The following is a 144,179-nucleotide window of genomic DNA, read 5'->3' on the forward strand; positions in this document are numbered from 1 at the left end:
AACAAGCAACTCTGAGTCCCAAATATTAGCCAGCTGTACAAAAATCCTGAGACTTTCAGATTTCCAAAATGTTTCTGTCCTTATTATTTCATAGTTCACATACGATCCCCAAAAGCTACCCCAACGGCGTTGACTCGCATTTGCACACTATCCCTCATTCACCCCATCCCAGCCCAGTCCCACCTGCCCTGGGGGCTGCTTCTTGTTCACCCCCCAGCTTCCCCCCCTCCACCCCGCATCTCCAGGGGTTCCCCCCCTCCAGCCCTCCTTTCCCCTCTCCCAATACCTTTGGGGTGCCACGAGGAAGGCAGCAGCCTCCTCATCCTCTCCTGGGGTGCACGGCACGGCTGATCTACCGCCGTAGGAGTGGTGGCTTCCCTGGAGGCGGCAGCTGCCCGCGGGGTCTGTGGGGCAGGGGCAGAGCCAGAGCCGCTGTGGCCATGGCAGGAGGGGACTTGAGGACCAGAAGGACTGCAGGGAGGTTTCTTCCAGGGAGGCAGAAGAGGAGGGAAGGACCGAGCGCCTGGAGGCAAGAAGACTTTCCCGATCATCCAGCTTGTAATGGTGACAAGGGTAGGTAGCAAAGGTAGCGAGGCAGCATAAAAGGGATGGGGAGGGGGGAGAGAGTGGGAAAGCGAAAGCTTAGATTCATTTTAGCTTCGTGTAGAGGTGAGTATGTGACAACACGCACCGCGTGCTGTCTCACACCTTTGCCTTGAAAGTGGTGGCTCACGCAGGTGCAGAAAGCTTTCTGCTGCTACCGCCCGGTCCTTTTGGTCACCGTTGTTTGCTACCGCGTGTGCCTTCTGGCTACCTGCCTTTCTCCCAAGCTTTTACCACGCTCGCTCTCCATTTGCCTTGGTCTCCCCACCCATCTGTTTTGTCAGTGGCCCTCATCTTCTTCTTCATCTTTGTAAAGGCACCGGGGGCTCTGCCCCTGCCTTCCCGTCTCCTCCTGTCCCCTGGCACCCACCCTGCCTGGGAAACAGAAACCCACCCGCCAGGTCCTGCCAGCTCTCGGCCACTCTCTCCCCAACGCTTGCTGCTGTCAACCCCATAGGGAAGTAGCTCCTGCTCTGCTTTCCACCCCATAAACTCAGCGCCATGAGACCTGCCAGTGTGCTCCGGTGGATGGCGATGAAGCACAGCTGACACAGCTGGAGGGGACGCCGGGAAGCCCGAGCCCCTGGCCCGCCGGCCGGCATTCGCCTCGGGCTTTGAATGCGGCGCAAGGTCCCACTGGCTCGCAGGCCCTGGTGCAGTCCTTGCAGCCCTCGAATTTCCCAGCGAGTGACTCCTGTGGACACACATGGGGTTGGATGAACTAATTACAGCCTCTGCAGTTCAAAAAAGGAACGGGCAGAAACGTCAGCCAGATTTCGCCTTTGTCGGGAGGGCAGAGCAAAGGTTGTTGGTGCAGAGCAGGTGGATGTATCAAACACAAACGCTTTTCTATTACTGCTGACTGAAGGTAAGTGCAAACAATCAAATGTCCTTTCCTATTTTCTGTGTCTCCCTCTGCGACACTGATAGAGGAAATCCAAATGTTTCCAAGCAGGCAGTGTCTATCTGCAGCAGGCAGACAATTTCTAAATGTATTAGCAGCACAGAGTCAATAGAGGAATAGCAGTCCAGCATATCATCCAATTTTCAAATGTAAATAACTAGACCACTTTTAATTTGAAGGACTACAGTAGGGAATAAAATGAACCCTGGAAAATACACACAGCAATGACCGCTGGTCGTAATGCATTACCTTCAGGCGTGCCTGTTATTTTTCCCCGCTGGCGGCTGTGCCACAGTGCAGAGACAAACCGGTGGTCTCGCGGGTGAAGGGAGGGCTGAGCCCCCAGACAGCCCCGCCATGCGAAGGAGGGGGCAGCGACGCCTCTGCCCGCTCGCAGGCACCTCCCGGGGCTGCAAGCGAGGCTGCACCGCAGACACGCAGCGCTCAGCACCCTGGGCAGGATGCAACCCTGCCTCGCCTCGCCTCTCCCGCTCCGGAGGGGAGAGGACATTAAAGAGAGGTGCTGGCGGTGCAGCAGGTCGCCAGCAGCGATGCTTTGCTTCTCTCCTTTGTGCTCCCCACCTTTGGCCTCACGAGCAGCAACGCCTCAGTGTCCCAGCCCAGTGACAAGGCAGTGAGGGGCTGAGCAAGACACAGGATGAAGCATCCGCCTCCCTCCACAGCGACCGCAAGGAGGAGGGAAACAGCGAGAAGCCCTGAGGGGATCCTGGAGAGGAAGGAGAGGAGAGGGAGGAACAATGCTTTTAGGAAAAACCCTCTTGGGGTTTGCCAGTGTAACCGAGAGCAAAATTGTCCCCTTGTCTACACCGCCGTTGTACGACTGCTGAAGGGAGGCCTCTTACAATCTTATCTCTGGCGGCACACGCCAGCTTGCAGCGAAGTCCCGAGAGGAGGGGATGTGCTGCTGCTGCAGCTGCAGCCGAGCCGCGGCTGAGGGCCAGGCTGCGAAGCTGTCCTCGCCCTTGCTGGGTGCTGGGGCTGCCCCCATCAGCCACACGTCCTGAGGGAATGCCGGGGGCTCTCCCGCCGAGTCAGGAAAATGGGTCTGACACCAAGACAGGCAGTGGCAAAATCGTTCTGTTCAAAGGAGGAGAGCAACCAGGCAGATTACATCTTGTGTAAATCCGCCGGTCTCCACTGAACACAGTGGGTACGGGCAGGTTTAGCCCAGCCGAGCGAGTTCATCCTGGGGCTCCTCGTCCTACTCTGCGCCTTCCTCACTCCCTTTCTGAACGACGGGTGGATGTTGCACAGCGCACGCGGTGGGGACATGCTCAGGTGCTAAGCCTCAGTCTGCCAGGTTGGAAAGGTCACCTTCTCCACACTCAGCAGCCCATTGAAAGAAAAATCTTCTGAAAATGAAAGATGAACATGTGCTTTAAAGCCCACCACTTCCCGAGGTGAATCTGGCCCAGTGGTGGAGGCGGGATATTGCTGGGGAGGAGATGCTGCTTTGGGAAGCCACCGGCAATGCTGGGAGGGCTGGCTGAGACCCTCCGAACCATGAACCTCTGCAGCTGGGCTGTGGGAAAAGGCTGGGTTTTTCTTTTCTGCAAGAGCTGTGTCACAGCAGGTTGCACGGAGCAAGAGAGGGCGCAGGGCTGGCAGGGAGCTGCTAAAGCCTGCAGTGGTGATGCTACCTGTGGTGTAACAAGAGTCATGTTGTAGCCAAGATGATTCAAGCATGTGAACAGGGCAATATTTGCAATATCTTTTATTACAGCAGCTGATCTAGTTGGAAATATAGACAAGTTTTCAGGCGCACATGGCTGAAGATGGGCTGCTTTGCCTAAAAGCTAGTCTGCGCTTGTTGGATTTTTCCTCAGACTCATGAAAAGTACACTGGAGAGAAAAAGTGAAACCTCAGACAGAGATGATGGATGTCCTAAGATTTCTCATATGCCCGGTGTTGGCGGCAAAGAGAGGGCCCCCGTGCTTATGGGGGGCCTGATGCTGAGCCCTCGGACGCTGCTTCAGCAGTGCCGGGGCCCCTCGGCAGCTGCAGCAGCTGCAGCGGTGCAAAACCAGCGCGAAGCTGCATCCCCGGCTCGGAAAGGCAGGAAAGCCGGGAGGCCGGTCCCCAGGCTGATGCTCACTTGTAGAACAGGTTTTTCTTAGGGAAGAAAAAAAAAAAACGGCAACAAAAAGTAGAAAAGAGCAACGCCCAGAACTGGAAACTGTTAAAACGTCTGCTCTTTTTCAGATTTTTATCTCCCATTGAGATCAGCTCGTGTTTGGCCCTGCGTGGTTTGACATGAGTCATGATGTTATATGCTGAGGTCCAGCCAAGATTAGCTGTTTTGTATAATGTTGCGCTACCTTGCATCTACTGATTCACTGCAGTAGAAATGACAGATTGTTTTACAGGAGGAAGAGAAGGGGAAAAAATTATGAAGCCCACCGGTACTTAAAACAGTGGATGTGCTCCACCTACTGGCTAGTGACAACAAAGTGAGCCGCGATGAAAGGCAGCACCCTCCCAGAGAGCCAAACCAGCGCTTGATGTTGCCCTCCCCTTGGCTTTTCACATTTGGAGGGGAGCCACGGGCAAGAAGAAAGGAAGAAGGGTGTGAAGAAGGAAGGAGAATGAGAGAAGATGAGGGCTGCATGGCAGGAGAATAAAAAATTAAATGAAAGAAGACACAGCTCTTTTGATTTAAAAGAGAGATGCTTCAAACATATGTAAGCTTGCAGCAACCTTGGCCATGTAAAGCCATTTTGATTTGGCTCAAAATTCCCAAAGGAGCGTTCTCTGAATGTTATGTCTCTTTTTTGATTGATGCCAACAGGGTTGATACCTAAGCCAGCCAAGGACTCATCCCAGGCTGCTGACTGCTTCCTTTGGCTGTCGCCTTCCTCTCCAAGCTTTGGGGCCGAGGCAGGGCAAGGGGACAAACCTCCCAGGGCTCCTGCCTGCCCTGCGTCCTCTGCACCCGCTCTCCTGGGAGCGTAGCTGCTCCTACTGCCGTTACGACGTGGAGTGGCCACACGTTTGTCTCCCGGTCCTTGATAACAAACCAAACCTGGCTTTTGTTTTCCTCCTTCCCCAGTCCAGGGCTCTTTTTCCATTCGGGTCGATGGAGCCTGTGAGCAGTCGCTGTCTACATAGGATGTGTCCCATCTCATATGATCTTCAATCCCCACAATGTCTCCTGTGAAAGACAGAACTATTTTTTCTCCGCTTGCCAGGGAGGAAGTAGGGACACAAAGCAGACTGAAGGTAACGTGTTCAAAAGTACACAGCATCTTAGACGCTCTGTGATAACTTAGAAGTACATATGACAGACATTTAAGTGCCACTAGGCTGTTGAAAATTGAATTCTCAGTATGATCTCCTGGGACTTTCTTGGACTAACCAATGTGAGGACCAGGTCTGATGGTTTTTCAAGCTCTGGGCAGACCTGATGCTCAAACCTAGAGGGGGAGATGAGCCACCACTAGTCCCTCCATCAGCCAAAAGGTCTGTGCACAGGACACAGTCATGGGGGGAGTGAAAAGGTGAACTGCAATCGTCACTCCAAATCCAAAAGAAAAAAAAAGCATTTGCAAAATAGCACTTCTGCAGTGCTCTGAGGTGTGAAAGGGATATCTTACTCACTGCTTGGTTTTTCTTAAGGGAAAAAAAAAACAACAGAAAAAAAACCCGAACCCAACATTTAGAAGGTCTGTCCTGAAGCAGAACTAGATTTTTTGGGAGGATGTTTAAATTTATATAATATTTTTACATACTTTATATATATATATTTATAAATGTATACATGTCTTGTACTTATATACATGCATACATACATACACACACGGCACAGGAAGCTCATTTCTGCCAAGGTCTGCTTTAAAATGTTTAAGCGCATGGCTGCACACATATGGTCAGGTATTCCTGCACTTGGACTGTCCAGTTGCATATTGCCTCTGCTATAGCATCATACTAACGAGGATATATGGCCCTGGGCTTGCTATTGCTCTGCCCAAACAACTTTGAGCATGGCCAGAGCAAGCACAAGTCCATCTATATCCAGCCATATAGACCTGTCTGAAGTTATTCAGATCTCTACTGTCCTTGAAAGCCTCGTGCAAAGCAATTGCCCAAGACGGTGCAGTGTGTTTGTGACAGAGCAGTAACTAACCAAAGGTTAATGCAATAACAGTATCATTTAATATCTCAGGGGACAGCATCTGAGTGTATTTCAGACCTGTCCTGAATACAGATATTACCAGAGGGTTGTAATTTGTCTATGTCTTTGCCGGCAGCTGCTCCTTTCTATTATTCTAGCAAATATTGCAGAAATGCATAAAAGCTACGGAAGAGTGGTAGGCTTGTGAAGTGCACTCGGGCTACCATTTCTTTGTCCTTGTTATTAATCTACTCTACTTTTTCAACATTCTGTATCAAGTCTGTCTCCTACTAAAAAAAAAGACCCTTCCTTTTTCACTTTGCATTGATATGAGCCTTTAATTCAACCCTGTCTGCTGGCTTTGACAGAGCCACAGTAATTTGTAATCAGATTGAGGCTATGACACTGTTCAAGTGCACACAAAATATGAAGGATAAAGGCGAAAGAAGGAGGAGGGGAGAGAGAGAAAGGGAAAGAATATATGAGCAAGGTTGCTGTTTCTGATGTTACATTCAACTTCATGCACCAGTGCACAAAGGGACACAAAGGGGCACAGGGAAAGAGATTTGCTTGGGGAGACACCGCTTCCAGCCAAACCACTGCTCTGCTATACCTCAGCGTATTGCCACAACAGGACAGGTAGAGAGGAGAGAGAGAGGACAAGGTCAGCCAGGGAACGAAAGGAGAGCTAGCGGGGACCAAGGGCACGGCTGAGGGTAGAGGGATGATGGAGTTGCAAGTGATGAAGCAAGGAAGGGAAGTAAAACAATAATGTGGGAAAAAGAACAAAAATATCAAGAGAAAGGAAAAATAAGGGAAGAAAAGAGCAAAAAGAGCACAGAGAGAGGAAGAGAAGAGGAGGTGTCCTGACAACTTGCGGCACACCTCTGACTGCTGCTGGCTGCAGCTGCTGCTCAGGCAGGCAGGAGCGAGCAGCCGGGGAGGCTTGCCATCCCTGACCGAGTGTGCGTGGGGCCAGGAGCTACCGAAAATGAAGCTGAAGCACCCTGAATTCCTTCTTTTCCCTGTAATCTGGCAGGGCCTGAGTAAAAATAGATAAGGTTTTTGCTTTTGCTCTGGCACTATTCTGTTAAAGCCTCCCCATCCCTCTTCATGGAGGCTCGGGATACCCCAGTCCCCCTTCTCCCCCCTCCTTCTAGGTAGGAAGCCTTATAGGTGTCTATCCCAACAGTTTTCAACATGCCCTTTACTACAGAGGAATTATTCTAAGTGCATTTAGTTTTATTTTCTCCTCGCTTTATTAAAGGTGCAAACTACAGTGGCCTTTTTGCATGGCAAATCTCCAAGGCTGCCATGCAATGCCTATTTTCTTTCAACTCCCTCGAGGGGAAATACCTCCCTGTACCACTGTGCAGCCAAAATGGCTGACTACACACGAGTTAGTACACCCAGCACCCAGGCATACTGTGCTAAAATTGTAATCCAAGGGCACAGAGATTAAGTGTTACGAACTATTGATGACTTTTTCTCATGGTTTCGGTCCAAAAATGTGATCTTAGTTGTTTGTTACTTAAAAGGGACATAGGCAGAAATAGAATTCAAATCTATTGATTGCAAACACTTTTTTCTACAAAGAAAGCCAATATGCAACACTGAGCAATAGCGGGCTGACTTATGCTATGGCTTCTTCTCTTTTTTTTCCCTCGCGAAGAGGTTTCAACAAGGATTACAGCTTTACAGTGCAGAACTGTGTTTTCCAGGTGAGCTGAAGCAGGATTCATTTGAGGTTTGACAGTCTGTATCAAAGTCTTCCTCCAGTTTAGACAGCCCGTGCAGAGCTTTGAAAGCTCTCAGCATCAGCCCAGCTCTGCTCCCATCACACCGGCAGAAGGAGTCACAGCGGTGCTCAGCCTCTGCACAGCCCCTACCTGCAAGAGGCTGCTGCATGCCCCTGGATCCAGCAGAGAGGGTGCTGCTGGTAGGCACGTGCACACACACACAAACGGGTCTCGGGTGGCCTCCAGACCCTACAGTCACCCCAGTCGTTGGCTTGGACCTCCTGGTCCCTCCAGTAGCCAACTGGCAGACCCTCTGGTCTCTCGCTAGCTCCCAGATGACTCAACCTCCTCTTTGGCCAGTGCAGGCTGGTGCTCCCTGGTGACGCATGCTGACATGTGCACCTTCACAGGCTCCAGCGGTGGCCCACAGGCGCACGGGCACTAAGACCTGTGGGTCCCACTCCAGCTGCTGCCACTCAGACACCCCCACACCCACGTGCACACAGGACAATGGTCAGAAATGGGGTTTAATGAGAAAACAGGGACAGACTGTGCTGACCAGGTGCAGGGCAGGGCCAGACAAGTGCGGTGACCGGCAACTTATGTACACAACCACCCCCTTTTATCCCGTTTCCCCTCTGTTTTCCCACACTTGTTCCTCCCCAAACTGCCTTGATCTCTTCTCTTCCCCACCTTGGGTTCCCTCCCCACCCCGAAAGAGCCCATAAGTCACGTGCAGTCCCAAGATGCTCTGTCCTGCATCCCACAACAAGTCCTATCCCCCACGCAGGCAGTGATAGGGGCGGGGGGGTCAAAGGTACTTGAGAGCCTTTCCCTGGCCCCAGGGAGATGGAGGTCCCCCCCGGCCATGGGGCTGGGATAACCTCCGGAGGGGCAGGGTTCCCCCCCTGCCAAGTGCCTCTGTCCTCCCTTGTGTGGGGACACCAGTCCTTCATCCAACACTACCGAGTTGTTGTCCTTCATTCAACACAACCCAACACTACCCACTTGCTATGAAGTCCATGCAAGATCTTGAAAACGTCATAAGCAATAAGCAAAATGGTGCTTGAACAGAAAGGGAGGTGGTATGTTGAGATGAGATGCCACCACCTTCAGCAGTTGCCATCACATGCCACCAGTGTGTCGTGCAGGCAGGCACACACACACCTGGGTTGAGGGCAAGTAAAGGTTTCTAAAGCAAAAGAGGAAGGATGAAAGAGGTGTGAGGAGGGAGAATATAAGCAGAAGACAGAGATGAGTTGAAAGGCTGGCCTCGACCTGCTGCTCGCAGAAAGGAGGCAGATGATGAGGAAGGGGCAGAGAAAGGACGGGGAAGCAAACAGAAGCAGAATAAATCTTCTGACAAGGAGAACAATGTGGTCTGCAGGGCTAGTTTTTCATCTGCAAATACATGGAAACATGTGGTGAAGGAGAATGTGAAAAATAAATAAGAAAGTGGAAAAGGAAATACATATTAAATGAGGTAGTGCATTCAAATGTGGAAATACAACAGCGCAGAACTGAGAGGACCCCTGTCAAATAATCTGATTACCCTGAAGTAAATTTTCCAGGAATTCAGAGACAAATAGAACTGTACCTAAAAAGGGATAACTTATAAAAAACTCCGTGTGACTCTAGTTTGCTGAGTGTGAAGTGAAAAGTAACCTTTTTTTGGTAAGTCACGTAGTTGGAAAATTTTCCGCAAGAGGTACAGTATTATAACCACACTACAGGGTTTGGTAGAAATACCTGTAGAAATACCCACGCTAGTGCAGCCAGGAGCTCTGCCACTGGCGAGCAGGGAAAACTACCCTCCCCGGGCTCTGCCCCATTTCAAACCAGTGCAGGGGGTGACGGGTATGGAAAGGGAGGCGGGCGGCCGGGAGGATCAGGCGGGCAAGCCTGCGTGCTGCCTGCCTGCTTTGCCACAGCACCATCAGTGAGGCACCTTCAGCTCTCATGAAGGTCATTTTAAATACTAGCATGAAATACCTTCACGAGAATCCTGTAATCATGGAGTCACAGGATGGTTTGGGTCAGAAGGGACCTTCAAAGTCCAGCTAGCCCAACACCGCTGCCATGGGCAGGGACATCTCCCACTAGATCAGGTTGCTCAAACCTGACCTTGAACACTTCCAGGGATGAGGCATTGCTCCTTCTGCTCTGAAACTTCATTTTGTCATCCACTTTAATCTTTGGCAGCTATTAAAATGAAGAGCTGGTAAATAACCTTTCCTTTCACTTCTTAGCCTGGATTCCAGCATTTAAATTTTTGAATAAAGAACATGAATTTTTTAGCTCTTAGCTTTTATTTTCATTCTTCCGGCTCCACTTTTGAAAATAATTCTCTCTCATCTTCTCCTTCACATCTCACTAGAAAAAGGAGAAAAGCTCAACTTACGACTGAATAATTTTCACAACAAACAGATTTCAAGAGGGAAAAAGAAAAGCGTGATAGACTAGAAGATGATACTACTGCTGAGAGAGAATCTAAAAGACCTATTAGAGAAATAATAACGGTTGCATTAGAAGAATACTACACTTTTAGGATAGACATTAAGAAGAGAACTAGATGCTAAAGGATCCACATGAGAAATTTAGAGAAGTAACTGCAAAACAGTTTAAATTCATAGAGGGATGCAATTAATTATGAAACTGATTTGTGTTAATTTCACCCCTAGAAGTGCAGAAAAATATAAACCCTAAATACTAGGATTTATAGGCTGCACACTTTTTTCCTACAAAAGGCCCCTGTGACAAGGCAAATCTGTCTGAAACCACTGAGATTACACTGAAGGTTAATGGAAGAATAATAATTATTTTGAAAGTAAGCAAAGAACCGCATTGCAATTCATCCTTTAAAAACACTTTAGGAAATGTTATCTTAATGGTTTCAATTCCCACACTTCATTTTTTACAGCTAGCTACCTGCAGCCACAGTCCCGCTTGGTACGATCTAAAGCCTCTGCCTATACTGTACGTACGCAGCTCCGTCTCTGCCTCAGTCTTTGCACCGCGACTCCTCCACCCGTCCGTCCCCACCCCGAGTCGCACTCGCGGCTTCTCTAATCCACGCATTTTCCTGCTTTCTCTGGCACCTTTGGACATTTTCCAGTGGCTGTAGCTCTTTTTCTTTGGCTGGCTTTGTCGTAAAACCTGTTGATAGTGCCTGCCCTGGTATTAGCCCATCAGTTCATCTGCAACAAAACCGCCTGAAACAAGCACTGTCTTTTTGCCTTTGGCGAGTGCCACCTCAATGACCTTACACGACTGACTCCTTCGAGTGCTGCCAGGGAGCTTTTGAAATCACCTATGTATTTGGTCTTAGTCATATCCCAGAAGTAAGTCCAGAGCTCCTGAAAATTAGCGAAGGAGGATCGTGGTAACTATATTCATGCATACACACACAGAGAAACGCACACATATATATAGAAATGCCCCTGATACTAGAGTAAAAATAAGAGAGGCAAATGGGGGGAGTCTGGAAAGATGTTAAGAGGTCAGGAGGGATAAAGCAGTTTAGGGAAGTAGTGGGGTTTGGAATTAAAATGGAGAGGCTTTTGAAAGGAAAATGATAGTTGAGGAGAGGTTAGGGCTTACTGGAGAAGATTTCTGAGGTGAGAATATAGCAGAATAATTAGGATCAAGTGAAGGGGAACATAATGAGATTGGATGGTGAGAAATGCCATTTCATTGCTGTGACTGAAGGAGTTAGTGTCATGGGGTGTTTCTGGCTATGGACAAGCCAGTCTCATAAATTATTCCCCCCCCAGCACAGAGATGTGTTAATACAATTTTGTGGTTCAACAGCAGTTTTGTACGGGCTGTAAAGCAATGGGTTCATAAATTAAGAAAATGCACAAATTAAGAAAAAGCAATTGACAAACACCTTTCCGCATCCCCTGGAGACAGGCAGAACTGTGGCTTGATTTTGCTGCCTATGCTGTTCTGGACTGTATGTCCTCGAGCTTCTCTAGCAGCCACCACCCCCGCTGTCCCAACAGTGCCTTTTTTTCCAGCCAGAAACTTTATCCCAGCATTAAAAGGCTGCTTGGGGCAGTTGTCCAGGATTTCAGGCCATCTGAGGGCTCGCTTGGGGCAGTGGTTGTGGCCCGAGACCTGACAGACCCCGAGCCAGAGCACGCGTGCTGTGCAGTGAAGGTGCATCGACTCCTGTGTGCCTAGTGCCAGGCTGGACTCTGTGTGCTGCGTAGCATTTCAGGAAGCTCAGCAAAGCCCTGGGTGTCCAGAACACACTGGATTTTACTGTGTATGCACTGCATAAGCATGCACACATAAGTCTCCCAGGATTTCCCTGTGGAAAATATGGAAATCCTCCTGCTGAAGGTCATTTTTCTTGCACAAGCTGTTATTCTGTATATTAATTACATTTTAAGTGCATTTGCTGAAGCCTTGTTTTGTTGGGCTTACTAAGTTATTGCCAGGAAGATGCTCGTTACAGGCAATGGAATGTGAAAATTATTGAAGTCCAGAATATGGTTTTGTTCATTTTTAGCATATGTATTGGCTAGATAATACAAAACCCCAGGGTTTAAGCAATTGCAGAGCTAATGTTTCACAGGAAGAGCACAATCTCTTTGTGAAACTACCGCAGATATGGAACAGTGCCTTTTGCCTTTACCACTTATTCATCACCTTCAAAATGCAGACACCATTTTCCAATTTCCCTTGTGTGCTTATTTGATCCCCACCTGGGATGGTGCTCACCCGGTGACTGGGAGCAGATCCTAACCCCTACTGTCATCGCCAGAGCTGCAATGACACCAGCGCTGCGGTCCAGGCCACCGCCTGCCGCCTGCCCTGCGCTCTCTGGTTAACACCCAGCCATGAGAAAATGGCACTGCGGAGAAGGTTGAAGGTATGGGGCTCCTTCTGAGACCTTGCCCACATCAGCTTATGAAACACATACAGAAATAAGTGGAGCCTTCTTACTGGGACATGTCATGGTAAGGACTAACAACAGCTAATTGCATTTTCTAATACTTTACTGATGTGTGTCAGATGTAGAGACAGAGGTTGCTATCATGCATTTGCTTGGAGAAAAATATGACATGACATAAGAGCAACGTCAGAATTGGTGCATTTGCATTTCCCAGTTCCCACTACTCAAGCTAACGATGTTTCCTTCTACCATCAGACCATAAGAGACACGTGCTGCCTGCAGCACTGGTTTGCTACACACCCCTTCCAGAGGGCACAGGGCACACCAGGTATTTCCAGGTTCCCAAGCATGCCAGTTTGAGATCCAGTAAGCCCCTGCTAATAGAAGCTGAACCCAGAAAGGAAAAACATTGTTCACCCTGCCACACATTTTCACATGTCTTTGTAACATGTTACCCACGTACGTATAGATTTTGGCGATGCCTGATAGCCCTCAGTGTTTCCTAAGCGAGAACAGACAGTGCCATTTTGTTACTGGCAAATAATACTGCAATTAATACTAATATTAATACTGATATGTTGACTAATACTGGAGCAGGGCCTTACTGCAGACAGCTCGCTGGAAACTCTCGCTCAATTGAGGAAAAAATTAACACAGGTTCAGACACACCAGAGGCAGAAACGCTGGATGTTGAGAAACATTTATCCTGTTATGACACCGGTTTGCCTCTTGTATCTCCTTGAGCCTTTGCTTTCTGCTGGCATCTCCGATTGGGGCCAAATATCACTTACCCAAACTCGCAGAGTGCTGCTGGGCTGACCTGTTATATACGTTGTAATGTCACCACCTGTCAGTTTGCATTGCCCTTGTTAGACTTCTAAAATGGTAATTTAATAAAGGAAGGTGATATGAATCATCAAGGATCAATTTGAATTATCATCTGTAGATAATTCATTATGCACACATTTCTTGTGAGATCCTTAAATCAGCAGAGCTTCTTAATCAGAGACTTAGAAATTTTGTCTGTAACAGCTAGAGACTTGACCCATAAATCAGCAGCCAGGCCAGCAGGTCCATTCATGCTCCACATTTTTTCCCTGTGAGAACGAGACACTTAATTACCACCAAGGTCACAGAAAACGGGAGAAACCCTGTAACACAGAGCTGGTTTTGACAGGGTCAATTGTGGCAGCACTTTCTGAAAGCAGAGCGACTTGCAAGCAGGAGACAAAACCATGGCTGGCAACCCTGCTGCAATATTGCCGTCCTAACGGGATGATCTAAACGAGTGCTGGAAGCATTAGAGTTAGCACAATTTTTCTTCTTCTGTCAACGGTAGATAGTATTTGCCCAAGAGAGACGGTCATAACCTTTGTCAGATTTTATTAGTAAAAACAATTAGTTATTCAGATACAGCCTCCTTTTCTGTTCTTCAGTGAAGAAAACACAGGGTCTGCATTCTTTCCTTTGGGGGAGAGGAAGCCTTTTATGCAATTTACGGGAGGAATCGGGCCGTGACGTGACCTGTGCACCGTGCTGCCGGCTGCCGCAGCACCCAGCTGGGGTGCTGGGTGCCCCGGGGCTGGGCTGGTGGCCAGGCGCCCGCCTCCCGCCCTGCAGGGTGGTCCGCAGGGGCGTGCTGCAGCAGCCGGCATTGCGAGGGAGGGAGGGAGGGAGGGAGGGAGGGAGAGGACCCACAGCCCTCCCTAAAATGCATTCACCGAGGGGCGAGGGAAAGGGGAGCAGGCACCAGCAGGTCCAGCCACCTTCGTCGGTGCAGACGTCTTCTTCTGCCCCGTTTTGACAGATGGGCCTCGAAGAGGGGGCCGCCGGGCACCAGGACTAGCACAACCAGGAGAAAAATGTGTTGAGCACAGCTTTCTAAAGTGCATTAGCCTACCTTACGATTTCAATCTCTTATTTTCATGAAATGGCATGGATTTAGCAAGCATATAAACCCCTGCAATTTGAAAAGGAAGTATAGGTTTATAAATCCACACTTACCCAGCTAAGTAAATGGCCTGAATCTCAGAAGTGGTAAGCCGCTGCCGGATTCCCCCGAGGTGAACAGCACTGAATATCTGGTGCCTCTGAAAGCCAGGTGATAAATTTCAGAGTTTTGCAAACTCTGGGCCTAGGGTTTTGCTAATCAATAGTCGTCGCTCAGATATAATGAGCTGTCTAATAGCACCTAGTTTGGATGATGGATGCTTGTCTGAGCTTGGAACAAGATATTAACCAACTGGCCACATTTATGGGCTTGAATTCAGCAAATCAGAAACAACTAATTAGTTCTGTTAATACTCATTTGAAATAGAGTTAAGGGTTTGGGCAGGGCTGGTTTGCCCTTGTTTTTCTTTTTTCTCTTTCTGGTGGTGCCGGCGATACAGATCATTAGGGTTGGGAAGTGCCTGAATTCTGGTCAAGCTTTTGTAACGGGTGGCTGAGCAAAGCAGACTCCCAAGGAGAGAGGGGGGAATCAGCTCTGCCCTCCAGGAAAAGGAGATTTCTGTGAAGAGTGACCCCACTGAGACATCTTGGCGACTGCTGGATGCAGTAGGAATCTCTGTGTCCAAAATTTTCAAGGGTTCAGCAGATTTGAGTCCTCTTGAACTTTGCACTGGAGGAGATTGTGTCTCCTTTTACGTTTTATACAACAAAGAACATACCTTTCTTTGTCCACAAGTAATAACAAAAATTATTGTTTATATTAATAAGAATCACAAACTAAACTCATCATGAAAATACGGCTGGCTTTCAAGCATGCCTAGTTAAATACATTTTCACTGGTGGCAAAGCCATCCCCAAAAAACATTTGGGCTGTAGCGTATATGTAAGGTCAGGCTTTCCATGTAACTAACTCCACATCTACAGCTTGGGAATCTGTTACAGGTGGTTTTCCAGGGTACCCTTGGATAACAGATTTTTACTGGCAGTGAGGGTGCACCAGAGAAAAGGAGACTGTAATCTGGCTGTGCTGTAGCTCCAGAATGAGACAGGACTGTGTTGCTGTTTTAGTTTCTTCCTGGTTGCTATATGGTAATTTGATTGTGTTATTTTACTTCAGCATGAGATTCTGTCTATTTTTCCCAAACTCCAGCACGGGCGGTGTAAAGAGACGAGAGATTTATTCAGGACTCAGTCGGTTTTGAACATGATGTGCTCAGTAAATGAGTGTGTTCTTGGCCGGAAAGCAGCAATCACGTCAGCAGGTAGGATTCATCTCGCTGTCAGATAATGGAGGGAAGATGTTTGATGTTTTGCAAGGTAGGGGCAAGTGGCTCCAGCATTCAGAGAGTGACTGAAGAAGGCATAAAGTTGTCAAGTGTCTTCCTTACCTCTACGGTTGTGGTCAGCTTGAAGCCACCTGTCCGAAAGTGAGGGCTTGAAAGATTACTATAAACTACACGCAGCACTGTAAACTGATGATGCCTGAATCTGAGCTGTTCCAGCTTAAGCAGCTACTTTTTACTAGCAAAGATGCATTTCTTAAAAAGACACTGCTGTATTTACTTTCATTAGCTGCTGGAAGACCATGTCAAACATCCTACGAAGTGTCTCGCATTAGGTAGAACAGAAAAACATTTTTCCTTCTGAAGTACTAAGTTGATTAATGTAATTATTTCTAGGTATGTTTGAATGGAAAACCAGGTTGGCTTTGTTTGTTTGTGTTATTACTACTGAGAGGTGTTTCTTTTCGAGCAAGACGCTGGAAAGAGCTCCCTTACCTGGAAGCTGTGCTGTGCCACACAGCAGCACTTGAAGCCCACAGAGCCCCAGCGCGAGACTTGGGGTTTGCCCTCAGCAGTGCCGCGTCTCTCGCTGGCAGTCCCTCGGGAGCGGGGATGCTCATCGGCTGCTTGTCTGCTGCAGGGAACGTTTTCCAGGCTCCTTCTTCTCTGGCCCTTTCCAGTAAATCTGGAAATTTTCCAGTCCTGGCGTCTCCGAACACTTCCCCTAAATGCCCCAGGGGCATCCGCAAGCCCTGGGTACTGGGACAGAGGGAGACAAAGCTCGCTGGCTTTGTTCATTTTAACCTGTTTCAGGCTGTCGTCAGTTCCAGAGAGGTGTAACGGTAAGCCAAAGCAGACTGCAAAATCAGCTATTTTTTTGATGAGGCTTTTCAAAGAAATGTTTGAAGAAAAAGCAACACGAAATGCAATTTTAAGGGTAGAAATCAGATACTTTTCTGATTCCTTAACTTATCTCAACCAGAGGGCTGTGAAATGAACAGCCCCAGGCGGGTCTGACCGAGAGGGCTCCGGAGCTGGCGTGGGGCTGTGTGACTGATTCCAGGAGAGAGGGACTCCCTCTCCCCCGCTGCCTTGAGTAAACCTGAAATTATTCCTTTTCCTCTCCAAAAAGCTCCCTTTCTGGAGTAAATAGCATTTGTCATTACCAGGAGGGGATGCTGACACTCCTTTTTTATTACGGCTGGCATCATTCATGTATGTGCGGTCGGACTATCAGACCGAGCAGACGGACTAGCTTACAGAAGTAGTATCAGCACATTTGGCTCGATAACACATTTTTTATCATTAAATAAATAAGCCTCCTAAAAATTCCCGCTTCAGCCATCAGCAAAATATTTTACCTACTAACGAACCACATCTTGCTGTTGTGCAGCATTCAGAAAGCATTAAGTCAGGCCATTAGAATTCATTAAATTTTCTTAAAAATCACAATGGGCATATTACCACATAGGCACACGCGCTCACACACACGCATTGTTCTCTGCCCAGGGAACACTCCCTGTCACCTTTCTCAGCAATCACTCACAACAGGAGCACCTTTGATTTTAATGAACTCAAGATTTTCCCATAACTACCCCTCTCCAGGGCTCTGAGAAAACAAACACTCAAGAACAGGGCTCATTTGGCTGCATTGTCACAGTCTGTGTCAGCTATTACAATCTCAATGTTCCTACAATATGCACTTAATAGCATTGGAGAGCCTCGCCCTTGCGTCATGCATAGATCAAAAGAGGTTCAAAAGCCTTCCACAAGTTTTAAGGCTTAGTCCTGCTGGTAATAACATCAATGATGAAATTGCAATCGTATTTGATAGGAGCAACAGCAGGCACCTTGGGTCTCATCCTGGGAAGCACTGAGCTGCTGCAGCCCCCAGTAAGTCCAAAGAGTGCCATGCAAAAGCACATCCTTATTTATTAACAATATATTTACCAGGTCGTCCAATTAAAATTGACAGCCTGTTTATAGAGGCTTTCTGCCTGGTAGCAGCTATACAGGTATCAGCCAACAAACTGTAACACAGCAGCAAACTGAGCAAAAGGTCCTGGTGCTGGTCTCTTCATTATCTGAGCTGTACATCGTTCACAAACATTGATACAAGTCCAATAAAGGTCATAGCGCATCCACATCTAGCTTTAGGTGAAAGAACACCAAAGCCTTTTTATGCTGACAATGCTTTCCAAAATTTATTGTGACCTTCAAGAACCTGAAAATATTCTGCACCATCATCATCTCAGGGTCAGTATACATTCAATATTCATTAAAAAAAGAAACTGCAGGGGTGACAGAAATCTGATGGTATAGATTAGCTGCTGAGATTTCCAAATCCCCGAATCATCTGACAGGGAAGCAGGCAGGGGAAAGGAGAGGGGGGAGGAGAGAGCTTCTGCAATTATCTTGTCCAAGTTTGTTATGCCTCCAGTTACAGTACACATGCGGCCATAACCGGTTAGCTCTCATTTTATCTATTGCCTCCTCCCCAGCACCACGTCTTTGAGACCATGACCAGACCAGACAAGCTTCCCCGTCCCATGTCCATGGACCATTCGTTGCTTCACTGAAGCTTAACTCCTGTCACCTCTTTGATACCTGAAAGCCCCCTGATGGGGTTTGGCCGGGCGAGGTGCTGAGTGGCTCCGGCACGGTGCTCAGCAGAGCGGGAGCCGAGGTTTCCCCACGTGGAGAGGACTCCCCACCTCCAGAGATGTGACCCAAAGCCCGGCCGCTTCAAACGCTGTTCCTTTCTAATCCTTTTTGTGCCTTCACCCAGCAAAGGGTTCTCTGTTCTGGTTTCCATCACTTTCCCTCCTGTCACTTCTCCAGTGCATTTCACATCTAGCCATTTGATTTTTAAGTTCAATAACTCGCCAGTTACAGTGTCTGCTTGGTGTGATTTAGATCTTGCCTACTTCGTTATTTCACCAAAGCTGGGGCTCCTGGCAGTGAGTGTTAATTATATCAAAGGCAGTTGTTCATGTTAATGTATAACGTTCTTAGTTGTTCGATTGGGAGGGGAGGTTGTTTTTACTGTACATTTAGAAAACATGCTTATGCTAAATCTATTTAAATCAAGCAAATCCTGATGTGAGACAAATCTAGAGGTTTCTGGGCTATGTCAGAACGATCAAGGATTGTGCTGTTTCTGGAACGGCCCAAAATGGCACAGCTGAATTTTCCTGGTCTGTATATTTTTTGTGCAATTTTTATTCTCCTATTACTCTGAGTTCTTCTTCTTAGTTTGCACCTTTGTATTTGAGAATCCCGATCACTTTGTTAGATCCATTTCTCACTAGAACTTTTTACTTTAAAACACATTAAAGTCTATCCGCTTATTTATTTATACAAATCTGACATTATGGGTAACAAACAAAACCACAAAATATCAGCTAAGGGTATACAGAGGGTATAAATGGTTAAATCACACTGCTGAAAGGTAAACAGAGACAAGTACAGAAAACAGAGTAGTAACAATAGTGTAGTAGCATATTTTACGAGTGGTAACATGAAGCTAATAAATGAGTGAACTCTAATTATCATCCACTTTCTTTAGTTTCTTGCTGTATATTTTCTTGCTTAGCACATTGCATGGTTCATTCTGCAGTGTCGTTTTTCAATGAGTTGAGTGCCTTTTCAAAAAGCCTTAATTCTGAGAAGGAAGCACTTCTTTTTAGTAGATTTGCATATTGCTTTCTGGATTAAATACTTATCTGTCTGTTATTGTCCACGAATTCTGATGTTACTTTGTCTCGGAATCAGTTAGATAAAAATAAGAATTTACGCTGTTGGAATAAGCAGTCTGAGGAGAAGAATTTAAACTTTTGCTATATTTTACTATAACTTAGAGATGGGTTCTTAAATATAAACTTAAATTCAGCTCTCAAAAACTATAAAATGAAGTCTTATTATAATTGAGTTCGCCGTAAGTGTAGTTTTAAGCATGTTCTCCTTTTCCAGACAGAATTTCAAGAAGTCTCTGGATGTGGCTTATACACCTCAGCCCTGTTATCTTTCAGTAGAAACTAGGGACTGCCTAGTTTTCTCAGGAGAAAGCCTTAAGATGTTGCACAGGGCCTAATTCAAGCGCCCTGGAGGTAAATAGTGAAGAACGGACCTCACCAGGATCTCAGACGCGCAATGTCCTCTCCTGCCTTCCCGCGGGAAAGCCTGCATCCCTACTGCTGTCGCTGGCCTGATCCTCATGCAGGTGCCTGGCCGCCGGCAGCAGCCGACAGGCACTGTCACGGCTCCCCGTGCCGGGAGCCTGGTCCTGCTGGGGGCAAATGGACCCTGGTAAAAACTGAATTGAGTAGTCCTGTGCAACACCATATGTTTGCAGCTGGGTTTTCAAAATGCTCAGGAAAGGCTGGTAAGCAAAGGTAAATATGCAGTAACTGAATGATGTCTAACAAATAAATGAGCAGCTCGCACATGTTCTAACAGGTAAGGGACTAAAGAATAGGATATCTGTAGTCCATGAGAGGACTAACAAACATCTACACAGGAGTACTCTGGTACTATACGGCGCAGATGCGCAGACCAGGGCATTTCCAAATACAGAACTCGAAGGTTCACCACGTACCCCCAGCCACCAGCACAGCTCTGTGCAGGGTTAACGTATGGAGAAAGCCTTAGCTTGTCAAACAGGGCGTTAGGCTGCTGCATCCCACATGTGCTGTTTGACCACTACCTCTTATACCCCCCTTATGAAGACATGTCTCCAGCAGAAAGCCAAGCTCTGTGCCCAAGGCTAGGCAAAATGAACTTGGTCTCTGAAGAGCTGGGATTACAGACAGACCGGAGCGGTCACGTGAAGTCAGCAGTAATCAACCTCATCCTGCAGTGCCAATACTGGGTCAGGGTCCCTGGACTACCCAGGATGGCTACTGTTGGCAGTGCTATGCCAGTACCGGTCGATGTGAGAGCAGCCGCTGGCAGAGGCAGGCCCTGGAAGAAGCCACCAAGATGACCTGCCTTTGGCAAGACTCAATTTGATGGGATCTTTGCTCGGAAGCGCAACTCAAACTGACCTGGGCCAATGACTGGCCTTTGCTAATGGTGTCTTTGAAGATTTATGTATTCAAAACAACAAGCGAAGCAGCTGATGAACATTCTGGACACTGCTTTGACTTTATCCGCACTATTTTCTATCCTGGCATATTTCTAACTCATATTACATTAAGGATGTTTAGCGTTATGTTCATTATAGTGTCTTCCGTCGGAATTTTTCTCTTGGGTAGAAAGAGATAATCCACATGAACATTTTTTTCCATTATGGGCCACATTATTAAGTCCATTATTGTATTTTAATTGATGTTATTATAGCACATTAAGTACTTTGCAATGGGTTAGAGATAGTTTGTTAATAACACTATTACTAAAATACTAAAAGCTGCCTTTCTATTCTGCTTGATGTTGAAGCTTTCAAAATTGTACTCATTCTGTCACGTAGCTTGGGATCACAAATCCGGCATTATCCCACTGTCTTTTATAGTGCTTCTAGCTTCTCTAATAATCTGCTGTTTCAACAATGCCCCTATATATCACTGAACCAGAGGTGACGCAGAACAATATATCACGTCTGGTTACAGTCATTGGCTCTGTCAAACAAAATTTTATCCTACCCAAAAAGTCTGAATGACTTCAGCTTTGCTATTTAAATGAGTATCGACAGAATAACTCTCAAGATATTTATAGAATTTACTCTTAGCAAATTGTGGGGCTTATTTACAGTCTGTTGGGGTGTTTTTTCCCAGTATTTGTTTCATATGCCTTTGTGGCTCCTACATCCTTAGCAGAACTGTAAACACCTTTATCATCACCAAATCCTTTCCTGTAACACCCTGCTTGAATTAACAGATTGAATTTGTCAGCCACAGTATTTCTATTTCTATTCGTCATGGACAAATCTGCAGTTTTCTGTCCTGTGTCATGTTCCAGGTTAAACAGAACTAAAGAATGGCAAAAAGCACAGGCACCTTCCTTTTTTTAAAAATTAAGCAAGCTGGTTTACAGTGAAATACAGTAAATGGGGACCCTCTGATTAACATGTGGGCTGAGCTTGCTTTCAGGATAAGGTTTTACTTCAAAAAGGCTAAGCTGAAACATCTAGTAAGAATTTCCATCAGCATAAAGTAAAAAAGGTAATCATTTAAGCTTGTATTCAATACTTATGCTTGAGTCTCAACTTAAGCAGACAGAGGTTGTATTGATACTATTTAACACCCTAAGATGTTCCTGGGCATTGCAACTTAATCAGGTATGCTTTTAAATTATTACAACCGCCTTTTGGCCTAGGGTAACTCGTACTCTCCGTACTCCCTATCCTCAGGCTACGAGTTAGCACAGGTCAGGGACCATCCCCACGACACAGTTTGTATACGACTACCCTGCTTGGGAGGCTCAGAAAGACCAGCAGTGTGGAGCAGACTCTTCTGCGCTAACTGACTTTATTGCCAGAGTGTGGTCCTCGGCACATTTAAGTTGCTAACAGAGACGTGGCCAGCTAGTCCCATTGAAATAATGGCCGCGTTAGCAGGTCACTTATTTATAATCTTCTAATGTTTTCTACAGAAGCCCAAGTCACAGAAATGAATGAGACAGCCTATTTTCCAGCCAGAACGTGGGAAGACCATTCCCATCAGCTTCAGTGAGAGATGAATCAGGTCTTGTAGGCAGAAAGCTACAGACAAGTAAAGCAACAAGGAAAACCAATCCTTTTTCTCTATAAGACTGCCAATCCAAGCCTGTTATTCATGAAACTCAAACAGCTCACATAAACTTCTGAAAGTTTGGGAGGGGGCTACCTGGATTGGACTATTTGACACTTACACCCCTCACCCAAAATACTACAAACCAGATCGGTGCAGCCCATTCCCGGCTCTTGAGTCACGGTCAGGTCAAACGCAGCCCCTATACCCAGGGACTATGTTTTGTGACTGGTGGTGAGGTAGTGGGGACACCGGGACTGCTCTTGCCTTGGGAGAAAGCAAGCCAGTGGTGAAAGTTCATTTCACCACCTTTTTCCGGGATCCAGCTGAAAGCTCAACCCTTTCCCAGCCATGAGGGGAGTCTAAGTCACACGGTGCTGGGGTTTTTCCTTCTTTCACTTCTTCAAGGCACGTGGTATATTTTCATAGCTCTCTGTCACGTGGCAATTTTGATGTGCAATGAGTCAGGCAGGTGGACCTTGCCTAGACTCTGTCATTAACAGGTGTGAAGAGCTTAAATATGCCTAAAACCTACCCTGTTGTTTGTGCACAGAATAGTTAAAGAGGTGATGTGATCAACTGGGTGGATATCTCTGACCGCATTGCTCTTCTTGACTTTAATTTCTATCTTCTTACCCCACTTCACACTGTCCCCACAAAAAATACAATAAGCTTTTATACCGGTGAAAGAAGTTGAGGCTACAGGACTGCTCATCACAGTCAAATGAGATTCGAGGGGCACTGCTCAGAGGGGCTTTCTTATAGATTTCTATCAAACTGACAATGACCAGAGCAACTTGTGCCAGCAGCGCAACTGTGTATGGACGATGGGTTTTCTTTCAAGGGGAGAAATGCTACTCTACTACATATTCCCACCTAACACCTAGAAATGTAGGGCAGAGAATAGCCATAAATTGCTATTTGTCCTAGCATTTATATGTAGATTACAGTGTGTGTAATCTACATATAAGCCCTTAACTATGTGAAATAGATTAATTAAACTTGATATTTGCAGATAAAGCAAGTCAACAGCTACTTGATTGCACATTTTTATGGACTCTCTGTCACATACTTTTCTAGGCATGGGTATTTCATCTAACTCTGTAAGGTAAGTCTTACTCTCTCGGGCTCTTATTTTTTCAGAGGCGTGTTTCTCCTGTTCTCCCATGTGAGAAATTTTACTCCTCCTCAGATAATTTACTCCTTCCAGGGAAGACTGAGGGGTGTCAGGGTGGCCGCCACGGCGACTGTGATGGCAGTGCTGGAGCAGGGCCACAGTCCATGAACTCCCAGATGAATTACTGGCTTCTCTGAGCTTCTTTCTGGGTTGGTTTGTTCGGTTGGTTGTTTTTTTAACACAAAACTGACTGAAAACAGCTCTCAAAAATCTTTTCTCAGCAAGATGATGTACAGTAGTCTACAGACTACAACTGCATTGATGAGACCCGTAGGCATTTATCAAGAGCAAGAAGCAGTCCTTCCTTCTTTATCCAGGTCTCATTCTCTTTTGTGTGAAGGACAACTCATTTTGACTTCTGGCTAAACTCAGCGTTGGGAATGAAGGTATTTTGCTAATCCAGCTGCTTTCACTTCCCTGCAGAGGACTTTGTTTTGGATCTTCCTGATGACCTTCCCATAACCTTCTGAGCTTTTTTTTCCCACATTGTAGCAGCGGACTCCAAGAGCTTCTCAGTTTTAATCCTCGTTCTGCTGAAGGGGTCCTCTTTACTATCAGGAGGTCAGTTAATACTCCAATGCTCCATTTCCCCACAAACATCAAAGGATATTGTGGTAATAATTGGAAGTTTTTCACAGAGCTCTCATTAGCAGCAGCTTTATTAAAATTTTATTTAAAAAAAAAAAGAAAAAAAGGAAGGACCCACCAGCTGATATTAGAAAAGAGTATTTTATACAGAGGAGACAACGATTCTGAGAGAAAAAACTCCGAACGTGTTCAGCGTGACTTCTGTTCTCCTCTAGACATAAAAGGCTCCTCTCTGTTTCAGTGCTGTGCTGACTTCCAAGTCCTTTTGCATGACCCGAGGAAGAATCTGCTAGGTTGGTGCAGCAAAGTCACTGGGTTCTCGGCTTTTTTTGTGAAAGATATATATATAATCATCTCCAGTCACTGCTGTAATATGCATCCCTTCTCTGCTCCCCTCCTTTATCCACAGAGGGTGAGAAACTCTTGCACCCCCCCTCCAGCCCCTGTGGGATGGCCGCTGTGCTGGGAGAGGCACAGGTGAAACACAGGGGTCTCTGCTTCTTGAGCGGCAGCCCAACACCAAAGGCTCGACGGATCAAACACGGGACACAGGAGCTGGAGGGGCAGATCATCAACGCCCCATCTCCCGCGGCATGTGCTGACCATAAACCAGATAAAGTGGTTGCAAAAGGCTGAAAGGAAGGAATTGAAATCAGGAGAACTGCGTTCGTTCCAGTCTTTTCCATCTACTTGCGTAGTGCTGTGTGTAGCAATGGTACATAGCAAGTCCCTGGGCAGAAATTAAAAAGGCTGGCGGAATCCCTGTCATGTCTATGATGTTCTTTAATATCCAAATTAACAGCTGGGAAGCATATCTTTATAGACAGATGTTTAAAACTGTCTTTCCCCAAAGAGGCATCCCGCCTCTTATATGCGCTAGTCCGTTCCTGCTAATGGATTTGGCAAATGGGCCTTTATCTGGGCCCCAAAAGGGCACTTTCATGTCCTTCTAAAGACCCTGAAACTTGGTGTAGCTTGCACACATTCACTTGCATTCAGAGTTTTTGGGGCTAGGGCCCCTCAGACACGTAGCGTGACAAGAGGCTGGCTTGAGGGAAGATGGGCCAAGGAAGATGTTATAACCAAACTGCTGCTTGCGTTGCTTAAGTTCGTGTGTTTCCTAAGGTCAACAGATGTTATTTTTTTGTTTGTTAATTACCACCCCTGATTGCGGTACGCTGCTGCATTGATATACCGAGCTTCCTTCCTTGAACAGTGGGATTTTGGGGGTTGCCATGCTCTCGGTGTGCTTGAAGCTGCGATGCAAGATCCTTTCTCTTTCACCATTTAACGACCGCAATATTGTTTTATGTTCTTATCGGCTTCGGGTTCACCATGTCTTTGCAAAAAGCAAAGGGCAATTCTAGCACAAAGAAACGCTGTAAGAAACAAGAGGCCACCATGCAGAGTAGCGTAACGGCTGGGGCTGCCTTCATCCCGAGAAGTGCGACAAGGGTTTTTAGAAGATGGCTGGGGACCTGTCTCCGTGCTGGCTCTGTAGAGCACGCTGGGTGACCTTGCTGCCGCCTGCTCCAGGAGCCATGGCAGACAGGCTTTTCTTCACGCCGTGAGCCGCAGCTCCGTGCATCCCCGGTGTTGGTGCTGCTGGTTTCCAGTCGCACGGCAGAGGTGGGCTGCCCAGAACAACGTCGCGACCACTATTTTATTTTGGTGGGTTGTAAAAGAGCTGTAAATATGCCACGCTTCCAAAAACAATTCCCAGTGCAACAAGAAGGCTTTTCTTTTCTCTGCCCCATCCACTTACTTATTATTTTTTCCCCTTGCTGTGGCCGTGGGTGAGATAGCCCTCCCGAGCGGAGGCAAGCTGCCCTGGAGCGTGGCTGAGAGCGGAGGGGGAACACGGAGCAGCAGCAGCTGCAGCCCAGGCAGCCCCGCCACTGCCAGCTCTTCTCGCTCGCAGTACGGCGCTCTTCTAATTGAAAAAGGAGGCCTGAACGGGCCCAGGGAACTGCTCAGAGCCTGCTTCTAAAAGGTACCGAGCACCAATTCAAGGCCACCAAGTATTTTCTCATTCCCGGGTCTCGGCTTGAGGCAGCTCTGCACTTCTCAGGGGCTCAGACCTTCAGGTACCACGTCCCGATAGAAGTCAGCGTGGCAGCCGAGTACTAAGAGGCACAAACAATGTTGTTCTGCTTTGCAATCAGCTACTAGATTTTGCTCCTGACGGTCAGTCGGCAGGGGTCTTGTTTTGAGCGTTTTAAAGTGTTACCTGCACCCCTTGCTGACCAGCATGCTCTTCTTCAACACTGTACAGATTGGGGCATCTACAAAGAAAATCTGTGATTTTTCGGTACAGCAGGTGAATATACTGGAGTGTTGGATGGTAGAATCAGATGAATGCAAAAAGAGGAAAGTGCCTTAAATATTATATTTTAATGTGTTTAAAAGTATTCTTAATCTGACAACTCGCAGTGTCCAAGAAGCAGCAGGAATGAACTCTAATACTTCTGATTTCAGTGCCGGTCAGTTCTGCTATGCACCAACAGATGAGCTTCCCTGGCATCTGATCAGGGTGGGTCTTTATTCTCCCTCCTGTTTCTAAAGGGCTCCTCCTTTCTCCTCCTCCTTCCCCTGCTCTCTCCCCACGTGGAAATTCATTTAAAAGGCAAAATGGCCAGAACGCCCTTTTACTGTAACTGTATGTGGACTTCTTTCAAAACTCCCTTTAGAGCTCAGGGTTAATTAAAATCCTCTCATTCTGAGAAACCAGTTTCTGAGGTCATGTTACTCTGACTTGTTTTGCTGTCCTGCATACACCCAACTAAAGAGAGGATAAAGTAAATTCCAGTGCATCTGTGGTACCTGTAGCAAATCCCTCAGAAGGACAAAAAAATTGCTGAGCAATATGTATGCCATTCTACCTTCTTGCTATGTTCAAATACTTAATGAGAGCTGAAAAATATCCTCTGACTGCAACTGCTGAGGAATATTGCAATATATCATGCTTATCTGCATTGTTGTGTTTTCTGCAGTATTGTTTTCTATAGTGAAAAAGTAACTTTTCCTAAAAGCAATATTGCACAATTCATAATTAAAGGAACAGAAGGCGTTATTGTGCAGGTATGCCATGTTTGTGCTTTTACCCAGTCAGTTCTGGCCTGACGCAGATTTGTGAGCGGCAAGTGCTATAAATGGCCCACGGGGGATATCCATCTTTCCTGGGTCTGACGGGTGAGACACGCCGTCACGTGCCCAGACTCTCCTCGCCGCCCAGCCTCGCCCCCTGCCCTCTCCGTGTGCTCCGCTCTGGGCACATCACGTGCTGCTGGCGAGGCCCGGCAAGGCTTCCCGCCAGCGCCGGACTCTGCGATCGCTCTTTGCAGTGTTTGCATCCGTCAGCCTCCGTCAGGGCTCTGCGGTGCCTCCTGGCAGCTAGGGGCGGGGAGCATCGGTAAGGGTTCAGTACCCCATCACATGCATCAGGACAGATTCAGTATCTGATCACACGTATCACTTTAACGGAGCATTAAAAATGCAGAAGGTCTAATCAGCTGGATCGGTATGTCTAGGCAGTCTTTTTAGGGATGCCAGAGGCTGATGGTGAGATCAGATATCACCAATACCTGCACAGCTGCATGCAATTTCTGACAATACAGACTGTGAGGCTTTGGGATATCAGCATGGATGAACCTTGCCAGTAAGCAGGGAAATACATCAAGATGTTTAAGATCCTCTTTTCCTGGATATATGCAGCAGTCTGCCTTACAGTAATCACTTCTCAAAATCAACTTGTAATAGCAATTATTACATTTAGCTTTTGCTTTGTTTGAACCTCGTCCTGGGAAACAGTAAGAGGATTTGGATAAAAGCCTAAACCCAATTAATCTCTTAGGTTTTGATGTTTCCTTAATATGAATTTATTTTTTTAGTGTATTTTACATATAAAATTCTTTTATCTAGGGAAGCTAAGTTTACATTGTTTTGCTATCCCAGCTGCATTTATTGCTAAAGCAGGATGAGGCAGACCATAGATCTGTAATGCCATTCAGTGGTCGCAGGTAATACAGCATTCACCCTGAAGCACACGTTACTGATGGCATTTTATTTCTCTAAAGTATCACACTTGGAATTTCCCAACAGAGAGCACTTTTGGCTTAAAAAAAGGGCTGTATAATTATTCTCCCTGCCTTGGCTGTTTGCTGAATGGGTTCTTCGCTTACACACCTGGTGAAGACAACGTCCAGAGGTTGGAGTCAGGAACTCACTCTGCACCACGTTTGGGTGTATGCTCACTAAATCCTGAGGTGAACAAATCCCCAGGTAAGGAATCGAGTGTTTCTTAAACACTTAGATACACAAGGGTACCAGTACTTTTGCAAGACACAAAAACAAGCCAGGATATGATAGGAAGGCAGCAAAACCACGGCAAAGTAATTACGCAGCAGCAAGAGAGCGGCTCTGCCGACATCCCGGCCTGCGCTGGCGGCTGGTAACGCCAATTAGCATGCCGCTGCCTCACCTGCGGCGCGTTCATTAGCGTATGCACATTCACACGTCTCGTAAATTTTTATCACATTTAGTAAAAATTGTCCTTCTGTTCCCTTTTACCCTTCTGTGAAGAGAGGCGAGAGGCAGTTTCAGTGGCTGCGCCGGCCATTTCTGGGCTGCTGGCGGCTGCCGCCCGGGCGAGGCGGGGCGGCTGTCGAGGATGTCGCACGCTGTAGTGGGAAGTCAAACAAGCCAGGGCCTTTGGGGAATGGGCAGAAAAATTGTAATATACTGAATGAAAGGATAACCATTGGTACATGCTCGACCAAATTTTTTAGGAGCAAGCTACCATTTGTTTTTAAGTTCCCATTCTAGCTGCTTACAGCAAACCCAGCATCACATGCGCCATTTTATCCCCTGCTGCCCCTGCTGCTCTTTGCTCAGCAGCACCTCGCACTCGCCTTGATTAAGAACCTGCTCTCTCCTTAGAGGGCCTGCCACTAGCTCTCTCAGTGACATATCACAAACTCATTGTCCCAGACTTATCTTATTTTATTTTATTTTATTTTATTTTATTTTAATTTAATTTAATATAATTTAATTTAATTTAATTTTTATACTATTTTATTTTATTTTATTTTATTCTCTCCTGTGATTCTTGAATTAAAAGATAGCTTTTCTGCTTCCTGAGGTGGTGAATACTTTCAAAACTACTGCTTAGGAAAAAAACCACACCACTTTCAAATGGTTTCATTGTGTTTGCTGAAAATCATAGAGAAAAGTTTTGGTCCTGCTAAACTGGGCTGCCAGGCCTGCTACTGAGCCAGTTCTGCAGACATGACGTATCTGTGCATACACTGACAGCCTACAGGCCTGTCACATGAATACCTGCAACCAGCTAACACTGTCGTCATTAAGGAGTTTGAAAAGCTGCAATTTCTTCTCCCGGCATCAAAGGGAACTCAGATGAGCAGAAGCCAAGCAGTAAATCTCAAGGGAGGGCTTTGTCTAAAATATCACAGTACCCCCTGTGCTAACAGCGCGTACCTAATGGAGGTGGTTAACTCCCAGTAAGCCCGGATCAATAAGCCCAGGATGAAGCTTGCGAGAGCCGGCAGGCGAGTCTCCCTCCTCCCGCAGCACGGGACGGGGCAGGAGGTGGGGGCTGAGCGGGGCTGGGCTGGGATGCGCTTCCTAACTCCCGTCCTTACCGACGTCTCCCACGGCAGCAGCGACGCTCATAGCACCGGCCAGCTAACGCAGCAAGCCCGGGGAAACCCGGTCCTCCCCAAAGCCGCGCCCCTGCATCCTCCCTCCCCGCCGCAGGGTACCCCCCCAGCCCAACTTGCTGATCCCAGCCTCCAGGTTCAGGCGCTGTCGTGGTGGGGTTTAGTACAAAACCCTGGCTGGCAGGCAACAGGTTGAGGAATCAACAGCAAAAAACTTGTTTTTTAAAACCAAACAGCCACATGCCTCTCCGGGAGGCGAGGCGAGGCGAGGCGAGGGGAGGGGAGGGGAGGGCAGGCGAGGGGAGGGCAGGCGAGGGGAGGGGAGGAGAGGGGAGGGGAGGGGAGGGGAGGAGAGGAGGGGGGAGGAGGGGGGAGGAGGGGAGAGGGGAGGAGAGGGGAGGAGAGGGGAGGAGAGGGGAGGAGAGGAGAGGAGAGGAGAGGAGAGGAGAGGAGAGGAGAGGAGAGGAGAGGAGAGGAGAGGAGAGGAGAGGAGAGGAGAGGAGAGACCACTTTGCAAGGAGAAAGGAGATCACATGCAGAAAGTCCGCACTCAGTTTATCAGGCTGTGGCTGTGGAGATTGTGGGGACTCTGTCAATTTTTTTCAGAAACATTTTTCTACAGAGCCAGCATTGAAAAAAATGTGTATGATATTCAGTTTTCCACAAAACCTCCATTGATTTCTGTGGCCCAGATTCCACAAAATGCCTACGTATGCTCCTAATTTTGGCCTACTGTCCCCTAGTAAAACAAATGGGCAGGGAATATTTCTGCCCCTCTGAAATCAAACCCTTCCTTACAGTCACAGCAGAGACCAGCCCCAACCTCGCTCTGCAGAAGACTGTTTGTGGGCAGTTTGATTGCCCAGGGATTGAATGCGAGGAAAGCACAGAGCACTCTCTGCTGGAAGAGCGAAATGGAGCCAACAGCTGAGCAACACAGGGGTAGATGATGGAGTGCTGAAAAATGTACGCTGAAAGAAGAATGAAAGTACAGTATTAAGTGCTCAGAATTTATTTAAACTAAAAAAAAAAATCTTTTAAAAAAGCAGGCAAAGAACGTGGAAAAGATCTAGAGAAAAAAGGAGACCACGCTTTTATGTCCACATCGCTAGCAACATTTCTTAGGCTATGTATAATGATGTTTAAGACTAAAAATCTTTGACATTATTTCAAACAAGCAGGCAGGCTAATCAAGCTGACAACAGAAGCTATAGCAGCAGCTCGGTAGGAAAAAAACAATCATGGGTCTTTGTACGAACACAATCCAGTTATATTAACTTAATATGAGGAGGAAATCTTTATTCAGAAAGAAACCATTTTAACCTGAAAAGCAATCATGTGTCAAGCAAGTCCCACTTCCAAATGACTGTAAGTGCTCTTCTGTGCAAGATTTATCATTTTCAAAGATTTTTAGTACCGTTTGATTTGTTCTGTATCCAGCTGAGTGATCCCCTTCATGAGAGGGCACCGGCAGAAATCAGCCAAAGATCTTGCTGCTTGAAAATGACAGCAGTCTTGATAAGGTTCAGTACAATTTCACTTGACACTGGTTTTCTGATAGGGGCCCTGTATGTGACCACAGCGAGCAGAACTAGTGGCTCAGCATTGGGCATTTAAATGTGGCCATCCACCTAACGCTCATACGCATCAATCCGAACATTACTTCGCTGACTCCCTTTTTGCAGGTATGTGATGACACGCTAATCGGGGGAGGTATAACATAAAAATATGTGAACTGCATACCAAATCTCGATGCTTAAAGCAGCAAAATAATGGTTTCTTTTTCAAGCGGAGACACCAAAGATGTCCTGCTGAACAGCTGCAGTACTGGAGGAGGTAAAAGCGTGGCCACCTTTTTCCCCACGGCAGCTCCGCAGTTGATCTACTCAGAGAAGCAGTGTTTTGAAATTAAGAAGGAACTTGTGGAAGGAGAGTTGAGGAAGGACTACAGTCACTTAGATTTCATCTGATTCTTAGTATGCAACAGTAAAATATCAAGACAAAAGATTTTGCATTAATGTTTTTCTAAAATCCTTGGTTACCCAAGCCAAATTGGTTCTCCAGCCAGACCCTTCACTGTGAGGTAGGAAGTTGACTTGACTCTTCTTTGTGAATCAAAATGCTGAAATGTCTCGTTCTATGTATGTACGTATCTTGCCAGCCGCGAAACCGAGTGAACCCCATCGCAGCTGCCCGTAGCCCCAGAGGGCACTGCAGGACTGACAGCATCAGTCTCTCATCACTACAAGGAGGTGCAGCACTGAACTCCCAGGTGACTCCATTGTGACAGACACAGCTTTCCAAGCAGCAGAACTATTGACATTGGTGGGGTAACCTGTGAATAAAATTACTTGGCAACTACGAATTTTGCAGATTTGGGCCCTGTTTACTTGACTTGTCCTTGGTTGCTGTGACCAATCAAATCTAAATCAAATTTCAGATCAGAAAGACGTGCCAAATGCTGTTACTTTTGTCATTTAATACATAGTGACATTACAACATTGAAAAATCCCCAAGGCATATGTTGTGCCAATTAGCTCGCTTTCAATAGTTGAATACATCTGAATAATAAATTCAATTACAACTTCTGTGTACGTTACGGAAATGGGATGACATGAGGCCATACTGATGTTTATTCAGCTGTCTGAGGATGATACGCTTAACACAAGAAAAAAATTCAGGAAAGATTATCGTCTTCATTGCTGAAACAAGAGTGAAGCTAAGTCCTGCCCTTAAGAGGTCCGACTGTGGCGGTGGTGCCGCAGAGCCACGAGGGCCGGGTGAGAAGCCGGTGCGGCTGGCCAGGAGCTTCCCATGAGCTTCCGCAGGCAATGGCTCAGGTCCTGGGCTCATGCCCAGGTAATGATAATACCGTTGTGAGTGCAGAGGAAATATGGCCAGCAAGACAATTTTTTGCAAGGCAGCAGAATATATCCCCTGAAAGAGCAATCTGCTGGTTGGTTCTAGAGAGAGGAGCAAAACCTCCAAACCCTCCTTTTACACTAACGTAAAGGTTTCACGCTGAGAGTTTCCCCCAGTGAGGTCCAGCAACACCCATTTCTTGCACAGGCCTGAAGGAATTAGAAATCTCTTAGAGAGCTCGACTGGTTTGTGATAAACCCGTGTTCAAAACTCTGAGGTAGCAACAACCCCAGACATGTGTTGTGAGTTATAATGTGTCCTCTTTCTAATTTGAATTAACCTATTAACCTTCCTTTATTTTTTTAGTTTCTACTTTTCTTCTTTTAACTGAAAAGCCCAAGGAAAATCCAAGAACCAGTCTTAAATAAAACTTGTGATAATTTGCCATTTACATAACATAAGTACATTTATATTTGTTGAAATCACTTTCTCTGGAGATAAACGCGTACGACAACTGTGTTCTCAGCTCAGGAGAGAACATCAAATTGATTACACATGTATACACTGTGAACACAAGAGAATTTGCCTACTTTGTTTCACCAACATTTGACTGCTCTGAAGAAATGAAAATACGACTTTGGGCATTGGCCTCGAGGACTCAATAAACGGAGCATAAGGAAAAATCTTGCATCCCTTACAATTTTTATGTTATAACCCCTCCTGACTGACCTGATCACTCTTTACCATAACCTTGTATTTAATTATGAGCCAAATAATTATTTTGCACTAAATGTAGCATAAACTTCATGTTAATCAATTTAGGTCACTAGAAGCAATTCCTATTGAAGCCCTATTTATCAAAGTTACCATAAATAAAAAGGAGGACAATTTAAAGCACTGGCTGAAATTAAGGAAGCCTGAAGGCAATGCTTTGTCTAAGCAGTGCTGCGTTCCAGCTGCCCGCGCAGCCCGGCTGCCTCGTGCCAGCTCTGAGGTGTCGCCGGGAGCTGGGACGCTGGCAGGAGCAGACACTCGCCCGCCAAAGCTTCCCTGAGGGTTAGAGCACATGCCCCAAAACGCAGACCATCCATCAGGTTAGATGCAGGCAGAATAGAAGAGATTTTAATACAAAAAATTATCTGAAAAAGCTTTTACATGATAAGGTTTTTTTCTTTCTTTGTAGCATGGGGAGTTGCCCACCTCTGTGGGTTTCCAGTGTCGTCTAACCCATCCCTTGCTATGGCAGGGACCTGGTGTGATACCCTGCTCTTTTTCTGAGCCACATTACACCTGCTTTGCTTATATTTTGCTTCTAACTCTGTCAGAAGTGCTGGCAAATATTTCCTGCCCTGCAATGTCTAGGTGTTTGCAGTATAACGCAAACCCCGTTTGCATTCCTCAATTAGCAGCCTGTGGAACAGTTTGCAGGGGTGATGGTAGTCCCTTCTGAATCTGCATTCCCAAAAATATTTCCTTGCGGAAGCTAAACTGTATGACCTTGCCTTTTGACACATCCCATGCAAAGCTATGCTTATTCAAACATACGCTTTTTACTACATTATTGCTGCTCAAAACAGTAAGAACAAACCTAATATAACCCATAGTGCAGCAGAGGAATTGCAGGTCAGAGATGTGAAGCCCAGTCTCACTGATACTTATTACTGAGAAAATCTCTGTAGGGTAAACATTGTCCAGGCTAAAAGCAGAGAAGGAATATGGACAGAAGAAGAGAATAAATCAGCATCTTAGGAATACTTAACAATGTGACCCTTGCTCCTTCTATACTACTGACACTTAGTTCCTCACCTTTAACTGAAAATATGTGTCCGAGGCTTGAAGGGGTAGCAGGGTATAAAGATTTTATTGGAGCTCACATGATATGGCACACCAAGAGAAGTACAGCATGCAGGTCATCTGAAATTAGTGCCGATAAAACTTTTATATACTCTTTCCGCGTACTTACATGATGCTCTCATCTCAGTGCTAGCCAAGCACCATGTAGCATTAAAGTGCCTTGGTACATCACACTGCCACAATTCTGTATCTGTGTCAGATGTTTTGGATACTACCGCCCTGGAAGACATAAAAAGGTCGTACCGAATCAAAATGCATGGAGCGAAGAATGTTTTAAAATTATTATTGAAGCAATCTTTTATCTTTCTGCCTAGAAAGCAAATTATTTTATTTGTCCCGGGCCGTGCTGTCCCAACCACGCAAAATGCCAAAGAGGGTCCCCAACAAAGGAAATCTCCGTGGTGGAAAGCAAAATATCCACTGGTGCTTTACTACACTTTTGTGAGTGGCGCTGGGCCAGACTGACCCTGAGCAACAATCTCACCTGAGCCCACTTGCAAACCCACGGTGCCAGCTCTGCCCTGCTGTTCGTGGGTGCCCGACCAGGAGCAAGGAGTTTGGGGAGGCCCGTGCACAGGCAGCAGCATCCCTCTGTCACTGGATATTCAGGGCATAATCCTAACCACTTTCCAAATCTAGCCTTAAGGGGCTACTGGGAACTAAAAGGAAACAGAAACAGTTTTTTCACGCATGAGAATGTGCTGACTTTAAGATCTACACTGACATTTTTAGAGCTAGAAATAAATGTTATGTATTGCAGAGAGAAACTGAGAATATCCCTGTTTTGGTGGTGTTGAATTATACTTCAAACCCTGTACATTGCAAAGCACTGAATTTAAACATTTGAATGGTGACAAACTGAATATTGCCTTTTTAAATGTGGGGGAAGAGGTTGGTATGAAAGAAAGAGAAAAAAAAATTAACATTAGCAATGAAGAGAGGCTGTTTCAATGTGCGGAGTCCTTGGAAATTAGAGTTAATCCCAGAGAAAAGGACTTACAGGTAAAGGGCAGGTGCATAAATCATTAGCGCATTAATCTAGGCATAAATTCATATTTACTGTAGCTGCCTGAGGAAGCTTAATTTATTTTCCTTGTGCTCAGATAATAACAACGGTTTTGGCCAGAGGTCTTTCTAATCAGTTATCTGCATGTGGTTTAACTTGCATATCCAGGAACACACTCCCTGATACAAAATGGCCAACCCCATTTCTCCTCCATTTTAATACATTTTTTCAAAGGAAACTCTTCTCTGTGAAGAGATCACCGAGCGGGGATCAAAAACTGAGAAATAGTACTGAGCTGTCAGGCTTAACATCCTTCCTTGGACTTGCCCGTTTCATTCTGCCCCAGCTGTTTTCCCAAGTGCTGTAATGAATAGGCCGATTGATTTTTTTTTTTAGTACAAGTTCATTGCAGTTTTCATTTTTAAGTATGAATTGGGCACCGAAACCCAATGTCATCGTTGTGCCTGGTAGTCCTTCCTGTAGCTAATGCCGCCAGGCTTAAATGTCTTGTTTTCAGATGCTTATGATTTAGTAAGCTTTAACATTTGCACCAAAATTTTCCAGGCTGGAGGCTTGCTTTGAGTTGTCTCTGTTGTGGATTTTAATTTTAAGTCACAGAGATCCAGCTGTTTCAGGGAATTAAGGGAAAGTGTTGGTAGTGAAAAAATGAAGGATGACAGAGAGGGTCGTGCTGCTGTCAGCAGCGTGTCCTGATCACTGCCAGGAACATCTATCCACTCAAGTGTCGTAAGCGACGAGCATTAAAAAAGCAGAGTTAGTTTGCAGTCAGTAAAGACTCATTAGGGGTTAACAGGGAATTTTCCAAACACTATAAATGAACTTCAGCACCTCGCAGCTTCCCTGCTTACATACTTCCCGTCCTCAGGGAAGAACTGACCTCAGGGAGAATGACAGAAAGAAGAAAGAGAAAATTTAAAAAAAGGGTAGCAAGGATCAATGGCACAAAATTCAGGGTCACTTCCTGAATATGAGCATTATGGCAATCCCTTGTCTGTGTTCAATGGCACCAAGAGGCTTGGCACCTAATACGAGGTTGAATAATGGAAGCATGGCTCTTATTGTTGTACAAAATACTTCTCAAACAGATTTCATAAAACATCTGGAAAGATACGCCAGCGTAAAAAATCAGTTCAATTTTCCCTTTCCCACCGAGCGGCAGGGACTAAGCCAGTTTATGGCTCAGTTGCTTCCTCTGGCTACCCCAGGTCAGAGAGGCTCCGACGCTCGTCCTCCCTCCAGCTGCCGAGCGGTGCCCTTGGTGCCTCTGCTGCCACGCGGGGACGAAGGAGAAAGCAAAGGTCACTCATCAGAAACACAAGTGATGAGGACCCAGACCTGCAGAAGGCCAGGGAAAAGACAGGGGCAAAGTGCCCAACAGAGAGGGGGCACTTGAAAGAAGGGTGCTTGAAACTGTTGAGCAATTTTACTTATTGCCATCATCTCTGCCTCTGAAATCGTGCTGATCTCTGTCGATAGGGTATTTGTCCCCGCTTAGGCAAGGTGCCCTCTTGAGTCAGTTCTGGACAAGCGCCTTTTTAAATCAGACCGGCTGGCAAATGGGGCAACCTGGATTCTCTGCAGATGAGTGGGAGCTGAAAAGTGTTACGTGCGCTTTTGAAGCTGGTATTCTGCAAGCACTTGTTGGGGATGCTGGAAACCAGTGTCATGATTCCCATTCTAGCTGAACAGACGGGCACTGGGAGATGAAGTGTTAATTGTTGGTGGAGGTGCTCTTAGGAAGGCAAAAGCCACCATTATTCTGATAGGGTGATTATTACAGGGAAAAGATGAAGGATTTTCACTTCTCCCTAAACACGAGGATTCCTGTGCTAATAAAGACTGAGGTTCGCTTATGCAGAATTAAATCTCTGTGTAGCAGAAGCGACAACCTGTCTCAGCAGAACCCCTAATCTGCCTCGTAATTAACTATGAGCTCCGAAGAGCCTGGATCAGCCATTCAGGTTGCCAGCTGCAAATTAGGACACAATGAGGCTTAAGACCTTGGTATGCCAAGGTAAAATGATTTCTTGCTTAAATTAGTAATGTCTCGTCCTTTTATAGCATTTAACATTGTCAGATCGAAGTACTTCGTAACTAAGGTCAGTATCATCGTCCCCTTTTTCCACAAAAGGAGAAGTGGCAGCACAGGGAGGTGAAGTAGCATGTCCAGAATCGTCCAGCATGCCCACTGCCCACTTGCAGAAACATAACTGAGGACTCCTGAGTCTCAGTCTGGTGCTGCAACTACCAGATTTTCTTTTATTGGAGAGAAACTATTTTTCACACGGAGCTGGAAGCACCACTTAAACCTGACAGGAAAATTAACACAGAAGAGAGGTTGAGGAATACATAGACTGTATGAATGCCTGCAGAGGGATTAGGCCTTGCCTTGTATGCTGGTTTAGTTGGTGGGAAACTGTGCAACAGCACAGACCTGCAAACTGAGCCCCAAGGTGTCAGGGAAAATACAATGAACTCTGCAACTTCTTGTATGGTTCCTGATTAAAGGAAAAATTCTTGCTCCAGAAGCCGATCCAGCATACTGATGTGGTCCAGCAGGATGAAGCAGCTGGACAGCACTGGCTTACATAGCTTTTCAGAGTCCGGCACTCTGGCTTCTGTCAAGAGACTGCTTAAATTACAGATGAGCAGACGTGAAGCTTTTCAGAGGCGCACATCAGACCCTGCATGGCGCAAAAGGCATTGCCAGCACCTTTTCATAGAAAAACATAGACAACGCATTAGGACTGGAGAGTGATTCTCTCGTTTGGCTGGGGAAACCCAGACCGTACCCTCACTGGCCTGTCGCTGCCCTAGCTGGTTTCTCATCTACGAAACTGTGGCAATGCTACCTTTTGGCAAAGTACTTTCCACGTGAAACTGCTGCGAGAGAGCAAATTATTATTATTTCTTGCTACTCACGGTTGGTATTCCTTAACGGGGGAACCCGAGAAACAAACACATGGATGCATGGACAGGGAGAAAATTAGAGTGCACCCCGTCTGGACCTCCACCCATGATATGGGGTTCAGCAGACATGGCCAAACACACTTACCTACAGCTCAGTCTGTGTAGCAACCTGCCTCTGCCTTAATCCCTGTTAATTTAGTGAGAACTAAATTTCAGAACTGAATTTCCACAAACGAGATCACAAACTGGTCCAAAAATACTACTCCGCCTCCAAATGCTCAGATTTGCATACATGTTAGAAAGGTAAGTTGTGTTTACTTTCAACTGTTAACACACATCAGAACCTTGCAGAAAAAATGCTGTCCCGTGTTAGGGTTTTTTTCTTAATCTTGTTCTGAAAGAAAACATACACGAAGAGTTTTACACATCTTTATTGAAAGTGTCTGAAAAATGTCATTGCATGCCACCAGTTTTGAACATGTTCTGTCAGAAGCACTTACGTGGCAGAAGGAAGAATGATGATGTATGTGATGCTGCATTGTATTGACACATATTGCAAAATAAGTAGCACAAACATCAGTCTAACAAAGGAAGGCAAAACTGCCTTCTAATACAGCTTTCAGGTGAGACGTGCAAGACAGCCAAATAGAAAAAAGAACCAAAACCAAAAGGTAAAATGAAGACAGTATTAGGTAACACAGGCCAAATTCTTTTTTGTTTAATTTCTTTCCATTTAGTGATTCAAGATCCATATGCTTTTTAAAACATAGTATAAAAGCTATAAAAGGAGCTAAAGCAGCCATCTGAACTGTTTTCATGTCTGCAGCACATAGCTAGCGCTGAGGGTCCCTGCAGGCTTACGGCCACTGCAGCTAAGGGGAGGATTTGGTCAATGAGACCTCAGACAACTGAACTATCTGTCGGTTCTAATGCCTTTCAGTTCATGACTCCTTTCACTAAAATGAACTTTCTAAAGACAGGGTGCGGACGTTCTTTCCCAAGTTCTGACATTTACTTTTCTCCTTTTTCCAATACACTGAAGTAATCTCAGCCGAGATCACAACGATACACAGCTGCATAACCCAGCGCTTCCTGCCTTGTTCTTCATTTTCTAGTTTGTTTTTGCACACATCTGAACTCAGAAAAGGTCAGCTCATGAACACTGCTCATCGATTCTGCTCGTTGGAGCTACGTAGGTTTTGAGTGCTGAGCACAGGCTAAAAATGGGGAAATGCACAGGGAGTTACCAACACAGCCTCCACTGTGTTATTGAGGTTGCAGCTGTGTGTCTTCTTCTCCGCCCCGACCGCTGCTACAAGGCTGGAGCACCCTCAGAGTTGTCTTTTTTAACACAGGACCACATATGAGGGACTGCTCCCGTTTCACTTCTTCATTTTCATCCACGATTCCTTGCTTTCACCCAGTGACATCCATGTAAGCCAGACAAACACCATGTCGTTATTTTGTCTTTACTTTGTGTGATATTGAGAGCAACCTGCACACTAACTCCGTATCAGGTCAAGCCCCAAATAGCTGTAAACAACATACTTTCTGCTAACTTCTCATTAACTGGATACATACATAGCAACTACCACGGTGGACACTAGAGAACAACCAAGCCTTTACTTTGATATTTCCAAGGCCCAAACTTAGCCCTGATGCAGAGAGTCTCTCCTGTCCTTGAAACAAACCTCCACCGTGTCTACCACCATCAAAGAGATGCTCTGCTTTCCTGCTTCCACCTGTTTGAATCAGGAGCATGCTCACCTGCCTTACCGAAAGAAAATTACTACATCTGCAAAAATCAAAACTGTGATGCATTAGTGGTGACATTCTTAGGGTTGCATATGACCTACACTTTATACTATATTGGTTTTGATACTGTCAGACTGAGCAACAGAGCGGAAGATTATTTTTCTTAGCCATTCTACTTTCTATCCTACAATCTACTAAACAAAACTTTTTCAACTGTGAATCTCAGCTAGCAGTAATGTAATTCACAGCCGTTTACTTAACTTGGTTCAGTCCACATTGAAATATATATGGTATACTGACCTTCTATTGCATCAAATTTGCTGTTTGTTAAGAAATAAATAAAAATATAATTATGTGCTAAACTCACACTTTTAAACAAAATGTCCTGATTATCACAGCCTAAATGATTGTCTCTGATGTGCCAATATACTGATATATCTGTGCAAATTCAGGCTTTGAGTCTGACTGCAATACAAAATGTAAAAGATGTCCAATCCCTGAAAACTTCATGTTAAAACTGAGATAAGAGACAGAAACAGTCACTAGGGGGAGACAATGTAATTTCATAGAACACCTCCAGAAAACTTTTCAGTTAGAGAATTTATAAAAAGCTGCATAATCCGTACCTGTGAGTCTCGTGGGTTAACTTGCTGGTATTACCTTGCCTATTGAACTCAGAACTACAGGATCAACGGCAATATTTGCCTATGTTGGAAGCAGAGAATAGATACTACAGAAAAAAAAGAACTAACCTGCCCACTTTTCTGTCATGAGCAGTATTCACTTTTAAAATGCTTTTTCTGAGAGCCTGAGACAAAAGACTGTCATAGTCTTTGTACCTCTGCATCTACTGCATGACTAAAAACCTTTCCATCTGAAGTGACGACTCCTTATATTTTGCACTTTTAGCCTCTGAATGATCTGAAGTGTCCTGACATTACTGTTCATTTAACCATGAAGAAATTAAAGGCCCTGGTACATATTGACAAGGTACATTGACAAGGCAGTGATAGGAATACATTTCTTACATATTGGATTCAGAATATATTCAATTTTAAGTTTTAAGGACTAGACAGGAAAGTTAACAAATTCACAAGCTCTGATGTATGATACGGGTGTATTGCTTTTGGTAAAAATACTCACCTTAATTCACCAAAATGAACTCACCTCAGCAGCCGTTCCTCTTCTTCATTCTCACTTCTTTCCTTTAGTTCTCTATTTCATCCCTTTCCACATTCTTTGCCTTATGCTGCCTGTGTCAGTGTCATTGATGACTTAAGGTTTAGCCTTCTGCGTGTGTCCAGCTACGGACCCATCAGATGATTTTGATGAAAGATGCTAAGAGAGGGGCAGCACAAATGTTTACCATTTCACAACCAGCTTTATTATGACTAAGACCCGGATAAAGCAAATTGCATATTGGATTCTTTGCCAGGAGAACTTGGGTCAGTGAAGCCAACAGGTTTCATGGTAAGTTGAGGAAATTCAGGCAAAACACTGCGTGAGGATTGGCAGTAAAATAGTGGCCCCTGATAGGGACTGTAAAAGGATTGAAGATACTGCTGCCTCAGGGACCTCCTTGAACTTTCTCAAAGTTTTTTTTTTCATACAGGAAATTCATATTAGTTTAGCTGTGCTGAATTAGCAATACTCTTCCATGAGAGAATTGTTTATGCTAATCTAATCACCATTATTCATTTATAACAGTATTCACACTGGATGCTACATAATATAGCTGTTTCAGTTTTAATAATAATAATAGCTAAAATGATACAAAACTTGTTTTAGATGGACCTAGAAGTATGCAAAATCAGCATCTGATGCAAAAGGTGCTAGTCCAATGTAAAACATTTGTAAAACAGGTGCTTTACCCATATCTACCATTTGAGTTCTCGTCATCTGTAATTATGGAGCAAATGCTTCCTCCCAAAGCCTGCTTCCTATTTATCTTTCAGATCCCTCTTGAGAAAAAAATAAAGCATAATCAGCTTCAAACTAATTTGTGTTCTCTGCCTTCAGGGGAAAAAATAATTCTACATTCTCTTATTTCTGCCACTTGTGACAAAACTGAAGACGTCCTGCTTGCAAGCATCCAGTGACAAGTACTGTAGCAGCTGCTCTCAAGTGTGACAAAGAACGTTGGTTGTTTTCTTTTACCAAAATCACAGTTTTACTTTTGTTGTTAAAACTTTAAGAAAAAAAATCCCTCTCCTCTAGTCAATCCTTTTATCTGCTTAAATCTTATGCAAATGACAAAGGTAATTATGTAAATTACAGAGAGTGAAAACTGCTGTATTCATTTACTCAGGGCTGAAAATGAAGGGAATGAATATTCAAAGCAGTGTGATGAACCACTGTGTGAGACGAAAAGACTTCAGCCAAAGTGAATTAACTGTTTATTGGCAGCATCTTTGAAATGGATCTTGCTTTTGTGAGTAACAAGGTCACTTGTCAACTGGTTCTCACTGAACTCAGCAACCAGAAGAAACACTGAACTACCAGCTCCTGCCTTTTACCAGAAGCAAAATCCTGCACACAGCAATCCTCCTCCTTCTAAATTCAGAGGATCTGGACAGCTTCTGTAGAAATGATTAGCATTTCTTGTAGAAACTAAGTTTCTGCTAAATTGGGTTTAGATGCACTTCACTTCTGCCTCCACCCCAGGCATTACACATTTTCAATATATATTAAAAAAAAAAAAAATCCAAAGGAAAAGCACAATCCAGAAACCCTGGGATGCCTTAGTGTTTTTTCACCTAATCCTTGCCCCTTGTCACAGTACTTAGCATTTTTCTTAGTTTGGGCACTGCCTTTGATGGAAGGATGAATTCACCTGCCTGATCCTACACAAAGAGCATTCGGGATTTAGGGTGACGGATGTGGTATTCAAAAGAGGCCAGGTCAGCTAAGCCACGAGTGAGCTGTATACTCCTGAAACAGTATGGATTGGAAACCCTCTGCAAACAGATCTTTTTCATCTCAGAGGAAGGGTCTGTTGCCTTTTTCTCCTTGTGCTCTCATTTGCTCTGATTTTGCTCGAGGGAACAAGTGAAGAGTAGGCTGCTTGAATGATTTCAACTGACTGGTTTCCATGTCTTTAGAGCTGCTTGAACAGGCTCTGCGTCATTACCAGAACTCTGCCTGTATGTATTATAAACCATAAACTCTTCAGATAGCAAAGTAGATGAGATTTGGGTGAGAATTTGCATGAATTTCCTACAATGGGATAAAGTAGCTGTTCAAACCACTGTGCAGGTCCACAGAGGTACAGCAGGTGGACTCTATTCATGTTTCCATCCCTTTAAAATCCCTCTCTGCAAGGGTTCTTCTTTGGCATGGTAACAAAATTTTATTCACAAAAATACTTTTAGTGTTTATTTCAGAGCAAGCTTAATGGATTTATTTACATTCTGACAATTATATCAGGCACTTCAAAATACTCTTAATGACTCTGATAAGCAGGAAAAATGCATGATTTATTTATACTCATTTGCTACTCCTAACTTAATTCAAAGTGTTATCTACAGATAAAAACTGTTGCCACTGATTTCAATCCTTCTATATGACACAGTACACATTTACAGAGATTGTTATGCTGACAGTCTTCTGTGTATCCCAAGTCAATTCTAGCTTTTTATTGTGTCTGAATGCCATTCACTTATTACTGTGGATACGACCCCTGAAAATATTAGTGTTGGAAATCCCTATATTGCTGTTAGGGAATAATCGTTTTATTTTCCATGAGGTGTTATTTGAATAAAAAGTCACTACAAACCTCTATACCCCTGTTGCAAACTGCAACATATTTTTCTCGTTATTTGAAAACATTCATCCAAAATTCCATGCTACCAAACATTAATTTCCTAAACAGTTTGTTTTTCTTCCTACCACAATATTTTGTTCAGTCATCACAATGAATATTCATATTCTTGCCATAATTATCATTATATTAACATAGCCTCATATCCTCACTGCTAATGCTCTGAATACTGTATTCAGAATAGCTGTTCTCACTAACAGGTAATCTGTGTTACACTGCTTTGTTGAAAAACGTTGTGCTCAGAGTTGCGTTAGATTCAAGATTATTAAAATTAGGCACTAATCTGGCTTTTACCTGTTCTGTTTAGAAGTGTTTGTAAAGTCCAGGCCGCTTCTTTTCTTTTGTAGGTTTTCCTTAGTATAAAGTTGAAAGAAACAAACCAATGTCGGCAAGCCTGTTCTGCAGTTTCTCCTGCCCTCTGCTGGATGCGGTGTTACAACAGCTCCCGGAATTTGTTGTCTTTATTATTTTGTGCTTGGTCAACGTGAAGAATTTAACCTCTCCTTTCTGCTCCCCAAGCGAATACTGCTATTTATGCCTTCTCTCTCTCAGGTGCTCATTTGTGTATGTGCAAAGGAAAGAAAAAAAATTATAGCTAGTCTTTTCATTAAGAGAAAAAATAAAATAGATAAGGGTTTTTAGGTTTCAGCTTTGGCACACTTCTTGCTCATACTTCAGCTTAAGTAAGTGTGTGGTCTCTCTGAAATCAGTTTAAACATAGGGGTACCATGAGGTTAAACACTGTGTGCTTGCTCTCCATTTAATCACAGAATAACTTATACTGGACTGGCTCTCTGGAGGTCATCCTCGTCCAAGCCCCTGCTTGAAGCAGGTCCAAAACCGTTGCTGTGTCCAGTGGAGTCTTGAGTACCTACTTGATGGAGATCCCACTACCCTTCTGGTCGCCTGTTCCAGTATTTGACCACCCTCACAGTAAAAATGTCCTCTAATCATCATCTGCAAGCCCTCAGTTGGCTCATCACCCAGCCACCCGTTTGTACAGAGCACAAGCCTTCCTCACGGCCTTCGTGGCTTGTCTTTCCTGCAGAGCCTGTACCCACCTAGCAGTACTCCAGTCATATAAGCTATCTCACCGCTTATGTCCCAACGAAGGCACAGCTCTGCAACTGTGCACAGACTTCTAATTTCTCCCCTTTGTTTCCCCTGCAGCATGTGTTTGTGTACAGGCACTTGAAATGGACCCCGTCACACTGTGTTCAGAGAGAAGTACAAGACCCTCCCCATCATGCTGTCACGTCCCCACTGCTCCCCATGCCTTTACTCCTCTATAGGTTATGACAGACTTTCCCCAGCTTACCCAGTTTCAAGCTGTCCTCACTAGGTTTGAAGCTTTCCCACACTTCATCAGATGGATCTTGCTCCTGCTTTGAAGTCCTTGCTCCTCCAAAATGATCGCATGCGTGCAGCAGCCAAACTGCCGTCTGTGACACCAGCCATGCAACAAGTGTTGATCCACTGAAGGTACCCACTCCTGCCCAAACCTTTCCCTCTCACTGGAAGGACTGAGAACACAGCTCATGCCCCATCCCATGCCATACTGCTAACTACTGCTGGTAAAAACCCACAGGTTTTCAAAAGCCCATTATGCTGTACCCTTGACCAAGTCATGTATGTGTACTCCCTCATGAAGAGGCTGAGCTCTAAAAAACAAAAAAAAAAGCTGTTAACACTAGTGGCAAATTTCATAAGCATCAGCAAAGACAACAGTACGTTAAACATGATCTTAATTTGTGACATGCCTTTGAAGCTATGCTACATGCTGAGAATGCTGACACCATGTAAGTGGCATGTTCTATGCCCTTATCTGAACTGCAATGCATACAAAATAAACTGGCACTCTCTCTCAGATAGAGAATCCAAATCAAAACCAAGTAAAAGTATATCTGGACATACCACTGACGTAAATTATCAAGGTAAAATAGTTTTAAATGGCAAGAGGGAAAAACTCCCATGCTTTATTTTTAATGTGTTTTCAATTTTCTTGCAAGACTCCTAACTAGAATTTCCAGTGAAATCTCCTGTTTACTCCCGTGTCACGCATACACTTGACAATACGAAGTCAAAATTTCTTTCTGTGACTCATTATTGTAGTCAAGCCTAACCAAAAGCATCAGTTCTAATTATGACAGGTATAGTCTTTGCTGCTGATACGTCTTTTTGCTTACTTGCATTTCTGTTGAAGCCACTGGTGAGGATGCTATATATTTAATTAACTTTCTACAGTTCATTTTCATCCATGCAAATGTAATTACTTCAATCTGGACTAAGTATATACCTACAGAATGTACCGAAACATTATTTGTCTGATGACTTTTCCTCATCGCAATCAACTTTAGCCTGTAATCTGTATATCGTTCATTACTGTGCTGTTACTTCTCTTTAATTTTGCTTATGCTTGGAGGTGTTCAAGGTTACAAAATAAAATGGTCCTGCCACTAAGGAACTTCTTTCTAACCTGACAGGTATATACAGAGAAGACAGGATACAATGAGGACCAGACACAAGTATGATTCCAATCTCAGTGGATTAGCAAAAGTTTTTACTGCTTTCCTAGGAATTATTTTGGATTTCCACACATGAAAATAGAATCTGATCAAGAATATTTGTGTAGCCCAAGCAATCCCGTATGCTGCCCACACTTCAGTGACAAAAGATCCACTATATTCACAAAAGTGAAAAAAAAAAAGAAGGCTTTGATCTAAGATTAGAAACCTTACGCTATCAGGAGATAAATGAAAAAATGAAGTGAGCTACTTTCTGTATAGGAAGAAGATGAGATGACACCAGACATGGAAAAATTCTAGCAGCAAGGAGTCCAGATGTACAGTGTAACACACTAGGGCAAACCAGAAGAACTAAAACAAAGCAGCATTTTCAGGATTTCTAGAAAACTTTAGAATTCAAAACCATCCAAACTAGGTGAAAGATTCTTCATAGCCTTCTGAAAAGGAGACAGCTACTCAAGGATCACAGTTACACAAACATAACCCTCTTTAAAAAGGCCCGGGGTGGAGCTAGGAAATTATAGACCAGTTTGACCTTGGTGGTAGTCAAGATCCTAAAGATATTAATAAGAGATGAGATCACAAGGAACACAGACTGGGCAAAGTGATTAAAGGACATAATCTACTTGGATTTCAAAAAGGTATTTGACATAAAACTGCAAAGTAGATTAATGCACAATGGTAGCAAGCATAACGTAGAAGACGTCATCCTTGAATGAATAATAAGAAGCACAGATACACCGCACTCTGCAACTGCACTCTCATAGGTAGTATGTTAAAAAGTCAGATTCATTTCACATATAGGCTGCAGATGTACTATTAACACACATTAAGGCTAATTTGCTGTCCTAAGGCTGCTGGTCTCTTAAAGATATAATGGACACATTTTGCTCTCAGTTACACTAGTGAAGTCAGTAGAATTGCTCAAAGTGTACGATCGGAGGATAGACTGGAATCTACCCTAGGTCACTTGCCTTTGCTTAGCAGGCATGTTTCCCATACTATTTTGTTAGAACTATGTTTTTTTTGGCTGTTCCCCCTCAGTATACTGCATCAATTTTTTATTTTAGTGTCTCATCAATATGGGTGGACTGTTTGCTAGCACAGATTTACCATTGTGGGTGCTGAAGGCTATATACATTCCATAGTAGGTATCACATTTTCCTGTCAAACTATTTTGATTTGTCAGTATTACTTTGGATTTACAACAGTGTAGATGAGAGAAGTATTTAGCCCTTCTTCTGCAGCACTAAGTACTTCAATGGTCACCTTCAGAAACCTGATTCTGTATCCTTTGTATTTATCAATATAAATCCAGGGCAAACCAGGGAAAGCTGTTTCACTAATATAAATTTAAAAAACCTAGCACTGAAAGGATTAAATGCATACTTTGGGCCAGATCATCTGAAAAGTCAACTGCATCAATTACAGCAAGAGAGAATTTGGCTTATGTAGCTTCTTTACTGCTGATCCCTCGTAATGCCAAAAGGAAGTTCCAACCATTTACAAACTCATGTATATAAAATGTGAATCCACTGGGATGTTGTAAGTCCCTTTTGGAAACCTTGTCAACATCAACAGCTCAGGCTAATATCATATGCTGTGACAGTCGTTCAGAACAGTCATTCCTTTTCCCAAGTGTAAAGTTGAAATAGCAAGATAAAGTTGCTGCTTACACTCGTGTTGTTACTTCAGTTGGTTATATTTATCTCATTACTACTGGCGAGCTTGGCAGTTCGCTGAAGCATCGTGATGAACCGAAGTTAATGACAGCAGCGAAGCCAGCTCTGTTCCAGATTTGTCATGTGGATGTGATGCCATGCACAGTGGGCTGTAATATCAATGAAAGAATCAGAAAGGAGTCAGCTGATCACTGCAGATTCAGTCACTGAAAACTACCACATATCCACAACCCAAAGTCTCCCTACAGCAAGAGGCAATCATACTGCATACTTCGGTACTAGGAGAGTACCTGGCAGGAAAAGGCCCAGAAGTGTGTATACCAAAGTGGCGATGAATCTCCAAGTTCAGCTGGGTAACTGAGAAGGAAATTTGACTCAAATCTGTTGACAGCCACGCGTGTGCAAGTCACAATGTCATTCAGATGTGTTGTGTTGGGAGTTTGGTTTATTTTGGTGGGGGTGATGTTGCACCAAAACATGTTCTGAATTTGTTTTTGGACTGTACAGAAGTATTAGCACCACTTGACAGTAAAAAAGTTCCATTAAATTCTCTCTACATCATAGACCTCATACAAACCCAGTCCTCTAATTTAGCAAAGCCACACAACCCGGATTGGGAAAATGCATGTTTCAGCTATTTACATTTATCTTTCTGCTAATGCTGCTCCTTTTTTGTGGGATCTCTATCAGCTGAGAATTTCACACATCCCTTCCTAAAGGAAGGGAAAGCCAAAGTATTAATCCTGCTTCTAGTCCACGCCACAAATTTCTTGTAAAACTCATTATAGGGAGCCTTTGGGCTTACAGTCCATGACCTTTCTTGTGGACGAAACGCACTATAAAAAAGAACATTATCTTTTATTTTTAGATATGTCTCCAGTCTTTCTCTTTGTCAAAATAGTCATAAGCTGTTAGAAATCAAAAGAAGGGAATCTAGTTGCCAAGAGACTTTTGGACATGACAAATGAACAGAAAACAATCTTTCCTCCCTGCAAGCATTTAAAATCTCCAGGGGAGATATCTCTCTCTCTCACAATATATTGGAGGTTGGTATTTCAGCCTCTTCCTTTTCACTGGAAGCCTGGCTAATTTCTTGGCTACTGTTCCTCTCAATCCTCCTCAACACCTCCTTGACTGATATTTCAAGATTTTGGTCATTCAGATGTGGTGGATTAGAAAGAACATGGAAAGAAACATGTGTGTGTAGGAACTAATGTGACAGAAGAACTTAGAAAAGATGTAATTATGATATTTAAGAAGGCACAATCTAACGGAAGAGAAAACCAAATTCACTGATTTCCTAAAGCAGAGAGAAAATGACCACTGGACAAAGAAATGGCATAACATTTATCTACTACGATCTATCCCAAGACAGAAAAATTGAGTAAAGCCAGGAAGAATAAGAAGGTTTACTGAAATGATCCGTGAGTACCAAAGGCACGGGGAATCATCTCACATGCCAGGAGCTAGCACAGAGTATAAGATATTTTTGGAGAGTCATGGATGAAGCAATTTTGTTTTCCCATGCATGAATGGCCTTTTCTTCTCTTCTGGGCAACACAGTTCACCTCAATGAGTTATCAAAAATATAACCAAAAGTGATTTTTGACCCCATCACAGAAGCATTTTACATTAGTGCCAAGCTCTGCTGAGTTTTATTTCTTCTTACACGGACTCTGAATTTTATACAGTTATGACTTTAAACCCTTGAGCTTTGTGGCCTGGAGCAAGCAGACCCAATCAAGCCCAGAATTCAGACAGCACAGAGACAGCATGAAATTACTTTTGCCCACCTTATTCCCTGCTGGAGCCTCATGCCAGGCTAAATACAGAATACGGCCCATCGTTCTACATGACTTGAATTGGAATCGCTAACCAAGCTGATCTTCACTTAGGAAATATGTTCTTACTAAGAATATTAGTTAATATTAGTTAAAACATTAAGACAGCAACAATGTAAGTATGTTAACATATGAACTACTTTTTGTCTGTATTCATCTTACAGTTTTATCAGAAAATAGGTGCTAATCTCTAAATAGCTTACTTATAAAACTTTTTTTTTAATAAAAATTATCAACTTGCATTTTTTTTCATGTAACACATTAGAAGACAGTGGCTGCTCATTACTTAGAAGTCAATTCTGCTGAGCTGAACCTGCACTCTGTTTTAGATTCGTGCAGCACCCTGGCAATAAAAATACCACGGCTTACTAGGGGTAGTGAGAGGCAGGGTTTTTTCAGAGAACGTAGAGAAGCCCATGATGGGGAGAACCGAAGTGTCAATAATCTGTGCTTTCTGTAAAGCTATGGAAAAAGATACACATGGCTAACAGATCCCTCCGTCTTCACGGACGCTTGCTTCCTTTTGCTAGGAAGTAACGACCTTGGAATTGTTCACTTTTGGTGTGCTATCTATAAATTGAGGGCTGTATTGCTGTGCTGGAGGTTTAGTCCTAAGGATAGTGTGTTTTCTAAGTCCTATAAAGGATTTCAGTGAGCAAAGGGTACTCAAATAAAGCTATGAATCTGCCTGAATCTGTCTGTTTAGCCTTGTAAGGCTAATTGAGCATCTCACAAAATGAAGGCAACTGAGGGAAGGCAGTACCAACTAGGCATGCAAATTAAATTGTTACAAAGATGTGTGTTGAACAACTTTAGATAAAATGAATCACATTACTACGAAAAATTATAGGCTGTACAATTACACAGACTAAAGATGCTTCTAATTACCCAGTGTTAATTATCTGCTTAAAATACTTTGGGGAGAATGAATGAATAGGAGATCTGTTAGGAACTACGTTTCTGCTGTTTATTTTTCAGGAAGCAATCGCAGTATATGAACTAAACTGTCAGTTTTAAATGAACACTTGGAGAGGAAAACAAAGGTGTTTTGTATCTTGGAGAGCAAATGTCTCACTATAACTATATTTTAACTGTACTGGCAAATCGCATGTAAGAAAAAATTTAAACCGCCTCACAATTTCTAGGCCTAATTCAGGACTTGGTGACACGTATCATGAATGCTCTGGTGTCACCGAAGATGCAGAGATGTAACTGAGGCAGGTACTTTTCACACTATTTAAAGAAAAAACATCCTGTGTAGTTATTTTTGGTAGTGTTAAATGGCTATGAAGTGCTACTATTCCAGCCCAGAGTGTCCCCTACACACACCCTGCTCTTCACCGTTACAGATTATGAGACGTGGTGCAAGGTAGTAAGTGCTTACATGCAATCACATGCCAGTGTAAGGATACTTCCATAGCTGGTAGACATCAACGTTAATAAACCATTATATTTGTCTTAGAAACAGTTGCAGAACAAACAGAACTGAGGTCTAACAAAACTTAGCACGACACTAAGGCCTCACAGAAACCAGCAAGAACTGTGCAGGAATAACAGTTTGCACAGGAGCAGGGATTTCTATACCATAGCAGTAGTGTAACATAGAAAATATAAATGGTCAAAGATGAGACAGATGAAGACAAAATTCAGGCAAAAACCAAGAGTCTGGAGAAAGTTTTGTATATAAAAAGAAGATATTAGACTAGAACTACCATTTCAATTTTAATTACAAAGCTCATCCTGTAAACACTTATCAAAATTGAGCTGACAAAGCCTTCATTTCAGTTAGGACTCCAGGTGATCACACTGCATGCATGATGGCAAAAGGACAGTGATCTAAACAGACCTAATTATAGACTTTTCCTGTTCCTAGGCTACATGCAATCAAACTTCAAACAGTTTAGCCTCTAGTAACCTTGACCTGGAAAGCAACCACTGTTTTGGTCTATTAACAATCTTTAATGAGTGTATTGCTCTTGTAAGAGATTCTGGGTGGTCACTTGGTCTCAGGGGAATTAGCCTGCTATAGTAAAATCTAGATAAGACTCTCAGCTTATACTGACAACTGAGAGGACTGAAACGAAAATATAAATTGGCAGTTCAGATTTCTCTGATGTCTGGGGATCCTGTCATTAACAACTAAAAACCACACAGCCATGAAAATTTGCACATTGTCATAACTCATGGAAGAAAAAGCCCAGAAAAAAAATAATTTACTATAGGAAGAAAGATATGCATGTTTAATACTCTTTCAACTAAATATGTCTTCCTCTTGATTCTCTTCTCAGATATTAAGGGTCTGAGCCTATGTACACCAACTCGGGGAAATCTTCCAGCTACATTAGGTTTAAGTGTGCACCTTAAAAATCTAAAAATAAAGCCAGCTGTGATGGGTTTAAGAGTTAATTTCTATACACTACATATTTTTTCTATAGTTACTCGAAAAATAAATAAAAAAAAAAAATCAATGCTGGTCCCATTTGATTATTGTCCTAAAATTTGCCTTATCCTTAAACAAAACCAAACGAAACAACAAATCACACAGCTTTTGCAAGTCCTTGCAAGCTTATTGACTTCAGTAACATTTTTGTCTGAGTGAAGCTGCAGGGCTGACAGAATTCAACAGCATAAACTCGCTCCTGGAACTATACCAGCTCCCTCTATGTACACCTTGGCAGACACATCCTCTGGCTGAAAGACTGCAATGAGATAGGAAATAGAAGAGGCAAAAATCAGCCTCAGCCTCCCCTATGCTGATGAGTCCCAGAAGATTTATGGCGTTGCTAAGAAAGGCACAGGGCCAGGAGTCCTGCAAACCCTCCGCTCCGGGGATACTAGTGGAGTTTTGTCTACGCTTTGAAGCTGGCTGCCTTCCCATGCAAACGATGCATAAGGATTAGCTTCTGTGCCAAAGTAAGCGCAAATAATTTTGCCTTGACTTGAATGTTAACAAGTAGCAGACCCTCTGTAAGTGAGGTTTGAAAGGTAATTTTAAAAAGCAGCTATTTCTTTAAACTTCCCTGTACTTTCTAATTACTGTAAAACTGAATGGCTTTCACTTGAAACCAGACAGAATATAGCCTGTAACTTTGGGTGACAGCTTTGAAGTGGGGTCCCTGTTTCCAAAGATGAATAACATAATTCCAGCTATATTATTGCTGAAGGTACATTTTCAAAGGCATATGTAGACTCTGAAACAAAATGTTTTCTTGGGGAAAAGTTAGACAAAAAAGTAACTTTCCATACCTGCAGACCATTTAAAGCACAGTCTTCAATAGTAGTGCCATCAGCCACTGTGTGAAGAATGTAACCCATGTCAAGAACATGCTTTTGTGTTTTATTGCAATAAAGGATCGTGTGGCTCCCTTGTGGCAACCTAAGTTAAAAATACACAGCTATCTGTGTTTGGAAATGAGTAGCTACCTCACTTGATATATAATTGAAAGTGTGTGTTAAGAAAAACAATTCTAGGGAGAGGTTGAAAAATATGATTGTTTATAGTGACACTATCATTAATGACAAGTGAAATATCTACCCTAATTTGTTTACTGCTTCACCTAGTTCCCTGATATTATTTCTCTGAAATATGGACTTTCTCTTTCACTTTCTCTTCTCCATTAATTTCAATGTAATAATGAACATTTTCATTCTTTTTAACTTGCATTCACCAAGTTTACTATTGTGTTGGCACAGACTTTGACACGAAAGAAAATACATTGCTTGGAAAGGACATTCCATTTCTCCAGTGGAAAGCTGCATGTCAGATTAAAGGGTTACTTAAAAGGTATTAGTTCCCTGAGTTATGTCTCTCTGATACACAGCATTCATCTTTTTTTTTTTTCCTTCCCTTCCCCCGAGAACTTTGCCTAGCTTTTCAAACTACTGGCCTGAAGGAAACCACCTACCTAACCCTGCTTGGTCATACAACTCAGGAGAACTGCTACAATTCTCTTTCCTTTCTTTTGCTTTCTCTTATTCCTGCAGTACCTGACAGAAGGTGTATCAGAACTTGTTTCCGTGCTCTGCTAACCTGTGTAGTGAAAAACACACAAGGCTGGACTGTGACAGCCTTGAATAGTACAGAACAAATGTATCTAAGCTATGCATTTTAGAAGGGTTGCCCAATTCTAAAAAATTTAAGTCTTCCATACAAAACCAGCAGCAATAAGTTCTTCCTTGTCTTCGGAGAATCTACTTCTTTTCATTAAGGAGGAAAATGGTGGACTAAGTTGAGGAGTCTTTACAGAGAGTGGAAGGGGTTGAATCTTTATTATGAGCGTCTCGGTGAAAAGATTTTTCCATAGACCATGTGGAATTTCCTAAAAGCGGTCTTATTCAACACTTATCTAATTCCACCTGGGGACAGCAGTGTTTGTTTCCAGTCTTCATATGCTTTATATTAGGTCCTGTAACTAGCTTTTCCTAAACAACCAGTAGTCTGTGGATCAAAACAGAATCAGAGATACTTGATGCTGTGTGGCTTGATTCATTAGTTGCTTTGAAGTTATTACCAAGGAATATGTAACAGCTAGCAAAAGGAACTCAGCAGAGAGACAGATGTAAGGAGAAGTGAAGATGGTTTTTTGCATCAGCTGTCTTCACATTTCACTCCAACTGGGGTAAAACACACTGGAAGTATTGGAAGCACCTGCTACTATTGACCACAGCATCAGGTAGAAAGAAGGGACAATGCTTTTCAGCTCGCTGAAGGTGAAAGAAGTCCCACTTGGAAACTAATGCAACTCAGCAAGCAAGTTTACTAACAACTCAAACACCATGTATGACCTGATATGACTTTGACAAATAGAAGCTATGTGCCCCCAGGTCTACATGACACACATTTGTAAGTGACTTTGCAAAATCTCATTGTTGCATGTAGCGCCAAGGCTGCAGAAGGACACGGTATTACAAGCAGAGAGATCATACTGTGTGCAGTCCTTGAGAACCACCAATACTGTCTCATGCTCTGCTCTGACCTTAGATTATCATTAGACCTTTACAATATTCACAGATGTCACAGGCTGCTGGGAGTTTAGTACTTCACCGATTATTGTCCTGAGGTGGGAGATTAAAACAGGGAACGCAGTCACAGATGTCTTCAGAGTTAAGTGTTAGCTTCTCAAGAATTGAGGGAACTATTTCAATAAAGTGTTGCAGCAGAAGCTGGGATTTAAAAAAACTCTTTTTTAAAGTGTCTCAGCATTTTAAACATCTTTTTAAAACACTGAACTACCAGTGTTCTTCAAGAACCCCACCCTTCCTCTACAAGTGGTGCTGCTGACTTACAGAACTACTTTGGCTGTAAGGTGTTATGCAGTACTAGCAAGATAATCATAAATTGGAAATCAATGACCAAGACCTTTTTAACTGCTTAATTATGGGGGTCTACCTTAAAGCTTCCTTTTCAAGGTCCAAGAAGTTACATGCTTTGTCCAGTGACTTGAGACAAAATCCTCCGTTATTACCTAGCAACACATGCAGGTCATAAATTACGTTAATCTTTGGATACTAACCCAGCCTATGTACTATGACACCACTGCAGCCTCTGTGCAGATGTCTCCAGAACAAGAGTTGGTTGTAGTGTAGTGGGGCATGCTCACGTTAACTTTTATCTAGCTAGAACCAGCAACAGAAGTAATACAGACTCAGCAGCACACACTTCATCACTGACTGTACAAACCTGCAGAAAATCCTGCATATATATATATAGATAGATAGATAGATGAAGTTTGTGAACCCTCACTAAAACCTACAGTGCTATGTTTTTATGACTGTTACATTGCATGCTAGCTAGATAAAACTTGGTTTGGTTATGCCCCATCATTTACTGCATAAAGATACTGTAAGTGCTAGCTCAATAGATTGGATGCTAATAGTGTTTTCTGCACATCTTATGCCCTACCAAAGCAGTCCTACTGCTGCCTCAAAATATTTTAGTAGGGCTGGAACTAAACATTCCATATCAGGCTGTAAAATACAATCAAAACAATCACAGAATGAGAGATACTGTATTTTAGTTAATGAGTAGGAAACCCCCCAAACCTCATGTAAATATTTGATTTTTATTCATACCCTGCAACCCAGTTGCAACTTGCTGTAGTATTACAGAGCACGGTTTGAAAATAATTTTCTATTATACTTGTGTATCTTTCCAAGAATGTAACAACAGATATCAAAAGGAAGTATTTACATCACAGTCAAAACACACTGTTCCTCCCCTCTGGAACAAACCACACAGCTCTAACACCCTTTATGTCTCTCTTGCCCAACAAATACAAGTAGGAAAGCAAGAAAGAATGTAAGAAATATTTGATCCTCAGGCAGTAGCACTTTCTACATGTTGCACAGAACTCTTATGCATTCCCATAAGGACGGGTATTTCGTTTCTACAGATTGGTTCTTCTAACCCAATCATTCTGACTGCTCTTACTAGCAACCTTATCTGATGTGATGTAGTAATCTGCTATCTGCCCATACTCCTGTTCACAGGATAAGCTGGCACTGAGCAATGACTGGGCCACTGACAGTATGTGATAATGAGTTTAGACAAGCAGTCAGTACAATTCAAAAGCACTACCTCCCTTTCAAATGTCACACCTCAGTGAAAAATCTGGGAACTGGAAATACCACCCTGATACTACTAAATGCCAGGAATCGTGGCAAAATTGTTACTCTCATCTTGAATGGACTGCAAACCACCAAATCATCCTAAGTTAAAAAAAGCACACATGATCTTCTATCACGATAATTTACAAATGTATCTCTTTTATCCCTAAAAATTTCAAAATCCTTTACCAGCAATTTTACAAATCACATACTCACCAATCTAGGTATATCTATATAACACATGTAGGTTATAAATGGTAAAACAGACTTACAGCACAGTCATTGTGTCCACTGCGGAAGTACAGCCACACCTAAGATAAAAAAGGACAGCTAACTTTATAAAACACAGTAGTCCCACACAATAGCACTGGCACAGAAGGAGCAAATGAGATCATTCATTTAAATTCCTGCTACCACAGAGAAACTCTAGGTATTTAGAAACTGGAATTGAGCAGAGGACCAAAGTTAATTGTAATGAAAGAGAAATCAATTCTATATATCATCCAAAAGATAAATACAGTCTTCACACTGCTTTAGGGGAAAAAAAAAAAAAAGAAAAAAAAAATCACAAATCCTCTTTGAATTGTCTTATTAAAGCCTTTGAACCCTAACAACAAAAATGCATGCTCATGAAGGCTCATGAAGGCATACATCACTTCCCTTACACTACATATCCCATTCAAACATTCATAAAACTCTTTTGCCACACTTACTTTATATGTTATTACTGATTTGACTCATCAGCCTTTCAGCACCAAATAGCTCTAGTGACAGTGACTATGCCAGGATTGCAGCAGTTAAGAAGACTCTGCAAAGGAACACTTGAAACTTTTCAGAAGTTTTTAAGTGTGCTTATGGAGAACCTGTATTTCTGTAGAATCTAGTTCTTCCAAATCACAGGCCAGAAATTTGTAAAGCAGCAAACTTAATTATGGAAATGGCATAGAGAAAAATGGGGACTGCTCCATAGCTTTTCTTCAAGGAAAGGGAAAGCCAACAAAAACGTGCATGCTGGCACTAGCTCTACTGCTCTTCCCAGTGTCCGAGTTGTACTCTGTGTCAAAAGACCATTCCCCAAACAGCAGCAGAGTTCTGACCCCACTTGCTAGACTCACTCACAGAACTTCAGAATAGAAAGGCACGCCTTGAAAACATTCTGGTGCGTATGCACTACGATGTGATCATAGTGTTGTATGTCTAAAGTGGAGAACACTAGACACAGAAAAGATAATAGTGAGGGATAATGCCTTCTCATTTACCGGACATATATATGCACATTTATACATACACCAACAGGTTCCCCAAACTGTGTTAGGAAGCCCTTCAGAGGGTTGTGACAGTTGCTTAGATCTGCACTTCGTAAGGTAGAAAAGATTGCACCTTAAGACAAAGTCATAACATTTTTTGAGTGCTCTTATGAATCTTTTCCAATTTGTCAGAGGTTTTTTTTGACTCGTCAACTTCAGTATCGCTGTGTTTACTCTTAAGTTCCAAGATATCTTCATCTTGAACTCAACTTCTTGATCCATGATCTCTGTTAAAACAATAAACATTTTATACTGTTCTCTCAGAGTCACATGGCTGACACAAATTTGAAACGGAAAAATAACCAGGATACCTAGTAGAGTCAAAACAGCTTTACTGCAAAAGGAAAAGTACAAAGGGTGATGCAAAGGTCCAAAAAGTTTTGACTAAATTTGGAATCTAGTAGATAAGTCATGCTCTACAAATTGTTTTTAGGGCATAGAATTCACCTTAAGATGAGGAAAAGCCAAGGATACATTCCTAAAAATGTAATGAAAGAGAGAGAAGTGAGGTGGTCTTATAAACCGATGACAGAGGATTTATTAAAGAATAGCTAGACAGTTTGAGAAGTTTAAACAACTGACATATCAGGACTAAAATTTCCTATTTAATTCTGTAGATGGAATTTGAATTGTTATAGAAAGGATATCCTTCGCTGTGAGCTCTGGTTCTATAGGCTTTCACCTACATAATTCTTCTTAGACCCTTAAGTCTGCAACTTCTTGTACACAGGTAAACTATCACAAGAGTCAGCAGGATCTGACACTAACACAAGGTATTACCACAGGCCTATAGATTACTCTGCTAAGACTTCATCCCAAGATAATTTCCTTCCATACAGAAAATGGTATGAAAAAATGGTACCTCCTTACTCTAGACATACATTCCTGGCTTTTTTATAATGATGTTAATTACTTCAAGTACACAAAGACCAAAAATATTACTTCTTTTTGTAACTAAAACTACGACAAATGGGTTCATACTGTATTCTACTTTATGCATCATCAAATAAAACTGTTAGGCATATTTCAGTGACAAAATACACATTACTGACCACAGTGTAGAAGGGAGAAAGAACTCAGTTTGACTTTTTAGATTCAAGACTCAGTTTACAGTGCTTACATTGAAAAGCTACTCTTTTGATTTGTAAATGGAACTCAGTATGGGAACTATTCAGACAGAAAACATATGGAATACTAGAGGGCCATTTTATCAAGATACATTTCTGGCTGCAATTCTTAGGCACAAACATGCAGAAAATTGCTTTCTTCCAAAATAGGAAGATGGGTCTCTTACATTGCTGTTCATAAAGAGAAAAGGGGAGCAGAAATAACGAAATTTTTGTTCTGCTTAAAAATGAATGTAGCATGGAATTTAAATCCCAACCTGAGGCTTTTCAAAGATGAGTAGTAATAAATGCCATAAGCATTAAATTTAAAAAAAAAAAAAAAAAAATCACACAAAACCCAGGGGCATTTTCATCTAGAAGTTATTACAGAACTGGATTTAACAACGAATTCCATTCTGCTTTGAGTTAACTGTCTTAGCTGCAAGTATTGAGGTTTAGTTTTCAAATTTTTCATTGCATATATTACATTTTTTAAAATACAGAAAAAAGTGGTGATGTATTTCAGAGCCCTGTCTGATACACTGGTTCTCACACAGCTGTCTAAGAACTGCCCTGATTACTCAGTGCCAGCTCTCCTTGTTTCCAGCTGCTAAATCCCATTAGAAGCAGCTAAAAATACATTAAATACTTTCCTAATATTACTTTTCCGTATAATCAATTGTTATAGTTGTCATATGGATAAGAGGAGACAGAAGAACTGGATCAGCAATAAAATGAACTCCTTTCAGAGATGTGTTCAGCAGAGTTAAAACATATACAATCTTTGATTTCTGGGGCAATCAGGCACCTAATACCCATAAGGATTTTTTCCTAAATTCTTGAGCAAGAGCACTGGCTCAGATATGATTAACTGTGAAGTTTCGACTGATTAATTTGCCAGTAACACAATCCTGCTCTCAAATCTATGACCAAGGGCAGATGAAAAATACGAAGTCTCTGCAATTTCTGTTGGAACACTCCTGCTTTGAAAGTGGGATGGGTGCAGATAAATCAAGCAATTGCTAGATGATAGTCTTCCATTACAGTCCATTGCAGAGGATAAGCACCATTTCTGAACAAAAATAAAGGATCGGTTGCTGCTGAACTGAAATGGAGCCATGGAGCTTACTTATATGATGCTAGCCAAGACACCCTGGAGCTGTAGTACAGGGAGTTTACAGACAGACAGTGAGAAACAGTAGAGGAAAGGTTTCACTCGGATGTTGATTTGAAAGATCTGGAAGCAACAATGACAGGATGAATTAACACAGCAGCTGGACCACACAAAAATGCTGAACAAGACAGGGCCAGTGCATGTAATCCAGGGCACAAACTCTCTCATGTGCATAAGGATCAACAGCTATACAACAGGCTGTTCCTCACATTTTAAGAAAGCAAGAGACTAGATAGAGCTACCAGAACTACTCGTTGGGTCCAAAAGCACGCATTTATGTTTGGAAATTATGGATTTTTGCTGAGGAATGTGCACTTCAGCATCTTGATATTAATTCCAATCACAGGATAAGAATCAGTCTCTGTTAGATAACAGTATTGTTGCACTGAGATCCTGTTTACTTCTGGTTTTGCATCTTGCCTCTCCAGAAATGCTGGTCAGGCTTGGCTTGTTTCCGATGCGGGGATTAGAATACAGGGATTCCTTAATTAACTTCACACAATCTCTGACACAGGAGCCAAGGCCTCCGCATACGGAAGATGACATGGAGAGTCAGTAATGGCATACCAGATACAGGCCCCCACCTTTCACCCCTTCACCCTGCACTTCCCAGATCTCTACCAGAGAGACGAAAGGTTACAGGAACTCTGCATCTGCTTTAATTTCTTTGCAATGGTGTTTCTGTGGCTCTGATCAACAGCGCTAAGAAGAAGAAAAAAAGATCTACGCAAGACAGATGCTAGCTAAACAAAGAAAAATATTTGAACACAAAAAGAAATGAGAAACACAAATCATGGTCTTTTTCATTTGGGAGGAGATGCTTCAGAGTAGCTTGCATAGGCACATAGGCAGAAGAACCCAACCTCAAACTAAGGCCCAGTCTGCGAATGAAAACACCCACTAAACCACCTGCAAGGCTCTGACTCAACAGGAAGATTTCAGCCTTTGTAGAGGTCAATGAAAAGTCCACGTTGGATCAATCTGTATCATCACAACTGCCTGAAGACTGTCCTGCAAGCAGAGGGACACAAAAGCCTTACTCAGAATGGCACGGGATGACAAGAGCTTAGGGTAGGAGCACAGCAGACAGGCATTTTTAAGCTGGTAACGACCCCCTGCAACACGAGTAAGAACTGTGCTGTAAACTTTGCATCCACGCACCGTATTGTCGCTGTCCATATTCTGAAAATTACGCCCAAAAGTTTCGATAACCGCCTAACCATGCTCAGAAAGAGGTTTCTGTCAAGGGGGAAGCCCTTACGCGAGGACGCCAGCTCCCACCCGCCGACTCCGGCTCCCAGACCCCGGATGCGCCCTTGGCAGTCCAACGCTCTCCCTCCGCCCGCCAGGCCGCCCACGCTGCGGGCCGCCGCACGCCCTGCCGGGCCGCGCACCACCATGGCGGCCCAGCCGCGGTCACTACCCGCGTGGGCGCTGCCACGCACACCTCCCCTCCCCTCCCCTCCCCTCCGCTGTTCCTGTGGGGTACGCGGCTGCCTGCGCCCTCACCAGCGCCCGGGGGCCGGGCCGGGCGACCTCCAGCGACCCGAAACCGGCTCCAGGACACCTTTATCCAAGCGAGCTGAGGAAAAACTCGCGATGTGAACGCGGGGGGGGGGAGGAATATAAGGGGATCCCACGGCCAAGCGCCTCCTCCACGCCGACCCGACCTACCACCCTGCCGCCGTCCCCCGCCGCCGTTTGCTACCCTGCGCGTTCAAACCCCCGCCCCGCGCCGCCAAGTCTCGCGAGGGCGGGGGCAGCCGGCGCGCGGGCCGCGCCATGTCGGAGCCTGGTCGGCGCAGGCCGGGCCCCTCCCCCCGCCGCGCGCCCGGCGGCCTCAGCGCCCCGCACTGAGCGTGCGGCGCAGCCCGCCGATCCCGGAAGCGGTTCCCGGCCGCGCGCCGCGCTCCAGGTCCCCCCCTCCCCCTCTCCCCCCCCTCTCGCGGAGACCCGGTGCCGCCCGGAGAACGCCCCCCCCCCCCCCCAGCCCCGCGCGCCCTCACCGGGGGGGGCACGCGCTTCTCCCTCCCTCCCTTCCTCTCCCCCCCTCCCCCCGCCCCCCCCGCCTGCCCCCGGCCGGCTCGCGCCCAGGAGGAGCGGCGGGGCCCGCGCGGGGCGCCTCGCGTGCCGCCCCCCTCCAACGGTCGCCGTCCCGGAGGCCCGGGGCAGAGCCGCGGGGCCGGGCGGGCGGGCGGGCATGCAGCCGCCGGAGCCGAGCCCCCAGCGCAGCACGGTGAGGGGGGGCAGGCCCCGGGGCCGGGGGAGGTGGGGGGGGGGGGGCTGCATTTGGGGGCGGGCAGGGGTGCCCGCTGCCGGGGTGCTCCGTCAGGGAAGGAGGCTGAGGACGGGGCGGGGGGTGATACCTCCGTGCTGCACCCCGTTCCGCTGGGCGGTTGGGTGACCCCTACCCCCCCAGGCAAGGGAGGGGCGGGGTGGGAGCGGGCTGGAGCCGGCGGGTCCCCGTCGGCGGCCCGGAGGGAGACAGACTGCCCCGGGAGAGAGGACCTCAGCGGGGGGGTCCGCTGGGGCGCGGGGTGTGCGGGGGCCGGGGTGTGGTGTTGGGAGGGTGCTGGTGTTGATCCTGGCTCTTGTTTTGCTGCCGCACTCCCACGCACCGAGCAGAGAAAACTTTGGTCTTTGTTTTTGGAGCCCTTTGGAGAGGGTGGCTGGTTGACTGCCCCGAGATCCCGTGCGGGTGTCCTTTTAGCAGAGGCTGTGGTGTCTGCTGGGCCACAGATGTTGTTCTTGCTGTGTAAAAAAATAATAAAAAAAAACTGTATAAATTCACAGGTAAAAGAGCTGCCTCTGCCTCTTCGACATGTTGACTGCAGTATGATGATGCTGCTGTTGTGGTTTGGCTCTGGAGATAGAAGGCCCCCAGAGGTAGCAAGGCCTTAGTTATGCTCGGTCCAGAGTCTTGTCTTCAGGTCAGATCTGAGATCTTATCGGTTGTTTATATTGGCTGTTGAAAAGAATAGCTTGGGTTTTCTTTGGGTTTGTTTTTTAATATAGGTGGATATGGTGGAAGGATGCTATTTTTATTTATGTCTTGATACTGTTCCGGTGTTAGTGTTTGACTATGCAGTTGGTGTGTTTTCCCCTCGTTCAAACATGACTTGTAATGTAACATTGGCTGTTCTTTCCCTTGCTTTAGCAAGGAGAAAACAAGGAGAGGAAAGGCAGTTGCTTAGATGGTTTGAGAGTAACTATGCTTTGGAGTTTGGTAGAGAACCCCTGTCAGCAAAAAAATGGAATGGCCCAGGTGTGCCACATTGGAAGGTAATGGAGAAACTTAAAGCAAGACACTGTGTTCAGATAAATATGCATAAAACTGTCTTTGAAGGTTTCGGTGGTAACTAATTTGAAGATGCTAGTAGTAGTCTATTAATATCTTTATAGCTAACGAATACAGTAAACATTGGCTAAATAAGTTAGCTAAAAAGATAGCTATTTGTGATGCTTTTATAATTGCTATTATAATAACTACATTTCAAGATGTTTCAGCTTGATGTTGTACAGTAGCTTTCCTTTTCCCCTCTTCTTCCATTCTAAATAAATGCTGAGAGTGGATAGGCCAACCCATCCTGCTGATGTATTGATAGGTGTCTGTTATTTTTAGTGCTGGTGTTCACTGTTACAAAATTGAGTAGTAATTGTTTGTTTAGAGGCTTATGTTCTGTGACGGCTCTACTTGACCAGTTCTGTTTTTAGGGGGCTGTTAAAAGAACTCTTAAAACTTACAGGTAAAGCCTGCATGGTCAAAGGTCAGTGTCTGTTCTGATAGCTTTAATTTTGTTTTCCAGATCTGTGAGAAGAGCACTACTTTCTTCTGCCCCTTGTCAAGTATATTTTCAGTTAACATATTTCATGTAAAAAGAAGAAATGTTGAATTCATTTCCTGTCAGAAGTGAGAGAGGAACAGGATTCTTAAAAATAAAGTATTTCACAACATTTGTTAAAGCCTGCCCTTTGTCCTGTCTTGTGAATGGTGTCAGTTGATAGCAGCAATCTGAAGAATGCCGTAACAGCCTGTATTAATGTATATATAGACTGTCTCAATTTGTCCATAAAATTACTAACGTATCAAATTTTAAACACATTGGTAAAGGATAATAAAGTCAGCATTTAAGTCTGCCTTTAATGTTAAATCTCTTGGTTTAGGTACAGTGAGTTGGATAAGCGTGATGGATGCATATTATGAAATTATACTTCTATGATGTATTTTTATCTGGCTTGGGTCATAACCTTTACTATAAGTGATTGCAGATAAATGTAAAGAAGGTATTGTGAGGTCTGTGTCCATTCTTTCTTGTTCTTTCCTGGATCTCATCGAGGCTCCTTTTTCCTTCCATTAGTTGTCATCTTGAGGAAGACAAGATAAGTTGAATAGCTGTTGTGAAAACGTGTCTTCTCTTCCACCCAACTTTGGTGATATCTGTCTGTGCTGATATCTGTCCATTGAGTTGCAGAGGAATAATGGTAAATGGTAATCCTAATGGTGAAGGATGCTGTTGAAGTCGTCCAAGAGAATACGTTAATATGATTCTTAAGGTTATTCGGTAATAGCTTGTCTCTTTCTGCCCACTCTTAAAAATTATGTAATGCTTAAATGAAGTTAAGTTTTTGGTTGTGCTGGTCTGTAGATGCTTTCTCCTGACTTTAATCCTGTGATGATTCATTTTGCGTGTTTTTTTAAATAGCATAAGTAGCCTCAAAGTATGACCTGCAAAAGTATTCTTGGCTACGGTCAGAGTTACAGGTTTCTTTATGCACTGCAGTACATAATAAATATGAAACTTAAGAAGATGTTTTATTGAGCTTTTTTCTAAGAGCTGTATTTTCAAGTGGGATGATAGTTCAAATCTTTACTTCTACAGCTGCAATGTTTTAGCAAAATCACTAACAATACAAGCAAAAGCCTTTGATTTACTTCTTTGACACCAAAGATATTTTAGTGATGATCCAAACATTGAGTAAATGAGCAAATCTAGTAAATTTTGGATAATGTCAAGTCTATCATGTGTGCTTAGTCATCCCACTCAACTATGGTATGACACATTTTGCTCTAGGAGTGTGTGTATGATGCTTGCTCTTCTTTCCACTGCTATGAGCTGAAGTAGGTGTGGTGCCTGGTCTGTATGTACCTATGTGTGCAGATACAAATATAAGTAAAGGTATTTGCAGTGAAAGAGTTATTTTTGTTATATAGTACATTTAAAAGGCAGGTGATGGAGAGTGAAACTAAAAGAGAGTTTATACAAAGCCTCAAACTTTTTCATAAGCACCTTTTGGACTACTTTTGAATGCAAGTGTTTCAAGTTACAAGGTAGAAATATCTGTAACTTGTGGTTTTGCAGTATTTTTTCCTGTCCCTGTTACTGTCTTTACTCAAACAGAAAAATAAAGCTAAACTGGAAATTGGTGGTGCTGCCTAGTGCAGTAAACTGATATTAGGGTATTATTTTCAAATCCCTGCCAAATGTTTCTGGTATTATTTGTCTTTTTTTGCAAGTTGGAGCTATCCTTCAGTTATCTATATAACGTACATTTTCTGTAGACAGTTACTTCTGTATGGGCATAATAGACTAAAATATTGTCTGAAGGGCGATATTAGCTGTCTTGTTCTTGTGAAAGACCAGGAATCGTTTTGTTGATGTTGCATGTGTGGTGATGTGATGACGAAATACTTATTTAGGCTCATGTATGCAAATGTTGAAGGTGTTGGTTGAAAGCGTTTCCAGAATAGGTTCTTGTACTCTGCCAAACATTAAGGTATCAAAGTTGTCCATTGAAAGGCTTTCAAGTTGTGAATATGCTAGTAATACTATGCAAATTTGTCTCTTCAGCTTCAGACAAACGATGTAAGTCCGACTTGGTAGTGTAGATGGTTCTGTGGTACGGAGTATCCATTTTGAGTATCTCTTATTCTGTATAAGGTGGATAGTTGGTCAGTGACTTCTGTTCTCAGTCAGTCAGTGCTTAAAAGATGGCACTGTGGTCTTAGTATCCAGGAGACTCATGTGCACAACTACCAGAAAAAAACATCACGGAAGCCTTTTTATTGACATGAGAAACTGAAATACATCTAGCAGAATTCAATATGTAATGAGAAGGTAAGACAAAGTTACAATGTTGCTAATAAACCATACAGATCAAGATGGGCAGTGAGTTCTTAATATTTGGGGATTTTCATGTTCTTTTTCTCTTTTTGAAGATTAGTTATACTGGCTAGATCACACTGTGTGTGTGTCAGTTTAATGTCAGAGCAAAACTAACATTTCAATATTTGTACACCCCATTGATTACTATGTTGAATGTTTGTCCGTCTTCAAGTACTGTTTCATAATAGCCAGCATAGCACTATAGTATAAAAATGAAAAAGGTCATCTCTGTTAAGCTTTGTCTTCTTGAGAAGCATTAGTTCTTGAACTCCAGGTGGGCTTTATTTTATTGAGGGCCTGAATTTAAAGTAGTGGTATTTTAAAAGCATTTTTAATGTATTACCAGGTTTCGTCCTAACCTAGCTCTATTGTAAGGAAAATTACTTCTCCTTTTGCTCTTTTCAGAGGGTTGTATAAAAGAGGGTGGCTTCGTAAGCAAACAGTAAAGCTACAGAATAGAGATAAAGGTCGTTCTGCTATAGTAATGTTCAGTAACCTGACTGTCACAGCTTAAGTATAGATGTTTTCCTACCTGCATGTGAGCTTGCTGGTGGATAATTAAAAATGTTTTCTTAAGAACACCTTTCAGCAGATTATGTTGAATCAATCACGTTCCACACTCAATACGCTTGAATGAAATACTTGCTTTCAAATGAAATTGCATATCCACTAAAGTGTATATTAATTTGAAAGGTGGATCAATTTCTGTGAAATCATGGTTGATCTAGGGATACTTTTAGAAAAAGATTCTAATACTATCAGTATTTGTCTTCGATGTTGTGGCAGAAAAAAATTGGATACTTTTCTAAAATGTATTCAGTGTTTCATGTTGTCAGGTTTGGTAACAAGATCCACAGCAGTACTAGTATTTTAATCTCATTGCAGCTTTAAGCTTTCATTTTTCCCTTCCTTGGTTATGTGCTAATGTAATTTGTCCTGAAGTCTCATCTGCTTGAACAATTCGTACTGGTTTACAATGTCAAAACTTACCGAAAATAGCTGGCGAAAGGCTTGTTTTGTTCTATGTATGTCATAGCGTTTGTCACATCGGTATAAGTCCTCAAGTGTAGTTCTTTTTGTTCTGTGGGGAGTTTGTATGCTTTGGCTTAACTCAAGCTGTGGACACTGAAGGAGTTAGGCATTTTTTTTCTTCTTTGTTTTTTTGGCATTGGGCATGGGATCAATAATAGTTCAGAGCAAGTAGAGGGGGTTGGTTTTTGTTGGTGGTTTTTTTTTTCATCTGGATGTTGTGAAAGTTCTGAAAGGAATGTAAAATTTGCCTTTCATGTTGATGTTCTTGAAGATCAACTTGCAGAAGTAGTAAGCCAGGCACTAGGTCTTTTATGGAGCATTGCTGTTGAAATGTATCTGCCTTTCTTTCCTGAAATTCTTAGGATTATCTTGATGGAATAGTAATTCTTACTGTAATGCTGCTAATGTCAGATCAAAAATTACATGTCCAGGTAAGACAAAGTGTTAATTTGGTACAATTTCACTTTGTTGCTTCATATTTTCTCAAAAGATGTTGATAGGATAAATTTCTACTAGCAAGCATTTCTACATCAAATATCATCTTTCTTCCCACTGCTGACTTTAAGGTGATAAAAACTTTTTATTATTTTCTCCATAATTCTACTGAAATGCCACTATATGTCCTTTCATTGTACAAATCGAGTTTTTGCTGCTGAGTGATCTGGTAGTGTACAAATGTGACTTCAGTAATCCTGGAATTTCCGAGTTAGGTGTTGTAACTGAACTCAGAACACTTATATGGAATTATATTTAAAAAGAGACATTTTTGTCAGTGCTTTTGTAGATTAGCATGGGTTTTGCAACTCGTTAGTAAGTTTCAAATGGACAGCATGGGGTAATAGTTATTTTAGTCTAGGTCTCTGCTTAGTTTCCTGCTGTTAGGACAGCATTGTTAAAATGTGGTTATAGAAGTTTGCTGTTCCTTCTTCATGAGCATCAGTGTTTTATGCAGGTATTTCAAAACATATCTCACTGTTGGTCTGCAAATGCATTACGTGTTGTGAGCTTATGAGCTTTTTGAATAACTGTTCAGGATGATGTATGGAGTTTCGTACTTTCTCTTGCTTCTATACTGAAGACGTTAGCCTTCGATGTGTACCGCTTTCAGTAGCAGGTAGCGACAGTGCGATAAGTCCCTGTTCGCATCCAGCTTCCTTCTCTGTTGGTTTGAGCTTATTAGCATTATTTGTAACAAACATATTCTTTTATTATTGTTTTCTTGAATATCCAGTTTAAAGGAATAGGGAACAGAAGGAGAAAGCAGTTTCTACTGTATCTGTTGCAGCAGAAGTTTGTAAGGGGCAGAATGTAGACCCTCTTAAATGAAATCTGCCTCTTTGCTTTTGAAGCCCTTTCTCTAAATATAGTAAATGCTTCTTTTGCTTTAAAGAATGTTCCAAGTCAAGTAAATGTTCTACTGGCCAATCCTTTCCCAGATTTGGGAGTCGAAGTAAATGAGGCTGAAGGTAGCCTTAGGCCTAAGAGATACCTAAGTAAGATCAGCCTTTTGGATTTGTCTTTAGAAATGATCTTCTACTGTATTTTAAAAAAAAAAGGAGAGAGAGAGAGAGGAAAAAAAAAAGTCAAAAAGTCACCAAAGTGTTGAAATAGAGTTCCTTCATTGAGGAGTAAGGGGTCTGTGGGAGGGAGATGAATTAGTGTCTTCTGTAGAGCACAACTTTAAGTTTTCCAAAGAAAGGAAAGAAACTTGTGCTCAGCAACTCTGTATAGCAGGTCTTGATGTTTTTAGTACCATTAACTGGATGACATCTTTCTATAGTAATGCGGACATTGAGGGATCTTCACTGATCTTTCCTGTTGTTACTCAGCGAGGCACTAGTACCAGCAACACAGACATTGCTGGTACTGTGACAAACAGTACTTCTATTTTTGGAGGAACAGCCAGTCACTTGAGAGCTGCTTTTCCCTAACTGAGACCACTTTCAGTAAAAGTTGTAACAAAAATGCATGACAGGTCTCCTAAGAGCATATGTTACCCAGGATGTGATCAGGGCATAGAGGCAGCAGCTTGTGTTGTCTGGTTCTTAGCTATACAGTTCAGATCTGGGCTTTTCATTTTCAGAAGTCCTAGTGTGGTTTGTTCTCCTGTACATCTGTTAGTGAGAGGTCAAAACACAGCATTAGTGGACAGTATCTTCAGTCTGATGCAGGATTCCCCTCCTAGAAACAATAGAAAAGATAAGGGAAGAGCTCCTACTTCTCTCATCTTTTAAGGAATCCGTATCTTCTCAAAGAGAAAATTCTGCTTACTCTTCTGGTGGTTGGGGGAGGTGGAGAAAACTTTTTATTGCCAATCTTGGACTCACTGAATCCCCTGTGGGGATTGCTGTTTGCGGATTTGATATCGCTAAGAACTGGATAAAGGGGAAGTGGTGTTGGGGAACTGGCAGGAAAGGATCAAAAGAAGTTTGACTCTATTCTTCTGTGAATTCAGTTTAAAAAAAACCCACAAAACAAAACAACAGAAAAACAGTCCTACAGTCCTTTTCTGTTTGTGTTTTTTTTTTTCCCCATTGATTCCTATTAAAATCTACATCATAGATCATTGTTTAGTCCATCTTTCTGTAAAGAAGTCTAAAGAATTCTCTTAATGTCTCTTGTTTTTTGAAAGGTCTGAAAGGTAAGGGTTTCATAAGTATTTAGAGCACTAGAAGAAGAGGAAAAAAAAAAAGGAAAATGTTTAAGTATTTTTCTTTGATTTATAGTCTGATTCAGGAGGGAAAAAAGTAGTTATGACATGAACATTTTGGTATCTCCTGTTCTTATGTTTTTATTATGTGATAGAACACAGATTTCAGAAAGTACAGACGTGTCTTACGGCAAAAGTTGTGCTCTCACGATAGTGGCAAATTTCTGCTTCGAGGCTACTCTGAATAAATTTGCCTGAGCATAATCATTGGTCTACTTTATCCACTTGACCATTCACGGAATACTTAAGCTTAAGCTTTGTCAGTAGTAGTTTATAGTAAAGGCTACTGATATTTTGAGTTAGTTCCTAAATGCTACTTTCTGAACTGAGCATGTTTGTATAATTTTTTGCCACTGTTGGTTGTATTGCTATCATTAAAAATGGTTATGATGACTGCCACATGCTTATGTAAGCTGCACTCATTTTTAAATGAAACTAATTATGGCACAGGCTATTTAGTCTGTTCAGAAAATGAAAACTCTACATGCTTAGGGGGAATGCATTTAGACTTGCTTAGACCTTTCTTTTATCTGCTTTCCCCGAATCTTTTTTTTTCTTTTTTTTTTTTTTCTGCAGCTGATTTCTTGGGGGGGTTTTGTTTGTCTGTTTTCCCAGCAAGTGTATGGTATACTTAAACTTGTATGGCATGTAGAATTTGTGAATTATATAAACATATTACATAATCATAAATAATCTGAAGTTTTATTAAACTATAAGAAATGTCAAGCAACCAGAAAAACTTGATGTTCATGAGTAGTGATGATCCCATGTTATGTAGTATGTAGTTGCTTGTTTACCTGATAGTATGTATATAGCATGACAGAATGCTACTAGAAGACTATCCAGTAGACAGGTATTCTACAAAAAATTTGCTGGATTTTTTGCAATATTCGGAGAGAATTGGGATGGTTATTTCAGGAATGCATTCTGAAAAAGCAGTGAAATAGTTGTATTGCAATTGTATTAAACAGTATTTAACTAGGGTTCCTTTCTTGGTTAATTACATTGCTAGCTATGAAAAAAAGAATGCTTAAACATTAAATGAGTTTACTAAGGTATGAACCTTAAGATTGAATTATAATAGGTTGTTATTATGCATATATTTGAGTACATATAATTTGTGTTCTTTCTATGAAATAAGTTACAGATAGTCAAGGATGAGTAACTTCTGAATACATTAATGTAATTGTAAAACTTTCTGCTGAATAACTTTTCAGGAGGGATCTGTGAGGATTGCAGACTTCTTTTTAGGTGTTTGATTTAATTCTTTCATGACACTAGAATAAACTCATATCGTTTCTATGCATCTCATATTAAAATACTAACATTTTTCAAGCACAATATAGGTATTTTGCATAGTTTACCCTGCTGTTTGGGTTATTTTCTCTGTTCAGTGATTCTTCTTGTTTGCTAATCCTTGAAATTCATTCACAACTAATCTGGACTGATAGCTTTGGTTTTTTTGTGGTCAAGGGTAAGAACACTTCATGATTCTTCAAAATAAAAAACAAAATGAAGACTCAGAAAGGCAGGTTTTCAGGGAAGATGGGAACAATCAACCCCTCTCCAAGGTTTAGGTTCCTGGCTTGCTTGAATGTAGATCGTTTGGATTTCACAGGGATACTGATTGTTCTATCATTTAACCTTGAAAATAAGACTGCTAGAAATGTTACCTGTTTTTCTTCAATGCCTAAAACACTAAGTATGACTAACCAGATAAATTGGTTGCAACCAGAACTATTGGTTGCATAGTTGGTTGCAACTATGAGGTGCCTGTGTGTCCCAAAAGGAAATCTGTTAAATGGAAACAAAGATTTATGACTTGGACTGCTTTCATAAGGGGATAGTCTAATTTGTAAGAGTGTTTTCTGGCTTACCTAAAGGGAGGATCTGTTTTTGAGATCTTCCTGGTGAGATCTCATCGTGACCATTTTGATCTAACACTTCTCTCTCTCGCCCCTGGCTGCCTGCTTCTAGCTCAATGTTTTGTATCTGATTATGGCACAAGTTTTCATGGGGTTTTGAGGTGAATCAGGGAATTGATCCAGATTGAGCTAGTATTTAGGGTTTGTAAATCAAAGTTCAGCTTTAATAATGTTCAGTTTGCTATTTGGACCCTAAACAGTTGTGCTAGTGCATTGGGAGGAGCAAGCATTCAAAGGAAAGGAGAAGCAAATTCTTTTTTCAGAATTATTGTATTTTTGCTGGTTTAAAGTGATTATGAAACAGTCAGACGAGACTTCCTATGTGATAGTTTTCTCTTGTGGAAACACCCAGAGTTTGTGATATAGCTAAGCATTTTATGCCGATAAATACGTCCCCGGACAACGAGATTTTTTCCTCCAAAACTTATTTCCTGAATTTAAAGGGGTTTTGTGCCTAATGCTCACTTGTTTCAATGTTTTTCAGAGTTCAACAACAATAGCAAACCCTCCTCTCTTTTTCTGGGGTTGCTGCTGTTTGTTTGGTGTTCTCAGTTGTGACACCGTATGCTGGAGAAAAAATGGATGGATTTGGATGTTCAGTATATCTCTTCCCCAGTTATAGCTTATTTCTGTCTCTCTGCATAGAAAGGAAGTAGACTGCAGCCCTATGCTCCCTGTAAAAAAAGTTTGTAAGAAGCTTGGTATTTGGGTGTAGTTATGTTTGTAATTTTTGGTGTGGTGTGGTTTTTTTTTCCTTCTGTTAATTATTTAGCATTTCTGATGTTTAAGAGTTAATTTTCTTCTCACTTGTTTCTGGAAATAGCATTCAATAGCACCTTAATCAGAAGTTCTAATATTACAGAATTTACTAGTAATTTAAGTCCTTACTGACTCCCAGACTAGCCTAGGTTACGTCTATTCTGTTATATACTGTTCTCTAAAGAGACATATTTGTTAATTTAAATCAAATAATTTAAAAATTGACTTAAAATGTGAAATACATTTGAAAGTTCAATTTTATTTAGGTAAAAGCAGTTGTGTGAACAATTCTGTAAGTTGGGAACATGTCATTTTGAATTCTAATAATGAGATTTCCTTTAATTCTTTAGCTCTTATTTGAAAGTAATAATTTGAATTTTAAAAGGGGTTTTTTTGTAATCAATTATTAAAAATTCTCACCCTGCATACAATTTAAGCATGTTTTTTATGATTCTTTCATGATGGTATTCAATTATTGACAAGTTTGGTGTACATAATGAATACTTTGATGTAAATAAATAGATAGTCGATACTACAGTGTTTGAACTTGTAGCTTAAATGTATGCCTGTTTTTCTTTATGTGCAGTTTCTGTTTATTCTGGAATCAGTTCAGTTGATTTGAGCGTGTATAACGACCTAAAGAATGTCTTTACTCTTACGCATACTTGGAAATTTGTTTATTATAAAGGCAAGGTCTCATTAAAAAAGTATTTTGTCTGTGTCCAGTTAATTTACTTTTCAAATATGTAAAAAGTTGCTCTTTTGATCAAAGTGAATGGTTGGGTGTGGAAACCTGAGAAATTATCAAAGCAATAGGGATCCTGTATTTGAGCAAGTATGTACAGAGTTGAATGTACATTTTATTTTACAGGTGTTCAGATTTCTGTGAAATTTATTTTTAATTAACTTGACAATTAGACAAAATATGTAATAAGATAGTAGAATTAAGAGTAACTCCAGAGGTTAAACTGTTTACACAATCATGGAGAATTGGTGGGCCTTGAATATTGAAGGTCTTGTGTATACCCTGGATGGAGCCTAGTAATCCTTGGCAGGAAAGTTTGCTAGAATGCTATACTGTTATGTAAATCTGGTAACTGGGGATTCTTTTGATTGTGGTTCTCGGATAAATATTGTTTTGAAAAAGATTCCACTCTTTTTTTCACCAAGAAAAACCCCAAACTTTAAACAGTACTGAATTTGGCTTACTATAATGGAAAACTGGTGATGTGAAATAGTTGTTAAGGTAAGAATCAATGACTTTTGTATTATAAGGGTTTTTAGAAAGGTAAATTATCTTTGGTTTTTAAATCTGATGCTGAATCAAAGGAACAGGCATCTTACCGAGGTATCTAAATACTTAATTTGCATATTTCTCAAGCAATGCGAAAGAACAAGAGAATCACATAGCGACCATGAAATGGTAGAATTTTCGATACTTGGTGAAGTAAAGAGGGGGGCCAGCAAAACCGTTACCATGGACTTCCGGCGGGCGGACTTTGGCCTGCTCAGGACACTGGTCGAGAGGGTCCCTTGGGAGACGGTCCTGAAGGGCAAAGGGGTCCAGGAAGGCTGGACGTTCTTCAAGAAGGAAGTCTCAAAGGCGCAGGAGCGGGCTGTCCCCATGTGCCGCAAGAAGAACGGGCGGGGAAGGCGACCGGCCTGGCTGAACGGGGAGCTCTGGCTGGGACTCAGGGAAAAAAGGAGAGTTTATCACTTGTGGAGGAAGGGTCAGGCAACTCAGGAAGAGTACAGGGATCGCGTTAGGTCGTGCAGAGAGGATATTAGAAAGGCAAAAGCCCAGCTAGAACTCAACCTGGCCACTGTCGTGAGAGGCAACAAAAAATGCTTTTATAAGTATGTTAATGACAAAAGGAGAGCCAAGGAGAATCTCCATCCTCTATTGGATGCGGGGGGGAACGTTGCCACCAAGGATGAGGAAAAGGCTGAGGTACTCAACGCCTTCTTTGCCTCAGTCTTTAGTAGTCAGAATGGTTATCCTCAGGGTACTCAGCCCCCTGAGCTGGAAGACAGGGACGACGAGCAGGATAAACCCCCCATAATCCACGAGGATGAAGTTAATGACCTGCTATGCCACCTGGACGTTCACAAGTCTATGGGGCCGGATGGGATCCACCCGAGGGTTCTGAGGGAGCTGGCGGAGGAGCTTGCCGAGCCGCTCTCCATCATTTACCAGCAGTCCTGGTTAACTGGGGAGGTCCCGGACGACTGGAGGCTCGCCAATGTGACTCCCATCTACAAGAAGGGCCGGAGGGAGGATCCGGGGAACTACAGACCGGTCAGCCTGACCTCGGTGCCGGGGAAGATCATGGAGCGGTTGGTTTTGAGGGTGCTCACGAGCCATGTCCGGGACAACCAGGGGATCAGGCCCAGCCAGCACGGGTTCATGGAAGGCAGGTCCTGCTTGACCAACCTGATCTCCTTCTATGACCAGGTGACCCGCCTAGTGGATGAGGGAAAGGCAGTGGATGTGGTCTACTTGGACTTCAGTAAGGCCTTTGACACTGTCTCCCACAGCATTCTCCTAGAGAAGCTGGCGGCTCACGGCCTAGACAGGTACACTCTTCGCTGGGTAAAAAACTGGCTGGACAGCCGAGCCCAGAGAGTTGTGGTGAACGGAGTTAAATCCAGTTGGCGGCCGGTCACGAGTGGTGTTCCCCAGGGCTCAGTTTTGGGGCCGGTCCTGTTCAATATCTTCATCAATGATCTGGACGAGGGGATCGAGTGCTCCCTCAGTAAGTTTGCAGACGACACCAAGTTGGGCGGGAGTGTTGATCTGCTGGAGGGTAGGAAGGCTCTGCAGAGGGACCTGGACAGGCTGGATCGATGGGCCGAGGCCAACTGTATGAGATTCAACAAGGCCAAGTGCCGGGTCCTGCACTTCGGCCACAACAACCCCAGGCAACGCTACAGGCTTGGGGAAGAGTGGCTGGAAAGCTGCCCAGAGGAAAAGGACCTGGGGGTACTGGTTGACAGCCGGCTGAACATGAGCCGGCAGTGTGCTCAGGTGGCCAAGAAGGCCAACGGCATCCTGGCCTGTATCAGAAATAGTGTGGCCAGCAGGAGCAGGGAGGTGATCGTGCCCCTGTACTCGGCACTGGTGAGGCCGCACCTCGAATACTGTGTTCAGTTTTGGGCCCCTCACTACAAGAAGGACATGGAGGTGCTGGAGCGCGTCCAGAGGAGGGCAACGAAGCTGGTGAAGGGCCTGGAGCACAAGTCTTATGAGGAGCGGCTGAGGGAGCTGGGGTTGTTTAGCCTGGAGAAGAGGAGGCTGAGGGGAGACCTCATCGCACTCTACAACTACCTGAAAGGAGGGTGTAGCGAGGTGGGTGTTGGTCTCTTCTCCCAAGTAACTAGCGATAGGACAAGAGGAAATGGCCTCAAGTTGTGCCAAGGGAGGTTTAGATTGAACATTAGGAAAAATTTCTTTACTGAAAGAGTGGTCAGGCCTTGGAACAGGCTGCCCAGGGAAGTGGTTGAGTCACCATCCCTGGAGGTATTTAAAAGACGTGTAGATGAGGCCCTTAGGGACATGGTGTAGTGGGCATGGTGGTGTTGGGTTGACGGTTGGACACGATGATCTTAGAGGTCTTTTCCAACCTGTATGATTCTATGATTCTATGATTCTATGATTCTATAATCTGCGTATGATCTATAGTCTAACTTAACAGGTCTTTACAGTATTGCGCAGCTCATCTGGCCACTCAGGTATTGAAACCCAAATTTTAAATACACAGTCCTATTTAGCAGGATTATTCTTAAAATGTGCTTATTCATAGCATTTTAGAAGTATGTTTATATCCAATTTTCAGATAGGTTTGAATTCTGTTTCAAAATAAAGTAATAGTGTTTTATTGTCCAGAAGTATAGCATTGCTTTCCATCTTGTAGGGAAAGAATGACACGGAGAACAAAATAGATACTCTTCTGAATAAGGCTTGTGCTTCAGCAGCACTATAAATGTCAAAGATTTTCACCTCCTTCCCACTCCTCCCTCTCTTCTAAAAGCAGAGAAAGCCCAAAGCATACACTTGAGTCCAGGTCACGCAAATGCTTAGAGCTGTGATTTATTTGTGTTTAATGCTTATGAGAATTCTGAAGAAGTCACTGGGCTGTTTGGTTAAGCAGAGGATATGACTACTCACGCTATGATTTCAGAATCAAGGCATCAGATTACAATGTTATTTGAACGTATTTTTGCTTTTAACTGCTTTTTTGGTTCTGAAATGTACAAATCTGTCACTTTGTGCTGCTTGTGTCTAGACAGACACTATCTGTCAGTTATTGGCTTCAGGGGAATACTCTGATGGCAGTGTGTTTGGCTGGCGGGGGGATGACTGCAAATTATTTTAAACTTTAGATTTTTCTTCTGTCTAACCTCCTGTTGTATACAAGACTGCATTTGATTTGCGGGGAGGTACATGACCTTGATTTTTTTCCTCTGTATTGTCAGCAAATCTCTCTTCTAAGACTCCGGGGAGTTAGACCAAAAGACCGGTGTTTCAGATTGAAATTCTTAGTGTCTAAATGAAGAGCTGGGCATGCTCCATATTATTGCTCTCTACAAAACATATGACACTGTCACTTCTTAACAGTAAGGAAATTGGGAGATTGGTTAAAGAACTAACTTAATACCACAGCTCCTCCTTTGCTGCAGCATCTAAGCAAAGAAACCACTGTACCATATCAGGTGAAAGAAAGACTTTTAAGTTCTTGTAGCTTGCATCTGCAACCACTCAAACTATTGGGTGGATATCTGTTGCACTCTTCCATTCTTGTGAAGGTGAATAGCACTGAGCACAGCACAAATACTAGGGCAATTTTAGTGTAGTGTAAAGAATGTTTCAAGCAGTTCTCTTGCTACCGCTTTACCAAGTTATCCACAAGACCCCATATATCTGATAAGAATGGAGAGGTCTGTTAAAACAAAAAGGGACAGGGCTTTTGGAGGATGCACCTACCTTGAGCTGCTGGACAGTATCTTCTTGTTTTAGAGAAGTGAAATAATCCAAACCTCTTTAGGAGTCGAATGAGTTAGTAACTATTTTAAGTTGAAGCTGTCTTTGAGCCCTTTTTTTTTTTTTCTTCTAAAGCAGGATTATGGGGATAGCTTCCTAAAAGGGAAATGAAATCAGAGCAGTTTATCCTACCAACCTTAATGGAGAGGTAGGATAAACTGATTTTCCTACTGACCTGTAGGGCAGATCAGTGTGGAAATGATCTGGCTTTAGAGAGATGCTAATTGCTTCAAGTGTTTAACATGCATGTTTAACTTACATTTGGAAGAATATTTGTCATATGGAATAGACATAAGGTATTTTAAAAACTGAAATTGTGAATACAGACTTTTGGGTGAAATGGTTTGAAAAGCCAAATACTGCTTATTCCTGAAAGTTTCAGAAAGTGTACATCATTCATTTTGGCTCATATTCAGATTTATACCTATTCTGTACCTGATGAAAGTTAAATTTGCTTGTCACTTCACCATCAGACAGCCATGCAGTGTCAACTGCGGAAAGGCTGGCTAGTAGTAAAGGACCTCTTTCCCTTTAATTTTTATACTGTAAGCTTGATTTTATAAAGCCGCAGAGTTGTTTAACATGTTTCTGCTGTGGCTTGTGATCACAGGCTCTGTGAAAGAGGGCTCTAGCTCCATCATCACAAAATTGGTCTTTTTATACTGAGCTGCGTGTAACAAGTCATGCATGTTCCAGCCAGGAATTGCGTTAATCTCATCGCTTGGATCTGTAGTTTTCTGACCTGGTACCAGACCAACAAAAATAGACAAATGTTATGACTGGTCACCTGAATACTGACAACCTGGCTTTGCGGACGATGTCATTGAGTAACCAAGGTGTCAGGACTGCAAACACAGTTTTCCTTAACCTACCAAAGTCATGACTGAAAGCCTCTGAGAGAGAGGTAAAGCATGGTCTTTAGAATCCGTTCGTGCTGTTATATAGCTGTGAGTGACCTATGAGAGACTGTAATTCATAAAGCTTCTAATTTAATGTTAAATTGTTAGAAAAATCGGTTTCCAATCCTGTCCTCTGCCCAGCACACACAGGAGAGCACGAAAATTATTTGGCAGTGTGAAGCGGAAATTAATATCATTTGTGGAAAAGTTCACTGTTGGTGGCTGCCCTTTTACTGCTGCTATCTGTAGTTTCTCAGCCTGCCCTCTCTGGTGTTAAAACACCTGATTTGGTGCCAGGCTTTCTGTAAGGAAGAGGACACTCTAAAGCTTTTATCTAGTAAAGCTATTGGATACTGTTCAAGTACTTTGAAGCTGTACAAGAATTTTGGCAGGAATGCATCAGTGCATTTTAGGATGAACAATTGTATTCATACTCTGGTCTTTCCATTATCTGTTTTGGCTTGTCCTATTTCTGGCCTAAGATTATGGAACAAGTGGGTCTGAAATATCTAGACTTCCTCATGGAGATTTGCCATTGAAGCAGTTCCACAGACAGGGCAGCTACAGCTTTATCTGAGTGTTAGTTGTTTAAACATTACCTTATACTACCAAAGTTTCTCTCTGCAACAGTTATAACATAGACCTTACTTATGGAAAGAGGGAAACTCATAGCTTTCCTTCCATCAGACTTTTTTTGTATCCTATTAGTATTTTTTGTAGAGAAGGCTGAAGCCAGTGCAGAATGAAAACATTTTAAAATGTCTGTATTTGTATAGTGTCTAAGGCACATCTCCCCAGAAAGTCAGTCTGGGGCTAAGCTGAGATAAAATTTTTCATCTTAAAATAATGTTAATAGAGGACTAATGTGGCCTTAAAAGAAAACAAATTATGTTGCAGAAACGAAAATCTAATTTCAAAGTACTCTTCCCTCTCTGCCCCCAAAAGCAAGAGGGGAAAAAAAGAAAAAAAAAAGGAAAAAAAGAAGAGAGGAAAAGCTCAATCTAGGGTTTATATGACATCAGTATATATACATATATATAGCTACGTATACATATGTGTGTGTGTATATATATGTTTTTGGCACATGTTTTTATTTTAAGGTATCTTTTCTATTTTGCTAGGAGATTGGATACAGCAATTCCTCAACTATGGCACACTCAAGCATCTATAGAGGTACACATATGGTTATAGATAACCTCAGTGTATTAATATGTTATAATTATATTGGAATAAACATATATAGATAAAATAAATACAATTAGTATAATGTTATGTATAGCCTCTTAATATGATCTCTTTTTGTGACACCCTAATGGGTGGGTATTTGTGCAAAGACTTGTCAGAAGATATGACAAAATAGGCAAGGTTCATGTTACGGTTCCTTATCTTAACAAATTCTCCTGGAATGATAGAAAAGACAGGCATGCTGCATCCATCATATTTTATAGCAATTAGTCACGTCACAGAAATTTACGCAGTCAGGCCACCAAAGCTTAACTCAAAACTTCAAAAGTGGAAGTTGATGTTTCTGGTGTGTAGGGAGTATGTAGTTCATATTTCTCTATACTGTGATAATCTTTTGCATTGCTCTGTATTGACTCCTCTCTGTTCCTTGTTTTTTCTGTGTCTACTCTCTCCTTATTTCTGTCTTATTTTTTGTTCCGTTTATATGCGCCTGTCCACTTCCCTCCTCTGTTTCCACTCCATTAGTATGTGTTTGCTGGGGATCCTGAAATGAGGTTTTCTCATCCCCTTACTCAACTCCGTTTCTTTCTAATCCAGGGTTTTTCTTCTAGTTCAAGGTGGCCAAAGTGAGAAGAGGCTGGTAGTAGTCAGGCCAGAAACAGTGTTGCATAGATGTTCGTGCTTCCCAGTACCATTTTCTTTTCTTTCTCAACTGGTCATTTTGGGTGCAAGAGTTGTAGTGAATGTAGTATGCAGGCAGTCTTTGCAATAGATGTTGCTTTTTGCACTGTTGTCAGTTATATGGGCTGCTAATAAACTTACACAGGTCATTTAAATTGAAACTAGTGCTAGTTAGTATGTCCTTTTATCTCTGCAGGAAAAGGAATACTTCTTTACAGGTATAAATACGCTTTGCAATCATTTTCTTATGCAGAAAAGCGTGTTACAGAAATTGTCTATGTCCTATCCTGTAATGCTTTTCCATATATGCAGTTATCAACAAAACAGAAATCTTTGATTCAGTCAGTGTATTCAATACAGAGTATTTTCAAGGTTTGTCATATAAAAACTCACCAGAGACTTAACAGAGAAATCATACAATTCTGGTTATTTTTAACTTTTGTTTACAACACTATTACTGTTAGCCATCACAAAAGTCTGTCAGGAATATTTCAGAAGCAGGAAACCTGATGTTTAAAAGTTGTTTTAGAGCTTTTTTCTCCTCTTTCTACCTTAAGAATGGCTTAATTCTTTGGTAGCATAAACAATTAGTTTGGTTTTTTTTAAGTTTCTGTTGTCATAAATCACTCATTCTATAGCTAATTCATAGCATGGTTGACTAAAAGGAGTGAAATTTTGTAGTTCTTGCACAGCTTCAGCTATCTCTGAGAGGATGGCCAAGCTTTTACTTCACTGTGAAATGGTTTGCTGAGCAGCCACCCAAGTAAATCAAATAACTGCTTAAAAATTCAAATGCTATAGCCCTGAATGGATGAAGTGCAACAGTGTGCCTTTTATGGAAATATCAATAGGCTCAGACGACTAATGTGATTATGTTGTTTTTACTCTGCAAATGGACAGTAGTTTCTTTCAGATTTATTGATAGCAATTCAGTTTTTTAGAGCAAACATTTTTAATAGGGAGAAGCCCAAATCAAAGTGAGAAGGTGAAGAAAAGTAAGGGAGACATTCAGGCTAATTATGTGAATAGCCATTTGCATGCGTAACAGTTGATTTATGAGTGTAGTTAACTCTGAAATTTTACAAGTTCTATGTGGTAAACCGAATGACAGTTTGGTTCATATTTTTTTAAATCATGACTGTGGTCTTCAGTCTTTTTGAAACTTCTGACTTTAGTGAATACTTACTGCTCTGGACTCCTGCAAAAGTAAGTACGGTGTTTCCACTTCAGTGGAAGTCTCTTGTGGAAGGACTCATTGTATTTTGACTGGTGTAAATAAATATATCTTGCAACAAAGCCTGTTCTGAATGTCTTGCAAGTGAATTCAAAGCATAGCAATGAATTTGTGATGTAGGAGCAGGAGCTAACGCTGAGAATCACTCACCTTGTGTAGGAGCTATCAAACATCTCTTCGGCTGGAACAGCGTTAAATTCCTGTTGAGCTGGTTGAGATTCAAACTGGTGACCTGCAGATAACTCTCCCTCCATAACAATACTCAGAGACATTTCTTCTTCAAGAAATGTTGATCTCGCATCTCTGAGAAGGAAGCTCACTTTCTGGAACAATTTGTGTATTAAACAATAGTCCGGTATTTTTGCAGTTTGTTAGCTAAGTTTCTCAGTAGTATAAATCTCAGCTTCTAGTAATTGTTAAACCTGGAAATATGAATAGCAGAGCGTACTTAAAAAATACTGAAGTTTATGATCCATGGATTTGCAGTAGACCTTTTCCCATGCTTTATAGTATATACTCAGTTTCATGTTTTCTTGTATCCTTTCTGGCTCATTTTGATTCCCAAAATAGGATATAACAGCCAAAAAAATTTTGCATCATTATAAAACTGCTTTTAGCAGGGCCAATGCTTAGAGTTTATAAATCAGGAAATCTGACAGCGTGCTTGTTCACTGCAGGCTTTTTTTTTCCAGCCACAGCCTATATTTCACAAACATTCAGTCAGTAATCATAGATCATATGTCCTGGTAAGAAAGGCATTGTCTTCATAGCTTTCCGTACTAACGTGATACTTGTGATGATCTCAGGATTATCTGTGAGGCATGTAAACTCATTTGTGTTTGCAACTTTGTTTCACCTAGTATTCTGCAGAACTCTTTGGAAATTATTACTTGTTGCATAGTAGCATCATTCCTGAACTTATCTCACTGCTTTGAAAACTTACTTCTCTTGTAACTTTGTTACATGGCAAGAGCTGCTTTTAGTTGCTCCTTGGAGTGAGAGAACCATAAATTCCTAATGAAGTATTTACTAGTATCTGATGTGGCCTTTCAATATATAAAAGAGGCTTATATGAAAGATGGAGGGAGATTTTTTACCAAGGCCTGTAGCGAGAGGACGAGGGGCAATGGTTTTAAACTGAAAGAAAGTAGGTTTAGATTGGACATAAGGAAGAAATTCCTTATGGTGAGGGTGGTGAGACACTGGAACAGGCTGCTCAGAGAAGTGGATGCCCCGTTGTCAGAAGTGTTCACGGTCAGGTTGGATGGGGCTTTGAGCAACCTGATCTAGTGGAAGGTGTCCCTGCCCTTGGCAGGGGGGTTGGACTAGATGAACTTTAAAGGTCCCTTCTAACCCAAACCATTCTATGGTTCTGTGATCTACTTGGCAGAGGAATTACTGGCCAAGAATGTCTTAGCTACTTGCTAAAATGAGTATCATTGTTCCAGTTAAGTAGTCTTCTCATTATCATTCAGTTTTTAATATCTCCTGGTGTAATGTACCATGTAGCTATTAAAAGTAAATTATACTTTGTGGAGATTTGACTTGTATGTAGGGTAGAGATGATTTTCACTCGTTTTCTTTTGATTCCAAAGCAGTGGAATAAATAAGGTCTCTTATTGTCAAATACTAGTCCTACCTTAAAGGACAGAAATTTAATTATGACCGAGGTCATAGAATAATACGTGACTTGTTTTGAAAATGTTAGATCTTTGTAGAGCAATACTTCTAACTACTTTTCCACGTGGCAACTTGGTGTCTCAGTGCCTAATGTTTTAATCTCTGTAAACACTAAACTGTTGATATTGTTCCCGTGACATTTATTTTTATGTCTTCTATCATAGATGGAAGAGGAAGAACAGTAAATAAATAACACTACTCCATTTAGATGTTGATGGCTCACAAGGATGACAGACTGTAATGAAAGGGAGAAAAGCAAAGCAAATGCCGCAGCACACAAAGCAACACAAAATACATGCCTAAGAGGGAAAAGTGATTGATTATGATTTTTGAATTTTAGTAACAACCTGTATCATGCTTGCCCACAGACCACAGAAGAAACCTTATTATGCTTGAGTTCTGTTTCTAGGCAGTGTCACTGTTGTGCCAAAAATGGATTTCCTCCATCCAGGTTTCTCTTACTGCAGAATTGCATATTGCTTTTGTGTGATGAAGACACACCACATTGTATCACAATATTCCTCATTTATAGAATCTGTGGAAATAGTTTCAAACATGGATAAAACTGATCATTGCTTAAGTTTAAGCTAATGGAAAAAAAAACAACAGAGAGAAGGAATGTCTTCGTTGCTTCATTGCTTTACACTCCTGTTTCATCAATGTGAGATAATAGTATTCTCATCATGCTGGTTTTAATAAATTGCATTCCATTTCAGTACTCCAAGCTGTTCTAGGCCATCAGATAACACATCTGTGTAACTATTGTATGGCTGTGTAACTATTGTATGGCTAAATGGACAGAGAGATCGAACCAAGAATTGTCAGGTGAGCTTGTATAACTTCACCATAATATAAGAGACAATTGGTTAGCAGTCATAGCTTGTCAGCTTTATTTTTAGTTTTATTTTGCTGTGTACCTCTTTATTGTGCATTCTACCATCCAGGAGCTTTATGAATCTGTTGATCTTCTTTTATATAAGTGAACGAATGTTCATGATAAGACGGCCTGCCAAACCATTAAGTTGTGTTTTTAGTGACATAGCTAGTCATTCAGAGCAGTGACAGCAGCATGCTGAACTCAACTTTAAATATTGATTGCTTTTCTTTTGCTTTGTTGAACTTAGTATTGTCTGTATGAACTGACAAAACGTCTTTAAATTCTATTGTACATGTCTTTCCTACTCTGTGAAGCAATACAGTCCCAAAGCTGTGGGATGTATCACCGTGTAAATAAAAAAGCTTCTGTAACAAATGGTCATTGTAGTTTGTGAGGAGGGAGAGTTTTCTTAGCTATATGTAATCCTAAAAATTATTTTAGCTGGACTGTTGCAGGGAAAAGTAATCCTTGTTTTTTGTCATGCATCGTGTTTAAACAGAGTGAGTGTGTGACTGAAGATGGTTGTGAGGAAAAATTGCTCTCTTGGCACTGTTATAACAGTTTAGTTTCTCGTATTTCTGAGATTTTAAGATCTTCCAGATAGCAATCTTTATAAAGGTGTCACATTGCCATAAAAGTATTTGCCTTCCTTTGCTGCAAGAGCAATCCAAAGTCTTAGCTGGATTGATGTGAGTGGTCTGACATTTGTGGGATGAGTTGGTTAATTGGTTTTGTTTATTTGAATGGTTAAATAAATGGAAACTTAGTGTACAAAATTGTTCTCTTTATTATTCCCAGTATCAGTATAGTGTGATGACTTTAAACCATTTACAGTCAGTTTAATATTCTACTGCAGGCACCTTTGAATTTAAGCCAACAGTGGTTCCAGAGGCTGCTCAAGGATTAGAGGTGAGATTACATGATTGCATCTGTAGCCAGGTCACATGCCAGGCACGTTACAAGGCTATAATTGCATGCAGATGTCTGTTAAATACATGTGTGGAATGGGATGTTAAAAAACATGTTTTTGCTTAGTTAATCCTTTATGCGAAGCAACTCAGTTTGAATCATCATCTTCAAATTTCATGGTTTTATACAAGCTTATTTACAAAAATGTTGCTATTTAACAGCTTTTCTGCTGTATGTTTGCAGTCATTGTAGGAAGCACCGCAGTAATTATACACCTTAACATCCGCTTGAGTATTGAAATACAGAAGTGGAATTGGGATGTGATCATGTAGTAATGTAGACTTTGGCCGAAATAGTATTTATTTGTTAAAACCACAGTGTTGGGCAAAAACCAAAAGATATTAATACCTTGTCTAATAAAGTGCTTTCTAAATCTGTCGGCTGAGCTAATTCCCTTGTTGTCTTCTCATGTTTTACTATTGGCATGCAGTGTATGGAGGGTATTCTAGCCTTTGGAAGCATGTAACCAATGTGTCAACGGAGATGTAGAAGGTATAATCGTATCAGCGATAAAGAGCTGACTGCCTATAATCAGTTGGTCCGTCATAGTTTTCAGAAATAACTTTTGTAGAGAACAGTATTGCATGGACTGTGGGGAAGTGACGTGGAGTTTGAAGTACAGTTTCAGTTCTGACCTCTTGCTGGTGGTGTACCTTCTGAACTCAGCTAACAGTCAGCTTTCTTGCAGTGCCACAGCCATGTTCTCTAACTCCAGTATTGACAGCACTTGGCAAAATCTCCACCCTGATTTAGTGCTGTTCATATAAGAACAGCTTTGGTTCTTTTGTTCTAAGTCTACTTCAGGTGAAGGTGCATTTTTGTTATGGCTTTAACTGATTGGTTGGCTTACCTGTGCTGAAAAGGGGGAGGTGTTGTTCCTGGTCCCCTTTCCACCCTTTTTTCTTCCTTTCCACAGTGCTGTGATATTCAGTGGGCCACGCATTGTGCAGGGTAAGCTTACTAAACTAGGAAAAAGTGTTGTTTTTGTTTTTTGTTTTTTTTTTTTTTTTTAAGTTAGTTTAGCAGGTTGAGTTAGTTCAGTTGAGTTGACTGGAGTGGGAAGAAAGGTAGAGAAAGCTGTTCAGTTGTGTGTGAGTTGTAACTCACTACAACTGATCTCATGGCTTTTTCATGCTGCCTAATATGCAGTAAATCTTTGTGTCCTTGGAAGACTGTAGCCAAATCTCTAGATGACTCTGGAGGCAGTGGAAGTTTGTCCACATCTATTCTAGAAGGTAAATTGACTTCTGCCCTCTAAGCAGTCCTTGCTTATAGGGTAACTTCATTCAAGAAACTGTAACAAATGTGTAATTGACTGAATAGTTTTCAATTTATATACATGTATACGTAAATAAAAACTTTAAAATCCTTTCCCTGTAAGACAGTTTCTAGGGGCTTAACTTGCCCAAGTTTTTTTTTTATTCCCAAATAATAAAAAATGCTTTGGACTAGTTGCTGAATTTGAGTGCTGAAGCTGGAATAGGTGATATTTTACTTTTGCGAGAAGTGGAATGTTTTCACTGTCTTTCTTGGACCATAGGGTTTAATAAAGATACTTCTAGTAAGTGCGCTAATCTTTTAAACGCAGCTTAAATCTTTGTTTGTGTTATAGTAGTACAACGAAATAATTTTCACAGTTAGGAAAATAATAGATTATTTGGAGAATCTGTTATGCACTGTGCCTGGTAAAGGAGAACACTGTAGTTCAGTACCTGGATGACTTTTTGGTAAGATTATTTCCATACTACAAGATGTCTTGAATTTAGGAATCTAGAAGTAAGTAGTCATGAAACATGAACACCCTAATATACGTTATTAATAAGCAACTAATTTCTTTCAATTATATATATAAAAATTGTGATCTATATAAAACTTTTTTTTTAGTTCCTAAGCACTCTGCGTACTCTAAGTTTGCTGTATACTTTAGTAATATTACTTTGTAGAGCAAGTCTAGTAATGCTAGGTTCTTTGTTTTTTGAACATGAATGGTCTGTGTCCTTCTAAAAGGCTTTTCAGACTAGAGTAGATCTTTTTTCAAAAAGATAGAATAACTTATTCTTGAGACCAACTTCAGCAAAACAAATAAGTAGGAAAAATGCAATGACCAAACTGAAAAAGTAATTTCAAGAACTGTAGCTAATGTGATCAAACTGAGAGAAACGTCTCATGGATTGAAATTACCTCAAGAAGAAATACAATTCATAAGATGCACTCACAAATTCTTTCCATTTAATAAATAAATTTAGAACAAAAGATTTAAAATGTCACTCAGATTCAGAACTCATGCTGTGCAGCTAGTTAGTCTAGCATGGCTTTGAAAACAAAATAGCATGTTTTAGTAAAGCGATTAGAAATGAGTGTTAAGCTTTTATTATTGTTCTTCTGTTTAAAGAATATAATATTTTTCTTTTGGACATAATCTTATTTTTATTTACCCTGCCATGTTTGGTGAAAGTAAAATTCTGTACTGATCTAGATTAATTAAACTGAATTTTAGAATTTCGTATCTTTTTCTGCTTCCTGTCCTCATTCTTCACAGTTCTCCCTCTATTCACTACCAGAGAAATAAGGAAAGTTCCTGTTCAGGGAGGGTATTCAGACTGTTACTGCTCTTCTATTTGGTTCAGAACAGAATAAAGTTCTGAGTAGCACTGATAGTGTTACTCAGAAGTTTTATGCCTAAATGCCAGTAGCAAGTACAAACAGCAATAAGTTGTTGGTATTGGCAAATGATATTTAAACATATAACAATTAGGAATTACTGTCCTGTGTTTGGATTGTATAACTGTTGATTGGATTTGCTACTTCCTATTTACTGCAAATGACTTGAAATATCTCTAAAGTCAAAGTCATGTGAATGCCATTCAATAAATCCACTTTTTATCTGTAGGTATCAGCATGCATTTGATTAGAAGTCAGGACAATGAAATTTAAGGATTACATTTGTGTAGTATTCAGAGGAAAAATTGACGTTCTTTACCTGACTGTACTTAAATCCATTTGTGTTTTCTCATCCTTGTAATCTAAAGATTTAAATAATCTTTTAAGATGAAAGAATTTACATAAAACATATAGAAGCAGGATGCCTTTGAGGTTTTGCTTTTATAAACTGATTTGTTTATTATTGTGTTTTGTCATGTTGGTTTTTTTTCCTTTTATCCTTCAAGGCCCAACTGTTGTCATTATAAAACTCTTAACAATTAACTTTAAATTGATGAGGCCTGAGAAACTGTCTTCCAGGTAACCTGTTTTCTGGAAATTCACTCTGGAATTATTTTAGTTGCTGCATACATTGTACTTGCATGAGTGCACACCAGTACATAATTTATAAACTTCCAGATACTACATATTGACCTAATTTATTTTTCAATTGAATCTCATTATTTATGATTTATGTATCTTCATTTTAGGTGATTTAGTGCTTCAAAAATAACAGTAATGAGATGGATTTCCTTCTGTATATATTTGAACACATCTGTGGGGAGTGTCAAGACCATAGTAATTCTACTTTTTTATTCATTCTTTCAGAAAAGAGGCATCAGTTGATTGATGGAACTGTTGACCATTTTCTTAACTTGCAAGGTACACAAATGGCTTAAGGAAAGATTAAATTTAAGATACCGTTTTCCTGTATATATAATTTGGCCATGTAAAAGGTGTGAAAAACTGATTAGTGTACTTGTTTAGGACTTGAGTCATGCTTTGCTTAATCCCCAAGATTCATTAGTGGCTCCCGAGGTCGCCTCTGTGTGTTAACACAGCAGGGCCAATTCTGCAACAATATCCTTTGGTTTTGCCATTAGAACTGCCGTGTATGTAGTAATGTTAATTTATTCCATCCTTGTGAAATACTTTTCGTCTACAGTTTGGGTATCCTCAACTTATTTTTGAAAGTTACAGATGAAATGGCTTGCTTTCATTGTGACTTTGGGTTGTTTTTTGATGTGTTCGGCTCTGTGAACTTTCAATAATTATAAGGCTGGTAGTGTAGTGCAACTCGGCATGTCCCTTAGCCTGTGCACGCTGTGAAAGAAAGAGGCTTTGAAGGATTGCTTTCCTAGTCTCTTCTGGCTCAGTAGGAGCTCTTGTTGTCTAAGCATCTTAGCTGTGTAGTCTGCGCTGTAACTCTTGGCTCTCTGAACAACTTGCTCTTCCACTTGCCCGGTGCTGTGGAGCACCATGGGAAGCAAGTATTGTATTCCAGCCAGTTTGTGCCTACTTAGAGTGGAAAATGTGCAGTCAGTTGTAGGCAGGTCAAGCAGAATAGGCAGGACAAAATGCTGGACAACGGGTAGGTCAAAATGCTGGGCTCCTAGAATATGGCAGTAGTGAATTTTGTGGTATTGGCTGAAAAATAACAAATTTCCACAGTAGTGTAGCCATGGAATCCAAGGAGTTCTGAATGATTGTGTGTTCGTGCTTCTAAAGACAATTATGTTGGGTTTCTTGTAGACTTTTCAGGGCTATCTTTGTAACTGTAAAGGCTAGAAGCTTCAACTCTTCAAAATGAGAATGGAAATTTCTGTTATCCATTATTCGTGTTTAGAAGAGAACTCTGTGATAAAATTCATAGTTGGCCAATAACTGCCAATTACTTTGAGTGTTACACCTCTACTCACTGCACATATTCAGGAAGTGTTAGAAAAACATCAAAGAAATGATTAATTTAGATTATTATAAAAGTGCTGTAGAAAAACATTGTATGTATGGATGATGGATCTCCAGTCTGCTCACCCATGTTACATTTTAATTTGCATTTGAAGAGAGAAGTGATGCAAAGGCTTTTGCTCATGCAAATGAAATTCTTAAAATTATCATCTTCTGTTTCAAATTTTCAGATACTGTCATTGTTATTCCACAGGGGTTTTAACTGCAATTTATTTTGGTAGGGTACTCCTCCATTACTGCGCTTCATCCCCTGCCTCCTGGGAAAAGGACAGTTGTCTAGAAACACATGGAGCTTGATTGCTGTCAGGTTTTCTTTGAGAATTCTTGTGGTGGTCTGCCTTTCAGAGTATGATGTTTGTTTGTCATTTATGAAATACAAGTTTTATAAAAGATCCCCTACTGTGAGTGTAGATAGGAAGTTTCAGCTGGTTTTTGTAGTCAATGGAAACTCGTTTCCGTTTAGAATAAGAGGGGTCTGCAGCATTACTGCAGTGGACAGAACTGCATTGTGATTATACCATGTAAGTTTATTGTAGTATTTCTTAAATCACAGCAGGATAATTCACATATCCCACTGTTCTTTAAACTTGTCTCATTTATCTTGAGAAAGAGTGTGATGTGACAGATACTGGATACTAGAATATATCAGATGTGATAGAGAGCAACCCTTCCTGTAAGTGTATCTGTTATTTAATGAATGCTAATGTCAGTTAAGAGCTGTCCACATGCAAAGTAGCCAGATAGTGGAGTGGACTTGACTTCTGGTTTTGTTGTAGTGGTGGTTGTTGTTTTGCCCCTTTTCAGAGAAAGGATGTACTCTTTAGAAAGAGGTGAAAAAAGAAAGGCATGGTTATTAAATATTCAAAATAATACCTCCCAAAAAAAATCAAAGCTTTTTTACCCTAAAGCTGACATTTTATATTTCTTGCCTATGAAAACTAGGAGTCTTTCTTAGGAAAGATTCAGGAAACTGTTGGAGTTTATTAGTGCATAAAGGTATGCGTACATTTGTGCTGATCTGTTGTATTGCTCTAGACTGCTATTAGAAGTTGAGCTAACAAACGAAAGCTGACTGCGATACCTATACTATGCCACCCACAATTGCACTGAGGTTGAGATAAGCATGATTTAAACCTTGGGACTTTGAGTAGCTAATATAGTACTTGAACGCCAACTCTGCTGGTATCTGACTTTCATTTCTGTTTTTGAACACAGCACTACATTCTCTGCAGTTAAGAATTCAACTGAGTAGTAATGTTGGAAAGGCTTTTGAAGCTTAGCAATAATAGATTTGTTACAGCAGCTATGCCATGCACCACCTTCATGCGAAGTCTTTGTGAATCTTTACTTAGACTTCAGCTGCCTTTTGATTACTGCTGTCATCATGAGCCACAAGTGAGAAAAGCATTTGTTGACTCAGACGTTATTTGCCTTCTAGTAGTCCTTGGGTATTGAAGTTGAGATAGAATCTTTTCGCTGTTGAAGACAAGACTCCTGAAATAGATAATGGGTTTTTTTTGTCACTAATTATGTTAGTATGAATATAATAGGTGCTTTACAAAAATATTAAATAGATGCTTATCATAATCCTGAAAAGTACTCTTTAAATTCTGTTTAACTCTTGTTGTGTTTCACAAAAATTGCTTCCAACTTCTTGGATTTGTAGTGATGTAAAGAGAAAAGAGTTTAAGCCCTATTACTAGAGGAGTATTTTTGGATAATTGTGCTACTTAGATTTTCAGTCTGTTATTTCTAGCATGTTGTAAATAACAAAGACATGCATGCTTTGTGATAACTTCAGACTTTTCTACAAACTGTTCAGAATTTCACTGGGAGTAAATATGTAACAGTTCCATTTTGTGCAGGTCAGATTAATTTAAGTTATGCCTACATGGTACCACAATGGGACTGTGTAAAGACCTGAACTAGCACATTCCAGTGAAATGTCCTGTAGACATACCTGTGGTATGTTAAGTGTTTTAATATTAGAATTTGAGACATTCTTGTGTTTAAGACATTGTCTCTCGTGATATCTATATCTCAAAATGTAATACAGTAATTCTTTTACACATGCAGCTGGGGAAGGAGGAAAAGTTGTTCTCATAGCTTAAAAGATAATTGATTGTGTTTTCTTTCTTACAGAAAATGCCAGAAGCCTCAGAAGACCATAATCATTGGAAGGCCTGTTGACTTCCATTTGTTGGTAATCTGGAACATCATCAATCTGGCATGGCGCAGGGCAGTCAACAACTCGACGTGCAGGTACTCCATGATCTCCGACAACGTTTCCCTGAGATACCTGAAGGAGTGGTATCTCAGTGCATGCTTCAGGTATGGTAAAGAGTTTTTAAGAGTTTGTGTATTTTATTTTTGTAGTATGAAAATTCTTTTTAGTAAATACATGGAGCATAGATTTTCATTCTTCTGGTTTTATTTTGAAAGGCTGGAAGACTCCAAAACTTGCATTTTTGTCCTGTCTTTTATATTCAAAGATTTCATCATTCTTCACTTATGTTTGTGGGGTTTTTTCCACTGACTATTCTTCCTTGTCTATGCGACCTGTGACTGTATGCATACAGGGAATAAGGAAAGTGGCTAATGGGATGATTATTGATCATAGAATCATACAATCATTAAGGTTGGAAAAGACCTCTGAGATCATCGAGTCCAACCATCAACCCAACACGACCATGTCCACTAAACCATGTCCCTAAGCACCACATCTACACATCTTTTAAATGCTTCCAGGGATGGTGACTCCACCACTTCCCTGGGCAGCCTGTTCCAAGGCTTGACCACTCTTTCAGTAAAGAAATTTTTCCTAATGTCTAATCTAAACCTCTCCTGGTACAACTTGAGGCCATTTCCTCTCATCCTTACTAGTTACTTGGGAGAAGAGACCAACACCCACCTCATTACAACCTACTTTCAAGTAGTTGTAGAGTGCGATGAGGTCTCCCCTCAGCCTCCTCTTCTCCAGGCTAAACAGTCCCAGTTCCCTCAGCCGCTCCTCATAAGACTTGTGCTCCAGGCCCTTCACCAGCTTCATTGCCCTTCTCTGGACACGCTCCAGCACCTCAATGTCCTTCTTGTGGTGAGGGGCCTAAAACTGAACACTGTATTTGAGGTGTGGCCTCACCAGTGCCGAGTACAGGGGCACGATCACTTCCCTATCCTGCTGGCCACACGATTTCTGATACAGGCCAGGATGCCGTTGGCCTTCTTTGGCCACCTGGGCACACTGCTGGCTCATGTTCAGCCAGCTGTCAACCAGCACCCCCAGGTCCTTTTCCTCTGGGCAGCTTTCCAGCCACTCTTCCCCAAGCCTGTAGCGTTGCATGGGGTTGTTGTGGCCGAAGCGCAGGACCTGCCACTTGGCCTTGTTGAATCTCATACAGTTGGCCTCAGCCCATCGATCCAGCCTGTCCAGGTCCCTCTGCAGAGCCTTCCTACCCTCCAGCAGATCAACACTCCCGCCCAACTTGGTGTCATCTGTAAACTTACTGAGGGAGCACTCAATCCCCTCATCCAGATCATTCATATATTGAACAAGACCGGCCCCAAAACTGAGCCCTGGGGAACACCGCTTGTGACCGACCACCAGCTGGATTTAACTCCGTTGACCACAACTCTCTGGGCTCGGCCGTCCAGCCAGTTTTTTACCCAGCGAAGAGTGTACCTGTCTAAGCCGTGAGCCGCCAGCTTCTCTAGGAGAATGCCGTGGGAGACAGTGTCAAGGGCTTTACTGAAGTCCAGGTAGACCACATCCACAGCCTTTCCCTCACCCACTAGGCGGGTCACCTGGTCATAGAAGGAGATCAGGTTGGTCAAGCGGGACCTGCCTTCCATGAACCCGTGCTGGCTGGGCCTGATCCCCTGGTTGTCCTGCACATGGCTTGTGAGCGCCCTCAAGGTGAACCACTCCACAATCTTCCCCGGTACCAAGGTCAAGCTGACCGGCCTGTAGTTCCCCAGATCCTCTTTCCAGCCCTTCTTGTAAATGGGCGTCACACTGGCAAGCCTCCAGTCGTCCGGGACCTCCCCTGTTAACCAGGACTGCTGGTAAATGACGGAGAGTGGCTCGGCAAGCTCCTCCGCCAGCTCCCTCAGTACCCTTGGGTGGATCCCATCTGGCCCCATAGACTTGTGAGTGTCCAGGTGGCGTAGCAGGTCATTAACTGCTTCCTCTTGGATTATGGGGGGTTTATCCTGCTCGCCGTCCCTGTCTTCCAGCTCGGGGGGCTGAATACCCTGAGGATAACTGCTCTGACTATTAAAGACTGAGGCAAAGAAGGCATTAAGTACCTCAGCCTTTTCCTCATCCTTGATGGCAATGTTCCCCCCTGCCGCCCTGCATCCAATAAAGGATGGAGATTCTCCTTGGCTCTCTTTTTGTCATTAATATATTTGTAAAAACATTTTTTATTATCTCTTATGACAGTGGCCAGATTGAGTTCTAGCTGGGCTTCTGCCTTTCTAATTTCCACTCTGCATGACCTAACGAGATCCCTGTACTCTTCCTGAGTTGCCTGCCCCTTCTTCCACAAGTGGTTAACTCTCCTTTTTTTCCTGAGTCCCAGCAAAAGCTCCCTGTTCAGCCAGGCCAGTCATCTTCCCCGCCCATTCTTCTTACGGCACATGGGGACAGCCCGCTCCTGCGCCTTTAAGACTTCCTTCTTGAAGAACGTCCAGCCTTCCTGGACCCCTTTGCCCTTCAGGACTGTCTCCCAAGGGACTCTCTCAACCAGTGTCCTGAGCAGGCCAAAGTCCGCCCGCCGGAACTCCATGGTAGTGGTTTTGCTGGCCCCCGTCCTTACTTCACCAAGAATCGAGAATTCTACCGTTTCATGGTCGCTAAGCCCAAGCTGACCTCCGACCACCACATCTCCCACCAGTCCTTCTCTGTTCGTGAACAGCAGGTCAAGCGAGGCACCTCCCCTGGTAGGCTCATTTACCAGCTGTGTCAGGAAGTGATCTTCCACACACTCCAAGAACCTACTAAACTGTTTCCTCTCTGCTGTGTTGTATTTCCAGCAATTGTCTGGAAAGTTGAAGTCCCCCATGAGAAGAAGGGCTAGCGATTGTGAGACTTCTGCCAGCCGCTTGTAGAATGCTTCATCTGCCTCTTCATCCTGGTTAGGTGGTCTATAACAGACTCTCAGCAGGATATCTGCCTCGTTGGCCTTCCCCCTCATCCTTACCCACAGCACTTGACCTTATCACAATCGTTGCACTCCAGGCAATCGAAACAGTCCCTAACATACAGAGCCACCCCACCGCCTCTCCTTCCTCGCCTGTCCCTTCTGAAGAGCTTATAGCCATCCATTGCAGCACTCCAATCGTGTGACTCATCCCACCGTGTTTCTTTGATGGCGACTATCCCGCTGCACAATGGCTTCCAGCTCCTGTTTGCCGCCCATGCTGCGTGCATTGGTGTAGATGTACTTGAGCTGGGCTATCGATTTCGCCCCCAGCAATGGCGTGCCATCCCTAGGCTTATCTCTAGTGAGCCTGGTTTTATCTCCTTCCCCTTTCAAACCTAGTTGAAGCCCTTTCGATGAGCCCCGCCAACTCATGAGCGAGAATCTTTTCCCCTGGTGAGACAGCTGAACTCCATCTGCCGCCAGCAGGCCCGGTGCCGTGTAAACCTCCCCATGATCAAAAAAGCCAAGATTCCGCCGATGGCACCAGCCCCTGAGCCACGTGTTTATCGGGTGTGTTTTCCTGTTCCTTTCAGTATTCTTCCCTGCCACTGAAGGGACTGAGGAAAACACTACCTTCAACCAATCGCCCCAGTGCCCTGAAGTCCCTTTTGGTCGCTTCTGGACTTCCCTCCACAACCTCATCACTGCCAGCCTGTATAACCAGTAACCAATAGTAGTAATCGGAGGGCTGCACCAGACCAAGGAGTTTCCTAGTAAGTCTCTAACCAGGGCGCCAGGGAGACAGCAGACTTCCCTGTGGGATGGATCTGGTCGGCATGTTGGGCCCTGTGTCCCCTCAGAAGGGAATCGCCTACAACAATTACCTTCCTTTTTTTCTTAGCAGAGGCAGTCGTAATGCATGGGGCTGACTGACTTGCCCTGGGCAACCCCCTGGATGGACCTTCATCTACATCTGCATTTGCCTGGCCCTCAAGTTCCAGAGCCCCATATCTGTTGTGTAAGGGCAACTGGGAAGGTGAGGGAGGCCAGGTCCCAAACAGGGATCTGTTTCCATTCCCCCTGTCTCTTAGGTTCCCTCCTTCTGCCTGGTGGCAAGAAGGTAGGGGATCCTCTGCTTCTTGTGGAGCCTCCATCTGCTGCCCTTGCCTCAGGGATGGTAGGGTATGGCTCCACCAATCTATCTCCCTCTCATGCTCTCTGATACTCCTTCACCTTTCCACTTCCTTTTTCAGCTCTGCCACCAGGCTGAGCAGATCATCCACCTGGTCACAGCGCACACAGGTGTTGTGTCTACTGCCCTCCGGTACAAGTGACAGGCTCAGGCACTCCCTGCAGCCGGAGACCTGGAGAGCTAGCTGTATGTTTGTGGGGGGGCTCCGTCTGGGTCGAATGATGATGGCTGCATAAATAATGTACATATACTAGAGGAGCAAACAATGACTCATTCTTCCAAGATAGGGAACTGGCTTTAGCTAGGAATCTAAAGGTTTTCTGTTTTCATGGCATCTTTTTGCCACAGCTGTCCAAAGGTTTATTTTTACTTCGCTGTTTCCAAGTCACGTGGCAGTTTTGTTTGTTTTGTTTTTTTTTCCTTTCTATTTCTTCCTTCCACCTTTATCTAAAATCACAAACTGGAAGTAATAGTAAGTGACCACACATAATCATTTTTCAAAGTCGTGGTCGTCTGGGAATACCTTCCATTAATGGGAAGATTCAGGCGTGGAACAGAAATATGTAAGATCTGGTTTGGCCGTGTGTGGCCATGGCTAAGGTGGAACCTAATGTGATAAACTGCTGCATATGAAAGTAGCGAAGCTGTATTTGCATCCTACCTGTCCCTGGCAGAAGAGGAGGTTTACTTATAACTGTGTCAGTAATTTTTGCATTGTGTGTCTTCTAAACCATACAAATACAAATGAACTGCTTTCAGACAAGTGTAAAGCAGGGGAAGCCCTGCAATATAAAGCTTTACTTATCCTGACAGTCATCTCTTCTGTGCTGTTAAGTACATGATCCTTTTGATGAGCTATGTCGAAGTCATAGACATCTTTAAACTGATAAAATTAAAGAATCCCTAATGCTGCAGAAGCATATGGTATTCTATGTCTAGAATACGATCTTCTGGATAGCTAGTTAACATTACATTACAAATATCTGTCTTTTTTTTAAGTGTAGAATTTGTTTCCAAACCCACTTTGTATTTTTTTTTAAGATACATGAGCTGGTTTCCATTAACCTATTGCAATACATGCTCTAGATTTAAACCAGTGTGAGTTTTGGACCTATTAAAAGTTGAGGGTCGTTTGAAATGACAAATATATTCTATACCCTGAGAAAATCAGATTAGGGCTTGTCCTATCTATGTTCTCTCTACCTCCACCGTGATGAAGTGACCTAAGGAAGCTGAGGACTCTCTTTATGAAGTCCTGTTTAGATGGCAAGTGGCTGATGGTAGTGGTTAACTTTTTTGAGACTGCTGTCTTGGCACTGTGGTGGTGGTTATTATTACAAGGTCTGATTCCTACATGTTCTGGTTTTAAATTTTTCTGTGATACGTCTGGACATTCCCATGGACCATTGGGGTCTAGAAGGGGAGCTTGGCATGAAGAGGAAGTAGTCAGGGAGAAGTATGCATAGAGTGAGAGCCATACATAATTGAGTGCTGGACTCTTCTGTCTTCTGTCATGTTCAGTAGTAAGTCTTCATCTGAGAAGATGCTGAATATGTGTGTTTGTCTGATAGTGAAATCATAGAAATTTTGGGAAAGTCGTCTGCACTTTAGTATTAAGAGACTGACTTTTCAACCAGCTGGGTAGGCTGTTGAAAATTATATTGCAAGGCCACATGAGTATTAATATATATACAAACTTTATATAGTGATAGTGTTTAAAATAGAAGTGAAACCATTATTGTTGTATATTCCTTAGAATGGTAATCTTAGCACACTAAGGAAGGCGGGAGTGTATGCATGTGTATATATATATATGTACACACTTGTTCTGGTAGGAGGTGCTGTATGTCACAGAAGGTACCAGTGTTGGATCACATGTAACAAAGTTAGGGTGCTGAGGGCCAGATGTAGTTGAACTTGACTTAAAGTGAATTTTTTTTTTCTAACTATTGTTTAAATTAAAAATTGAGCCACAGCTGATATAGGCTGTTGTATGAGAAACTAGGGAGGAAAAAAAAAAATCCAGTCTGGAATACTTTCTAGTGATTTTACTCTTTTGGAAAAGCTATAGAATCATAGAATCATTAAGGTTGGAAAAGACCTCTAAGATCATCGAGTCCAACCGTCAACCCAACACCACCATTCCCTAAGCGCCACATCCACACGTCTTTTTAAATACCTCCAGGGATGGTGACTCAACCACTTCCCTGGGCAGCCTGTTCCAAGGCCTGACCACTCTTTCAGTAAAGAAATTTTTCCTAATGTCCAATCTAAACCTCCCCTGGCGCAACTTGAGGCCATTTCCTCTCGTCCTATCGCTGGTTACTTGGGAGAAGAGACCAACACCAACCTCACTACAACCTCCTTTCAGGTAGTTGTAGAGCGCGATGAGGTCTCCCCTCAGCCTCCTCTTCTCCAGGCTAAACAACCCCAGCTCCCTCAGATGCTCCTCATAAGGCTTGTGCTCCAGACCCTTCACCAGCTTCGTTGCCCTTCTCTGGACATGCTCCAGCACCTCCATGTCCTTCTTGTAGTGAGGGGCCCAAAACTGAACACTGTATTTGAGGTGTGGCCTCACCAGTGCTGAGTACAGGGGCACAGTCACCTCCCTGCTCCTGCTGGCCACACTATTTCTGATACAGGCCAGGATGCCGTTGGCCTTCTTTGGCCACCTGGGCACACTGCTGGCTCATGTTCAGCCGGCTGTCGACCAGCACCCCCAGGTCCTTTTCCTCTGGGCAGCTTTCCAGCCACTCTTCCCCAAGCCTGTAGCGTTGCCTGGGGTTGTTGTGGCCGAAGTGCAGGCACTTGGCCTCATACAGTTGGCCTCAGCCCATCAATCCAGCCAGTCCAGGTCCCTCTGCAGAGCCTTCCTACCCTCGAGCAGATCAACACTCCCGCCCAACTTGGTGTCGTCTGCAAACTTACTGAGGGAGCACTCGATCCCCTCATCCAGATCATTCATATATTGAACAAGACCGGCCCCAAAACTGAGCCCTGGGGAACACTGCTCATGACCGGCCGCCAACTGGATTTAACTCCGTTGACCACAACTCTCTGGGCTTGGCCATCCAGCCAGTTTTTCGCCCAGCGAACAGTGGGTAGGAGTTCTGTTTAAGAGTGTACCTGTCTAGGCCGTGAGCCGCCAGCTTCTCTAGGAGAATGCCGTGGGAGACAGTGTCAAAGGCTTTACTGAAGTCCAGGTAGACCACATCCACAGCCTTTCCCTCACCCACTAGGCGGGTCACCTGGTCATAGAAGGAGATCAGGTTGGTCAAGCAGGACCTGCCTTCCATGAACCCGTGCTGGCTGGGCCTGATCCCCTGGTCTATCATTCGTGTTGTTCTTTTAACAAGACCAGGTTAAGGTAAAATGAGTGGAGAGGGGAAGAAGGGAAAGGGAATTCCCCGTTATACTTTTGATTTGATTCATAATTTATTGTCTGTATAGTTTCAGCTGCTGGCACCACAGAACAAATCAAACATTTACAGGGGTTTATTGGGGGTTATTTGGTTTCCTTACTGATGTATGAATAAACCTTTTTTCAGCCTTGAGCCTGAAATTCTTAAAGGCAGTTGAAATTATGTCAGAATTGTAAGGTGCTTTATGGAACTACCAGTACTTTTTCAGGCAATACTTATTCTGACTTCATTTTTAAGGCACTAAATTCTGTTCTCCCAGAAGAAGCTGGTTTAAAATGTTGGGCTTTTAAACTTTCAGGTAAAGAGAAATACTCAGGTAAACAGTAAAATAAAGGTGAAAACAGTAAACACTCAGGTAAACATTAAAATGTCATCTGCATTTTTATTTCGACTTTCCAGAGTTTGCAATTTTGATCTAGTTTAATTTGATTTGTGTTGTTATTAGAAGTAGTTAATTGTACATACCTGTTCCTTGCAGAAGATGCCAAGAGTTCTAACCATTGCTTTCCCCAAAACTGGACTTGATTTTTTAATATGTCATACTGTAGCTAGTGTTACCATAGGAGTTTGCTAGATGCAATGTGAGCTATGTACTATTTGCATACTATGACCTAGTAGGTATTACCTTTACTTCAAAATTTGTGTCTGTGAAATGTTATCCCTAGTTGTGTTCAAGCTAGGCTTGATTGCAGCTTCAATTGAATGCTTATTGAACGCTGAGCAGTGGCTTTTTCTTTTGCTATTTGACAATAATAGGTGTCCATTCTTACTCCTAGAACAACAACAACCTAGATGCCTGTTGTCGAGCCCTCGCACAGGAGAGCAACAAGTACTTATATATGGAGTACCATAGCCCTGATGACACCAGAATGAATAGAAATAGCCTTTTGCACATTAATCTGGGTATTCATCCTCATACCAGCTATCATGCAGGGGATGGAGCTCAACTTAATGGTGGTCGTACACTGGTACACAGTTCAAGCGATGGACATATTGATCCACAACGCACAGCAGGTAAACAGCTGATATGCTTAGTTCAAGAACCACATTCTGCTCCTGCTGTTGTGGCAGCTTCTCCTAGTTACAATCCATTTTTCATGAATGACCAGAATAGAAATGCAGCTACTCCTCCTCCACAGCCACCTCCACAGCCATCTTCCATACAACCAGGAATGAACACGTCTGCTATGCAAGGCCCTCCTCCCACGTATATGCACATACCTCGGTACAGTACAAATCCCATTACTGTTACAGTATCACAAAACCTCCCCTCTGGACAGAGTGTACCCAGAGCTTTACAAATTCTTCCACAGATTCCAAGCAATCTTTATGGGACTCCTGGCTCTATTTATATAAGACAAACATCTCAAAGTTCTTCAGGACGACAGACTCCTCAGAATACACAGTGGCATTCATCGCCACAGGGCCCAGTTCCACATTATACTCCCCGTCCTCTACCTGTATATCCACATCAACAGAACTACCAACCTTCTCAGTATTCTCCTAAACAACCCCAGATCCCTCAATCAGCTTTTCGATCACCACCGGCATCCCAGTGTCCCTCTCCCTTTGGCTCTCCTCAACACCAAGTTCAACCTCCTCAGTTGGGTCATCAGAGTTCACATGTTTTCATGCCTCCTAGTCCTTCAACGGTCCCAACCCATCCATATCAGCAAGCATCCCAGACTTTTCAAAAACAAGGTGGTCACTCTGTATCGTATCTTCCCCCTTTTGCTGGATCTAGTTTATCCAAAGGTTCCATGAATAAAATAGAAATTACAGTTGAGCCACCGCAAAGACCTGGGACTGCAATGAACAGAAGTCCTTCGCCAATAAGTAATCAACCATCCCAACGAAACCAGCACCCGCTGTATGCAGCCACTACTCCTCCTTCAAGTTCTCCATCAAGAGGTATGTCGGGTCAACCCAAACCTCCATTTAGTGTTAATCCAGTATATATTACCTACACTCAACCAACTGGACCTACAGGTGCACCAACACAGTCTCCTCGGGTAATGGTATCTCAGCCAAACCCAACCATTTTTAAAATCACAGTAGGTCGAGCACCGACTGAGAATCTTTTAAATTTAGTGGACCAAGAAGAGCGTTCTGCAGCACCAGAACCTATTCAGCCTATTTCTGTAATCCCAGGATCTGGAGGAGAAAAAGGAAGCCATAAGTATCAGAGAAGTTCTAGTTCTGGATCAGACGACTATGCTTACACTCAAGGTAAATGTTTCACCCTGCAAATTGTATTATTGCAAAATGCATTTTCAGCTTGATTTTGCTACTTCCTAAGTGAGAATTTTTGAGCCTGTACAGAGAAGAATAGAAATTGCACCAAAAAACATCTAATGAGAGAGATTGTTCAGATTTTTAAAAAATTTTGCCAAAATTCAGTCTAACATGTAAAGAATTTCTGAGGTTCTTAAAGTTGCTATGCTTTTGATGTTAGGGGAATTTCTTAAAAGAAAACACTGCAGCTAACAAGAGTAAGTGGTTTGTTCATATACTGTGTATCTGGTTTGTAAATTCTGCATTGAAGAACTGTGTCATAAATTTACATGTGGATTTTAGTATTTTTTGTGTTTGTTCCGTACTCGGGTGCTTTATAAAACCTGAAGCACTAACTTCTGCAGGGAATTTGAATCCAATTTATTTGGTTTAGATTGAAGAGTATTAAGTGAAAGAGGGGAGAGAGGTAGGATTGCAGCTAAAATTACTTCAGATGTCAATACAAATCGTATTTTTGTTTTGAAAGGTATTAAAATAATTATTTTGAAGAACTTAATCAAAAGTTCACTTCTTTCACTTAGAGTCTTCAAAGAGGAGGAGGAGATTGGCAGACATTTTAAGATGTGTGTTCTGCTGCATAGGGATAGAACATAGTCTAAATGCCACATATAAATGAAGAATTAAGTAATTTATTAAAAAAAAAAAAAAAGAGGGTGAAATCGGTGAAATCTAACCTTTAGCTGAAAACGGCTTTTCTCAGAGTAATCTGCTTTATAGAGTTGAAACATTTAAAATTGAGCAAATGAATCAGTCTGCAAGCATTCAAACCAATCATTTGGGGTAATGACAGAATGATAATCAGCAGCAATTATTTAAAGAATGTGCTTTGTTTCTGGATTTGTGTTTGGAAAAAAGGATCTATTCCTCCATTGCTCCTTCTAGCCTTCCTTTCACTTGAGAGCGCTGAAAATAATGGTTGTAATGCTGCCCTGTAGTTCTTGATTTCTTATTTCGCTTTGTGTCTTTTGAGCTATTCTAACTCATCAATGAAGAGCTGTTCTGAACCTGGTAGACCCAATTAGAAATGTGATTTAGAGAGAATGAACACTAGTAGGTCTGTAGCTCCTAGGCCATATGCTTTTTTTGGTAGTGTTCTTATTACAGCTTCATTAAAGATTGTCAGTTATGTGAGAAAACTATAAGTAGCTTCACATACCTGAGAAAAACATATTCTGAAATGTAGAAATCTGGTTTTACCTTTGTATCTTTGACTAGATTTGTGTATTTGGAAAACAAAACCAATAAAACTACTTAGTATATGCTTTTTGGGGCATCTGCTTTTGTGGCAATACCTACCACATCTGGGACTTTATTATAGCCTTTGGTATTGCTGCACTCTGAACTCTTGATAGAAATAAATTGTAGAAGAATAAACATTATATTCTTTACTACCACAAAGGAGTCCTAAAGAAGAGTATATTTAACAGCTTAATATAGGGAACAAGTTTATTTAATTTTCTTTTGAATATGGACCATTGTGTAAAGTGTTACCAAAAATCCATTCTGGTGTCTGTACTTCCTCTGTTTGTTTGTAGAGTGAGTCATGTTTGATGAGTTGTACTAGAGTATAATGTGAAGCTATGTAATGTAGTCATATCAGATGTTAAATTGGAGGAATCACACAAAGCCAAGGTTTGATAGTAATATTGGAAAATCATACAGCCTTGTATCTTTTTTTTTTTTTAAATTTTGTATTCTCTTAAACTCTAGTTGGATGACTTACGCTACTTAAAAAAGTAGAGAATAGTTTTGTTCAGTAATATTGGTGCCTGTATTATAAAAACATCTGATGTTATTCTTGGATAGGATTTTCAGTCTTTATTCTTTGGCCGTGAATTGGTGGATCAGTACAAAATCCAAAGTATAGTGCTACTTTTTTGCACAGAATACTGACGTCTGATAAAAAACACTGTCATTTTTATGCTCCTGACTGGGTTTTTTTTTATCTTCCCCCAGTAAGCTGCGTCATATTGTTGCTTATTTTTCTAACTTTTTTTTTAGCTAGTATGCAAATGTTCTTGAGATACTATGTGGTTTTTCTTTGCCTGTGTTGGATAGGGGTGAGGAAAAGGGCAGGTGCTGGCTGGTGCTTTCTATGAAATAGCATTTTGCAGATTCTACAACGTCTTCATACACTTGAACAGTTTGCTGGAACATTGTTATATGAGCAGTGTGCTTGTCTGAATACCCACAGCAAATTTCCCTTATTTTTCTCTGTCCTAGTAGACTTCTATCAGGTAAAAACAACCAGATCAGATGAAATATTGAGAAACGCTCTTCCTGCAGAAACTGAATATTATTTTCTAGCTAGTCAAAATTCCTTCTTTGGCTGCTCTGGGAGCCCAACATCAGCTTGTTACTGAGAGTCATAAAGTTCAGTACCATGACAAAAATGTGAGAGAATGATTAACAGCAGAGAAAGGTTTAAGGACAGCGAATCAGCTCTATTGTAGAATTAAAGACTCTGAAGCACCTGAGCTCCCCCCACTTTTTATTTTCTGGATTCTCTAGTCTCTTTTATTGGTGTTCTATAGTTTTGCCTTTGAGCACTGGGGAACTTACAGTATTGAGAATTACAGTACTCTCTGAAAAGCTAAGACTACTTAAAGTTATTATAGCATAATCTGTAATAGCAGTGAAAAAATTCAGGACTGACATTTGGCTAATGTGTTATGGCTAGTGTGTCAGGTGCTATTGAGCAGCAGATATGAAGTATGTGTTACCTTCTGATCTTACCTCTGGTATTTATTTTTTTTGTCAGTACAGTATTAATATAACTAGGTTGCTGTTTCATCCTGAGAAGCTGTCTCCTTGTACAGGTGCCTTTGTATTTTTGAGACGAGAAAGACCAAATGCAAAAAAAGAAGCTTTGACCAAAATGGTAATATCAACTTCAAGTTACTGTCTAAAATGTGGTTTTATTCTGGAAGAAATTTGTTCTAAATTGTAGTTCATTTGGCATGAAAGCATCTTCACACTGATATTTGGCTGCATGTTTACGATCACTTTTTTTTTCCAGAAAGGTCACTCATGAATCTTACGCATAAATTAAGAATTCAGTTTTCCAGTTTTTTTTGTGTTAGTAACTATTTCTTCCATGTAAAACATTAGCCTTGCTGTTACATCAACGAGCAAGGATGGAGAGATTAGCAAAGGAACTGAAGCTTGAGAAAGAAGAGCTCGAACGCCTGAAAGCCGAAGTCAATGGTATGGAGCATGATCTAATGCAGAGGCGGCTTCGAAGAGTTAGCTGTACAACTGCAATTCCAACAGTAAGCAATTTGTTAGTATTTTAATTCAAGATACAAATTTATTTTTTATGTTTTCATGAACTAAAGTATTATACAAAAAAAATTTTGGGATATAAAATCCTCAATCTGGAGGTGATTTTTTGTAAATTCTTGGCTTGTCGTAAGCCAGTTCTTAGAATTTAAGAAACAGATATGTGTCCAGCTTTCTTAGTGTTCACAACAGAATTTCTGAAACTTGTATACATGTGCTTTTCTGGACCACAGAACTGAATAGATAGTTACTTTCCTAACAACCTGTAAAAGTGGATGTCCAAGTCTATTTAAAGAGCCCGAGCGATATATAGCTTGGTGTTCATGCAGCAAGGTTTTGCTTTTTTTTTTTAAAAGGTATTTTGTTATATTGCGGTATTTTGTTGTTTGAGTAGTTGCATCTCCTAGACAATGTATTTCCCATTTGGTATGTGCAGGATGTGCCAAGTAACTTTTCAGTGGCAGTGTTAGCTCAAATAGTTGGCACTTTTCTCTCCTCTTTTCCTTGTTGATTCTTCCTATCTATGTGACTTCCACCTGCAAGTGACTCTAGCCCAAACATCTATATGGCTCTGATAAGAGAATTCATTTGACTGAAAAATAACTTCCACTTTGTGCAGTTGTTAGCCAAATCAGTTCAGACTTACTCACTGTGTTGACATAAACAATGGACACAGATTTAGGCTGGAAGGCTAGTGGGGGCTGTTAGCTGCTTAACTAGTATGGCTGCTGTATGTCTCACCTGTCTCAGGGCAGCATTTGGCAGCTATGTTCCTGGGAGGAATACAGAGGCACTGTCTTGAGTGTGCAAGGATGATGTTAGGAAAGCCAAAGCCCAACTGGAGTTGAATCTGGCATGGGATGTCAAAGACAAAAAGAAGGGCTTCTATTAGTACATAGGTGACAAAAGGAAGGCTACCGAAAATGTGGGCCCGTTGCTCAACGAGACCTGGTTACATAGGATGTGGAAAAGGCTGAGATACTGAATGCCTTCTTTGCCTCAGTCTTTACAGGCCTTCAGGAACCTGAGTCCCAGAGACCCCAAGAAAAGTCTGGAGCAAGGAAGGTATACCTTTGGTGGAAGAGGATCAGGTCAGGGAATACTTAAGCAAAGCGGACATAGATGAGTTCATGGTCCTGGGTGGGATGCACCCACGAGTGCTGAGGGAGCTGGCAGATGTCATTGAGAGGCCACCCTAGATAATCTTTGATTGATTATGGTGTTTGGGACAAGTGTCTGAAGACTAGAGGAGCACAAATGTCACTCCTGTCTTCAAGGACGACCCAGGGATCTACAGGCTGGTCAGCCTCACCTTGATCCCTGGGAAAGTGATGGAGCAGCTAATCCTTGAAACCATTTCCAGACACATGAAGGACAAGAAAATGCTCAGCAGTAGTCAGCATGGATCCACCAAGGGAAAGTCAAGCTTGATCAATTTGATAAACTTCTAGGATGAAAAGACTGGCCCGGTAGATGAGGGAGGAGCAGTGGTTATTGTCTACCTAGGCTTCAGAAAGGCTTTCGACATTGTCTCCTGTAAGATCTTCATAGAGAAGCTGATGAAGTATGGGCTGGATGAGCAGACAGTGAGGTGGATTGAAAACTGGCTGAAGAGCCAGTCCAAGAGTGTGGTAAGCAGTGGCACAAAGTCTGGTTGGAGGCCAGTAACTAGCAGTGTACCGCAAGGGTCAATACTGGGTCTGATCCCATTTAACGTCTTCCTTGATGATCTGGATGATGGGGCACAAGTCATCAGCAAGTTTGCTGACGACACAAAACTGAGAGAGTTGTGCTGCCATTCAGAGGGACCTCAGCAAGCTGGAGAAATGGGCTGGCAGGAGCCTCATGCCATTCAGCAAGGGGAAGTACTAAGTCCTGCACTTGGGGAGGAACAACCCCATGCACCAGTATAAACCAGGGGCCGACCAGCTGGAAAGCAATTTTGCAGAAAAAGCCCTGGTGGTCCTGGTGGAGACCAAACTGAGTGTGAGCCAGCAATGTGACAAAGGTGGCTAATGATATCCTGGGCTGCATTAGGAGCATTGCCAGCAAGAGGAGAGAGGTTATTCTTCCCCTTTATTCAGCACTGGTGAAGCCACACTTGGAGTATGGTGTCCAGGAGTGGGCTCCCCAGTACAAGAGAGAGACATGGTCATACTGGAGAGTCCAGGGAATGGCCACAAAGGTGATCAAGGGACTAGAGCATCTCTCCTGTGAGGACAGGCTGAGAGAGCTAGGACTGTTCAGCCTGGAGAAGAGAAGACTCAGGCGGGGATCTTATCAATGTGTATAAATACCTGAAGGGAGGGTGCAAAGACGATGGAGCCAGGCTCTTTCCACTGGTGCCCAGTGACAGGACCAGAGGCGATGGGCACAAACTGTGAAACACAGGAGGGTCCCTCTGAACATCAGGAAACACTTTTTTACTGTGTGGTTGACTGAGTACTGGCCCAGGTTGTCCAGAGCGGTTGTGGAGTCTTCATCTTTGGAGATATTCAAAAACCATCTGCTGTCTGGGCAGAGGGATTGGACCAGATGACCTCCAGAGGTCCCTTCCAACCTCAAACATTCTGTGATTTTGTGACTCTCTGTGATGCTGGAATGTATCCTAGGATAGGATAGTAATTGCTACATACATAATTATTAATAATTGCTGCTGCTGGCATTAAGAACACTTTGTATTCCAGTAACTTGTGGTTTCTTAATGATATGCAGGTATATGGACTTAAATAACTGATTATTCTGTTCAGAATAATTACTGTCTTGCAGCATTGACTGATTTAAATATACTGGGCTAGAAGGTTTGGCATGTTGGAGCTCCTTGGGGTGATGCAAATAAATAAACTTCTGACCTTATTCGGTTATAATTAAGTAATAATTAATGTGAACTGCAGCTCGTATTCTGTTTCTTGATCATCTTGATGTAAACTCATGTAGCAAATTGTCAATTTATACAGAATTTTATAAAGTGTATGGTCTTATAAACTTGAGCTTAGCTACGTCTTCTTATTAATGAATGTTAATATTAAGTAACTTTTTGTTCATTTTTGTTGGTTTGGTTTGTTTTCCTCCTCAAATGCCAATAGGAGAATGTTTTTTGAGGGAATAAATTGGGTAGGGGGGATGGGACAGACAGTGGAATCCTGCCTTTTTTTTTTCAGTGCCCTATCTATACTCAGTTTCTAATAAAGCTGTTAACAAAGATACAGCAATGTTATTTCTATGTCAGATAAGATACTGATTTTCCCACAGTTAATATTTTGGGTTGTTTCTTTCTAGCCTGAGGAAATGACCAGACTGAGAAGCCTCAACAGACAGCTCCAGATAAATGTTGACTGTACACTGAAAGAGGTTGATCTCCTTCAATCTAGAGGTATAGAATTGATAGGTTTTTAAAAACGTAATTTAAATATGGGCGGGAGTGTTGCAGACAACACTCAGCTGGACGGAAGTGTTGATCTGCTGGAGGGCAGGAAGGCTCTGCAGAGGGACCTGGACAGGCTGGATCGATGGGCCGAGGCCAACTGTATGAGGTTCAACAAGGCCAAGTGCCAGGTCCTGCACTTGGGTCACAACAACCCCAGGCAACGCTACAGGCTTGGGGAATAGTGGCTGGAAAGCTGCCCAGAGGAAAAGGACCTGGGGGTGCTGGTCGACAGCCGGCTGAACATGAGCCGGCAGTGTGCCCAGGTGGCCAAGAAGGCCAACGGCATCCTGGCCTGTATCAGAAGTAGTGTGGCCAGCAGGAGCAGGGAGGTGACCGTGCCCCTGTACTCGGCACTGGTGAGGCCGCACCTCGAATACAGTGTTCAGTTTTGGGCCCCTCACTACAAGAAGGACATGGAGGTGCTGGAGCATGTCCAGAGAAGGGCCATAAAGCTGGTGAAGGATCTGGAGCACAAGTCTTATGAGGAGTGGCTGAGGGGAGAAGAGGAGGCTGAGGGGAGACCTCATCGCGCTCTACAACTACCTGAAAGGAGGTTGTAGTGAGGTGGGGGTCGGTCTCTTCTCCCAGGTAACCAACGATAGGACGAGAGGAAATGGCCTCAAAAAATTTCTTCACTGAAAGGGTTGTCAAGCCTTGGAACAGGCTGCCCAGGGGAAGTGGTTGAGTCACCATCCCTGGAGGTATTTAAAAGATGTGTAGATGTGGCACTTAGGGACGTGGTTTAGTGGTGGACTTGGCAGTGTTAGATTTATGGTTGGACTCAATGATCTTAAGGGTCTTTTCCAACCTAAATGATTCTATGATTCTAATATAGTATGTGCTTAAATGTGGATACTTGGACTCTTTAAAGTTCAATTTTGATTATCAATAGCAACTTAGCTCTACAAGGTGTCTTTTTCAGTTGCAACCTGATAAACTTGACTTGCTAATATTTCTGTTAGCCAAGTTAAATTACATTACCAAGAAAGTGGTGACTTAAAAGTGACTTTGTCAAGAGCAAATTTTATAAAGAAATACTCCTTAGTGAAGGTTCTTTACTTAATTTTGTAACTTTCTGCTGACAAAGGCTCTGACCACGTAATACAAAACAGAACTACAGGTTGCAACCAAGAAGTTGACAAACAGAAATCTACTTAGGTCTTTAAAAATCCTCTTTCTGCAACTTGACATAAATACAATCAAATTGATTAGAATATGCATAGTCCTCCTTTTTTATCAAGAATGTGTCCTACAGAAAGATTTACGTTTTCACATATTTTTAAAGCAATACAGAATATTGAGCTGGAGCCCATTCTTCAGTATGGGATTAGCCTGCTACAAATTACTAGAATCAATACAAACCTGAAAATATGTGACCAAAAACTACTCGGGGAAAAGCTAATATATAATGTCATAATAAAAAGATGTATAAAATCTGAAGCCACTAGATGTTCATATCACTGGCATAGGCGTGTAAATAACCTTGGAGTTATGCTTTCTTACTTTTCTTTTCTGACAGGGAACTTTGATCCGAAAGCCACATGTAACTTCTATGATAACATAGAGCCTGGTCCTGTTGTGCCACCAAAGCCATATAAAAAGGGTAGGTAAAAAAACGAGCATTAAGTTACCTAATCTGCATTGAGAAAGCTTCCCCCCCCCCCCTCTTCTTTTTTTAAAAACCCCTATGATGACAGGAAGCAATTCTAATTATTACAACTTTTCTCTATACATATAAAAAATGTTCTGTTTTGGTTTAAGTGCAGTAATCCTGGCTACAACTTGTTTTCCTCAGGCAGGTTGTTGCAAATGAATGTTCTGTTAATATGTTGTTTGTAAATACTGTTATTCACTATTAGAAAAAGAGTTGAAAGTATACAAAGTTTTACATGTTAACTTGAGCTTCCTAATTATGTATTTTTAAAAATACTTCCAGGTTAAAAGCTCTATGTCAGGTTTGTTTAGCTGTCTTCTAATACATCTTTAAGGATTTTATAGTTTAGTTGGGATCTTTTATGCAAGTTTAATTGGTCACAGCAGCTTTTTAAAATTTGCATTTATATTTTTAATTGTATTTTTACTTGACTGGTCATACTTTACCTATTTTTTGTGCAGAGTATGAATTTCACAGTAGCCCTGAAGTTTTAGAACAGCAGGAGCTTCAGACATTTTTAAGGACCAAGACAGAACATGTTTCCTCACATCAGTCTAAAGAGATAACAGTGTCCCACTTGTACAAGTTCATTACTGTTTTCTAAAATTTTCTGTGCTAATTGTATAGTATCTAGGATTCGTATCCAGCTGAGGACACTTAAGTTTTATGTAAGCACAGGAGCTATGTATTTAGTCTCACTTTTTGCCCAGTGGAGATGAGTACATCCCAGAGTGACTCAGCTCACCCTTAGTAGACAGCTAGTGACGGTGTAGCTCAGCAGCTCTCTGAACTCCACTATGTTTAGTGGTGATTTTGAAGCAGAATCCTACCTTTTGTTTCAGGTATTTTTGGACCTTTTTTTTTCCTTTTACTTCCTGAAATCAGTTAAAAGAATGGTTTCAAATGTTAGTGGAAGTTTTTAAACACCTTGTATCTTTCTGTTGAAATAGCCAGTCTAGGATCCTGTGCTCTTGATACAGAGAAAACAGTGGTCTTTTCTCTGAAAATGTTATGTGTGATAAGATTTATAATGTTGTGTCTCCTCTTACTGTAAAAGAGCATGTACTAAAATTGTTAGTGGAAGAGAAGTCACTCTTCTGAATCAGTAATCATATAGTCTGCTTGAAAATCCAAATTTTGTAAGTAAGTTCTAGTTGCTGATAAGCACTTCACAAAGGTTTTTGCAGTTGAATTTTGAATTCATATACGTAAATTTTTCCCCCTCTTTTGAAGCAAGTATTTTACCTTTCTATATCATGAAATGCTTAGTATGTGGAAATGTAAAAGAAAGAGAAGGCCCAGAACTACTGCTTGTAGTTCAAAAAAAAACCCAATACTGGGATGTGTTCCCTGCACAGATGATAGTCTCCAGGAAAGACAGTAGCAACAGGTGAGCAGTGGCATGAAGGCAGCTGCCTGGATTCATGTTAAATTGCAGTGGTTGTGTGGTTGATTTAAGGCACTGCTACTTCGTGATGCTTGAAGAGATTATCTTAATTACACTAGCCTATTTGATTTATTATTTCAAAGCAAAATAAAGTGCAAAACTTGCATGAAATAAGTGATAAGTGATTTTATTTGGCAATTGGAAAGATAGTGTCTTGTAAGGATTTATACAACTTTTATGATTAGCTTCCCAGTTTTGTCTGTCAACTTATTAAGATCAGTTTTAGGGCTGGTGTACCGTATCCTGAGCTTGGCTTTTAACATGAAGTCGTCAAAATTTTTTTTTTTCCTTAAAAAATTACATTTCCTTAATATTCAGCCATTGAAGATGTGGGCAGGACAGACAGGTATGGGCAAGACAAGGGTCTGTTCTGTGCTGCCATCTGGCTATCCACATGAATGTAGTCTAGTGCCCGCACTACTTGTTTGCTTAGAAGGAATTTGTTGAGGCCAAGCAGTGTTAACGTGACTATGCAACTTCTGGACTGGAGAGAATTTACATCTAAGCAAGGAGGTTACTTTTATTTTCTTCATGTCTCTGAAGACAAACCTAAGTACCTAAGTACTATTTGCACTAACTTTGTCGTTAGCCATCTGCTAGATTTCTTAGCAGATGGCAGCAATGTGTGAACTTTGAATTACAAATTGCAGTCCTTTTTTACAATGTAAGTTCTCTTTTAATTAAGCAGTTCTAGAGATATTTGTTTAGCAGATGGGTATCTTAACCTTACCTTCTAGGTATGTGTGCTAATGTTGTTTTGAATATTAACATTTTGTAAAATGTTGTGTTTCCACATCCTATGAGTATTTGTCACTTTTAGTAGATAACCTGAGGTCTTGAAGCGGTGGTTGGAGACATCGGAAAACCGAGTCTTTCTGTGGGTTAATACTTAACGTATGATTTGCATACATACTGATTTTATTAATTAAAACACTTAAGTGCTGCTTCACGTACACACAGCCCTGCTGCAAAGCCATGAGGAAGAAAAACAATCATCTTGTTTTGAAACAGGCCTACCATTTTATTTTTATATTGTATTTTCTTCAGCCTGGATAAATGCTAGAAAAAGATGCAGAAAATATATTAGCTGTTCGAAGAAACTACGTTAGAAGTAGTCTTTCACTTCAGGTACAGTAGGGTTGTTGGAATTTAGAATTTGGTAATACACTACTGTATGTAAACCTGTGAAGTCACTCCTTAACAGGATGGTGCTGCAGTGCCAGTAACAAACTTTTCAGTATGTTTTATGCTATTAAACCATTAGCAGTGTGAGTGACCTAACAGTGGTGACTGCTCTTTTTATTTTTAATGTAGTATGGTTAAGTGACCTTTTACAGAGGTGAAATAAATATTCAGATTTCACAAACTGAATTAGAAGTGCTTTAGCAAAAGACCTTTAATGTTACCTAAGTGGAAAGGTTTCCACGTTCATTTTAAGATAGAATGTTTAATGAGGTGACAAACCAGTAGTATGATCTTGCGTATCATCCTTTTCTTCTGAAATAAGAAAAATTCTTTTCCTTTGGCTTTTTTTAGAGCATCAAAACAGCTCCAAACAGACTCCACGGACTCAGCCAAGAGATGAAGACTTTGAAGGGGCTCCATGGAATTGTGATAGCTGCACCTTTCTAAATCACCCAGCACTAAATCGCTGTGAGCAGTGTGAAATGCCACGATACACCTGAAAATCAGGAAGGGGCTGCATTGGGTTGAAAACAGGCTCTCAAGCCGAAACTGTAGGAGAAGGAAACATGGGGAACCTTTCAGTCCATCTGCCCAGCCTTTGCCAGTCAACAATCTTCATATTGCAAGGGGTGGGAGTAATGTGTTGAGATGTTTCTGCTTGTGCTACACTAAAAATAAATAAATTAAGGGCAAAATTCTTTCTTATCCCATTGCAGTGAGCAAAGCAGAAAATGAAACCTGAAAATGTAAAAGGATTAATTTTGGGAAGAATGTATACAGGAAAGCAAATAACTACTGGTGTTTAGTCCTGTGGTTATAGTTACTGCTTAGTGGCTCAAAAAAAAAATACTGTTTTTTTTAAAAAATTATAGGACTCTTAGTAATGGTGTGAAATGTTACACTTACCTAGAAAAACTGAAGAGCCAGAGCTGACTTAACCTGGCCACAGCTAGCTGGAAAACAAAGGCTCCCTGTGCTTCTAGATTGTAAGCTACTGAAAAAGGAGACAGGTAAATGCAACGATAAATTTTGCAATGTATAAAAAACAAGGAGAAGGGTATTTGTAATTGCTGCTTTTTTTCAGGGTAACTTATGTCTACAAAAAATTGCTGTTTGAAATAGTAACCTAAGGTGACTAAATGAGATACCGTATGAGTGTTACAGAGAGTTTAATCAGAGGTAATTTTTTACAATCCTTTTTGCTTGTACAGTGCTCACCTGGCTGTGTCAACATTGGTAATAAACTAAGAATGAATTCTACCGTATTAAGGATGAAAATACTGCTGCATGCTTTCATTAGGCTGTCGTGTTTCAAAGCTAAAAGTATGCTTTTATATACAACAACCTTCTAAGCCTGTGCTCTGTAGCAGCACAGTGACATATACCAAACACAGACTACTCCAAATTCGGTTTGGAAGACTTGAGCTCAGCCATGGTTGTGTATGAGAAGAGTTTGTACACAGTTCCTTAGGCCTTTTCAGCTTCCAATTTGTGAAGAATTCATGATGTTTACAGCACAGAAGGTACTTTGTGCCCCAGTTCAAAGTTAGCTGAAAAATAATTAATCAATTAGCTCTTCAGTAAAGGTTTATTTGCACATTGTTAATAAACCAGCCTGTATGAAATAGCAGATGCCAGATCCTGGAAAAATTACACACTGCATTCTTTTTATTTTGGTCAGGAAATATTTGCCGTAGGTTGAAGAACACAAGACTTGCAACTGAAAATCATACTGGTACTTTTATGCATATGATATACTGTATTATAAAGGTGATGATTAATTTGTTTGAATGCTTCAGGTTGCTGTAATAAAGCACTCAATACTTGTGAAATCGAACTTGGGTTTGGGCAGCTGAATGATTATGTTACACAACTGTGCGACTGAGTAGGATGTTCTTGTCTACTGGTCAGAAGCTGGTACAGTGCATTTGGGTTTTTATGGTATAACTTTGTCAAGATTCAGAGATGCAACCAAGCATGTCAGCTGAGTTATGGTAATTGACTTTGCAACTGTGAGGCAAAATGTGCTAGCTAAACCTTACCAGAGGAGTTTTAGACTGCTTCATTTTAAATTGTTCTTAGCTCATGGCAGCCGCATCCATATGGTCAATTACCACAATTCACTTGATGTGTGATAACATGTTAAGCTGTGATAGAACAATCACGTGTCTGAATCCTTATTTAAAATCAAGCAGCGTTGGTAAGGGGTGGGTGGAGGAAAACTCATCTTGGCTGCATTGCTCAATCTGGTGTCTTCTCTCCCTGCAGTTTATAAAGATAAACAAACTGTGATCTTAGATGAGGAACCAATATTTTATCTGGCATTTTTCAATAAGTTCTTGCACTAATTAAATCTTCAGCATAGTTTTAAATAAGCGAAGAGATCTCCAGCGATCGGTGTGCACCACTGATGAGCAAAACAAAGTCAAAGGCATCAGAGCTAGTTTTCCCACCCTCCTTCCCGCCCTCTTTCCCTCCCTCCTATTTATATTACTATGCGGGGAGCTCATCTCATAGGGGTAAAAAAGGGGTAAAAAAAATTACTGTTAAATGAAGTTAGAAGGCAAATATCAATTTTCTTCATATAAGTGGACAGTCTGACAAATCAGAGATAACTAGAAAACAGATGAGCAGAAGCATTATACCTAGAATAAGGAGTACTGTTGCTGTTATCAGCTGTATAACAAATTATCAAAACAGTATCAGTAACTTCATGACTTTTCTGTCGTGATGCCTTTGCCTTTGTATTATTTAAATTTTCTCTTCATTTGTACTTCTTGAAGTTCTAGAAGCATTTGTTTTTGCTGGAATTACAAAATGATAGCAACTGAAATGACAGTCAGCAAATGAGAGTAGGCGTGCCATGCATCAATACAGTTATGCCATTTTCAGACAGAATAGATGCTACTTTTGAAGGGGGGCAGAAATGCATACAGTCCCATAATTCCCTGAACTTTAATAACCATAAATGGAGACTTGCTAATCTTATCTTAGCTTTACCAGAGGAAGAGAAGGAAGGCTGTTGTGACAGCGACATACTTTTTGGAAGACTGAGTGCCGTTAAATTGCAAATGAGCTCCTTTGTACCAATACTTTTACTCCAGTTTTTCAATTACTCTCATTTGTTGCTTGTACAAAAAAAAACCCTTCTGATGTGTTCTTCTACTTGTAAAAGCCCATACTCAGACATTAATAGTAAAGACTTTACATGGTGCTTGAATATTTTTAGTTTGTTAGAATGTAAATTGTATTTTGGATATTGGAAGATCTGTTTTCCTTCTGAAAGCAGGTGACACCGTTCACACCCCAACTGAATTGTAGATTATGCCAAAAAGATTGGTTTATGTAATATTTATTGAATGCACATAAAACCCTAATGTCAGCTGGCATACAAAATGCACTGTATTGTATAAAATATGTGTGTGTGTGTGTGTGTGTGTGAATGGTGGGATGCTGATGCCATTGTGTTGAGTTAATGCACTACTTGTGTTTTCTTTTTTTCCTTCATGACTGAGCTTTTCCTCAACCATGCTACTAGAGTGGTAGAGTTTGTAACTGACGTGGACATTCAGATATTCAGAATTATTTCACTGTTCATTGAAATTTTATAAAGCTTATTTTATATTTACTGTGCTATTAAGATGAATTCCCTTTAATTATAGAATACTACTGTAGTTCTTTAAAAGTTTATTTAGAGTGGGGCTTGTGGAAAATGATTCAGAACATAGTAAACCAAAAGAAATCCTGAACTTTGGATCTACTTTTAATTTGATGTAATTATTGGTCTTGTTTGGGTGAAGAGGAAGGGGGTGGGACGTCAAGCAAAAGGAAGTACTTTGTAAAACGTAGTCTTAGATCAGATTGAATTGTGTATCTGTGTGTCTGTGGTATGTGTGTGTTTCCCTTGAAAATGGGAGGTGTGGTAAAAAGGTGTAATAATTCTTAAAAGAGCTGGTCTCAGTACTTTCTGGTTATGATATGCTACTAAATCACTTTTTTTTTTTTAAAAAAGAACCTTTTCTTTCAGTTTATCTGTCCCAGTTATACATCTCTCATTTCAATTTCTAAATACTTTTACATTTAATATTGATTGTAAAACCCCTCGAAACTGAAATAAAAATACTTGAGTTGAAACGGGGACAAAACAAAATAAAACCAATAAAGAATGTTTTAAAAAAGAATGTGAGAATATTAAATATGTTAAAAAGAAGCTTGACATCAGCATGATAGTTTCTGTTTTAGAATTCAGTGGTATACCCTAGAATGTGAAAATGACTATCCTGATGAGACGTGGATAGTTGGACATAAACAATTCATCAGCTTGTTTGGTACCACAGAATTTACGTGCTCTGTACTACAGTGACTCTAAATCCCGTAAAGAAAGACAACGTGCAGATATCACATCTCATAGTCAGTACTGTCTCTATGTGCTGCTGCATTTGTTTCGTTTCAAAATGTCAATATTATACGAAGCTAGCCGTGACTGAATTTTGCCAGCTTTCTTCAGTTTGGGGCTTTCATTGCTGTTTATGTCCATAAATATTAATGCGAATATTTTTCTTGGTTTTGAATAATCAGAAATCAATGGAGTTAATGCAATATTATAATCCTGGATTTTCAGTACCTTTGAAACCGATTTTAAAAAACTGTGTTCTTGAAACTTATTTATTTATGGTGGCACCAGTGTATCTAATCCATATTTCCTGCTGTGTGAAACCCTGTTAAATTTTTTCATTAAAAAAGGAAGACACGATCTTGTTTAATCCTGTATATATGGTGTCTGCATTCTAGATTTGTGTATGCTGTGAATGAACTTATTACTAAGAGATGAAATTGTATAAAAGCATTCAGAGGCTATGCATGCATGGTACCTCCAGAAAGTGCATACTCCGAGTTGCAGATTCCTGCAAAAATAAATTAATAAAACTAAGCGAACATCACATCCTGCATTTGTTCTCGTATGTGGTAGGAAACATTTGAAAAATACAGCCTTTTTGCTCTCATAGTCTGATTGTTTCTGGTCTTCCACTTGAACCCATAGCTATAGCAGATTTGTTTCAGGGCTTTTGGGGTTTTCTTTTTGGTGACCAATATGATTCTTGTTAGGCAATTGCTGAATATTGAACTGGGGTCCAAGTCCTGTTCCTGTGAATGTGGACAGCTTGTGTAAGGAGTCGTCCCCTTTGGAGAATGGATATTCTGTGCAGCTTCTGGTGTAGAAACAGGACATTGGATGTTCAGAGCGTGAAGTTGAGCTCATCACTTTCCTCTTGGTTTTGAATGGGAAGTTGTTAATAAAGGAGTAGCTTTACCTAGCAGGTGATCACCTTTTGTTTGTAGTCTCAGTTGCAGGCATTCCTGCTTACCCTTGATAGTATTGAGTATCTGGATTACAAAAGTTCTTCTGCTATAACCTCTTACAGAAAGGCACTGCTCTGGGAGAGGGTGGAGAACTTGAAATGCATAAATCGGTATGCAGGCAATTTCTTTTTGTTAGTATGTCTTCTCAATTATCTTGGTTGTATCAGCTCACCATAATCTAAAGCTTGAAAGCTCTGTAGCTGTGCTACAGCTGTATTTTGTGCACATACAGTTTCGGTCATTAAACATATTCTCTAACAAACCTGCTGCAACTTGGGTTTTGAGCTTTTGTCAGCAAACACATAAGAATTTAGTTCTGCATTCCTTTTGCTAAATTGAATTTATAAAAATTTCAGGATAGGTTTGTATTTTAATCAAGCATTCGATTCTTTCACTTTAGAAATCCTTGCAATTGAAACTTTTAATCTTTTTTAAAAAGTTTCAAAGCTTTAAAAAAAGTTTTAAAATGTTAAGGTACCTGTAAAATATGTTATGCTAATGGGGAACACACAAAGCCAAAAGACAGTAGATCTAACAACTGACAGCGGCTGCTATCTTTGTTGTTGTTTCCCTGAAGTCATGAGGAGGAGGATCTGCCTGAAATAATTGCATAAAACTAGTTGATTTATTCATTAGAATTGCTTGGTTTTGACAGTACTGCACCATGTCTTAAACCTGTGGCGCTTAGAGAGATGATTTGTCTTGTGATCCGGTAAGTATTCCAAGAATTGAGTGCCGCTGCTTCTAATCAGTCAAGGTGATCCATAGTGCTGGGTAAGTACGGTATATTCTTTAATTGCACCCTCTGTCAGTGTAAGTACACTTTTTGGAAGGAGGTAACTTAGATAACTAATTTCACCTAACGGCTGGACTCGAATCATTATATATTAAATGGGTTACCTGACGTTTTGTGGAAACATTGTAAAGTTGTTAGAGAAGGGGGTATGTTAATTTTTAGATAGAGGGTCTGTGATTGTGACATATTCTAGTTTGACAGTAAAAAATGTACCAAGCCCATAAAAGCCTCCTGCAGGAGTGACACTTTATTTTACAAATATTCTGTCTCTCTAGAAAACAGTTATGTTTTGATTAAAAAAAAAAAAAAAATCGTAAAAACTCTACTCTGCAGATAATTTCTTTCCAGTTAGGCAAGACTTAAAACCTTGCACGTATTTGTTGATTTTACAAGTTCCATTCTGAAGATTTTGACTTTAATTGTCCTTTATTCCCAAACCATAGTGGCCTTGTTGAAGTTAACGAAGGCTCTCTTGCTAGTTTTGCTTAAAAAAAGGAGTAAATACAGTTCTGTTACTGCTTTAGAAACAAAACCAAAAAGCCTCTGAATGAAAGACATGCAAGACAGGTGCTACTTGATTTTTGACTAAAAGCTTCATTTTTTTGGAAGTGTTTTAGGAAAAAAGTTTAGGCATATGGGAGTGGTTTTTATTTTTTCGTTTTAGGAAAAATACAGAATATTTCAGGAAAAATTTTGCTAGGTGAGGGAGGTTATCATAGGTTTGAAAGTGATATTCTGATTCCAAACTGATGCAGCTCATCAGTGTGTTGTGTAACAGCTGGTACCGAATTCTGGCGTTGGGTAGAAGGAGCGGGAGCAGTAGCAGCGTGCCTGGAACGGCTGGGGGCCAGCCCCTCGGCTGAAACGGGGCGCGTGGCGTCGTTCGGAAGCGTTCAGCGGCCACTGCGTCATGCGCTGGGACGTGCACCCGGGAGGTGACAGTGAAGCATCGCGGGTTGCAAGAAGTTGGTTGTCGTCCCCTCGTGTCATGGGACGAGGCAGCGACAACCGGCCGTCGGGCATGCCTTGTGGTACGCTCGCCCCCGACTGTCACTTCGCAGGGCCTGCCTTCAGTTTAGGCACCTGAGGTGTAGAAGTTACCACGGTGGGAAAGATCGTTGGCCTTTTGGGAAAGAATAAAGAAACCCAGGACCAAACACTCCCCACCCTTGTGGAAGAGGTGGATCAGGAGCTGCCTGGGAGTCGTGCATTTGGGTCAGCCGAAGCTGGGGTCAAAGGGGTAAGTCACAGCTCCATGAATATTCATCACGAGCTCTCAAGGGCTCTCTGCTGGTTTCTTCTCAAGTATCCTGAACCAGCCTTGCAAATTCCTGGCATCGGGGTTATATTTCACCTGAAATTTTTCTTCTCTGATTTTGAGCCTATTCAATTATTTCTAATGCCTTGGTAAAGCTGAAGTTGCTTTTGGCAATGTAAATGGGTCTCTTCGCGGAGCACCCCCTCCTCTGGAGAGCGCCTAGTGTGGTTCTGCCCGGGGTCCAGACCCACGAGCTGTACCCCTGCGACCCGTCCCACAAGGAGGGGGAGAATAATAGTCAGACACATTTCCAGACAGGTACGTGGGTTTAGAGTAAGCAGGGTCTGCGAAAACTTTGCAGAGAACGACTTGTGTCTTTATGATGATTTGTGAATTCTTTCCCCTAATTAGATTTCTGTATACGCTTTGCTTTCTTCATGATGAACAGCTGTGGTAGCGGAAAGCCTTGGTCGTCTTTCATCACCGCAGATACTGTAGCCTAATGGATTGGCTTGGCTGCTGTTCCAAGTAACTGTTTCTAACTTTTTTTTCCCCCCCCCACATTTGTCTCAAACGATTGCTCATAAGCCAGACAGATGTTCTTTTCTCTTTTTTTCTTTTTTTGACTGAGAGTGATGCATGACCATGAATCTGTTGCAGATCATTATCTTTCAAACTCTGAACATTTCAAAGCTACAGTGAGTAGGTAACGAGCTTTGTGTACGTTCACACTCTTCTTCACAACACTGATACCTCAGGTCAGTGTTGCACCACACAGAAAGAACTAGGTAAATACTTTATAAATCTATAAAGCAAATCTTAAAAAAATATTTTGAAACTTACTTCAGGGTTTCCTATTACTTTTTAATGAAACTGAGAAGCAGACTGGCTGACTTGATCCTGTAGCCCTTTTAAGAAACTCAGGCCCATGCCACTAGTAAAAATGGTCATCTCGAGTAAAACAGCAAAATTTCCCAGACAAAATTTCCATACCTTGTTTTGTACAACTGAAGTGAAATATTTGAAATAAGTTTATTTTTTAAATATATATGTTGGCCTTACTTACCACACGATTGATTAAATGAAAAGTTAAGTGATTTGCATGCAAACCATTCTCATGTAGTAGTCCGTGTATGACAGTACTAAACCAGAAAACCATCAATCAGATTTTTCAAGAGAGTGATAACAAGTTCCTTTTTATTTTCAATTGCAGCAATATTAAACTTACTGAATGTGATACCATGTGCCCTTTAAATATTCTGTCACATTTTCCCAGTTGATTGCCTTCCAGTTCTGGTCCAAGATGAAATATGTCCTGCTTTGGCCAAGGAGGTTCCCCAAGTATTCGATGGTTCCTTGACTGAGATTATCTGATGGATAGCAAAATTTTTCCAAATTACTAACTTTCATGTCTGTAACAGTTCTTGGTGCAAATGCTCACCTTGTGAGCGTTGCCTTTTTTCCAGCAACACTTCTGTAAATGAAGCAGACTCTTGGAAGTGAAAAAATCTAAATAGATTTATAAACTTTTAAAGACAACTCTGTGAGTTTTGAACAGCTGTGTACAAGCAGGAGCTGTCATGAAAAATAATCTTCATTATTGAAACGTTATTCTGAGATGTTTTTCCATCTGGAATAGCAGCTGATGCAATTTGTATCCCAGTGCAAGAGCCGCTGCTCATGTAGAACTTCAAGTAATCCCCCACTCCCAATTTAATCTTTTAGAAAAACAGAGAATGGGTTAGGTGTATCAATGTGCTTTTTTGACTGGCTCTTTCCTAGGTTGCTAGTTAATCTCTAAATTTGGATTTTTTTTTTTCCCTCTCCGGTGGGACTGAGGTGCAAAGCCCTAACATTTGTGATTCTTTACAGTGTCTATTTTTTCTAATAAATCCTTAGTAGGAATTCTATTCTTGTGAGAGGTTGACTATTTCAAATCCCAGCTATGTGTTTTTGATACCTAGAACTGAGAAGCAATAGTTATTTTTCCTTCTTGTCTTCCTGATCTACGTGGATCAACGGCAACGCTGAGACTCCCTGCAGCCACCCAGGTCGCTAATCTCAGAGCGCTGCCGTGTCCTGCTGCCCTCTTCATATATGCTCTTCCTCACTGGGAGTCTAATGGAATTGGCTTCCTCTGTTGACAGGTGCCCACCATTACGCAGGATATGATCCACTTGAGAAAGGGGGTAGAGAAAACAGGGCCTTCCAGAATAGGGCTTTTGGGGGGTGGTGGGGTGGGTGTCTTGTGCTTTCTTATTTTTCTGATGCAACTTCACAGTAGCCCAATCGCTCCCATCGCAAACTGATGTTGACTCTGTCTTATCTGTTGGTTGCAGACTTTGAAAGCCCCTGTATGCCAGAGGGTCAGAGCCAAGCGCGTCTTGGTGGATGGTCAGATCTTGGATGTCTACGCAGGGAAATTCTAGATCTTTTAAATTAGAGCCCAGTGCATCAGCTCTCTCTCCTCAAGAACTGCTGCCCTAGGATTTTTTTACATGCTTAGCAAAAATCTGTCAGCGTTGTACGGCGTAACTTGCAGTATAGGAACACTATTGCAGAAGAGATGTGGATCAAAGAAAAGGGTTGAGAGATTCCTTAATACTTTGACAAGACTGCAAGAGGCTAATTCTTACTACTGGGGTTATGGAAAATGAGATTATTAGGACCCAAGCTGTACACCTTCAGTCCTGGTAGATCAGGGTGGGTGGATACCCTACCTGCGGCAAGGAGACTGAGAAGTCTTTGGAGGAAAATGCAAGCGTACGCAGCTGCTCTTGTGTGCCAGGTGCCAGCAGCTGGGGAGGGCGAGGGGCCGGGGCAGCCCCTGCAGAGACGCCGCGTCTGAGCCCAGCTGCCCGGGGATCCACGTTGGACACCTGTCCGCGTGTACGGCCCCTAACAGACCTCCACCCTGATCCGCTGGAGAGGGCATCAGGGTGAGGACGCTGGTGCTGTTTGTGTTCATGTAAATGCCGAGCGTGTCTGTCTGTGCGGACCTGTGTGCCCAGCCATACGTGTCCATACTTGTGTATCGCACCCCCGCGTGTACGCGTGCCTATGGGAACACACCTTCAGCCCTGCTGCTGGTCTGAGCTGGGGGCACGGAGCAGCTGCAGCCTCGTCCCCATCAGGCTACAGGGTTTGGCAACGCCACACCGCTGGCTGTACGTAGCCATAGAAATGCACTTCGGAAGGTGCAGTCATTCAGGAGAACGTAGCACGTGAACCCCGGGAAAGAGACGTAATCATACCAATGACAACAGAAGAATAGTGGGATCTTATGCTAAATGTGGCTAAGCTATTTAAGTGTATTCTGGTTGTGACACGAATCATCTATCCACCGAGGAAGGAAATACAGATTTTTCATGAGCTATAACAGTCCCAAGTATGTGAAACTCCCATGTGGTGTTGCCTGGCTTTAAAAATGAAAGCAAGCTTATTGCAGCAATAAATGCAGAGCGTGTAAATGTTTCCCAGTAGTTTTCAAAGCTGTTCCTTAAAACTGGAAGTGAAAGATAACCACTTTGCTCTTTTTCCAGCTCACAAATTCTACTGTCATCAAATTTGTTCTACAAGAGAACGCTTTGAAAAAAATTCTCTGCCCTGACAAATGAGGGACCTGTTCCTTATCCAGAGGAAGAACTTGCTCTCTCCCAGGGAAGAATTTTGTCTGGTCTGGATTTTTCTAACTTCTGCAGATATGCAGATCTTTATCAAGTCATGCCATTCTTCAGCTGCCACATTTCTCCTGCCTTTGCCAGTTGCAAGTAAAGGCCTCACTGGCCTCCTGCAGGTCACTGGTCTGATGCTGGAGACCTGCTGTGACAGAGATACGCATGAGTGTAACCTAGACAGATTTATTAAACATGTCGTGCCAGTTGCTTATGGGAAGAGGTCACTACTCCTGCTGTTCCATCAGGATTCAGAAATCCCAGCACCACCTCAGACACTGGTTCCTCTCGTGATCTTGGTCACCTCTCAGAGCCTCTGCTCCTCTGTCTCTGATTTTGGGGCAACCAGTCTGAACTACCCATTTTGAATTCATGCTGACCCAAATGCAGCATATTATCATTAAAGACATCTGAACATCTGATAGTGCCTGTGTAATGCCGTATAGCTGACTCTGGCTTTTTCCGTGCCTGGCCAGAAGAGAGTATTTTGGAGCTTAGTTCTACAACTGCATGTGTTGGTCCTGCTGCAGAAGAGAGGATCTGGTTTAGTACGCATGTTCTGGCAGATTGAGATTTTTAGTAACAGAACGTGTAAGAAACTACAGCCAGTTGCTATTTTTATTCACGATATTCAGTATTCCAGTGTGAGAAGAGTTAGATGACGGTGAGAAACATCAAAAGTAAAGTATGTTGTTTCCTCTGTGTAGTTATTGAAATGAAATACTGTATTCAAGGCATTGTGATTAACTTTTTATTGGTAAAGGTTATCCTTCACGGTTAAAAACACACCTCTCAAAAGAAGAGAGTGGGTACATTTGAGAGAAGAGCATCTTCCTCTCAACCTGAAAATATTACAGATATGCAATACTGATCGTGCACAACAGTTACATGAGACCACAGTTACAAATAGGTTTTCTTACCTGCTTATTTGGAAGGCCTAAACAAGATTTATCACATTAAACTCCATTCAGTTTTTAGTTTTCTGGTTTTCTCCAATTATACTAATTTGTTTTCTTCTTGTATTGACAAACTTCAAAATTGTTGAACGTTAGCATATCTTTCTCTCAGTAGTTATATTGAAAAACCTGCATCTTAGGAAGTATACAGAAGTTTAGCTAAAGCTGGGCTTTTCTTTATTGCCATGGCAAGTTTTGTGACTAGAGGTTGTCCCTTAAAGGCAACAGTGCCTTTATTCACATCTTTAACTCTTCCCAAAGTCCATGAAAAAAGGTCAGATAGAATATAGATAAGCAGGTCCTCTAGTTCTAACAGCCAAGAAAGACCTGTCTCAGAAGAGATAAGTGCATTGCTTCTGGGAGACCGTGGAGAGATGGAAAGAGAAGCAAGATCTTCAGCATGTCCCAAGGCTGCCTCGCTGGCTGCCTGTGTCTGCAGAAGGAGGCCTTGGCCTCTTCCCCTGCTTCTTTCCCGGGCCCCAGCTGCCCAGGGGGGTCCCCCAATGCAAGAGCACGAAGACTGCTGCAAAGTCGTGTTTCCTTTCGTTTGATGTTCTCCCGCAAAATGTCACAGCAAGAGTGGGGGTGGGGGGGTGGGGGGCGCGTGAATGCACATCAAAGATAGAAATAGCAACCATATTTTCTGCTAATGTGCTATTCAGCCAAGTCTCTCAGGTTTCTTTCTTTCTTTTCTTTTTTTTTTTTCCCCCTACCTTCTGTTTGTCAATTAAATATGTCTTGATAAAAAGAAAAAAATTTGTAAATGTATCCCATTCTAGAAAAGAACAAACAAGTACCTATAAAAAACATCACTTCATACTAATGTGCTGCTACAGTATTAAAGATGAACTGTGGTCAATAGGGACACGACTGGAAGCTCACGACTGGATTTCAGTGCATTGCTGTATCATTCTGCTGTATCAAAATCACATGTAATGTCAAATATCTTCAAGTAAGTAAATTAGGTATTAAAACATTAAACACTTTCTCAGCTATCACCCGCAAGCAGGAAAAATGCTTTCGAGCTATAAGCATTTTATGCATTTTATGGCTAAGACTGGACACGGGAGACAGCTCGGCTCACAGTGGGAAGAGAGTGGCTCTGCTTTCTTGGTCTGATATATTGTAGCATATTATTTTTGCCACCATTTGGAAAAACAGAAATGAAAAATCTGCAGCAGATTAAGACCCTTCATATGTTGTAGGAAGAGATACAATCTAGATTAAGGCCCTGAATGTCACACCGTCACTGAAAACCCATTGCTTATTTTTTTCCTTCTTTTCTGATTCATTGTTCAAAAACAAGGTAAGGTGGCCTGATGTGCTGCACTAATTCTGAACACTGCAGAAAGGTGCACTAGTAGCACTAAATCTATATGACTTCGTTTTACCTGTCAGCTTTGACAGGATAAGATGCTGGTAAAACCCCAGATATTGCTTTAAAATGTACCTCTTAGTCATCAGGTTACATTTATTCCCACATTGCAGTAGTACAGAATTTCTAACAGGTTAATCCCAAAGCCCTTTTCAAAGATTTCCGCCATCCCCTATAAAGAGCAACTGCATTAATTGAGCACTGGAACGGTGGCCCGTGACTTCCAGGAGGAGGAGGAAGGGGAGGAGAAGGAGCCAAGAGCACGAGTTCTGTGGACAGGGGAGCAGTTGCAACCTGCTATACGTCCGTCGGGTTTATCACCAGGACAGATTTTGGAAGCAACAACAATATGAATTAATCTCAAATTATACTGGTGTGATGCACGGCCTTCTCACATGTAATGTTTTGCTATTGTTTCTCGCCTTCCAATTTATGGAGCTTTGCAATTGCTGTGGTGTTGTTCAACTGCAGTTAAGTCACCGAATTTAGCAAAGAAAAACTACCCACAAAGGGAGTATTCATGATATGAACCACAAGATGGGTACTCATATCTGTTTTGGTTTTATTTTCATCTGATAGGAAAATACTGATAGATTTACCTGGTGTTTACCTACCCTGTAAGCAGGCTGCTTGGTATGGTAGCTGGGTGGGTGGGTGGGTGGGTGTGTACACAAATATAACGGACAATCCAGTTTACTGACAGCTTGTAGCTGGTCCCAGTGGAGCTGTATGCTCACATGCATTGAATTCATGTGTTAAAACCATAAGAAATACGTTACGGTGTTGAACCTATAAGAAACAAACAGGTGTAGTCAAAAATGGTATAGGTAATTTTTAGTCTAGCTTAGTATGTCAGACTAAATATTCTAAGCCGTATGGGTTTCTCTATTTTTGAATGAAACAAAATATAAGTACGTTTAATAATTATTTATATTTGCTTTTTCTTTTAAAGTTGCTGGTATGGTATATTTTAAAGCTACATAATTTGCTGCATTGTGATTAATCTCTTAAAACCCTCTGAATGAAATTTTAAAAAGAGAGACAACAGTTAGAAGACAGTTGTTTAACCAACATGAGGCAGGCATAAAGAGAAAGGAAACACGTCAAATGACATTTCTGCATACACTTAATTTTATTGAACCAAAATGTCCTGAAGGTAACGCCTGCTAAACAAATCAAATTAAAAAATGAATATTTCTGGAAGATAATTAATGTGTGCAATACTTAGATGTTAGCTGCAAAATATCCGGGCGTCAGTGCATAATCATGCTAACGTAACAGCACAGCTTGTAGTCAGAAAGCTTATTTTAAGGCAAGCTGACGTTAAGAAGGCTTTTATTGGTTGCATACAACGGCTGTATTCTGGTTTATAAGCAAAAAATCCCTATTCCACCTTAACAGCTCTTGCGTTCATTTTCCTGTCACTGTTGTAGTCATTCGGCCTGTGCCCAGGTGCCCAAACCCAGCACCCCAGCAAGAGCACCAGCCGCCGTTTAGAGCCACGTTGCCTTTTGTGCCACGTGAAAGGGCGGGAGCGGGGCCGCGGGCAGCAGCGCGGCGGCAGCGCCCGCAGCCGTGGCCCCTTCTCCAAAGCGCCAGAGGCTCCGAGCCGGCGCTGCCTAGCAAAACCTGCCCAGCTCCTCTCTTCATGGCGCTGAAGGAGAAGGCAGAAGACGGGCGTTGCATGGGCAAGAGCCGCCGCAGAGGGTGGGCGGCTCCAGCCGCCTCACCAGCGGCACCAGCCAGCTCGTACGAAAGGGGCTTTTTGGAGGCGATGCTCTGATCCTAAAAGAAAGGTGAAATCTGACATAAGAGATTTGTGAAAACAGCAGATATATTCCCCCGTGAAAAGTTCGGAATTACGCTGTTACATGCCACAGCGCCTTTTATACTTGGCTAGGTTTGAAAAATCACACGCTGCAGTTCCAAATGGCTGGAAAAAATTTTTAAAAATCAGTATTAAGTCTCTTCCCCACTGCCTGAGCAGTGGAAAGGATTCCAACGTAAAATTGGAAACACGTCCTACATCTCGTCTGTAACGGTCTCTTTGACTACTCAGTAAAAAACTGTTTTTCCTGACCCTATGGACCTGGAGGTGACGTCCTTTGTCCTCTCCCACGTTCATACCTTAACACCACCCACGAAGCTGTCAGCCTGGGCTTGATAACAGCATTTCTAAAGCCATAGTTATCACTAGTTTGTGACTCGCAAGTTGGTGAAACCCCAGAAAGCTTCACTTTCTTCCCAAGCTGCTGCCGGTTCCCTGCGGGGACGTGGGGACGCGCCGCCCTCACCCCGTCCCGGCTTGCCCAGGCACCTTCCCTCTCCTGCTCACCTGCCTGGCCGGCAGCGGGGTCCCCCTGGGCTTCCCTCTCCCTGCAGCCCTCCCGCTGCTCCCTTCAACTAGGAAACAAACAGGAGCAGGGTCAGGCTTTCTTTTTTTTCCCCCTCTCTTTTCCTTCTGAGCAGGCAGCAGGCATTTAAGTGCAGTCATGTACTGCCGGGGGGACAAGGCGGGGAGACGACACCGGTAACATACCAAGCTACCAGGCAGAACCAAGATGCAGCTTGCCTTCTTATATGTTTTAATATTTGGGTAAATATGAGAGTTAGAGCCTCGTGAGTGAACAAGGTCCCGGGAAAGGCCCCTGGGCGCGAAGGCAGCTGCCTGGCTTTGGGCTGAGCCCTCTTTCTACACTCAGTGCAGAAGTGCAACCCCCGGCTCCCGCACCCGAGCGTGCCGAACAGCCGGTGCCGCTCCCTCGTTCATTCCACAGTGAGCTGCAGGACCTAAGGACGTATTGGTAAAAAATTTGAGTTGGAAAGGGCTTGCAAGAGGTCCAGAGATTTTCTTGGTCAAAGTCATTTAAAGGAACTGAAGGTATCGAAGCCTTTAGGTATTGAAGCCCTCGGGAGTAATTCATACGGTCTGCTCTGAAGCATCACCCGGCTTCTGAAGGTGTCTAAAGCCGATCAGCATTTCAACAAGTGCCCAAATACATGCTCCTACATCCTAAAAAAACAGACTGGTCTGGAAAGATAGACAGAAGATGGTGCAAGTGCCTAGAGAAACCTGATGATTTGATCATTGCGATGTTTGCATAGCGGCCTAGAGAGTAGGTAAAGAAGATACAGAAACTACACTTCTTATCTTCTTGTGCAGCTCTGTCTAATCACAGAGAAACCAACATTTTTGTCTTCTGGAAATTGACTTCTTGTGCTTATAATGTCTATAGTGTTTGTGTTCTTAGCGTCTGAGACTACAGTGGGTATTAATAAATCTATCAACCATACCCAGCTAATGTTAAGGCAGTTGCAGATACATGCTTGCAACACTAAAGTGGCCACTCAGCAAAGCTTTCTATTCCAAATCCTAACAAAAACAAATATAAAGGGGTTAAATTTCTGGAATATGACATAATACATCTTGATCATGTCATTGTAAAAAAGAAATTTAGATTCACAGGCAGGCAATGGATCTAACAGGTACAGCGCATGAGGAATCTCGTGCTGACGTCCTCATCTTTCTAGTGGCGCAGTGGTTAGTTTTACGTAAGCTTCATCAAGATCCATGTGCCACAGCTCCTACGCTGAGCGGACGTGCCGATATCATCAGTCCTTCGCTAGGTGCAGCAAAATTACCAAGTACAGACATGCTTGGTAGCCCTCTCTCGAGGTCAACGCTGTGCTGCTGAGTCTCCCGGTAAAGCTGAGATAAGCCCTAAGCCAAAGGAACACCAGGAAAGCTTGTCCTTCCCTCTCTCACCACCAAGCCTACCAGACTCATCAAACAGCTCCATTAATCCCAAACTGGGATAACGATATAGTTACTTTTCCAACAAAACGAGCGAAGAAAAACATTTTTGAGAAGTCGAGCAGCTGGCCTCCAAGAGCACAGCGTCGAAGCCAAGGCATTCCCACAATATTCTCCGCCAGCAGCAAAGCGTTGCCGCTCTCCCCGCTCCCGGGGGCGAACCACAGAAACAAGCGTTGCGTGAGCGGTCCGCAGTCGCGCAGCGCGCACGTAGCGCAGCTGGGAGCTGCATCCCCACCTCGTACGCAGACGGTGTGACCCCAGCCCCCACATCAGGGGCACCACGCAAGAAAACGTCATCGCTGCTTTCTTAATCAGCCAAATAAAGCAAAATTAAACTGACAATACTTATGCAATCTTCATTGTTAGTACAAGTTATTAGACAACTGCTGAAGGAAATAATTGTGAGCAAGTCATAGTATTGGTAAAAAAAAGCCTGCATCAACTTTCTAGGTACTGCTAGGAAAATCCACTTTACTGAAAGCCAGTATAATACAAATTAACTAATTCATGATTTACGTGTGTTAACTTACAAAAAAAAGGTTCAATATGGGTAATAAAAGCCTTGGAAATGAAGGAAAATATTCTTTGTTACATCAAAATTAGAAACAAACAAAACATAGCATTTTTAATGTTGTACCAAGGTAAAAGAAAACAAAACCCTCCCTGTGGACAGATACAATGCATTAGCTGGTCCTTACCAGTTTTAAGGACATTTAAACAGGTAAGTGGAAAGTCTTAAAAAATACAGAAGAGCAATGTAAGAGATGTTTGCCTCAGTCCATTCAAACCGAGTTAACCCCCACACTGGATATACATGAGCTCCGCCAGAAATAACTGTGAGATTGCTTGGACTGAGCCTGTGTAAAGCAGGCTCAACTAAACTATTATTTTATTACTGTATAGTGCATGAGTTTATGCTCACAAAAAATCATAGCTTAAGTATCAGGCTTGCAACGGCATTTTTCGGACTGAAAAAAAGCCTCTTGCACAAAATTGATTTCAGTAAAAATTCTCAGGATAAAGTACAAGGAGAATGTTTCAAAACCCAGCGACCGAGGAAAAAAGAGCTCCCTTCCTCCAAAACTTCTACCAAAATCCAGGTTGTCACAGGCATGCCCTCTGTGTTACTGCCCCGAATTAGAGCAGCTGGGAAAATAAACAGCAATCATCTCATTTCATCTGCTTATGAAATGATGAGGTCTAGATCATGACTTCGTAACGAAAATGGGCCTCAAATGTTATAGCCTACGCTTTCCCTACGCCCATTTAAAGAGAAAACAACATCCGCAGTAAGATCTGTATCGAAAAAAATACCAAACCCAGACCTCAAACTGGGACCTGGGCAGAAGGTGCCACCAGAGGAGACAGCTCCAGAGCACCTCCGTGTCCTGGGGCCGCTCCTAGTGCCGGCGCCCGCAGTGAGGTGCGACCAGCCGCCACCCAGCCCCCATTCGGTAAGGTGCCGGGGCCCCTGCCCCTGGGGGTGCGGCCCCCGCGAGAGCAGGCGCACCCACAGCCCGCGTAGCCGCGGCCGTGCCCGGCGGCCGGCGGGTGCCGGCGCAGGAGGCACAGCAGCCGGGGATCCCACCCCCGTTGTCGGGTACGTTCGAGAGGAAACCCGGCACCTGGCTCTAATTTAAATGAAACTTTTGTAGTTCACAGAACATAATGATTCAGTCGCAGGCCTCAGAGAAAAAGCCGCTGTCCCTTTTTATCTGCGGGTTTGTAAGGTGCAGGCGTCTTTCGTCTTCCCAGTGAGGGCGGGGGCAGCTGGGAAACTCGGCACCTTGCAGAGCGGGGCTGGCCGCTGCAGGGTGGTCCTCGAAAAAAAGCAATGCTGGGCAGCAGCCCTTAACGGGGCAACTCAGTTGGTTTAGACATCCTCCTTTTTTCACTGCTCTTTTCTCACTCTTTTTTTAAGTCTCCCGATGATATATGAATTTATCATATTCGTGTAACTCTGCATAAAACAATGTAGATCCACATAACGCAATTAAAACATTCACCTATTGCTACTTTGGATGTATGACATTTCTTAACATACTTTACAGGAATATTTATGAGAATGCAATAACCCTGGTGTCCAGCAGAGGTTAAGTGTGCATTCTTGAAACATCTGAATTAGAGTACTTACAGAGATTTCATTGTGGAGTAAAAAGGTATTAGACTGGAACATACAATTTTATTTAATTCTATTTTGCAGTAACAAATGGAACAAATCAGCTCTAGCACTAGTGCAGTTTCTTATGGCCAGCACAAAACCACCTTTGCAATAATGGAAACTCAGTGAAGAGTATTAACGGAAAAAGTCTCTTTGGTCTTCATGTACTCAGCTCTCCTTTCAGTAAGAAGAAACATTTTTGTGTCCACATCTTCCACAGATTTCAATGCATCCTTTTCAATCTATTCGTTACTTGTTTTGACAGGACTGTATATGTGGAGGGAGGTACTGTAGACACAAGTCCAGGCACAACAGAGAACAAATAGCAAAATTTGGTGCCAAAACACGGAGGTTACTTTATCTGGTAAACATGATGACAAGGCATTTAGAACAAGGCTGAGTATCATCAAAGTAAATAGCAAATACCTAGCAGTCCGTTTATTTTCCCTTTCTTCCTATCAGAAATAATTACTGTTTAAAGATCCCTACCTGAAGACCTGTCATCTCTAGGAAAGATCAACAGAAATAATCACATCCTTCAAAACTGATAAGAAATTAAATTTTCCCCATTTTGTCTGGGAAAATCTGTCAGTCATATAACATGTAGCAAACAACTCTCTGATTAAAAGAGCAGAAGCAGCGTATTTTTTTCCCCAAAGAGAAAGCAGAAAAAATTCCACAGCAAATTCTATGTAAAATACAGCAATTAGACATTGGAAGAACACAAAAGATGCTGTGGCTGAGTTTCAGGTTCACTGTAACTCTGTTTCTTTTACTGCAGTTTATGGAATTATTAAAGCAGACACTCAGCACAAAGTCCTTTTCATAATTCCCTATCTACAGGGAAAGTTCAAATGAAATTTATTTATTTTTCCTCAAGTAAAGCCTCTACACCATATTTCATTTCTATTAACTAGGACACTAAAAACTGAAATAAAAACAACTGAATAAATTACAGATACCATGCTATTTTTAACATTCAGATCATCTTCTACCTGGTGAAAAGAAGAACAAATGAGGAGTATACCTCTGGTGGCAGGGTTATTTTTTTGGTCTAATCTTCACAAGTCCCCAGAATAAAACAGAATTAATTTAGCCAATTTAGTCTTCCTTTATTCACAGGATCCAGCTGGAGCTATTTGCTGGTACCTCACCAGGCAGACCCAAGCAGCATTAGGGGTTTGGCCCACCGCAACGCTGCACAGCCTTTCCCAGCACATTCCTCTTAATCTCATTCACACAGTCAGCATTTCTAGTAAATACAATATGAAATGTCAAGGCTTACATTTAAAATTCCCTAAACAATTCTTTTTCCCCCCCAACACAAGCATTTGATCTGTGTTGAGCAAAAAGGGTTATGTGGAACAATTTATCATGATGTGGGTAGGCTATTAAAGGCAAAACTGAAAGGAAAGTTGTAAAGCAGACTAGGTAAAAGGATTAATTTGGGGATTTCCTTGTTCTTACTCTGTATTTAATATTCATTGAAGATACCGTCTTCCCCAAGAAGCAATAGAAAATACAAGGCAAAAAAAAAGAACGTAATTAAAGAAAAAGTGTAGACATGAAGCAGAGAGGGAAATGAAAAAGTGGCACTGAAGTGAACATGAGCTATTGAAAGAAAAAAAGACCTTTTTTTTATTTTCTGAAAAAAAAGCATACATTTATCTTTAAAGTGTAATTAAACAGAAGGCTGGCTGGCAATCTAATATAGATAAGATGTCAAATAAACATTGCACAATAGTAAAGTGTTTTGGCTTAGCCAAGTTGATGGATGAAATAAAGACAGTATGTCCCAACTCTTAACATCATCAACAGAAATGAAGATATATCTGAATTGCCAATACCAGTAGGAATAAAGTTACTGCTTAGACTTTTGTCCTTCTAGAGGCTTGCCTAACCATCTACCACAGTTATTTCCTAGCTAAAGGTTTGATATTACATTGCATGACTGCCTGTGTTGTCCAGAACTCCAAAATTAATACTTTTAAATATTTCCGTGCCTTGAAGCAATAAAGAAACTCTAGTAAGTGCTACCAAAAAAAAAAAAAAAAGAAAAAAAAAAGTCCAAGCATGTGCTCATTAACTCCACCTCACTTTCGACACCTCGGTGTCCAGCTAAGTAAGCAGCCTCGTGGTCCGTCTCCCTCGGCTAAGCAGAGTGCTCCCCTGCAGGGGACGTGGGGCAAGCCCAGGTGCTAACTCGGGTCGCCTAAGATCCCGGCCGTGCTCCAGCGGTGACTTTCTGTGCTGAATACAAATGGGACCAGGGCACAGGGTGAGAGCTGTGAAACTTCAGAGTACCTCAACTGGGGGCATGTCATAGCTGCAAAAGAACATACTTTCCACACTGTAGCTTGAAGACCTTTGGGTATGGTTTGATTAGGGAACATGATACCTGCATCCAGGAACGTCCTCATTTGGAGAAGGAAACCAGCAGGATTCAAGACCCAGTGCAGAACCATCCGTCTCACAAGGGTTAACCACGTAGCTGCTGCTACAACAGGGCTGCGGCTTGTCCTCCGGCTGGCGGGCCTGCATGGGGAACCAAGGAGTGAACGGTCCAAGCCCTGAAAGCACACGCGCAAATGCAGAGGTTATGAAGTCTCCTCAGGGGAGGGGGGATTTTTAGCCCCCAAGTCGGTATTTGATCGGCATGTTTTCTTTTACAGCATCTCTGGTTAGTCTAAAATTTCTTTATACCGGAGTCCAGCATGTAAATGCCATGGGTTTAACATAAAATGGTAATAAGAATGGTCGTAAATCTGCTAACAGTGTGATGTTGGATAATGATTAACTGAAAAGCTGAAATAATAGAACCTAATAAATGATTCTGTTAGGGTAGAAAAAAAACCCTTTATTTTCAAACAGAAAGGACTACGTACGAGCCCTCACAGACAGTAATGGAAACTTCAGGTTTGTTGTCTGGCAGCTGGAACTGTTCTTCCTTACATACTACGTGGAACTAATGGTTTTCCAAAAATAAACAGTCGTGACCTTGAGTAACAAAAATGTAGATTTTGAGGGTGGTAAAAGTCCTTAAATTTCCAGGGTTGTTCTATCTAATTCGGTAATGACCTGCTAGTGCCTTTCAAAGGATAAATATAACATAAAAATCAATACTGAGTTACAGAAATTTTTGGTACATTTCCCATTATTGATGAAATTATTTTTAGAATTGAAGGCAATGAAACATTTATTACTTTTTCAAACTCTTTTCTTCCTGAAAAATTCTTACTCCAGTTTTGCTGTCCTATCCTTACATTTCCTAATTTCACTTTGCTTCAGGCCCTCTATATTTCAAAGAGTCTGTGATGTGAGGTACGCACCAAGATTTTCCCTGCTTAAATTTGTTCTGTATATTTTACTAAGTCTCCTAAAAGGACAATTGTTTGGAGGATTACTGTGCTGGATCTGCATATTCGTCATTCTCATTCATCAAGGAACCCAGACCTCCTGTCCCTACTGGGGAGGAGGATTAAGCATGGAAATTGTTCAGAGTTGGTTTCTTATTCTGGAAACACACACCTATTTCTTTCTCATTGAAGCTGATAACATTAAAATACAGTTAAACACCTTTTCTGAATGAAGACCTTTCTCTAGATCAGAGCTATTTCATCCAGCACTTTGTCCTGGGTCATATTTTTTTGCACTTGCCTGTCCTGAAAAGACAAAGAAGAAATGCACCGTCAGTGGAAACTAAAATCCTTTCCTGTCCTTCAACTGAAAGATGGAAAAAACACAAGAGGAAATACAACAAAAGCAATGACTAGACATCTTTTTTGGTTTACAGATATTTATTCATCTTAAATCATGTTTCAATTATAAATAAAATAGCGATAAACTATTCCTTTGTTGTTTTTTTATGAGGTTCTTAAGCTATCAAATGGCAACATGCATCGATAGTTTTATTTGGTTGCAAAATCAAGGTGCCATGTATTCACAACTCAGAAAGTCCTATTAAGATATCTGCCCTAATTTTTATACTTCACCTTTTAAATACTTATACAAAATCAGCTTAAGTAGACAAAAACCCATTCAGAGCATGGGCTATGTTTTGCACTTGACATATTAATTTTTGGGTTTATATGAAGTAGTATCAAAGATCTGTACCAATGTCAAACGAGAGTTACTTCATTTACTGATAACTCAGCATACCGAGCTATACGCTCCATGCAATTTCAAATTGAGATGCGGTAGCAGGTACCAGCAAATTGATGCATTTGCTTTAAACTCCAGCTTCATTCCACAGAAAAGACGCAGCTGTGTTTCAGTGCAGGGTGAAAGGAGCTTAGAAATTGTCTGGAAAGCATTGACGTATCTTATAGAATTTAAAGGCAATAGCTTTCCTTTTCTTAAAGTCAAAGTGCAGTCAGGCATTACACATCGTTCGTGCATTCAAATCCTTCCTCACTGCATTTACTAAGCACATAGCAAGCATTGAAATAAATGCTGCTTTAAGATGGGTTGAAAGTTTTCCCTGTGCGAGTTAATATAAGGACAAAACCATTGCCCAATACAAGCAGGATTTGTAGCAGTTCTTTGAGGCTTGTGCTTGGGGAGGAACAGGGTAAATCATGCGTGCACCGCTGCGGTGAGAGGTCTATGTCAGGCAGAAAGGGCAACTGGAGCAAGGGACTGACTGCGGCTTCTTCATTTCATAGTCATCGTCCTCTCACCAGCAGCCCCCACGACCGCTCCACCAACACTTGCAAAGCAAACGGTGAAACAGGGCACGCACACACCAGCAACACCCCCACAGCCTCCTCTCCTGAGCCTAACGAAGTCTCTAGGACGACTGGGAAAACGTTGCCGAGCGGTGGGAAGTGCCGCCAGGTCAGCAGCTCCCCAGGTCCCCGGCAGCCCAGGGAGGACCCCTGCGCTGGGCAAGCCACCCAGCCAGTCTCGTGCCAGCGGCCGCTGCGCAGGATTTTCTGGCAACAGCTTCCCTTGAGCTACTTAAAACACCACTGGACAGTCAAGTCATTTTTGCTCTTTGCACTTAATTGTCTATTGTTTAATTATGGGAAGGATAAAAGAGATGTCCTTGGGCACTGCCAAGCTGCTCCTTCTACTGAAGAAAATAAGGAGAAAGCATCCTGTCTTCTCTTGATCCCAATTCATAGTCTCGGTAACTGCTGGAGTAAACCATCCCTTTAGACGTAGTCACGGTCCAGTCAACGTGTGGGCATGTGCCCACATCCCTAAACCTTCTTCACGTATTCCTGCTCGCTCTGATGAAGTTTAAGTGTTTGGAAATGTTATTAATGTGCAAACAAGACCTGATCAGACCCCGTAGACATTCAGAGACCCAATCAACAGCCCACTACATAATATTTATCCTGGAGGAGCTACGTAAACATCACTTGGCTGATTTTAAATGACTAATCACAGCTTGGAATAGCAATGTTCTCTTCAAAAATTGTTTCTTACCAGCAATTAAGTTCTGGGTTTTTAACTGCCTTCAGGGTATTTTACATAAGCGTTGCTCATTAGCCCCATCAGGAACAGCAGAAACAGAATGAAGGTTATTTTGAAACTAAAATGATCATGCAAGGAAACAAACACTCTGGCTCAAAACTTAATCTGGAGGTGATGGGCCATCACAGTTAATATGTAATAGATCTGTGATACAGTATAAATAATACAAGTCCCACCATGCAGTCTGGAAAGCACAATAATTACAAGGATTTTAGATTTTCATCCACCTACTCACATTTTGATTTTAGAGTAGTCTGTGAACTTCTTGCATTGTAATAATAAAGCCCTTTATTCACTTCCCCCCATCAGAAAAAAAATCAGTCTACAATTAAGACAATTATTCATCATGTTACAGATTAAATGCTAAAAAGCAGAAAATACCATTTAATTAAAAATAGGGAGTCAGGAAAATAAAAATCAGCTGTTTGACATATTACGAATGTATGAAGCACTATAGTCTGTCTCTTAAGAAAGGGAGGTAATGGAAAACTAATAGACTTAAAGTACAATATTGCTGACATACTCCCACTACTCTACATAGAGAAAAAATAAAAGGTACATAGAAATAAAGAGAAGATAAGCTCTAGTAGACTCAACAGACCTTCTATCTAAGAGCTGTCTTCCAAAGTCCAGTTAGAGGACAGAAATATGCTGCCAAGTCCAACAACTCAAAGACTACACAATTTGAAAAATAGAATTATTTTTATCTTCTTCTTGAGCTTGAGAGAGAGAGAAAAGATTAAAAAGGTGAAAGCTGGAAGCTTTAAAATGTGTATGTATATAACCATACCTGCAAGTAATAATTTTAATCCAGAACTCTAAATACTGTGAAGCTTGTATTGAAATAATTAAAGTTAACAATGGCAAACCCATTAGGTTGAAAAGTGATCCCTAGGGAGGGAGAAAGTGGAAAAGCAAAGAACTGATGGCCAGAAACCAGCTGTAGTCCCCTGGAGGAAGGGAATAAATCCCGTATATTGCCCATGCCCCTTAGGGTATACACCTACCTCCATTTGGTAAATACACTGTCCCTGGGGCAGCGATGAGGTGTCCTGACATTCCTCACCAGTTCAAAGGCTGACAGCTACAGAGAGGCAATGGAAAACATCTGCCCCTGCCCCGCTGGGATGAGTAATTTCCTCATGAGGAGCTTTACCTTCCACCCGAGAATCACGGATGTATCACTGGAACCCATTTTGGATATAGCTGTAACTAATTAAATGCCACTGGCTGTAACTCATTTATTGACCATCGAGGAGTGCGACCAGGGCTCTTCCTAACTCACGAAGAAAGAGCAGCGGAGTCCCCTGTTGCCAAATGGAAGAGCAGTAATCAGGCGAAAAGCGCGGGCATTGGGTGAAGGAGTACGGCAGAACAGCGAAGTTCATCTTCAGCATAACACGGGATATAATATCCAGATAACACCGGATCCTGACTATACGAGGGAACAAAAAGAAGCAGGCTGACAATCATTCTGTTTGAGTTTTGTGACCTTTTCCAGACGTATCCTCAGCAATGGTGCTTTGGCTCCTAGTGGAACTAATCCTGCAAAATCTGATCTTCATATACGGGACCGCCCCAAAGGAATCCCTCTTTGCCTGATGTCTCTTTCCTGGGGAGAGCAACAAACAGCAGCTATTGCAAAAGGCAGAGCTTTTTTCTTCCCCTAGTTTCTCAGAAACCATCAGACTCCCTTTATGTGCAAAAACACAGAAAAACAGTAAGGAGAAAGGCTAGACCATGTGAAAACCATTTCTATCCCTCCTTCCTCCTGCCAATGGAGCACAGGAACAGATTTGGGATAAGAAGAGGAATATATCCCCTTGGATTTGCCAGGGTTTTTTTGACCGCTCTTGAGATGGGATGAAAAAGCTGCCTGCGGGGAGGAACGGGGTCTGGGCTGGCGGGCAGCTCACAGTGTGCCTGGGTAGCCCGGGGCCCCGCAGCTCGGCCACCCCCCTGCTCCCCGCTGCAGCTGGGCCGGGGGCGCCCGCCCGCCCCGTCGCACCCCCCCTCTCCCCCCGCCGCCCCGGGGGAGAGACGGGCGGTAGATTGCTCCAACACAGAGCTGCCTGCATTAAGTTAGGCTCTTTGCGTAGAAATAAATGACGCCAGTCTTGTGTGAAGTGTGCATTAAACAGGAAACGTTGAAGAGGGATTGTTAAACTCAGCATGTTAAAGGGGAGCTGCTTCTTCCTTTCCCTGCCCTGTATGTAAAGAATCCAGGTGCTTGAAAAAATATAGAAGGAAAACTCAGAAAATCCAGCTTCGTTTTGCCAGAAAATTGTAATTTAGGGTCAGTTAAGTCAGAACAGGGAAAATAAAGCTATGGCTCTGAAAACTACAGAGAAGAGAGGAGGGAGGGAAGGGAAAGTGGAAGTGATGAAAGCACCACCTCCACTTTCAAGCTGTTAATGATATCCAGCTGTTTTTCACCACTGAGAATATTACTTTCCTCCCTCTGAAAGTTAAGGTAATACATTCGATTAAACAGGAAAGAGTTTGAAGTGACTAATATTCACTTTTGTGCAGAGGTTTCGGCATGGTATTTTTATTCTTCTCCTTCCTACTCCATCAGTAAAGCAGCAGAGAAAGTGATGTTGAACAGCGATACACAATTAATACGATTCATGCACTCACATTTTCAAAAAAAATCCTTTTGCCAAGATTTAATTATAAAACTTGGTGGACTCCTTTTACATACTGAAATAAATTTTAATTAAAACTTTTGTAGTATTTTAAGTCAACTTCCTTTACACAATTTACTTGATAAATTTGATAAACACATGCAATTACAGTGCTCTGGATTTTGAAATTGGTTTTATTTTTGTCAAGAACCCAAGCAGGTTTCTAAATGTCACCTGGGCAAAGATGACGTGGTGTGAATGGCTGAGTGGGAGCTGCCCTTGGCTGCCATCCTAGTTAAGGACTCCGTCTTTGATCAAACTACGCCTATCTCTCTGGGTCCTGTCACTGGAGATGGACGGCCCTGAGTGAAAGCATGCCAGACTCCTGGTGTGACCCAGGGTGAATTACTTAGTCCTCTGTAAGCACAACACCTCACTGTCTTTGAAGGTCCAAAATTAATCCTCAAAGTCCCTGAAGTCCCCCAAAAAGTACCACCTTGAGCTGCATGTTGGGCATGAGTTTAGGGCATGGGACTGGCAAGCTGCCGGTCCCACCACCGTGGTGCCCAGATGCCAAGGGGTGGGGAAGGCAGCCCCTCACAGCCTAGCTGTCACCTCTGCCGGGGCACTGAAACCGCGTGGCTTCAGCTCGCGTGCTTGGTTTTTAGGGGAAGCAAGGAGAACACCACACCGGTAGATGTAACGAATAACCGAGGTGAGAATCTTTTTACAGCCTCATGGCTGGAGGGAGTTGGCGGGGCTGGCGCGTGTGGCTTGCCGTGCCACTGCTCGGCGTGGAAGCACGACTTTGCCTCCCAGGGGACTTTCAGGCGCGCTCACAGGGGTGACGAGATGAAAACCAGGAGGCTTACTGGTCTTGATGGGTTAAGAGCTAGGCTTAAATTTATGTACAACAGTAGACATCACAAACAGGATGATTACATCTGTAATTAACCAGGGTTAAGAGACCCTGCCCTCTTTCATCTCTACTAGGATATCCAACATGGAATTTTAACAAAGGAAATACAGCAGAATAATGAATGAATAACTGCGTGATGTTTACCACACTGCAATGGTCTTACTTTGAGTCATTTTAGTAAGTCTTACTTATTAAAGTAAGTCTGTAGTAAGTCTTACTCTGAATTATTTAAACACATAGGGGGTGCCCAAAACAAAACAGCCAGTGAATAAAGAGAAGAAAAATAAAGAAAAAAAGATGATTGAATGGGATCCAGAATGCCAGGTCGTCACCTGACTGCTTCAGCCATAGGTTACTGACAGAAGACCGGTGTCCTTGGTGGTTATTTGCCCACCTACTGACAATGGGGTTAGAAACTCTTTCAGTATCTGGTAGACAAGTAGCCATGCAAAGACAAGTGTAATCTCAGCAGACATCCTAATGCCCAGAGAGATGGTCCAAGTTTAGCTGGCAACAAGAATCCACTTGTGTATGCGGTGCACGAGGGTAAGACCTAGTCTGTTGCCCGTGCATGGCTTCTTTTGTGAATAAACAAAGGGCTTCTGTTTGTCATACTGCCAAGTGAGCACCTTTAATTATAAATGAAATTAGCTTTCCTGAGAAATTAAAGCAGTCAAGAAGTGTCTTTTTTTAAATTATAAACAGCTGGTACTTTTCAACAAAGGCAAAATGTGATTAAGAAAGCTAAAACAATTCTCTGGTCCTTTGTTAAGAAAATTTATGCTTTAAACTTTTAGCCAGTCAAAAGCTTCAGATTTAAAGCAGAGCTTACCATAATCATATAGAAGTTTTTTTATATTGCAGTTATTTATAAACTACATAATCATTTACAATTTTCTCTCAAGTCACTTGCGACATTAACTTAATGCTAACCTAGGTGGCCCTGGCAAATGATGAAAACATCAAAGAAGCAAACCAGATGTTTGTTGAAAATGAACATAATAAATAACATAACGAATACCTGTGGAAATGGCTTTTGAGTACAAACCATGCCTTGCTTAAATAATAAGGGTCCCATGCATAGGGCCAGCCCTACATTCTCTCACTACAGAAGCAGGGTGAGGGGACAGGTGGAGAAACCCAGCTTATTGTTCCTGTTCTGCAACGGGAATGCATTTAGTGACACGGAGTCCAGACTCAAAGTGATGGAGTAGATAAGCTAACCCAAAATAATAAAACAACAGCTGTTAGCAGCCTTCTGAATGGATATAAAATGTTTGAGTTTTTTTCAGGGCCAGAGAAAGAGAGAGAGGTATCTTGGAGATGCTGGTGCAAAGGTTGTAGTTCAGTGTAATTTCAAGCACCACAATAAGGAGAATCCATGCCTTATGCACTGCAAATCCTCTAACTTCAAAATAAAAGGAAAAAAAAAAGAGACATGGATCCTACTTACATTGGTTTTCTTCACTATGGAACATCAGTTCATTTCAAAGTCTAGGCAGCGTCCGAGATTAAATATCCATAGAGAGAAAGAAATTGCCTAATTGTACTTTAATGGCTACTTTGTGGATATGGACTATGAGGTCTGTGTGTAACCTCGGTACTGGAACTTCATGACTTTTGAGTGAAAATTCGAAACATTAACAATCTTAGGGGAATTTCTGTAAACAAGAATCACCACACCCTATTGTTTTTTATTTTATTATGAAAGAGCTCACTGTCTTTCCTCATATGTGTTTAGTACTACACATTTACTGCAAACTAGTTCGGCAGTACTGATTTACAGTGTGTAAATGAACTGCTCATATGCTGATGTTATCTTTGTTTCTATTGTAAGGTAGTACAGCTGTGACTCATGTTTTTGCATAAATATTTAAATTACGATTTCAACATTTTCATTTTGAGAATACTGTGCCAAATGCTGCTGTGATAGCTTCAACAGATGCTACTTTGAAAAGCAAGTGAGAATAATTAATTTTTTTTTTTTAAATGAAGCTATAACAAAATCTTCCAACAATTTCAGATATTCAAGGATATTCTGTAAACCAGTATCATCCCACTGTTATGACCTTCAACCATCCTGTTGCTTGTTCATGTTGATCTACTATTGTGTGACACTGGGATCTGAACTGCTAAAATTCTGGTATGATTTTTTCTGCCTTTCCTACGTGCTTACCTTACACACTGAATAATAAAACCGTACCTGCACATTCCAATATACAACATGCCTCATCTGCACATCAATAGGGACTTGGTATTTCACATCCTCATGAATAAACAAATAACCTATTTCAAGATTAGCAAATAAAATCTTTCAGCACTATTACAATATGTTTACTTTAAATAATTAATTTAAATAATATGAACTTTACTTACCATTACTTAATGTTTAGAAGTTTGACAAGCCTTGCATTGTATACGCTTGCTTGTTGGTGTAGTATCAGCAGTCAAACAGGAAGACTGGTAACAAACAAAGAAATGATTGCATGTTCTAAAATCTGTTGCTGGGTATAACAGCCCTTGATAACTCTTGAGTTGGAAGTTCATCAGTGAGCTGAAACCCAAACCAAGGTAAGGCACAATTTGTTTACTTTAAGGCTCATGTATTAGAGGGTCACAGAACAGAGGCATCATGTTGCACATGAAGTGGTTTGCACCTTGTTGAAGACTAACTAGAGCCCAAATAAGAATAGCTTGTGTTGGTAATTCAAACCTATTTCCTGGGGGGGA

At 42.1% G+C, this 144,179-nt stretch overlaps 1 protein-coding gene and 1 long non-coding RNA gene across 7 annotated transcripts; one reads left to right on the forward strand and one right to left on the reverse strand.

Moving 5' to 3' along the window:
- Positions 1 to 30,341: 30,341 nt before the first annotated feature.
- Positions 30,342 to 61,489, reverse strand: LOC142093420 (uncharacterized). 2 transcript variants are annotated; one of them, XR_012677422.1, is made up of 5 exons: positions 61,414 to 61,489; positions 41,259 to 61,163; positions 34,884 to 35,058; positions 34,352 to 34,618; positions 33,606 to 34,241 (listed from the first exon to the last, which is right to left on the reverse strand). It is a non-coding gene; the product is annotated as an uncharacterized LOC142093420 (long non-coding RNA). The 2 variants fall into 2 exon arrangements; XR_012677423.1 differs by lacking the exon at positions 33,606 to 34,241 and adding an exon at positions 30,342 to 32,018 and having other exon boundaries at positions 34,509 to 34,618; positions 41,259 to 61,453.
- Positions 61,490 to 62,248: 759 nt separating this feature from the next.
- Positions 62,249 to 117,964, forward strand: TAB3 (TGF-beta activated kinase 1 (MAP3K7) binding protein 3). Of its 5 annotated transcripts, none has more exons than XM_075174582.1 (8): positions 62,249 to 62,388; positions 88,837 to 88,890; positions 92,119 to 92,307; positions 100,511 to 101,963; positions 105,141 to 105,301; positions 108,591 to 108,684; positions 110,258 to 110,341; positions 113,376 to 117,038. In XM_075174582.1, the coding sequence occupies exons 3-8, from the start codon at positions 92,206 to 92,208 to the stop codon at positions 113,522 to 113,524; spliced, it is 2,043 nt and encodes a 680-aa protein (XP_075030683.1). In that variant the 5' UTR covers positions 62,249 to 62,388; positions 88,837 to 88,890; positions 92,119 to 92,205; the 3' UTR covers positions 113,525 to 117,038. The 5 variants fall into 5 exon arrangements, 4 of the variants coding, with proteins under 4 accessions (XP_075030683.1, XP_075030673.1, XP_075030693.1 ...); XR_012677424.1 differs by lacking the exon at positions 62,249 to 62,388 and adding an exon at positions 64,696 to 64,714 and having other exon boundaries at positions 105,141 to 105,312; positions 113,376 to 117,964; XM_075174592.1 differs by lacking the exon at positions 62,249 to 62,388 and having other exon boundaries at positions 100,511 to 101,645; positions 101,790 to 101,963.
- Positions 117,965 to 144,179: the final 26,215 nt, after the last annotated feature.

This window comes from Calonectris borealis, chromosome 1, assembly GCF_964195595.1.
Source record: "Calonectris borealis chromosome 1, bCalBor7.hap1.2, whole genome shotgun sequence".
Lineage (NCBI taxonomy): Eukaryota > Metazoa > Chordata > Aves > Procellariiformes > Procellariidae > Calonectris > Calonectris borealis.

Coding starts and splice junctions, on each gene's coding strand:
- TAB3 (XM_075174582.1), top strand. CDS start 92,206: ATGGCGCAGGGCAGTCAACAACTCGACGTGCAGGTACTCCATGATCTC. Junction 101,964..105,140: donor CGACTATGCTTACACTCAAG/GTAAATGTTTCA, acceptor GTAAAACATTAG/CCTTGCTGTTACATCAACGA. Junction 110,342..113,375: donor ACCAAAGCCATATAAAAAGG/GTAGGTAAAAAA, acceptor GGCTTTTTTTAG/AGCATCAAAACAGCTCCAAA.